The following is a 122,847-nucleotide window of genomic DNA, read 5'->3' as shown; positions in this document are numbered from 1 at the left end:
CTTCATCTATTGGAAGAACTGTAACTGGTTTTACTGTATTATAAGCAGTTGAAATTCCATCACCAGAAACTTCAAATACTGTGAAGATTAAATGATGCTTAAGAAATGTGAAATGAGAAATTAAACCACTTTATGACCAAATTACCTTAAAATTTTCTTCTGTTAGTCCCTCATTTGTTTTGGAATTTCTTATCATAGCTGCCACATATCTTTTGACTAAATTCCTGATAACTTCCTGGAATTTAAACAAAAACATGAAAAGGCATTCAGTTTCCTTCTTGGACTCTTAGTACAATAAGGAACATATACAAGAAAAAAATATGCCTAGACTGTCTTTGCATTGGAAAATTCTCACAGGATCCAACGATTTTCTACAAAACCCCCAGTTAATTCCACTGGCTGAATGAAGAATTACTGTGTGTCCAAATAAATTTGGTGGCAGAGTGGGCCAGTGAGATCAAATTCACCCAAAAGAAAATTTTTCTACCCAGGCATAAGGTAAACATGATTCACATTAATAGAATAATCAGAGTAGAGTAATCCTTGAATGGTCACAGTCAATATCCTTTCCTTTCAGGCTGGATTAAACTTTAACCCTCCTAGTAAGATGAGAGTTTTTCTTCCTTTTATAAAGTCGAGAAAGTCATTCTTCAGTGTCACAAAATCTGCTGATTTCGATGTCCAATAATTACATAGTCAAGATATTTTTTATTAAAGTCAGTATGTTCTTCTCCTTTACAGGGATGGCCTTTTTAACTTAGCCTCCTGGGAATGGTATACACATAGTCACTCAACTTTGTGTTAGTAACAATGATGATGATAGCCACCACTTAATGCAATATGTCAGGCACTGCCAGGACACACATGCACACACAAATACAAACGTACTCACCACTCAATTCTCACAACTACACTTTTGAGTTAAGTTTTATCATCCCTATTTTACAGATGAAGAAACTGAGGCTCAGGGAGGGTAAGTGACTTATCTAAGGTCAGACAACTGACCAAGAACTACTGTGCTTAGTTCATATAAAGAAGCTTTACCTGGTAATGTTGGTTCTGTATCAGGCTGTCAGCATGGCGTTCCTGTCATTGAAAATGGACAGAGAGCTTATATCAGCAGTGTCCCAGCAGCCCATCCACTCAAATATATTTCTAAATATTAGGACTGGAACATGACACAGGAGCTGCTGCTTGACAAACCCCCAAAGCATCTGTAGGTTGGACTAGTTTTATGATGTTCGAGATAGGGAATGTCACAAAGGAGAGAAAGGAGAAAACAGTTTTACAAAGAGACAATTTTTAAAGGCCTTACTGTGAAGCTTCTCAAGTTGTGCCTTCTCCGTCTACCATCAGGGTCTCTTTTAGGGCAGAAGGTGTTGTTGAACCAGTTGCCAAGGTATAGAAATGACTTGGGGCTGGGGATAATGTTGAAAGGAGGTGGCAAGGTGCCACCTTCATCAAAGTAACTCATCCAGAGCTTCGTCCTTGCAAACTTCCACTCAATATCAGCATGATCCTGTGAAAGACAAGTTCAAAGATGGGGGATGGGAAAATACAAAATGCACCCATGACTCATTCAAAAAGTTCTACTTGCTTCTACAGAGGGAAATATGTCTGTAGCTATAAAAATTCAATTTACACTGACCTTACCCTCTAGTGTTTTCCTCTACATGTTTTCTAGTTGCAACATTTACGTTTTGCTCTATGATCAATTTTGAGTTCATTTTTGCTTAAGGGGTGAAGTTTACATTGAGGGGTTTTTTTCTTGTTTTGTTTTTGCCTGTCAGTGTTCATTTGCCATTTGCTGAAAAGACTATTGTTCTTCCATTGAATTGCTTTTGCACCTTGGTCAATCAGTTGTGCATACTGGGATTACTGGCTATTCACATTCAAAAGAATAAAGTTGGATTCCTACCTCACACCACGTACAACATTCAACTTAAAATGAATCACAGAACTAAATTTAATAGATAAAAAGTATAAAACTTTAAGAAGAAAATTAAGGAGTAAATATTTATAACCCTGGATAAAACAATGGTTTCTTAGAGAAGACACCAAAAGCTAAGGAACAAGAGAACAAAATAGGTAAATTGGACTGGGTCAAAGTTAAAAACTGTACGTCAAGGACACCATAAAGAAAATGAAAACCCACAGGCTAAAAGAAATGAAATATCATTACTGGAAGAAACACTAGCTGGAATCAAGATTGCTGGGAGAAATATCAATAACCTCAGATATGCAGATGACACCACCCTTATGGCAGAAAGTGAAGAGGAACTAAAAAGCCTCTTGATGAAAGTGAAAGTGGAGAGTGAAAAAGTTGGCTTAAAGCTCAACATTCAGAAAATGAAGATCATGGCATCCAGTCACATCACTTCATGGGAAATAGATGGGGAAACATTGGAAACAGTGTCAGACTTTATTTTTTGGGACTCCAAAATCACTGCAGATAGTGACTGCAGCCATGAAACTAAAAGACGCTTACTCCTCGGAAGGAAAGTTATGACCAACCTAGATAGCATATTCAAAAGCAGAGACATTACTTTGCCAACAAAGGTTCGTCTAGTCAAGGCTAGGGTGTTTCCTGTGGTCATGTATGGATGTGAGAGTTGGACTGTGAAGAAGGCTGAGCGCAGAAGAATTGATGCTTTTGAACTGTGGTGTTGGAGAAGACTCTTGAGAGTCCCTTGGACTTCAAGGAGATCCAACCAGTCCATTCTGAAGGAGATCAGCCCTGGGATTTCTTTGGAAGGAATGATGCTAAAGCTGAAACTCCAGTACTTTGGCCACCTCATGCGAAGAGTTGACTCATTGGAAAAGACTCTGATGCTGGGAGGGATTGGGGGCAGGAGGAGAAGGGGATGACAGAGGATGAGATGGCTGGATGGCATCACTGACTCGATGGACGTGAGTCTGAGTGAACTCCGGGAGTTGGTGATGGACAGGGAGGCCTGGCGTGCTGCGATTCATGGGGTCGCAAAGAGTCAGACATGACTGAGCGACTGAACTGAACTGACTGAATGAAAATCTGATAAGGGACTTGTACCCAGACTATATAAAGAATGATAACGATTCAATAATAAAAAGACAAATCAATTTGAAAAAGAGGAAAGCACTTGAATAGACATTTGCAGAAAGACACAAATGACCAACATTGTTGGTCATTAGGAGTATTCAAATTGACACCGCAATGAGATAGAGCTTTAAACCCACTAGGATAGCTACAACAATTTTTCATGAAAGAATAGCTAGTGTAGGTTAGAATCTGGAGAATTTGCACCCCTCACACACTGCTGGTGGCAACGTGAAATGGTGCAGCTACTTTGGAAAACCATATGGCAATTCCTCAAATAGTTAAACATAGAGTTACCATACAATCCAGCAGTTTCACTCCTAGCTACATACCCAAGAGAAACGAAAGCACATTCTACACAAAAACGTGTACACAAATGTTCAGCAGCATTTTTCATAATAGCTAAAGAGTAGAAACAACCTAAATGTCCATCCACAAATAAATGGATAAACAAAATGTGGTATACTATCATTATTATCCAGTCTGTAAAAGGAATGAAGTTTTGACACATACTGCAACATGGATGAACCTTGAAAATCTTATGCTGAGTGAAAGTATATTCTGCTGAGTCTTCCAATCCATGAACATCCGTATGTTGTTTCTTTTATCCATGTTTTGTAGTTTTCAATGTGTAAGTCCTATCTATACATGTTTTGTTAACCTTTTGCCTAAAATGAAAGCTTATGCCTATTTCATTTTACTTACAACAGTTTACAATAGTACTGTCTTAAAATTTCAGTTTCCAATTGTTCATTGCCAGTATATGGTTGATTTTTGTGTATTGACTTTGTATTTTGTGGCCTTGTTAAATTCATGTTTTTATTCTATGAAATTTTTAAAATAGATTATTTAGGGTTTACTTTATACAGAATCACAAGACAGTTTTATTTCTTCTTTTCCAATCTGTACGTCTTCAATGTTTTTCCTTATTGCACTACCTAGGATCTCTAGTTCAAAGTGGAATAGAAGTATTTAAAGCAGATATACCTTGTTACTGATCTTAGAAAGTCTTCTTTCACCACTTAGTTAGCTATAGGTTTTGTGGTTCAGGTTCTGCACATTGCATTCTATACCAATTTTGCTAGACATTAAAAGAAAAAAATCAGAGTAGAAGTCTGTCAAACACCTTTTCTGGTCATATAAATTGATATGACCATAGGATTTTTCTTTTTTAGACTATTAATATGATGAATTACTTTGCATTTCTGGAGTAAATTCTATGTGGTTATGGTATGTTCTTTTTATATATTGCTGGATTCAAATATGTTAATGCTCTGTTGAGGATTTCCCTGTCTATGTTCATAAAGGATATTGGTCTACAGGTTTTTGTTTTTTTTTTTAATTTTCTGTACTTTTTTCCTGGTTTGGGTATCAATAGAATACATTATAAATGTGTATTTATATATAATTAAAATTAATTTTACCAATTTCTTTTCACTATATTTTAATGTGGCTACTATAAAATGTAACCTATGTGGCACATATTTGTGACTTGCATAAAATTTTTATTGTACAGAACTTCCCTAGACTAATGGTGTATTTAGTCCTGCCTAACAAGGCTTAAAAGCAAGCCTCAGAGATCAAACTATTTCCAGAATAAAGCTCAAGAGTATTTAAAACAATACAAAAATATCCAGCGTCCAACAAGGTAAAATTCATAATGTCTGACATCCAATACAAATTTATCAGAAATGCCAAGAAACAGGAAAATATGATACATAATGAAGAAAAATCTATTAAACAGAACCAGATACAAATCAGTTGTATTCTATATACTGGCAATGAACAATAAAATATTAATTTAAAAAAAGTATCATTTAAAATATAAAATCCTTAGGAATAAATATGACAAAAATATATGTGTTTTTTAACATTGGAAACTGTGAAAGATTACTGACATAAATTAAAGAAGACTTAAACAAATGTAAAGAAATGGCATATTCATGAATTGAAAGACTGAATATAGTTAGGATGGCAATTCTTTCCAAATTGATTATAGATTCAATACAATTTCAGTCAAATCTCAGTTGGCATTTTTGAAGAAACTGACAAACTGCTTTCAAGTTTATATATAAATACAAAAGATGTAAAAGATGTAACTAAAAGATGTAGTTAATTTTGTAAAAGAACAAATTGGCATTGAAGATCAATGGAACAAAACAAGAAAGTCCAAAAATAAATGTGTGCATATGCATAATTACAGGCATATATGCAGTTGACTTTTAAGAAAGGTGTCAAGGCAATTCAACTTGGAAAGAATAATCTTTTCAACAAATTACCTTGGAATAGTTGGACTTCCAGAAGGAAAAAATAAAGAATCTTGATCCTTACTTCACACCGTATACAAAAATTAACTCAAAATGAGTTGTAACTCAAAAGTTATGGGAGGGCTAAATCTATATTTTACTAATAAACAATTTGCTATGTTTTTTTCTTTCTGCTTGCTTTGGGTTTAGTTTATTTTTCTAGTTTCATAAAGGTGGAAATTTAAGTTATTGATTTGAAATATTATTTACTTTTTAATATAAGCTTTTAAAAAATTATAGATTTCTTTCTGGGGATATTTAGGATATACCATACTCTCCCTTTAACTCATCTCAAAGTATCTTTTAATTTCCTTTGTGATTTCCTCTTTGAACCAGTAGTTATTTTGCAGTATCTTCTCTACTATCCATTTATATGTGAATATCCCAAATTTTATTATGTTATTGATATCTAATGTTTGCCAAACATATTTTTTTATTATTTCAGTCCTTTAAAAAATTAGACATTTTATGGACTAACATATAATCTCTCCTGGAGAATGTTCCATGTGCAGTTCAGAAGAACATATATTCTGCTATTGTTGTATGGTATGTTGTATAGATAGATGTCCATTAGGTCTAGTTGGTTTATAGCATTGTTCAAGTATTCTATTTCCTTTTTGATCATTTGTCTACTTCTGTTTGTTACTGAAAGTGGGGTAATAAATGCTCCAATGGTTATTATTGAATTTCTATTTCTCCCTTCAGTTCTGTCAGTTTTTGCTTCATATATTCTTCAGCTCTGTAGATAGGTGGAAATGCATTTATAATTGTTAAATCTTCATGATAAATACATTCCTTAATCATAAAAAATGTCCTTTGTTTTCTCTAGTAACAAATTTTATCTTAAATTCTATTTTGTCTGATAATTAGTATAGCCACTTAGCTAGCTCTCTTTTGGTTACCGTTTGCACCATCTATCTTTTCCCAATCTTTTACTTACGGTTGGGCTTCCCTGGTGGGCACTGGTTAAGACTGCACTCCCAATGCAGGTAGCATGGTCAAGGAATTAAGATCCCACATGCCACATGGTGCGGCCAAAAAATCTTTCATCTTTTACTTACAATCTACTTGTATCTTTGAATCTAAAGTGTATCACTTCTAGACAGAATATAGTTGGATCATGTGTGTTTCTTAAAAGTCTGGCAATCTTTGCCTACTAACTGGTTTTCTTAATCTAGTTACATTTATAGTAATTACTGATAAAGTAGTATTTACATCTGCCATTTTTCCATTTTCTGTATGTTGCATGTCTTTTTTGTTCTTTTGAATTATGCAGTTATCTTTCAAAGTAGCTAGGAAAAAAGTCCCCCCCAAATAAGATTTGTATTGTATTTATCTATACAATTACCTTTAATTACCATTTTTTGATGCTCTTTACTTCTTTGTGGGTTTTTTTTTTTTTTTTTTTTTTTTGGAATTGTCTAGTGTTCTTTCATTTCAGCCTGAAGAATTCTCTTTAGCATTTCTTATAGGATGTACCTTCTGGCCATTAATTCTCTCAGTCTTTGTGTACTTGAGAAATGTCTTTATTTTTCCTTCATTTAAGGATATATTTGCTGAATATAGAATTCTTGGTTGGCAGTCTTTTGCTTTAAACATTTTGTATATGTCATTGCACTGACTTCTAGATCCCATTGTTTTGGATGGAAATCAGCTATCTTTTCCTCCTTTCAGGATTTTTTTCTTGGTCTTTGAGAGTTTGACTAAGACATGGCTTTTTCTGTGTTTATCTTACTAGGAAATATTTGCGTTTGTGGATGTGTAACTATTTTTGAGAAGTATTTATTCATTATTTCTTTAAATATCCTTCCAGTTCTTTATTTTCTCTCTTCTTTTTCTGGGACTCCCGTTATGTGTATGTTGGCCATTTAATGGTGTCTCACCATTAAATTCTCTGAAGCTCTGTTTGTTTGATCATCAGTCTGCTGCTGCTGCTAAGTCACTTCAGTCGTGTCTGACGCTCTGCGACCCCATAGACGGCAGCCCACCAGGCTGCCCCGTCCCTGGGATTCTCCAGGCAAGGACACTGGAGTGGGTTGCCATTTCCTTCTCCAATGCATGAAAGTAAAAAGTGAAAGTGAAGTCGCTCAGTTGTGTCCGACCCTCAGCAACCCCATGGACTGCAGCCTTCCAGGCTCCTCCGTCCATGGGATTTTCCAGGCAAGAGTACTGGAGTGGGGTACCATTGCCTTCTCCTAGACAATGGTAATTGAATTATCTTCAAATTTACTAATTCTTCCTGCCAGCTGAAATCTGCTGTTGAGCCCATCTAGTGAATTTTTCATTCTGCTACAACACTTTTCAAATCCAGAAATTCAATCTGATCCTTTTGAAAACAATTTCTATCACTTTATTAATATTCTCTATTTGATGAGACATTGTTTTCATAACTTTTCTTTAATTATTTAGATGGTTTCCTTTAGTTATTTGAAGATATTTAAAATAGCTAGTTCAGTCTTTAATGAAACCAACATTTGGGCTTCCTCAAGGACAGTTTCTATGACATCTTTTTTCCTGTGTATAAACCATACCTTCTTTGTGTGTGTGTGTGTGTGTGTGTGTATGTGAGTGTGTATGTTTTGTAATTTTTTGCTGAAACTAGACATTTTAAGCAATTTAATATGATAACTCTGGAAATCTGATCCCCTTCTTTCATATTTATTGTTTTACATGACTTTCCTTGACTGATTCTGTAAAATCTGTATTCTTTGTCATGGGCAGTCATTGAAGTCTCTGTTCATTTAGCCTAGTAGTTAGATAATGATTGCACAGGGATTTCATTAACTTCCTTGAATCAATAGGTTTCTCACATTTTGCTTGTGGCTCTGTGTTTGCATAGTGACACATCTTCAATGTTCTTGTAGTTTATCATCTGTAAATGACATGTTTGAGACAATAAGGGAAATTTAAATATGGACCCCCAAATTAGTAATTCTAGTGTATCAGTGTTACATTTCTTGAGTGAGGTATGGTATTGTGATAATATAGTTAAATATATATGACAGTATTTGCAGTGAAATGTGATATTGGCAATTTGCTTTCAAATATCTTTTAAAATGTCCTTGGGCCCTATAATATATATATATATATACAGTGGTAAGAGCTTTGTTTCAGAGGCCACATTAACTTGTGACTTATATCCACAAACTTTTAACTTAATGCCAAATAAGATGGTTATACAATATAGTCTCCATTGTCAAAAGTGTACAGTGTAAAGGAGAGAAAAGTCTTTTTTATTAGCACATGAAATCTTTAAAAGGAGACCTATGTCTTACACTGTTTGTCTTAGGGTGGTTTTTGAATGAACATTCAGTCTGTCAGTGATAACTAGAATTTGCTCCTTGGTCTTTTAGATATTCCACGAAGGTTTGCACTTTGCTCTCCAAGGTAGTAGTGCTTAGCTATGATATTAAAGGATTAGCAGATCAAAAATGACATCAAGCAGAATAGAGATTTGTAAACCTGGTTCTATGAATGAAGGTAATGGACTCAGTGAATCTATTAAAATTGTATATAAAATATTGGGGTTTTTCAATTTTTCTGGGCTTTCATCATATTCTAAAAGAAGTGTGCCCTCCCCTAAATGGTTCAGAACTACTGAAGTAGAGGATAGAGGATTCTGTTGATTTATGAGATGCCCATTGCCTGTATCTGAACAGTGCAAACCAGCTCTTAACGGATAAATCAGAGATACTTCTATGTTCTCTAGGAGGGAATAAATGGCTTTGGGTTAAGTGAGCAACCAGTTCAAAAGGGAAACAAAACCCTAGATTAAACTTAAGGTACTTGTTAAACCCACTGCTAAATTTTATTTCATGAGTTAATAAAGAAGCACATATATTACCATGTTTGAAAAATATTTTGATAGCTATTGTAATATAATTTATTTCTATGGTAATTGCATATATTTTGTTTTCATGTAGCCCAATTTGTGTGTTTTTTCTTTTGATATACATGCTTTTGCTGTTATAATCTTTTAAAAAATGTAAATATATTTGACATATAACATTAAGGTATACAACATTGTTAATTTGATACACTTATACATGGTGATATGATTGCCATTGTAGCTCTATTACATTATATAATTATTGTTTTTTGGTGGCTGGAATAATTAAGATCTAGTGTCTTAGCAATTTTTATGATTACAGTATGATATTATTGTCCCTAGTCACTATATTGTGCATTATATCTCCAGGACTTGCTACTAGTTGCAAGTTTGTACCCTTAGGCAATGTGAATTGTACACTTGCAAAAATGAATTTTATGGTATCTGGATTATCTCAATGAAGCTGTTACCAAAAAATAAACTGAGAAGAAAACATAGGAATTATTTTCATGACTTTATGTTAGGCAGTGATTTCTTAGATTTCACAGATAGCAATGCTGCTCTCCTCATCTTTTAAACTGTACAATTCAGTAGTTTTTAATAGATTTACAGAGTTGAGCAACCATCACCACTATCTATTCTAGAAGATTTTCATCACTCCTGAAAATCTCCTGTATCCATTAGCAGTCAATTCCCAGCACTTGGTCCCCTCCCCAAAGCCCCTATCAGCCTATAATCTACATTAGTTTCCATGGATTTGTCTATTTTGAACATTTCATACCAATGGATTATATAATATTGGTCCTTTTTGTGTAGATTCTTTCACTTAGCATGTTTTCAAGGTTCACCCATGTTGTGTGTGCTCAGTTGCTCAGTTATGTCTGACTCTTTGTGACTCCATGGACTGTAGCCCACCAGACTCCTCTGTTCATGGGATTTTCCAGACAAGAATACTGGAGCGGGTTGTCATTCTGTCCTCCAGGGGATCTTCCTGACCTAGGGATAAAACCCATGTCTCTTGCATCTCCTGCATTGGCAGGTGGATTCTTTACCACTATGCCACCTGGGAAACCCCCCATCCATGTTGTAGCAACTATCAATACTTCATTCCTTCCTATGGCTGAATAATACTACATTTCATTGTATGGACATACTATATCTTTGTTTATTTCTTCATCAGCTGATGGTTGTTTGAGTTGTTTCCACTTTGCTGTTAATATTAATGAATTATGTTGCTGTGAATATTTATGTCCAAGTCTTTGTGTAGATATGTTTTTTTTTTTTTTAATTCTCTTGGGGACATACCTAGGAATGGAATTGTTCAGTTATACAGTAACCCTATGTTTAACTTTATGAGAAATTGTCATACTATTTATTAAAGTGGTTACACCATTTTACATTCCTACTATCAATGTATGAGTTCTGATTTTTCTACATCCTCACCAAAGCTCGCCACAGTCCATGTTTTTTTATCATAGACATGCTAGTGGGTGTGAAGTGGTATCTCATTCTGGTTTTGATTTTTGTTGTCTTAATGCTGAGTGATGTTGAGCATGTTATCATGTGCTCATCAGCAATCTGTTTATCTTATTTGGAGAAATGTTGATTCATATATTTTGCTTATTTAAGAATTAAGGATAAAATTCGGCATGAGAAACAGTCTGATTCTGGGGTTTTGAGATAATTTATAGTGGATGGCAGGGCTTCCCTGGTAGCTCAGCTGGTAAAGAATCTGCCTGCAATGCAGGAGACCCCGGTTCAATTCCTGAGTCGGGAAGATCCACTGGAGAAGGGATATAGGCTACCCACTCCAGTACTCTTGCCTGGAGAATCCCCATGGACAGAGGAGCCTGCTGGGTTACAGTCCATGGAGTCACAAGGAGTCAGACACAGTTGAGCGACTAAGCACAGCACAGCAGGATAGTGGATGGAATGAAAGATGACAATTTTAACCACCTCAACTCTCCATTCCCCAACTATTATTAAAGACAAAAAAAATTCACTCAGAGTTCTGTAAAAGTAAAACAAAAAGCGCTAAAAAAAATTATTGAACTCACTTTATTTCATCCAGATAACAAACTTATAACAATCCTGCATGCTCAAGCTATCTATCTTTTAATTTGTCCATTCTGGTATTAGGATTTACAAGTAAAATGATCATCACAGGGTTAAGTATTGATATATTTATTGAGTTGAAAAATGAAGTCATCCTTTTTGAGACAAAAGAAATATGATTTAGCAAATTGATTTGGAAATGAGACTGGCTTTGCTAGTTAGGCTTTCTGACATATTTTTTTTCAATGAATTGCTGAATCTGAAGCTCGAAAATTTTGGTAAAATTGTATTTAAAACATATGAGAAGAAAGCATTTCATAAAGAAACGGGTGCTGCTGCTGCTGCTGCTAAGTCGCTTCAGTCATGTCCAACTCTGTGTGACCCCATAGACGGTAGCCTACCAGGCTCCTCCATCCCTGGGATTCTCCAGGCAAGAACACTGGAGTGGGTTGCCATTTCCTTCTCCAATGCATGAAAGTGAAAAGTGAAAGTGAAGTCGCTCAGTCGTGTCCGACTCTTAGCGACCTCATGGACTGCAGCCTACCAGGCTCCTCCGTCCATGGTATTTTCCAGGCAAGAGTACTGGAGTGGGTTGCCAGTGCCTTCTCCAAGAATGGTTAAGCTGTATTAAAGTTAATAACATTTCTATTTTCCATTTCAAGAACTTTATTTATAATAATTGGGTTAAGCAAAGTGCCTCTATGTAAGACAGTAACTGGTACATTTAATAATTATTTGATAAGTCTTAGTAAAGTCTCCAAATTTAGTGGCTTAAAACAACAAATATTTATTATTGTAAAGTTTCTGTGGGTCAGGAATCTGGGTGTGGCAAGTTGTTGGCCTCTGGCTCAAGATCCCTTACAATGGTATAATCCAGTTGTTGGCTGGAGATGGGGTCTCGACTGAAGCCTGAACTGAGGGGCATTTTCTTCCAAGCTGGTTGTATGGTTGTTGACAGGATTCAGTTCCTTGTGGGATGCTGGACTGAAAACCTTAGTCTTTTGCTGGCTATTGGCCAGAGATCTCTCTCAGTTCTTTCCAGAGTGGGCCTCTCCATACCAGCTTATAAAATGACAGCAGGCTTCCCCCAGAGGGTGTGTGAGAGAAAAGCCATGGTTTTTTTTAATAACTTACTCTCTGAAATGACATCACTTTTGCCATAATCTATTTGTTAAGAGTCCGTAGGTCCATCTCATACTCAAGCAAAAAAGGTTGAATATGGATTCAAATAACAGGAAGTGGGTATCATTGGGGGGCCATCTCAGAAGCTGCCACAGTATTACTTCCCATAAATTGAGAAACTGAATGACTATAATCTGTAGGGTAAAAGTCCCTACCACATTGAATTACTGTAGAAAAAGTGAAGTGAAAGTCACCCAGTCATGTCCAACTCTTTACAGCCCCATGGACTATAGAGTCCATGGAATTCTCCAGGCCAGAATACTGGAGTGGGTAGCCTTTCCCTTCTCCAGGGGATCTTCCCAACCCAGGAATCAAACCCAGGTCTCCCATATTGCAGGCGGATTCTTTACGAGCTGAGTCACAAGGGAAGCCCAATTGCTGCAGAAGTCAGTATGAAATGCCTAGGCTACTGCCTGGTATGTAGTAAGAACTATATAACTGTTCATTCCTTCTTCCACATTTCTGAGCCTATAATACCAGAAACAAACTTTGAATTTTCATTTTACCCTTTGATAGCCCAGAATAGGCAGTCTTTTATCTGTGGAATATTTCTGTAGCTCTTAAAATACAGCAGGTATTCAATAAGCTCTTTGTAAAATGAAGTGAGTCACATTTTTAAACACAGGATCTTTAGGTTCTTGTCATCTCTAGACACATTTGAAAAGGAAGAATGATGATATAGCTCCTATAGGTATTTGGCTATTTTCTAATAAATTGAGCTGAATGTCCTGGTATCTGGGCAATGGCTTTACTACTTTTAATTTTTTAAAATCCCTTTGTGGGCTAGCTTTTTGTTTGTATGTGTTTTAAGCAAAAGCAGTTATGTCTTTTAAAAATAGTTTTCTAAAAAAAAAAATAGTTTTCTAAATATCTAATGATTTCAACAAAGAATAGAAACAAGCAATGGGCCGAGTTTTAAACCACAGGCATTTTTATTTTATCTTAAGAATCTTTCTGCCCACTCCAGTGTTCTTGCCTGGAGAACCCCAGGGACGGGGGAGCCTGGTGGGCTGCCGTCTGTGGGGTCACACAGAGTCGGACACGACTGAAGTGACTTAGCATAGCATAGCAAGAATCTTTCTGGTGCCCACTCATTGTACCTACTCCAATCAGGTGAGGACATAATTTTTTTCTAAATATTTTAAAAACATCTCAAGGACCCCAGTTGATACCATTCCATTCCCCTTGTGCTCAGGTGACCTCACATTGGGATTTACTATGTAATAATTTGGCAGAGAAGTTATTGCAAATTGTCCTCTCATTGGTCTTTTCCCACTCATTTATCACATATAAATTCATTGTATACCTATTCATTCATTTTTTTAATTAATTTTTATTTTTATTAAAGTATTATTGATTTACAATATTATTTTTCAGGTATACAGCAAAGTGATTTGGTTATGTGTGTGTATATATATATACATACATAAGAATATATATATTCTTTTCCACTATAGTTTCTTACCAGATATTGAGTATAGTTCCCTGAACTATACAGTAGGTCCTTGTAATCTATTTTTTATATAGTAGTTTGTATATGTTAATCCCATACTCCTAATTTAGCCCTCCCCTCCCGTCCCCTTTGGTAAGCATGTTTGTTTTCTATGTCCATGAGTCTGTTTCTGTTTTGTAAATAAGTCCATTTGCACTATTTTTAGATTCCACATATAAGTTATATATAATATTTGTCTTTTTCTGGCTTACTTCACTTAATATGATAATCTCTAAGTCCATCCATGTTGCTGCCAATGACATTATTTCATTCTTTTTTTACAACCGAGTAATATTCCATTATATGTATATACCACATCTTCTTTATGCACTCCTCTGTCAATGGACATTTAGGTTGTTCCCATGTCTTGGCTATTGTAAATAGTGCTTCAGTGAACATTGGGGTGCATGTATCTTTTCAAATTAGAGCTTTCATTGTTTCCAATATATGCCCAGGACTGGGATTGCAGGGTCATATGGTAGCTCTCTTTTTAGTTTCTGGTTTCCATAGTTTCCATAGTTTCTAGTTTCCATAGTGGCTGTACCAATTTACATTCCCATCATTCATTTTTTTCTATTCTTTTCTTGAACAACTACTATATTCCAGATATTCTGATGGATGCTGGGTATAGCAAGATGACTGTCCTCTAATGGTGGTGTGAATACCACACTGAACACAATTAGAATACAGAGGTAGCACCTGAATCATGAAGACTGGGACATAGCAGACCACCTGGGAGGACTGGTTATACAGTGTGAGCTGTAAAGTAATGAGTAAGGTACTTATTCATCCAGATATTCATTCATTCAACCAGTATATATTGACTGCCTGCTAGCTGTGAGGAGCTGGGATTTTAGCAGTGAACAATATGGACAACATTATAATTTGCATGTGGAAATTTATTTTCAACCCTTGATCTGCTTTGAATTGCCTGATTACAGACGTGGTCTTTGTAGTCATATTTGTCTAAAACTCTCTAAATGTATGATGCCCAAGAGATTTTCATTCACCTTATATAAGCTGGCCTTTTACCTTAGGTGATAAACAAATCAGACAGACTTTTTAAATTTTTCAATGTTTGGTGATGATGCCCTTTCCCATACTTTGCCATACTGTCTCTACCCAACTATGACTTTTCAATATTCTCCAAGATCATCCCCTTGCTGGGTGCTTTTGTATAAGACAAAAACCTACACAATCATAGGCTGTGGTCCTTCCTCTTCCAAATTTCCAAAATTTTCAGGACTTTTGTGCTACCATAATGTGATTGTAGTGATACACATCCTTACACATGTGTTCTAATCATGTGTGTGGCTTTCATTGTCTTTGATATCATCAGCTGCTATAGAGCAACCAGGTGAGGGCTTCTGCTTAGCTCCTTTCTCACTGCCAGTGTAATATAGATCATACTCTCAAACATTGTTGACTTGCTCAGATTTGGAACACATGGCTGCAGCTATGTCAAAGGAATGTGTCTGTTCATTTTCACATTTCTCAACAAATCTAAGCACAAGGTTATTTTTCTTGCAATCAAACTATAGGACCGATTTCTTACCAGCTTTTGATAAATTCTTAGGCACCCTCTCAGCTCTCCTGCCAGTAACCATCTTGCCCTAGCAGACTAAGAAAGCTTTACAACATAGTGCAAAGGGAGAGTGGCAGGCACAGACATTGCAGAGCAGAACTAATCATAGCCTTTAAGGAGAACAACTACTTCCAGGAGTCTTGGGCCCCATGGCAATACAAATTGCCATGAAATGCACAATTGTCAAGGTGGGACAATTCATTTCCCTGGCATTTCAAGGGAAGTCTTCCTCACTTTGGACTGCTTTCTTCTGGTAAAATTCAGAGCATGCTTCTCAAATGTTGGTGTGCATCAGAATCATATGGGGCATTTGTTAAAAATGCAGATTTCTCCCATCCAAGTACTAACCAGGCCCGACCCTGCTTAGCTTCCGAGATCAGGGAAGAGGGTTCAGGATGGGGAACACATGTATACCTGTGGCGGATTCATTTTGATATTTGGCAAATCTAATACAGTTATGTAAAGTTTAAAAATAAAATAAAATTAAAAAAAAATGCAGATTTCTGGACCTCAGCAGACATCATACGTTGTATTATGGGTTTGTCTCAGGGCAATTTTTAAAGAATGTAAGCATTTGAAATATATCATCATTTTTGTAACTCCATGTTTGTCTTCATTCATTTAAAAAATACACAAGAATCTTCAAAATATGGAAGGGGCCATACCTGCCACAATCTCTCGGAGGCACTGAAGTAGAGAAAGTGTCCTCAGTGAGTATCACCATCCTCCACCAGGCGCTACCTCCAACTTTGTGTGCATGTGCAATGGTCTAGAGGGGAGCCAATTTTAATCATTTTGAGGCCTGCCAGGAATGACTTTGATGCTGGTTTGTGTAGTTTAGAGCCTTTATGGTAACTTCAAGCCAAGCACACAAACTCAGGTGCAAAACATCAAGGCCAAACAGAGAGCTCTCCCTCCACTTCTGCTCCTTGCCCATCCATTGCCTCCAGCACTCCCTGTACCCTAGTGCTGATGCCCCCCAATATCCCCAGACTGCAAGAGCCCCCTCAGTGGGGTGTTACAAACAGGTCTTCCTTTCCACTGAACACCTGGCAGTTGTCCATTGAGCAGCCATTAGGTCTGCCCCCTCACCCACTTGCATTCCCAGGGATTAAACGGCCACTAATTCCTCCACCAATTATGTTGCTGCTGCTGCTGCTAAGTTGCTTCAGTCATGTCCAACTCTGTGCAACCCCATAGACGGCAGCCCACCAGGCTCTCCCGTCCCTGGGATTCTCCAGGCAAGAACAATGGAGTGGGTTGCCATTTCCTTCTCCAATGCATGAAAGTGAAAAATGAAAGTGAAATCGCTTAGTTGTGTCTGACTCTTAGAGACCTCATGGACTGCAGCCTACCAGGCTCCTCCATCCATGGGATTTTCCAGGCAAGAGTACTGGAGTGGGTTGCCAGTGCCTTCTCCGGATTATGTTGCTAGGTGGGGGAAACTGCTGCTCTGACCTCTCAAGGACTTCATGAGTGTTACTTTTTTACTGGTTTTGCAAGTTTCCAGTCCCTGAAACAACCAAAGCTCGAGTACACAAATTTCAGTGCTAAACACCAGGGCAAAGCTCACAACCCAGGCACTAGCTCCATCCATCTCTCTCATCCTCATGCTCCCAACTCCCCTCACATTCCATTACTGATACCAACCAGTCCCCTGTCTTGTTGCTTCATGAGCAATCTCCAGCTGTGTGCAGCTGGGGACCAGGAAGCAGGGAAGGAGTGAACAAAGAGGTGGTATTTGAGCTGGGCCTTGAGAGATTGGCAGGATTTCTCCATGCAGAGATGGAGGTTAAGAACTTTCCAGAAAGAGGCAACACTAAGAAAAATCAGGAAGAGTAGAGAGGTTGAGCATGGCCAATGATGTCCAGGGAACTACTTAAGATTTGTTTACATCAGAGGTTCTCAAACTTCAAGGCCTTATTAGACTTGCCTGATGTGTCATAATGCAGATGCCTGGGTCTCACTTCAGACTTGAAAAAATGGATACAGACTTTATTTTGGGGGGTTCCAAAATCACTGCAGATAGTGGCTGCAGCCATGAAATTAAAAGACTTTTACTCCTTGGAAGAAAAGCTATGACAAACCTAGACAGTATATTAAAAAGCAGAGACATTAGTTTGCCAACAAAGGTCTGTCTAGTAAAAGCTATGTTTTTTTCAGTAGTCATGTATGGATGTGAGAGTTGGACTATAAAGAAAGCTGAGCGCAGAAGAATTGATGCTTTTGAACTGTGGTGCTGGAGAAGACTCTTGAGAGTCCCTTGGACTGCAAGGAGATCCAACCAGTCCATCCTAAAGGAAATCAGTCTTGAGTGTTCATTGGAAGGACTGATGCTGAAGCTGAAACTCCAATACTTTGGCCGTCTGATGCAAAGAACTGACTCATTGGAAAAGACCCTGATGCTGGGAAAGATTGAAGGCAGGAGGAGAAGGGGATGACAGAGGATGAGATGGTTGGATGGCATCACTGACTCAATGGACATGAGTTTGGGCAAGCTCTGGGATTTGATGATGGACAGGAAAGCCTGGCGTGCTGCAGTCCATGGGGTTGCAGAGTCAGACATGACTGAGTGACTGAACTGTGGGGATGGAAGGGGGGCACTTCTAGAATCTTCATTGTTTCACAAGCTTCTTTGGGTGATTTTGACACAAGTGATTCTTGAACATCTTTTCAGAAACACTAATTTTTGGATTCTGCTTGCTTGTCCAGGTGTATTCAGCAAGCCAAAGCAACAGAACAGCAGCTCTCCCGCCTTCCTACATGTCCCTGACTTCCCATGGCCACTGCCTTTTGTCCCTCTGTCGATGGAACAGTGGGTAGTAGGTATAATTTGTGCACCTCCAAAGATAATGCTATCTTGCTGCTCAACAATATGAAAAAAAAACTGACTTATCCAGCTACTATGGAGAGAAGACATGGGAAGGAAGGAGGGAAAAAGTCAGAATTAATAACTGATATGGGCTTCCCAGGTGGTGCTAGTGGTAAAGAGCCTGCATGCCAATGCAGGAGACACAGAAGATGCATGCTCAATCCCTGGGTTGGGAAGATCTCCTGGAGGAGGTCATGGCAAACACTCCAGTATTCTTGCCTGGAGAATCCCATAGACAGAGGAGCCTGGTCGGCTATGGTCCATGCGGTCGCAAAGGGTTGGACATGACTGAAGTGACTGAGCACTCATGCAGCAGTCTCCCCAGGCTTTTTTCTTATTGGAGTGTAGTTGCTTTACAATGTTGTATTAGTTTCTTCTGTACAGCAAAGTGAATCAGCTATATGTATACATATATCCCCAGGGTTTCTTAATGTGTGCATTATTCAGTCAAAGAGATGCCCTTTCAACTAATGAATGGGTGGGGATGGGGCCAGGGAGAAAATGGATATTTGGTGCTTACTCAGGCTTGGCACTCTCTGGTCTTTCTTTGGCAGGGGTGTATGTGTTGATCATGTTTATTTAACATTCTCTGCAGAATTTATTACTTTTCCTTTCAATTTTACTGAGATGTAATTGGCATAAAGCACTGCATAAGTTTAAGGAGTACAGCATAGTGACGTGACTTACATATATTGTGAAGTGGTTACCACAGTAAGTTCAGTGAACAGCTATCATCTCACATAGATACAAAAAAGGAAAAAAAGGTTTTATCCTTGTGATGAGAACTTTTTAGGACCTACTCTCTTAGCAGTTGTCAAATATACCATACAGTGGTGTTAATTACAGTCGTCATGTTGTACATGACATCCCCAGGACTTGTTTATCTTATAACTGGAAGTTTGTATCTTTGGACCACCTTCATCCAGTTTCCCCACCTCCACACCCCCTGCCTCTGGTAACCACAAATTTAGTCTCTTTTTCTATGAGTTTTTTTTTTTTTTAAGATTCTACATATAATTGAGATCATACAGTATTTGTCTTTCTCTGATTTATTTCACGCAGTTTAACACCCTCAAGGTCCCTGTTTGTTGTCTTTCTTATAAGAAGGTAGCAGACTGTCTCATACAAGGACAATAAAAGTGGCAGAACAAAAGACAACTGCAAATTGATCCAGTGTGTTAGGTCCCTGAGACCCAAAAAGATCTGCTTTCCATCTTCTAGAATGGTTCTGCAAGGTCCTCACAAGCAGACTGGCTTTTCTTCAGAGACCACTTAGTATATGGAACACAAGCATGCTCATAAAAACAACACGGGTCATAAATAATGGAGCTTATTTATCTTTTCCTCTCTAAGTCCAAGGGATGCTGAAGGAAAAGTGGCAAATAAAATGAGGGCACTGGATCCCCAGAATTCCCTCCTCCATAATCCACCTCTGACTTACTCTGTTGCCTTCAAATAAATCATCTATTTTCTGAGTCAGAATGAAGTTTGGGCAGTTTTTAATTCATAATTTCTCAGGAAATCAACTAGCAGGATCACACAGCTTCTTCAATCCCTCACTAACTTGTCTGTAGTCATCTGAATAGTTTCTGTTTTTCTCTTCTTCTTGTCCTCACTCTCTTACCACAAGGTGGGCTGAGGGGTGTGAGGAGAAGAAAAAAAGTCTCAGGGAGATTAGATAATATATTCTGTGTGTTCTTAGTTCCTCAGTTGTGTCTGACTCTTTGTGACCCCATGGACTGTAGCCTGCCAGACTCCTCTGTCCATGGGATTCTCCAGGCAAGAATACTAGAGTGGGTTGCTATAACCTCCTCCAGGAGATCTTCCCAACCCAGGGATCGAACCCAGGTCTTCCGCATCAGAGCCAGATTCTTTATTGTCAAGCCACCAGGGAAGCCCGGGTGATATACTGGGTTGGCTAAAAATTTTGTGCAGGTTTTTCCATACAATGTTATGGAAAACCTGTAAAAACTTCTTTTTGGCTAATTCAATAAATTAAAAATATGTAATGCTCTCCCAGTAGACACCAGTACTCTCCATTGTTATATGAGGATATGAGGAAAGTAAGCCTCATTGGAGTAGAACATAGGATGTGTACGTTTTGATTGAGGAATAGCATGAAGAACAAAGTTGGGAACAGAATGCCCTGGTCTACGCAAGGTCAGAAGGAACAGCACAACTGTATGACTGACCACACACACAACACAAAGCAGCTCTAGAATCCACATCTTCTGGCTCTTTGTTGTTGTTGCTGTTGTTTAGTCGCTCAGTCGTGTCTGACTCTTTGTGACCCATGGGGCTGCAAAGAGTCGGACACGACTGAGCGAACAACACTTTCACTTATTCACTATATGTCATACAGTGTATCCTGGTTAAGGATGGAGGGACTTGAGTATAAAGTGTCTCTGCAATAGTATTAAGAGAAACACACTATGGAATAACTTCCTTGAGGATTCGCTGGGCGATGCAAACTTCTCTGTGCCTGCAAAAATCTGGAGGCCTAGTCCAATGGGAACTTTGATGAAGTCAGTGAAAGGATTCTGGTTCCAGCTATCCAAGCCTTCTTTAGTAATTGGTGCTGATTTTTTAATGCATGAGAAGGCCTATCATACTTTCTTTTCTTTCACTCTGGGTGATTCCTGACATGCCACATTTATTAAGAGCAGCTTTGAGATAATTCTATTTCTCATCAAGCCTTTGTGATTACCTTACAATTTTATATACACATTTACTTCTAAAAATTAAAACATACAGGGAAAATTGAGAACGAGAACAGAGGAAAATCAAAATCCCATGATGGAAGAATGGAAAATAAGAAGGGGAGAAATACAATTACCTCTCCCACCAATTTTTTACTCTTAGATCATTTCTATTGTCCTCTTTTAAATAAAGTCAGGTATACCTTGACAGCTAAGATAATGTAATTTTGCTGTCAGATCGCAAGTAAGAAGCAGAGTATTGCAGTAGGTCATAACTTCTGAGGCTCCTTCTGGGGTATTTTGGCTTCTGTGTTGTAGCTACAGGCCACCTCCTGGCCCAGGCTGTCTCCATGCTGAGCCGACCTACATGTAGGGCTCCAGTGACCAAGCAAGGGAGAGAATGTCTTAATATTAATATTAAGCTTCTTAATATTAGTCAGCTCTCACATTTAGTTTCTAAACCTCAAGTTGCTCAGAAATTAAAGAACATTTGTATCAAATAGCTTTCTAGTAAACTGATTCTTGATGCCCAGGACAAGACTAAAGGCAGAAGCCAAGTACACATTTGTCAACCATGGCCTGTGGGCCATGGGCATTTGAAATTTCCACCAAAATTATTTGTAGCCTATGAAGAGCACATTCAGAGGCCAATCCATAGGAAGTCCAGGTCTTCTCTGCTTCTCTCCAGATTGTCCATCAATAGTTGTTACTTTATGTAGAGGTTGAAAGCACCTTTGACTTCAGTCAGTCAGTTCAGTTGCTCAGTCGTGTCCGACTCTTTGTGACCCCATGAACCGCAGCACGCCAGGCCTCCCTGTCCATCACAAACTCCCGGAGTTCACCCAAACCCATGTCCATTGAGTCGGTGATGCCATCTAACCATCTCATCCTCTGTCATTCCCTTTTCCTCCTGCCTTCAATCTTTCCCAACATCAGGGTCTTTTCAAATGAGTCAGCTCTCCGCATCAGGTGGCCAAAGTATTGGAGTTTCAGCTTCAACAACAGTCCTTCCAATGAACACCCAGGACTGATCTCCTTTAGGATGGACTGGTTGGATCTCCTTGCAGTCCAAGGGACTCTCAAGAGTCTTCTCCAACACCACAGTTCAAAAGCATCAATTCTTCAGTACTCAGCTTTCTTTATAGTCCAACTCTCACATCCACACATGACTACTGGAAAAAGCATAGCCTTGACTAGATGGACCTTTGTTGACAAAGTAATGTCTCTGCTTTTGAATATGCCATCTAGGTTGGTCATAACTTTCCTTCCAAGGAGTAAGTGTCTTTTAATTTCATGGCTGCAATCACCATCTGCAGTGATTTTGGAGCCCCCAAAAATAAAGTCTGACACTGTTTCCACTGTTTCCCCATCTATTTCCCATGAAGTGATGGGACCAGATACCATGATCTTAGTTTTCTGAATGTTGGGGATTGTTAAAAAGTTCTGATCCTTTGCAAATTGTGATGATGGTGACATTTTCCTTCAATGCTTCTAATCTCTTTCTCTTATTGTTGTCCCCCCTTCTTCAGGTACGCTTCTCTCACTTGCTTGATTCACCATGAAAACTTGATCTTAGTAAGGGATTGAACTCACAAGGAGTCATAAGTCACCTGCTAACAGCTTAAAACCTATTTGCATTATAAGTGGGGACAAGGTCCCAAAGTGAGGCATTTCAGGACAATGGGAGGATGTCTCTGAATCCTCTGAGATTTTATGCTAAACTGTATGCATGCACGGGCTTCCCAGATGTCACTAGTGGTAAAGAACCTGCCTGCCAATGCAGGAGATATAAGAGACGCAGGTTCTATTCTTCAGTCGGGAAGATCCCCTGGAGGACGGCATGGCAACCCGCTTCAGTGTTCTTACCTGGATAATCCCATGGACAGAGAAGCCTGGTGGGCTACAGTCCATGGAATTGCAAAGAGTTGGTCATGACTAAAGTGACCCTAGCATGCGCACACATGCATATTTGCTTCATCGGATTATCAAAACAATTCATGACTCAAAAAAGGTGCAGTCTTAAGGTAAAGAAATGAAATGCAAATAGTGGAAATTGAAACTGTAGTTCAATGACTATCAACTCCATGAGAACAGAGACCACATCTTTCTTGCTCCCATTACCTACTGTATCCCCAGCATAGGGTATATAGTAGTCTCTCAATAAGCATTTATTAAATTCATTAATTTATCCATCCAGGAGATATTTATTGTTAAGTGAATGGATGAACGAGTAAAAGTACCAGCTGGCATGAGGGAAGAGGTATTTTTTGGGCATTAGGCCCTTTCCATCACTCACATAGTTGATCATGTTTCTGTTTGAGTTACCCAAGATGGAGTCTCCATGGTACTTACTGATGTTCCTGATGAACATCCAGTACAAGTGAGTCTGGGATGCAGAGAAGGAGCTCAGGCATCTGCCCTGTTGGGTTGACCTTTAGCACAGGGTAAGGAAACTCACTTCCCTCATTTGTCCACTTCCCATTCCCACTTGAATCTTTGTCAGTCACCAAAATCATTACCAGGCAGCAGGTGGCATTGAAGGCTCAGTGCTTTGAAGCAAAGCAGTCTCATCCCCAGCAGATATGGGCTCTCAGACAAAACCATACATGGGCATGGATGCAGAATGACAGAGGAATCCATTTCTGTGTTAGACTACCAGAGGGAGGGCCAGGCCCAGGCAGGGCTAGCAGTCTGAAAAGTCAGCCTTTGGTGCTCCCTGCAGCATTTCCCCGGAGAAGACAATGGCACCCCACTCCAGTACTCATGCCTGGAAAATCCCACGGATGGAGGAGCCTGGTAGGCTGCAGTCCATGGGGTCACGAAGAGTTGGACACGACTGAAGCGACTTAGCAGCAGCAGCAGCAGCAGCAGCGTGTGCCAAGAGAATGCTCCTCTCTCCCCAACTGCAGCTGGAGGGTGGATAGTCAGTCTATTTACTGCTGTGGATATAGTTTCAAGAGAATTTAAAGTATCCAAGAACTGTTTGAGAAGGAAAAGGGCTGAGAGATCCCAAGGCAGCATGTGTAAGTTGAATGAGGAGTTCTTGTCATGCAAATAAGCTTAGTAGCTCTGAACTTTTTACCCTCTGTGGGTGTGGTGATTTCAGGTGGGTTGTGTAATTGTTTGGGGAGGCTGGGGATATTAGGGGCAGAACTAACAAGAAACCAGAAGTTTGAAGTCTGGTGGGCAAAAAAAAAAAAAAAAAAAAAGGGAAAAGAAAGTGTGTTTGTGTGTGTGTGTGTGTGTGTGTTGGGGAGTTGGTGGTTAGGGGATTTGACCACAGGAAAACAGAATAAGTCACTTAGTCTCTGGAACCAAAGAAGACTCCTTGGAATATCCCTCTGGTTAGAACCCATGGGAGTGTCAGTGAGTCAGTGAACCAAGTGGAGAGGCAAAGCTGGGGGGAGTCTGACATTGGGTGGGGTGGAGTGGAGGGTGTGCACCAGGGCCTGGGGGCTTGGGTTCATGCAGGAAAGGAGGTGTGTGGTGTCATTATCACTTTGGATTAGACAGACCTGCTGGTGCTCTTATGAAGGGTGTGCCCTTGGGCCAGTCACTTTAGCTTTATGCCTCTGTTCCTCACCTATAAAATTGAATCAATAATAGTACCTACCTCAGGTAGTTGTAGGGATTTAATGAGAAAATATACATGAAAAGTGCTTTGTATAGTGTCTGGCACATTATAAGTGCTCAATAAGTGGTAGTTTTATTATTTATTTATTTAAAAAAATATTTATTTATTTGGCTGCCTGGAATCTTAGTTGCAGCACACTTCTCTCTAGTTGTGGTGTGTGGGCCTAGTTGCCCTGTGGCATGTGTGATCTTAGTTTCCCGACAGGGATCAAACCTGCATCCCCTGCATTGCAAGGCAGATTCACAACCATTGAACCACCAGGCAAGTCCCCAGTAGTTTTACTGATAGTAGTTATAATGATTGTTGTTGTTATTTAGTTGCTAAAGTCTTTACTTGCCACCCCATGGACTATAGCCTCCTAGGCTCCTCTGTCCATGGAATTTCCCAGGCAAGAGTACTGGAATGGGTTGCCATTTCCTTCATGGGATCTTCCCGATCCAGGGATTGAACCCACATCTCCTGCATTGGCGGGCAGGTTCTTTACCACTGAGCCACCAGGGAAGTGCTGTATGATACTAAATAGAAAGTGCCTGGGATTTAATAAAGGCTTGTGTCTATACCAGATATTCACTGTATTCTTATTTCTGATTTCTCTAAGCCTTAGGGAAATGAGAAAGACTTCAGCTTGAGACTAGAGGTGGAGGCCAGGCCATGGGCTTGTCCAGGTAAGGTAAGGCAGTTAACCCCAAGTGCTGTGCTAAGCCAAGTAGACAGCAACATGAGGACTCAGCATGGGGATGTGGGAAGCCACAAAAGCAGACCTCATCTTTAAAAACTATTTTTCTAAAGGCAGGCTCTAAACTTTGTCATCCAGCTTCTAGAGATATGACTTGTCAACATGCTTTCACTCCTTGCAGGAACATAGTCCCTATTGGCACAGGGAGGACTTCCTTCCCATTTGAAGATATTTTCATGGGGAATAAGGATGAGAGGTAGAAAGGAGGCAAGCTTCTACACTCTTTACAGCACTGCCCCCAGCCTCCAGTCAACACCAAGCCAATCCTTGCTGGTATGCCTGCTATTGGGCTTCCCAGATTGTGCTAGTGGCAAAGAATCTGCCTGCCAAAGCAGGGGGTGTAAGAGATGCGGGTTCGATCCCTGGGTCAGGAAGATACCCTGGAGGAGGACATGGCAACCTGCTCCAGTGTTCTTGCCTGGAGAATCCCATGGACAGAGGAGCCTGGTGGGCTACAATCCATAGGGTTGCAAAGGGTCAGACACGACTGAAGCAACTTAGCACACACAGAACATGCCAGCTATTTCTCTGCCAGTGTGAAGTGAAAGCCACTCAGTTGTGTCTGACACTTTGCAACCCCATAGACTATAGAGTCCATGGAATTCTCCAGGCCAGAATACTGGAGTGGCTAGCCTTTCCCTTCTCCAGGGGACCTTCCCAACCCAGGGATTGAACCCAGGTCTCCTGCATTGCAGGTGAATTCTTTACCAGCTGAGCCACAAGGGAAGCCCCCAGGGATTGAGATCTAAAAGCTGCCCCCACTATTCTGTCTTTCCAAATTTGACCTCCAATGCTCAACTCAATGTGTACTTCCTAAATCAGCCTCACAACAACCCAATCAAATAGGTACTGGTTGGGAGGTAGCCAGAAAAACAGAAATCACTTTAAGCCTTTCAAACATAGGAGATTTAATACAGATTAGTCACAGGGGATGGAAGAGTCGAGAACCAAACAGGAGGCACTGAGGCAACTCAAGATTAGCAACAACAGGAAGCCCCTCTTATCCCTGGAGTTAGAGAGACAACGTGAAGACATGGTGAGTGGTGTTGCCAGAGCTTGGAGACTGGGTCTATCTGGTGGGAACTAGAGCCAAGACGGGGCTGCCTTGCAGAAGCTGGTGCCAAGGAGAGGGGGATGCCTGGTGGTAGCTGGAGCTACCAGAGGTGAGCCCTGTAGGAAACACAGCTGCTGCTGGAAGTGCCACAAAAAGTGGGTTGGACATGGGGAAGAAATATCCTAGCTTCTCTCTTCTTCCTACCTTCCGGTTGGTCAATCCCACACAGAAGCAAATGGCAAAGGACTATGGGAAATGTAGTTCCCTGATACAGACCAATGCAGGAAATGAACAGGGAGTGAATCTGAGGGTAAGCAGCAGATGAAAAGCCTAATTATGCACCCCCATTTTACAGAGGAGTCAAATGAGGCAGAAAGAAGTTCAGTTACCCCAACTACACTAAGTGGCAAGAGTCCAGGTTTCAAATCCAGGCAGGCAGACTACTCCTGAGTCCATGCTCTCTGCAATCACTACTATTATATGCTCAGGGTAATAGCACTATTATTATTTAACTCATCAGACTTTTCCCTCTGGATTTAAAGCTCCCCAAAAGCAGCAGCAGCAGCAGCAGCAGCAGCAGCAGCAAAGGCATCTACTGTGTCTTTATATCATTTATAGCATGTAGCCTTTGTGGATTTTTCAGAACCTTCCAGCAGATGTAGATTGTTGACTGAAATGGGATGATCAGCAGGTTTTCATAGGTTTGGGTGGTGGTGAGGTACTGTGAAAATGTCCTCTGCCATTCTGAATGTTTTCTTGTTAATTAAATGTAGCAATTTCTGATAAGATTCCAGACAATAGTTTAGCAACAGGGAAAAGTCTAAGCAGCAAGGAGAAAAATTGGTATCTAGATTGCTTGAGGGCATCCCAAAGGGAACAGACAGTTATAAAAATTTAACTCCAATGTTACAAAATTTCTACAACTTGAATTGAGCAGCTTCTTCACCTGGGAAGAGGATATACCATCCCTTAGGTGACTTGGCTGGCAGTGTTGCTGTTTTATTTGGTTTTATTAACAGTTCTTGGATACTAAGAGTACACAGTTATGTTGATGGAGTGTCATTTCTCATTGTGTCCATCATGACCACCCTTGTCTAAGCCACCAACAGCTCTTATGTGGCCAATGCAATGGTCTCATAATTTGTCTCTGTCCCTGTACCATTCCATCTCTTCTCAATCAGCCACAGCAATCTTATTAAAATGCCAGTTAGATCACAATGTTGTTGTTCAGTCACTAAGTTGTGTCTGACTCTTTGTGACCCCATAGACTGCAGGATGCCAGGTTTCCTTGTCCTTCACTATCTCTCAGAGCTTGCTCAAATTCATGTTCACTGAGTTGGTGATGCTATCCAACCATCTCATCCTCTGTTGCCCACTTCTCTTCCTGTCCTCAATCTTTCTCAGCATCAGGGTCTTTTCCAATGAGTCAGCTCTTCATGTCAGGTGGCCAAAGCACTGGAGCCTCAGAATCAATCCTTCCAATGAATTTTCAGGACTGATTTCCTTTAGGATTGATTGGTTTGATCTCCTTGCAGTCCAAGGGAGTTTCAAGCATCTTCTCCAGCACCACAATTCAAAAGCAGCAGTTCTTTGGCGCTCAGCCTTCTTTATGGTCCAACTCCCATCATCTACCTCCTCTGTTTAAAACCCTCCCACAGCTCCCCATTTCACTCAGAGAAGAATCCAAAGTCTTCACAAAGGTTTATCAGGCCCTACCTGATCTGTCCTTCACCTCCATGACCTCATCTCCAACTTGTCTCCCCTTTGTGTACTCCACTCCCATTACATTGGCCTTCCCAAGGCTGAAATCAAGGTGTCAGCATAGCTCAGCTGTTATCTGGAGACTCTGGAGACCAATCTGTCTCAAGTTCATTTATGTTGTTGGCAGAATTTATTTCCTTGTGGTATGAGGACTGTTGTCCCCTTTTCCATGCAGGCTGTCAAGTGGAGGCCATACTCATCTCCTAAACACCGCCCATATTTTTTACTACATGGTTCCCTCCATCTTCAAGCCAGCAATGACACACCAAATCCTCCATGTGCTTCAAACCTCTGACATTCTTTTTTGCATTTAAAAGACTCATGAGATTAGATTAGGCCCACCTGGATACTCTTCCTGTGTGGTAACCTTAATTATATCCGCCAAACCCCTTTTGCCATGTAATGCAATGTAATCACAGGTGTGCTATCTCATCATAGTCATGGTCCTAATGATTAGGGTGGGAAATCTTGAGGCAGCATTTTAGTCTTGTGCCCCCCCCCACAATAATCAGCTGTTTGAGAAACTAACCAATCAGAATATATGCCAACAATAGCCCCGGAACAGGGACGTGGAGAATACCTGCTGCTCCAGGTGTTACCCTTTACTTGCAGGGTTGTTGAGTGGCCTGGAGGCATCCTAGAGACAATAGCCAGAGCTGTAGCTATTTACCAACTGGTATGAAAATTCTTTAATCTTTTTACAAGTGGGGATAGCATATCCGTGCCTAACAGTTGTTTATCTGCTACATAGTGTGTGAAGTCCTGCCTTCTTTTCTGAGCTCAGAGAGTCTGAGGTTGGTCTCGGATGATCAGGGGAAGGTGGGGACACCGCCTGCCTTTGCATACTTCCATGGTGTGCAGTGGCCCCTTCCACCCTTGCCTGCTGTTTCTGTGCCACCACATTTGTTTTTCTGTTTTTTTTTTTTTTTTTTCTGATGAATGTCTCCATTTGCATGGCTGTCTTATGCAGTAGGAGAGTTCATCCATCATCTAAGCCTCCAAGCACTGCCACTTCAAGGCAGATAACCAATCCCATGTGTACGGCCTCTCCCCAGCAGATGTGGCTCAGTGAGGCAAGTGCTGTGGACTTGCTCTCACCATTAGCCTGCACACTTCACAGCAGCCAAAGAAACCCAGGCTTCTTATTAACTTGCCAAGTGAAGCTTGGTCACAGCTCATCATGAGCCTCATGTTTTGTGAGGACCCATCTCAGACAACAGACATGACCCCTGTGGGTGAGTTGCGGTAGGAAGAGGGCCTAAGTTAAATGACTTTGGTGGGACTGGTCTGTTTCTCCCACCTAATATTTTTATATGGGTGAATTTGATGAAAAAGTTATCAAGGACAGCTTCACTTGATGGAATCGTGAGTATACATATCAGGCACAGCAGTGACAAGGTGGGTGTGTTGAAGGAAGTGTCACAGAGGAAAATGAGCGGCTCAAGGAGAGATAAGAATAAAGGGAGGAAAGTAAATCGCTGCTGATTGCAAACAACACTAATAATAATAATATACAACATGGCCAGCTTCACTTGCTGATGTTGGCTGAGACTACAGAGCACAGCTGCGGTGTGCTGTGGTGCTCATACGTCACGGATTCACAGTGAATCTGTGTCAACAACTGAGTGTCTACTTAGACTAAGTCAGCCTATGCTTCCTTGTTTTTTTTTTTTTTTTTTTTTGGCTGTGCTGAGTCTTCATTGCTGCAAGCAGACTTCTTTCTCTAGTTGTGGCAAGTGGGGGCTACTCTTCGTTGCAGTGTACAGACTTATTGCAGTGGCTTCTCTTGTGGAGCACGGGCTCTAGGGTGCATGGGCTTCAGTAGTTGTGACTCACCAGCTCTAGGGCATAAGCTCAGTAATTGTGGTGCATGGGCTTAGTTGCCTCGCGGCATGTGGGATCTTCCCAAACCAGGGATTGAACCCATGTCCCCTGTATTGGTAGGTGGATTCTTAACTGCTGGACAACCAGGAAAGCCCTGTGCCACCTTTTGAAGTAGGAGAGATTTGTCTTTAGTGGCTTCCTTTCTTGTAAACCTTCCCCCCATGTCTAGACCTTTCTAAAGACTGCATTCATGGCTGAAGTAGAGATGTGGCAAGTGGAATCAAATCTACTTCTAATCTTTACCATGTAAACAGAACCAGATATCTTTGGAATCAGATCCCTTTGGAGCCAGTTCCAAATGGTAAAGACACATTTACAGAGGATCTCAAAGCAGCAGGTAGTATTCAGGATGGTTCACTATGACTTTAGATGTGTGAGATGGTATAGACCCTATTAAGGACATCTCCCTGCAAGCCCCACCCCCAGCTTTCTCTCAAGCTGAGGTGTTTTCTCCAGGTGCAGCAGTAGGCGGCATTGAAACACAACTTACTACCAGCAGCTGCTGACAAGAGAGCTGAAGTTGAAGATTTCTACCCGTCCTAGCAAAATGTCACCAAACTTAGTGGAAAACATCACAGCCCTGCATTAGGTGACAAGAAAATATCTCCCTTTTTCTCTGCCATTAGGAGCAATCAGCTGCAAGATGCCCAGGGAGAAAATGACAAATGCCTCAGCACAAATATTGCCATCTTTGGTAGGGGTAGGGGGTTTGGATATTAGGCATAGTGGTGGAAAAATAAACCCTTGAGATTCTATATGCCTTTCTCCCTTATAGAGACAGGTTAGGAGTGAGCATAGAGTGTTTCAGAGTTGTTGGTCTAGTTGGGTTTGGAGGGGAGAGAGAGAGAAAACAAACTATTTCATTTCAAAAGCAACAGATGGAGAGAATTTCAAGCTAGAAAGGACCTTGAGAGCTGTTCATCTATAGACACTCAGACTCATAGAATATCAGAGCTGGCAGGGATATTAAAGACCATTGAGTCAGACATGCAAATGGCCAACAGGTACATACAAAGTTGCTCAACATCATTCTTCATCAGGGAAATATAAATCAAGACCAACAGTGAGATATCACCTCATACCAGTTAGGATGGCTATTCTAAAAATAAAAATAACAAGTAGTGGTGAGGGAATGGAGAAAAGGGAACCCTGGTGTTCAGTTGATGGGAATGTAAATTGTTATAGCCACTATGGAAAACAGCATGGAGTTTCCTCAAAAAGTTAGAAGTAGAAGTACCATATGATCTGGAAATTGCACTTCTGTGTATTTATCTGAAGGAAATGAAATCACTATCTTGAAGGAATATCTGCACCTCCATGTTCACTGCAACATTATTCACTATAGCCAAGATATGGAAACAACCTAAGTGTCCATTGATGTTGTTATTTAGTTGCTAAGTCATATCTGACTCTTTTGCGACCCCATGGACTGTAGCCCACCAAGCTCCTCTGTCCATGGGATTTCCCAGGCAAGAATACTGGAGTGGGTTGCCATTTCCTTCTCCAGGGGGGCTTCCTGACCATGGGGATCAAACCCATATCTCCTGTACTGGCAGGTATATTCTTTATCATCCATTGATATGTGGATGAATAAAGAAAATGTGGTATTTATGTATACAACTGAACATCCAAATTCATTGATATCTAATTAAACAGGACCTCAAGTAGCCACAATTTCTTTGCTAACACTTGCATTTTTAGAAATCATAAGAAAATAAGCTAAGGTTAGATATTTATTTTGACATCAAAAACTAAGACAGGGCTTGCACTGATCCCATATCCTATACCTTCACCATTTTTAGTTTAGAGTAATAAACACTACTGATCCAAATGATAATATGATGGTCAAAAAAAGATTCAGCCACAGAACTCTATTTCAGAGTATCTTACAGTGGACTGTAGTCACTCATATATTTTTGATAAAAAAAAAAATACCACCCTCTGAGAAAGTTGTCCTTGGCAATAAATAGACTGTTCAGTTTTGGAAGAAAGATGTCTACAGTGAAGATGGAGATAAGGCCCTCCCTCCTGCCTGAGAAATGGATCAGTTCAATCAACCCTAGAGATTAGTGAGGGGACGGACATGTTATAGCCAAACTGCTCATACCTCCTGAGCTTTTCTTACCAAGGCAAGAAAATGGATTCAGAGATTTAAACATAGTTTTAACAGGTAACCAGAAACTCTTATTCACTAGTTTTACTAGTGTAAAGAGTTTTCAATTGCCTTAGAAAGAAATAATTCAATCTAATAACTAGAAAAGCTAGTGTAAAATAACTAAGGCAGATGGACTGTTTCCTTGAGTTTCCAATGGGCTCCAGCCCACTGTGACCACTCCTGAAACCAAGGTACCCACCCACCTACCCGTCGCCTTGTAGAGCAAAGTGACTTACAGCAATAAGTTGGTAGGAGTTGTTCATCATGGCGATCAGCATGTTCAGCAGCACTACCAGGGAGATGACATTGTATGTCCCAAACATGGTTGCTCCCACAAACTCTGTGAATTCATGTCTGGCTTTCACATTGGTGACATAGAGATTTAAAAGGCCGAATACAGACCAGAAGAGGGACTGAAGGGTTTCAAAGAGCCTAAAAGAGATCAAAGAGAAGGTTAGTTCTCGAGGAGGAGCAAGAAAAAAGCAAAAACGTGCTTAATTAATTAATCAATAAGGAGGTTGCATCCCAGCAGGTAGACTGATGGTCTCCCGTATTTTGGTCTCTTCTCCAGCACAATCCACCCAAGTCTGTTTGCTCCCACTTCTATGTCTTATGCCTTGCCCTTCCACCTGGAATATCATCTCCTTCTTCTCAATCTACACAGAACCTTTAATTTTCCAAGACTTATTTCAAGCACTACTTCCTCCATCAAACTTTCTCCTTTATCTTCAGACCATGTGACTTACCACCTTTCTAATTACATAGAGGCAGGGGTGCAATGGCTAAGAATATGGTACTTGGGTTAGACTTCCCTGGGTTAAAAACAGCTCTGACACTTGTCAGCTAAGTGAACATGAGCAACTTAAACCATTTCTGATACTTCTTTTGTGGTTCCCACAGGGCCCAGAATGGTGCTAAGCTCAGTAGAGTAGCTTAAGGATTCTTGAATAAAAATTTATATGAATTGTTTTTAATGATATATTAGCTAACAATTACTGAGAATTTACTATAAAAGCATTTCTGTTGTGTTAGTCGCTCAGTTGTATCTGACTCTTTGCAACCCCATGGACTGTAGCCTGCCAAGCTCCTCTGTCCATGGAATTCTTCAGGCAAGAATACTGGAATGTGTAGCCATTCTATTCTCCAGGGGATCTTCCTGACCCAGGGATCAAACTGGGGTCTCCTGCATTGCAGGCAGATTCTTTACCATCTGATCCACCAGGGAAGAACCATAAAAGTAACTAGACATTTTACATATATTATGATTCCTATAAGACTGATATTGTTACTGCTGAGGAAAGAGAGGTTCAGAGATTGAATAATTTGACCAAGCTATAAGTGCTGAGCCATAATTCAAATCTAGGTACTTCTGACCTCCCCAAACCACTGCATTATTCTATATTGGATAGCTTCATAAATTACTGTTTCTTCTCATAGTCTCCACATCCAAATATTAATATGTAACTTTTGCAAGGATATGTTTTGGGGGTCCAGGTTTTCTTTTGCATCATATTCAGAAATTTGTGCATATAGCAATACAAAGTAGCCAGCTCCCAGGCGGGCACTAACCAATCATTTCTCCAGCACACGAAAGAGGCAGAGAAGTCAAGAAATATGACTTTGAGGATGAATGTAACTTTTCAATTCTTGAAAGGCTCAAAATGTGTTGTTTTTATAGCCCAGTGTATTTTGAGCAGCTTAGAGACAGGTTCTTGGGTTCATTTGGGGGTTATACGTGGGCAATGTCTTAAAGATTTCCTCTGTCTGGGAGTGCTCATCCCCCATCTTTGCATGGTTGTTTCTTTGTCATCACTGAGGTCTCAGCTCAATCATCACTTCCTTAGACAGATTCCCCGGTGTCATTCTACCTAAAGTAGGCCCACCAGTTACTCTCTACCCTGTTGTCTTGTTTCAGGTTTTTGGTAGCATTTAAAACTCTCTAAAATTATATTATTAAGTAAATTCTGCTTCTATGTTGATTTTCTATTCATCTCCACTAGAAAGTAAGCTCTATGAGAAAAGAGACAGGCATACAGCTACTATGTACCTGGCATATAATAGGCTTCCCATGTGGCGCTGTTGGTAAGGAACCTGTCTGCCAATGCAGGGGATGTAAGAGATGTGGGTTTAATCCCTGGGTCAAGAAGATCCCCTAGAGTAGGGCATGGCAATCCACTCCAGTATTCTTGCCGAGAAAATCCCACTGACAGAGGAGCCTGGCAAGCTACAGTCCATGGGATTGCAAAGAGTCAAACACGACTCTGCAGCACTATATTTGTTGAATACATGATTGAAGACATATTAATAATACAACTACTGTTATAACTAGATTAAGGTTTAGAAGACTCCAAACCTGTTGATAATTGCATGTTCAGTAGGCGAGGGTTTCACAGCGAGGGTTAGTTCATTTTGATGAAGCTTGTGCTCTGCACTGGCCTGATTATCAGTTGACCTCCTTTGGGACATGCATGTGGCCCTTTGCCATCTGTTAAATGGCTCTTTTCTAATCATAGTGGATAGCTCCCACTATCCTTTCAGCATCATATTACTTGAGAGCTAGCCAAGAAGGAAGAAATCTTTTTTTGTTTGATGAAAGTAAGTGCCAGATGGTGAAACATTTAAAAATCAACAGTAAGATGAGAGTCTGGACTTCAGGGGCCAGAGAACAAGAATAAGAATATGGCAAGTCAGACCTATTACAGGATCTGAATTTTCAGGAGACTCTGTAAGTCAAGGCCAGGCAATACAATGTATCACATAGCCAGACAGAGTGTCAGAAATGGAAAAAAGATGTGGGGTGCAGGAATCTGGTTCTGCTATGAAAGCCTATCTAGGACCTCACAGTGTCCATTAGAAGTCAGGGCAGGCAGGAGGCAAGAAATGGCATAAGAAGCTAGCCCAGCAGCTGGATAACAAAAGCCAAGGAATATAGGGCTTAGAAAAACAGGAACAGCTGCAGCAAATAGGAATGACACCAAAGAACCAGAATCTCTGGAAGTCGAGTGTCCTTGAATATAGAAAGCATTCACAAAGTGTTTGTTGATTGCATGACTGACAACAAGGCCACAAGCCAGGGCAAATATGTCATCAATATGCTGGCAAAGTCTTAATTCATTGGTTGCTTCTCCAGAATGGATGATGTTACTCTCCTCCACCCCCAGCCCCATAACAATTAAAATTGTAATGGTTAATGCTTAAGTGGAAAGTTTACTACTAGCCATTCCAATGACTTATACAAAGATTCCTAAAAGTGAAAGTACAGGCATTTAAAATCTATCCTAAACTGTGGTGATATCCTAGTCAGGGAGACCCTAGAGGTATGATTGTATAACAGATAAGGAAAGGGGACAAGATTGTTCCTCAGGTTTTGGTGGTTGTTAGTGAAAATGCCCTTGACATGGGGCACAAAATGTCATGATACAATCTGGCCATCAAGAGAATATGTCTTATTGAAAGGCATGCCCAGATAAAATGGGTGATTGACATTTGGGGTAGAAAAGAACATTCCGGTTAGAGATCTATCTATAGGAAGCTCCATGGCTTCTAGACTCAATTGAATTCATGACCTAGGGGACCATTATGTGGTGGTCAGGTCCATAACACAATCATCACTGGGATGGAAAGACTTGTTGACCAAACCCCAGAATCCTAAATGCCAAAGGAATACTATTTTGATATTAACAGAGAAAACAGTGAGTCCATTTTCATTTAGCAGAGAGTCAACAAGTATACAGAACTTACTGACTCAACAAGGGGCACAAAGTGAAGATACAGAGATTCAAGAAGATTTGATATTAACTGCTTTCAAGACAAATCCCTACCAGCTAGTTAAGAGGGGATTTGTGCATGTTGGGAGCCATCCATAAACATTAATAGATCATGAAGCAAAAAGAGACTTGGTAGAATAGAGATAAGAACTATGGTCCTCATGACAGTTGCTGAAAGTCTCATCTTTGAGATGAGTTCATCTTTCTAAAGATAGAAGGAGTGTAAAGATTGACCCCTCTGCATTTCACTCGGACCAGTGAAGAAGTGGAGGATGTATTGGAAAAGAACGGCTCCTTGGGAAAAAGCAGTGCCAAGTTGTGCTGATAACCCACAGGGAGCAAAGGCATAGTCATCTTTTGGTCATCCCTACCCATTTTGCAGTTCACTGGACTTGGCAGTTTCTTATTTCAACCTGCCTTTGACAAATTTCTGACTCTGGTTGGAATGCTCCCACCACGCTCCCAACCTGTAGCCTCCACTTCCGTCCTGTCTTCTTCTCTACCCAACTCTTGTTTGACCTGCCAGCCGCAGCTAAAGCCCCAGCTCTTCTAGAGGCCTCCCCTGATTCCTTTCCTACAAGGTAGGGTCAGATGCTCCTCTTTTGTTCTCCCATAGCAGCCTAGCCTTACTACATAGACGCACATATCACACTGTAGAGACAGGAGAGGGGAGTGGCTAAGAGCAAACTTTAAAACTTCTGTACATATTAATTGGGCTTCCCTGGTGACTCAGTGGTAAAAACCCACCTATCCATACAGAAGATGTGGGCTTCAATCCCTAGGTTGGGAAGATTCCCTGAAGAAGGAAATAGCATCCCCCACCAGTATTCTTGCCTGGAAACTCCCACGGACAGAGGAGCCTGATGGGCTACAGTCCATGGGGGTTGCAAAAGAGTTGGACACAACTTAGCCACTAAACAAACATGTTAACTATAAAATTTGGTAAAGGCACATGACAAACATATTAACTATAAATTTTGGTAAAGTCACATGGCTTCTTTAAATTTCAAGTTTCCTCATCTCTAAAATGGCCAGTGGTAAGATAAGTACTAACTGCTAACATTTATTGTGCTCTGTGTGCCAGGCACTGTGCTAAAGGCTTCTCATGCATTGTAATATTTGATTCTCAAAATAACTCTATGAAGTAGCTACTATTTATTCTTTTTTTTTCAGATAAGAAATTGAGGCACAAAGTGGTCACACAGGCAGAAAGTGGCAGAGGTAGTATTTGTACCCAGCTCTTTTGACTCTGGAGTCAAAACATTTAACCACCTTTTTCTATCATGTAAGGTTCTGCATGTAATGCACTTGGCACATCGCTTGGCATAGCGAATGCATTAAAAATGTAGCTATTCTAATTATTTATTTGTGTTTTCTGTTAGACTATATGCTTCTGGATGATAAGGATGCCATTTACTCAGTATCATCATTGCCTGGCAGGTAGGAGTTGCTGAATAAATGTTAGGTAAATCTATAAAAGATTATAGAAGCACATAAGTAAGGAAATTATGAATGAGTGGCACGCCATCTTGTGATAACAGTAGAAAGGTTATGAATTGAATTTAGGAGAAAATTTGAAGATACTCAATAAGGACCTTTAAAGCCTTGTTGGAACAACACCACCAACAACAAAAGAGCCTTTGATGGGGACTGAGTTTGTATCCAAATAAATAAGAAGGGAATATATGCACTGAATTTGGGTAAAGAAATCACCAATGATTAAGTAGGAACAGCTACAAATGAATGATGATGATCTACAAGGAGGTCCTAAGTGACCTGCTAGGTAATGGCTCTGGCCTCTTTAGCTTTACATGTATCCATGATTATTGCAACTTTATACAACTAATTTTACATAACTTTACAAACTCAGTCTTACACCCACACCCTTGGATAAAAGCACAACCTGGAACTTATATGCCTGGATTAAAGTTCTGATTCCACCACTACGACCTGTATGCCTGGGCACAGTCTGATTAACTTCCTTGTACCCTAATTTCTTGATTTGTAAAATGGATAATAATAGTAGTGCCTACCTCATAGCACTATGAGGATTGTGAGGATTAAATGAATTAATTCATATCAAGCTCATTTTGTAATAGTGCCTGGACCCAGCATTCAGTAAATATGCTATTTTTAAGACTATTATCAACCTTCCACCTAAATACAACCTTGTTGTTTCATGTTTCTTTATTTTCTTCGTATTATCATTCATTTTCACATCTAGTTACAAATATGTTAGTTGCAATCATAGTGGACATAAGTTTTATGTTTTTAAAAGCCACACATTTCATAAATGTAATTTTAAGAGCCACCCAGTATTCTACCTAGAAAATACAAGCCTGAATGACAGTTTTATCAATGCTTTGGATGAGAATAGGTGGCAAGCTTCTTAGAATTTCAGAAGACACAAGATTGGGAAGAATAGCTAATTGGATGACATAAATAAGATTCAGAAGGATTTCAATGGCTTGGAGCAAGGGGCTAGAACTAACAAGATGAAGTTTAATAGGGATCAATATAGAGGTTTGTTCTCTGGCCAAGTGCCCACGTACAGGATGAGAAGGGAGGAGAAAGGCCAAGGGTTGTCGCTGACAGCAAGTTCAAAGTGGATCAGCAGAGTGACAGAACTGGCCAGATACTTCAGCCATGCGAGGGAGGGCAGAAGAAAAAGTGAATCTTCTAGAATTAAAGATAGGGTTGCTACTAGAATTCGTTCTTTAACTCAGTTGTTCAATGGGCATGTTGAACTCCTTCATGTCTTAGGCCCCTCTGTGGTAGGAGAAAGACCTGTAAAGTGGGAGTCTCAGTCTGGTGGGTGAGAGAGGCAATAAACAACTAAAATATAGTATTTATTACATTATTATTATTCAGTTCAGTTCAGTCACTCAGTTGTGTCTGACTCTTTGCGACCCCATGAACTGCAGCACGCCAGGCCTCCCTGTCCATCACCAACTCCCAGAGTCCACCCAAACCCATGTCCATCGAGTTGGTGATGCCATCCAACCATCTCATCCTCTGTTGTCCCCTTCTCCTCCTGCCCTCAATCTTTCCAAGCATCAGGGTCTTTTCAAATGAGTCAGCTCTTCACATCAGGTGGCCAAAGTATTGGAGTCTCAGCTTCAACATCAGTTCTTCCAATGAACACCCAGGACTGATCTCCTTTAGGATGGACTGGTTGGATCTCTTTGCAGTCCAAGGGACTCTCAAGAGTCTTCTCCAATGCCACAGTTCAAAAGCATCAATTCTTTGATGCTCAGCTTTCTTTATAGTCCAACTCTCACATCCATACATGACCACTGGAAAAATTATTATTACTATTACCTTTATTATTATGTTACCTTTTAAAATGGAGATGTCCTTAGAATGCCATGGGAAACACAGAAGGAGCATATAACTGAGAGTGGGGTCAAAATGGGTAAGAACAGGCTTAAAAGAGCAGGTCAGGCTTTGACAGACCACTTGAAGGGGCAGGGAGAGTTGTCCAGGCTGGCCAGGCAGGGATGGACATTCCAGGCAAAGAGGATGGTGTGTGAAGTACACAGGACTGTAGGACTAAGATGCTCTCCTGAAGTTGGGAAGAGCAAGATGTTGACTATGGAGGAGAGAAATGAAAGGCTGGAGAGGTGGGATCCAGATTCCAGGGCCCTGTGCACTATAGGAAAGAGGTGAATTTTACACTGGAGAGGATACTGATACCAGGCGGGCAAGAGACCAGAGGGTGATGAGATAAGACTGGCACTTAGAGGCTTCTGTGTAGCAGGTGGGAAATTGTTTGAGGGGACACAAGACTAGAGGCAGGGAGACCAATTAAGTATGTAGCAGTTTGGGGAAGAGATGATGTAGGCCTGAAAGAAGACAGTATTTTGTGTGTGTGTGTGTGTGTGTGTGTGTGTGTGTGTGTCTACACAGGGAATGGATTGAAGAGATATTTAGGAAGTAGACAAAGCTGAGTGTGAGACAGGATGTGTTGCTTGAGAGAGACAGGAAGAGTCCTAGATGACTCCTAGGAGTCTATCTAGTATCCTTTAATGAGATGAGGAGTTAAAAGGGAGATGGGTTTGGTGTGAGGACATAGAGCTAAGGAATTTATTTGTGAACGTTGTGTTTGAGAGGCCTGTGGAACAGTGTGGAACAGCCAGGTGTGTTCAGGAGGCATCCAGAGTTGAGAGCCAGGACCTCACAAGGACAAGAGGACCACCAAGTCAGCTTCTTGCCACTTCTGCCCTGTTTCTCTCCCAAGTCCCATGCCCTCAGAGGGTACCTTCCCAATTGCTCTCAACAGTGGATGAAGGCCAGGTACCCCCAGTATTCAATACTGAACTCAAACCACCAACTGTACTGTCAGGCAGTTGTCACCAAGGACAACCAGGCCCCCCTAAATTGTGCACCCAGGAAAGTCCTTTTCTTTTTTAAGCCGAAGAATAACAATAACATCTCTAGAGAATCAGAAGGAAAAGGGTGACAACAAGCAGATGCCATAGTTTACATCAGGTCTGTTCACAGGCTCCCTTTTCCCCTTCTCTAAAAATGGAGTCTTTCTGACAGTCTAAGAAGCATATATTTTAGCAGTTATTATAAATGCCTGAGTTGAGGCATTTAAAGGAAAACAGAAGTCAGAGCTCTGTGGAGGGAAAAAACCCAACACCTAGAAGGGAAGTTGAGGTAACATTACTGCTGCTTTGGTCCCAGCATGACAATGCTTCTTCATGCCTGACACCGAAGATATAATTTTGTGTATGACAGGTGTCCATTCTTGTCAATCATCCCTGCTGGGCAAGTGATGGGAGCAAAATCTCAGTTGGCAACAGGGGTGTTAATAATCACTACTGACTTGTAAGGAAACATTTCATAAATTTCCTCAGCAGAGTTCCTATGAGAGGGTGATTGGCAGGGACCTAGCCTCCTGGAATGTGCCTTGCATTCACGTGTGCAACTCTGTTGAAAGCTTTGATGGGAACAGATACCATCTTCTGGTGCTCAAGCCACTATAAAAGTGTTCTTTGTATTGAAAACAGGGTGATGTGAGTTGTATCTCTAGAGTAATGCAGGAGAGGAAGCAGTTCCTAGTCAAGAGGCACTAGAGAGGTGACCAGTTGCCTTTGTCCACTCTTGGTTGGCTTCACCAAAATGGCGCTATCTGTTTGTCATCCCATTTTGGCTTCTTTTTTCCTTTCACATAAGTCTGGTTTCCCCATCCAAGATTTTGCCCTGAGTTCTGGGAGGAGAAGCAGGGAGTGTGGCCTAGTGGAGGGGATGGGTGCTGGAAAATGGGTGACAGGACAAGCCAAAATTTTCCAGACTTCGTTCACTGGAACAGCATGTTGGTAAATAGATTCGGGAAAACCCCTCTCTTTACTGTAGATTCACAATGGTAAGTCTCTGAGAAGCCCTGCAGTGGCTTAAGCCCTTCTTAAATTTGTCCTAGGGGCTTCCCTGGTGGCTCAGAAGGTAAAAAAATCTGCCTGCAATGTGGGAGACCTGGGTTTGATCCCTGGGTTGGGAAGATGCCCTGGAGAAGGGAATGGCAACCCACTCTAGTATTCTTGCCTGGGGAATTCCATGGACAGAGGAGCCTGGTGGGCTACAGTCCATGGGATCACAAAGAATCAACACAAATGAGCAACCAACACTTTCACTTTTCACTTAAATTTTTCCTAGCATTTCCGAACCTCACACAATCAGAAATCTTGCTTTCATGTCTATTCACATCCCCATGAATGTGAATGGTTATTTGTCATCCATTTTAGGAAATGTTGCTAGAGATCAATAATAAGGGTTGGCTACATAGCATTGTTTTTCCCTTTTCTCTATTGGTACAACTTGGGGCCAAGCAGAAACCTTTTTCCCCCCTTGGCCTCTGTTATTTAACACATTTCTAGAATGTCTGAGTCCATTGATCTGCTCTAGTTTATAGAGTTAAGGGGGAAAATTGTATCTTAACTTAATAACTAGGAATCCCTCCTGACCTTGGGGTCATGACTATGATTACCAGATGACTGGCACTCTCCAGAACAGGGGCTAGAGATAGACAAGGTATAGGACACTGAGTCTGGCGTAAGCACAGGACTGCTCCTAGAAACTAACACGTTTCCTGACATATGCTTATTTTCTTTCTCTTGTCTGCTTCCCCTAACAGTGATTTGTCAGAAAATAAAAGCCATTCTGGAGGCTTAAAGGTCCTAGAGAAGTAGGTGTTGAGTTTATAAAGAAAAGGCACAGGGGTTCCATATTGGAGGCAGTGGACTGGTGGACAGAGAGTCATTACCTGTCTTCTGTGTCCCGAGTGGGAATAGGAGATATTTCCAATCACTGCTTGGTGCCTTGGTACATCTGAAACCTTAAAGTAACCCCAGAAGTTGAGCTGACTCTCATCTTACTCTTTGCCTGTCTCCTCTCCATCTAGGAATTAAAAATTCACCATCCGCCTGCCCTTTTAGTTATTAATATTTTCTCTCCCCAAACCCCATGTTTCCATGAGCCAGGGCTGTTTGAGCAAATCCCATTTCTCTGACACCACCTAAGGGGTTCTTAACTCAATTCCCATCTCAGTTCCCATCTGTGGTAATGAGGAGATATTTTTCCCTCATACTACCAATTCTTCGACACCAGTTGGGTGTCCTACAAGCCAGCTCATTCAGTTCTGACACTCCTGGGGAATAACATCAGATGCCATGGATTAAGAGCCCAGTCCCACAAGACTGCTCCCCTTCCAGTTTTCCCAGATGTCCCTCATTCTTCTGACCAGTTGGCTCTAGGTAGAGCTCCCCACAATCCTTTCCTTGGGTTTGATTAATTTGCTAGAGTGCCTGACAAAACTCAGAGAAACATTAAAATGACTAGATTACTGGTCTATTATAAAAAGATACAACTCAGGAACAGCCACATAGAATATGCATAGGGCAAGGTATGGGGGGCAGGCTTCCCTGAATTCTCTGATCACCCACTCTCCCCAAATTTCTGCATGCTCACCAACCTGGAGGCTCTCTGAACCCTGTCCTTTTGGTTTTTATGGAGGGTTCATTACACAGTTGTGTGAAGTTGCTTCAGTTATGTCCGACTCTTTGTGACCCCATGGATCATAGCCTGCCAGGCTCATCTGTCCATGGGATTCTTCAGGCAAGAATATTGTTGTCATGCCCTCCTCCAGGGGATCTTTACAACCCAGGGATTGAACCCACATCTCTTACATCTCCTGTATTGGCAGGTAGCTTCTTTACCACTAGTGCCACCTGGGAAGCCCCCATTACACAGTCACAATTGATTATATCATTAGCCATCGGTGTGTGCATGCATGCTAAGTCACTTCAGTCATGTCTGAATCTTTGTGACCCTATGGACTGTAACTTGCCAGGATTCTGTGACCTCCAGGCAAGAATGCAGGAGTAGGTTGCCATGCTCTCCTCTAAGGGATCTTTCCAACCCAGGGATCAAATCTGCAACTCCTGTACTTAGCCATTGGTGATTGACATCAATTTCCAGTCCTTCTACCCTCCCTGAAAGGAAGGTTGAGGGGTGAGATTCAAAGTTCCAACCCTCTAATCATATGGGGATAACTGGCCCCCATCCTAGGTGAGGTCCAAAAGTCACTTTGTTAACACAACCAAAGACACCTTTGTGGTTCTCATCACTTAGGAAATACCAAGGGTGTTAGAAGTTCTGTTCCAGAAATGGGGACAAAGAACAAATACATATTTTTTATTGTAAATCACAGTATCACAAGATGCATTCAGGTAATTTTGCACCCTTCCTTTTTCTTTGTTCTTGATTCAGAATAGTTACAGTAGCTTCAGTAATTACTTGTTGAGAGGTATAACCTTGCTCTTTCATTTCCTTGGTTAGCGGTGCTTTTTTGAGTGAGGGATTATTTACTCCCTTCCCATAACCTTCCTTTACAACCTTCCTTTCTCGGGGCTTCCCTGGTGACTGAGATGCCAAAGAATCTGCCTGCAGTGCAGAAGCCCCAGCCAGATCTCCTGCAGAGGACATGGCAGCCCATTCCAGTATTCTTGCCTAGAGAATTCCACAGACAGAGGAGCCTGGCGGGCTACAGTTCATGGGGGTCGCAAAGAGTCAGACCCGACTAAGTGACTAACACTTTTATTTTCATGAATTCCTTTAAAAATATGAGATATGACCAAAATAATTCAGAAGTTACTCTTTAGATGAGTTCCTGGGAGCCCATGTGTGTTTGTCTCTTTCCTCCCTCACCTAACTCTACTTCCTCTCCTAGTCTCCTAGAGTGATCGATAAGTGAGCTCTGCGCGCACTGTCAAGGGGCAGTGGCAAAGATATGGACCGAAAATAGGGCAAAGAAAGAGAAAGCAGACAAAAGGCAGAAGGGGAGAGGGGGGAGTCTTACGTGGAGAAGGCATTGTTCTGTTTCTCGCATCGGATCCCCTTGCAGTTGTTGGGCTCATCGATTGCTCTGGTCTCATAATAAAAGTAAAGCTGGTTCAATCCATTGGCAAAAGCCAGCAGTACCAGGCAGTAGATAAAGAGGAATTTGAGGATATCGAGCAACATGCGCCCCAAAGAGATCTGCAGAGGCCCTAAGTGGGAGTTGGCTGTGAACAGGGATATGAGACGCAACGAACTTAAAATGTTGGATATCGCAAAGAGAGCTTCTGCAATCAGAGTCGGGTGCCACATTTCCCATTCTTCCCTTGGACGGGAACCATTATACTGAAAGAAATAACAAGTGCACAATATGAGAGGTACAGCGAGCATTTAGAAAACTTTCCCCTCTTTCCTCCCTTCTGCACCCAAATAAAAACATCAAAGTAAGCATCAAGCATTCATTTATACAACAGGCCTCTGTGATTGGCACTACTGGTCTTTCCCACGCCCCCCCCCCAATCAATACATGATGCTAATAACGCTCTTCCTTCCACTCCTATCCAAATATATACTCAGCGCATAGATGTAGAAACATGAATTTCAGAGCAATCATCTGGAGTAACAATCTGTGGTTTATTAACAGACATTTTCGAAGTGTGAGTTGACCAGACTGTTGGGGAGTGCCCTAGAACAGAGCCACAGGTGTGCCCAAGGTTGTGGGGCCAAAGTACTCTGCTTTCTAATGAAACTGCAAACCAGCTTTGCTTCCCAAGTCCCTGTTTTGTGCTGAGCACTATGTACAACTTGCAGTTACTGAAGGACATGGGGTAGGTTTAGCCTCCTCAGTGTGCAGTGTTCACCTTGACTTCCCTGCTGATTGAGCATCCTTAGAAGGTCATTACTCAGAGTTTTCTGCTGATAGTCTTTTCTCCCATGCAATTACAAATGGCATGTCAGCCTCCAAGGCAATGAATTTAGTGCTGCTCACCAAGTGGTGTATGGATGTATTTTATTGTTGCTTTGATAGTCTTACAAGTTGGAATGTTCCTTTAGCACAAACGATGGACCAGGGGGTTGAACGAGGAGGAGGAGCCAGGATTTCTGGGATTGGCTACCCATGTTCCAGTCTTTCCTGAGCTTTCAGCTCCTAGAACATTGGAAGTCAGCTTATGGAGAGATGGCTTCGTTGTGAGACTGAGCTCCAATTTAGCCTTTGTCACTTAAAACTGCCCCTCTTTCTCTCATTTCACCATAAAATGAGGATAATATCTACTCCTACCCACTGCACATGTCTGATTATGTACCCATATGTGAAAGTCTGTGTACTCCATAAGGAGAGATGTTATGGAAATACAAGAAATTGCTTTTTACCTTCCCCAAGACAGAAGTAGATTTTGCCTGGAATACAATCTGAAGCATATTGCTTTGAACGCTCATCTAAATATCACAATTTCTCAGGACTAAATGTAAACAACTTTCCTGAGAAAATGTTGCTTCGGGGGCCAAATTATATTGTTAGCATTTCTAAAATGTGCCTCACTTCCAACAACTGAGGAAACTGGTTTTATTAAAATCATTTGTGTGTATCCAATATTCCCCACTGTCAGAGGAGTTTGGAGAAAACTTGCCACATGTGTGCTTCTATTTCAAATAGACTTGAGATGGCCAATTGGTTTTATACACTTTTGGCCAAATCTTGTATCTCTCCATTTTTGTTTCCAAAGGAAACATTTGCTACATAGTTGTGAGAGGTGGACATTGTTATGCCTGTTTTACCAGTGGAGGAACTGAAATCCAGAGAGGCAGAGGGAGCTGCTTAAGGTCACACAGCAACTTGGTAGCGGAGCCAGGACTAAAACTCAGGCCTCTAAACACTCAGTATAGCACTATTTCTATGAAATGTTACTTCTATAATAGTTGATATCACAGTGCATTTATTAGATGGGCCTTTACTTATCTGGAGGTCTATGTGAATGATGCAGATTCTTTGTTGACAACAAAACAGACCTACATTTTAAAACTAGGGATTATCAACCGGAACATGCATAGCTCACCATTAGGGTTTTCTCACTCCACGGTCACACCCATAACCACAGGGAAGTCTACTGTCCATGAGTTTGGATTGCAGAACAGTCACAAGTGTGAAAGATGATTCTCATGGAAAATCTATGCTTCATGTATGTATTTTTAGAAAAAAATACTATAGAATATGATAGCAGAGAGTAAACTTGGAGCTCATTTAGCATAGAGGTCAGCAAACTTTTTGTGTCAAGGGCCAGATAGCATATATTTTTGGCTTTGTGGGCTATATGGTTACTGTGGCAACTACTCAGCTTTTTTCTTCTAGAACTATATATTTATTTATTTTGCTGTACCAGGTCTTAGTTATAGCACATGAGATCTAGTTCCCAGCTCAGGGATCAAACCATGGCCCCCTGTGTTGGGAGCATGGAATCTTAGCCAATGGACTGGTGGCTCAGAGGGTAAAGAATCCACCTGCAATGCAGGAGACCCAGGTTTGATCCCTGGGTTTGGAAGATCCCCTGGAGAAGGAAATGGCAACCCACTCTGGGATTCTTGCCTGGGAAATCCCATGGACAGAGGAACCTGGCGGGCTATAGTCCATGGGGTCACAAAAGAGTCAGACACAACTGAGCGACTAAGTCCCAGGGAAGTCCCTTCTAGAACTATAATAACAGACAATATGTAAACAAACAGTGGCCCTAGCTTGGCCAGCAGCCCAGTTTGCTGAGGCCTGACTGAGCACAAGTGGTTTTCAAATCAAACTGTGTTCCTTTAAGCCTGAGGGTTCAATAGAAGCATCTGGTGGTCACTGTGGAAACCAGAGAGGAGGCTAGGAAGAGTCATTTCTTAATCCAAACTCATTCTTTGAGCTCCTTAGTACATTGAAATTCTGCATAAGTTTTAACTTTAAGATGTGGTTCCATGGGAAAAAATTAAAAGGTTGAAACTCATTGATCTAGTTCCATCTTATTTTTCAGAGGCAGTGTCTGAAGCTCCTAGAGGTAGAAGGATGGCCTGTGGTAATCCAGCTCATAAATATCAGAGCAGGGATTACCTTTGGGTTTCCCGACCCTTCAGAGAGTGATATTGGGAGACAAATGATTTTTCTTATATTCTCAGAGATAGAATGCTGCTTGAAAATTGGCCTCTATGCCTGTTAAAAGGGTGTGAACTCAAAAGCAGAATATGAAAAGGGTTGGCCAAACATGGGAACCCAATAGTAATAAAGATGGGGAGGTGTGTCTTCATCCAAGCATTGGCTGGAGAAAGGGTCACAACTCAATGGGTATCAAAGTTCAGTTTAGTCTGTACATATGGAGTAAGGGAGTGCTGGGATAAATCTAGGTGGTGCTATCCTAGAGACAAAAAGACAATTACTCTCCATTTTTAGTGTTATCTTGGGGGCACCGAGGGCTAATATTAGATATGTTTGCTTCTTTTGAGTACTTTGGTATGTGCCTTTTGCCTCTTGGTGTTGTAGCCCACGTGAGGTAGAGTGTATATATAAGTGTATATATACATATCATTGACTAATTTTTCACTCTAATAAAGGATCTTATCAAGGCCAGTTTCTGTCACAGGGTGTCATACTGCCTCAGTGCAATGATGATGTGAAATTTTTAAAAGGGCCTGGGACCAGCCCTATGTCTTTACTTCATAGAAGTTGGCTCAGCCTACTTGGTGGAGTTCATTTCAGACTGATGTGCCTGCCTGCATGAGTGAACCCGACTGCTCACTGACGATTGCTCATTGTAAATCCAGTCTGCATGTGGCATCTCCTATTTGTAAATTCTTCTTTGTTGTGAAGGCCTCCGACTTCTTGGCAAATGTCTTTTTTTGAGTTAAGTATTTGTCAGTGAGGGGCATTTACTCAGCTTAGTGAGCTGATTTATCCTTATACTCTATGGTGAGGAAGTATCTAGCCCTTGGAAGGCTTGCCAGTGAAGGTGGACAGGGTATGTGATTAACTAATGTTGGGCATCTGTTGACACAATTTCACATCCCCAAGGGTTAATCATTTGATCATTTATTCTACACTTTCCTGTTTAAGCAGAACTCACCAGTTTCTAGATTGATAATGTATTGTCCCTCCAGTGTATAAATACCACTTCCAAAGGAAGAATTTTTTTTTGGCAAACAGTGTTACTTAGTCAGCTGAGTGCCAGAATGACATGGATTTCATCCAGGCACATTAACCAGAGATTCAAACATTTTCCTTACCAGCTTTTTCTTGTAAGGAAGTTGTAAGTATGTGTTGAACGATCACCACAAAGTATAAGCATACTCTGAAGCTTCTTTCAAAAATGTTTTAGGACTGCATTCAGTATTCACACTCCATGTAACTAACTCCCAAGGTCTTAAAATTTATGCAATATGCATATTAGAGATGTAAAAATAAACTAAGTTGTTGGCGATTTGGGGGACAGCCATATTCCCATTCTAAAACTCCTTCATGTGGGATTTCATGCCAAAAAGCATGACTGACTAGACAGTCTTGGAGATGGAGTTGTCAGCTTTTCCTCATGCGGGAGAAGTTCACTTCAGGGTAGAGACAGTGCAGCCATTCCAGTATCTAATGGGCATCAAACCTGAACTCAGAGCCTGTGACTATCCAGCGTGAAGTGCTGGACATGAAGCTATTTCTCAGGATAACGCAGGCTGTACATTATGCAGGAATAAACATCAAAGTGGTGTGTGTGTATGTGTGTGTGTGTGTGTGTGTGTATGTGTTATCTGGATTGGTAGAGACATAGAATGGGTGATACTCAAAAAGGTGGATTCATAGCAGCTTGAACGATCATCCTGGTGATGGAAGTGATGCAGGAGGCAAAGACTATTAAAAATCTATGTCTCACACAGTGAAGTTTCTAGGGTTCTGCTACCAATCCTATGAAGAACACTTGAGGGAAGTGTGAATATTTGGCTTTGAGAAGAGACAGCTCAGCAGGGTAGGGAGAGATGAGTTCATATCTGAAGCACTTTATGGAGAAGGAACATCTTTGTTCTGTTTGACCCCATGATGAGGAAGGATTACTAATGGATGTGTCACAGGAAGAATAATATTAGAAAAATATAAAGTAGCACTTTTTAATGAAGTGACAAGAGTTGAGAGAGGCTTTTGGAAATTGAGTGAATGTCTTGTCTCTGCCTCATGCAAACATCAGTGGGCTATCTTCTTGGCGAGGATACTGTAGAGAGGATGCAAACACTGACTGAGTGGGTGGGCAGCTGCAGACCTTTTACTTCAGAGTTGAAGAAGTAAAGAATTCATTTGCAAATTGCTCCATTCTCCACTGTCTGGTTAGGTGGACACTGCTTACAAGCCACTGAAAAAATGTCTATTTTATGGTACCTTTCCATATGGATTGACAGTCTTAACACTTGCCCCCTAAACTCTTTGTGCTCCCATAGCTAAAGCTTACTGTAAACAAATGATTAAGAAAAACAGCAAATATTCCAAGTTACCTTGACATAGGCTACAATCTTCAAGGAAATAGTTGCCAGGTAGAGTGAGTTCATTGCAAAATCCATCAGGTTCCACCAGTCATGGATGTATTCAGTAAATCCACCATCCCACATTTCCTTTATCTCCCCCCAAATGAAACCTGAAAAATGGAGGCAAAAGGTTTATTGCTTCACAGCATCAGACTAGTCATCATAGTGAAAGTGAAAGTGAAGTCGCTCAGTCGTGTCCGACTTTTTGCGACCCCGTGGACTAAGCCCACCAGGCTCCTCCGTCCATGGGATTCTCCATGCAAGAATACTGGAGTGGGTTGCCATTTCCTTCTCCAGGGGATCTTCCCAACCCAGGAATCACACCCAGGTCTCCCGCATTGCAGGCAGATGCTTTAACCTCTGAGCAGGATCCCCCAAATGAAGAAAGAGGAAATCAATGAATGAATTGGGAGTCAGTGGAGCCCCTAGGGGTGGTAGTAACTTTCTTCTTTCTTTGCTATCTCACCACTCTGTCTTGAACGTGCCAAACTGGATAGACTTTACCTAAAGACGCCTGTATGTTATAGTTTTCTGGATGCTACTCGCTTTTACATTGTTACTATAGTTACTGGAATGCTGCTGCAATTTAGGGTGTCTGACTCTACGCTCTTCCCATTTTAGAGTGGGGGTTATTTAATCAATGAATTAATTAAGTATCATAAGGGATTTGACTTAGAGCATACCTGAATGGTCTAGTGGTTTTCCCTACTTTCTTCAATTTAAGTCTGAATGTGGCAATAAGGAGTTCATGGTCTGAGCCACAGTCAGCTCCTGGTCTTGTTTTTGCTGACTGTATAGAGCTTGTCCATCTTTGGCTGCAAAGAATATAATCAATCTGATTTCGGTGTTAACCATTTGGTGATGTCCATGTGTAGAGTCTTCTCTTGTGTTGTTGGAAGATGGTGTTTGCTATGACCAGTGTGTTCTCTTGGCAAAACTCTATTAGCCTTTGCCCTGCTTCATTCTGTATTCCATGGCCAAAGTTGCCTGTTACTCCAGCTGTTTATTGACTTCTACTTTTGCATTCCAGTCCCCTATAATGAAAAGGACATCTTTCTTGGGTGTTAGTTCTAAAAGGTCTTGTAGGTCTTCATAGAACCGTTCAACTTCAGCTTCTTCAGTGTTACTGGTTGGGGCATAGGCTTGGATTACTGTGATATTGAATGGTTTGCCTTGGAAACGAACAAAGATTATTCTATCGTTTTTGAGATTGCATCCAAGTACTGCATTTCAGACTCTTTTGTCGACCATGATGGCTACTCCATTTCTTCTAAGGGATTCCTGCCCACAGTAGCAGATACAATGGTCATCTGAGTTAAATTCACCCATTCCAGTCCATTTTAGTTCGCTGATTCCTAGAATGTTGACGTTCACTCTTGCCATCTCTTGTTTGACCACTTCCAATTTGCCTTGATTCATGGACCTAACATTCCAGGTTCCTATGCAGTAATGCTCTTTACAGCATTGGACCTTGCTTCTATTACCAGTCACATCCACAACTGGGTATTGTTTTTGCTTTGGCTCCATCCCTTCATTCTTTTTGGAGTTATTTCTCCTCTGATCTCCAGTAGCATATTGGGCACCTACCGACCTGGGGAGTTCCTCTTTCAGTATCCTATCATTTTGCCTTTTCATACTGTTCATGGGGTTCTCTAGGCAAGAATACTGAAGTGGTTTGCAATACCCTTCTCCAGTGGACCAATACAGTGGAAGTGAGAAACAGATTTAAGGGACTAGATCTGATAGAGTGCCTGATGAACTATGGACGGAGGTTCTTGACATTGTATAGGAGACAGGGATCAAGACCATCTCCATGGAAAAGAAATGCAAAAAAGCAAAATGGCTGTCTGGGGAGGCCTTACAAATAGCTGTGAAAAGAAGAGAAGCAAAAGCAAAGGAGAAAAGGAAAGATATACGCTTCTGAATGCAGAGTTCCAAAGAATAGCAAGGAGAGATAAGAAAGCCTTCCTCAGCGATCAATACAAAGAAATAGAGGAAAACAACAGAATGGGAAAGACTAGAGATCTCTTCAAGAAAATTAGAGATACCAAGGGAACATTTCATGCAAAGATAGGCTCAATAAAGGACAGAAATGGTGTGAACCTAACAGAAGCAGAAGATATTAAGAAAAGGTGGCAAGAATACACAGAAGAACTGTACAAAAAAGATCTTCATGACCAAGATAATCACGATGGTGTGATCACTTACCTAGAGCCAGACATCCTGGAATGTGAAGTCAAGTGGGCCTTAGAAAGCATCACTACGAACAAAGCTAGTGGAGCTGATGGAATTCCAGTTGAGCTATTTCAAATCCTGAAAGATGATGCCATGAATGTGCTGCACTTAATATGCCAGCAACTTTGGAAAACTCAGCAGTGGCCACAGGACTGGAAAAGGTCAGTTTTCCTTCCAGTCCCAAAGAAAGGCAATGCCAAAGAATGCTCAAACTACCACACAATTGCACTCATCTTAGACGCTAGTAAAGTAATGCTCAAAATTCTCCAAGCCAGGCTTCAGCAATATGTGAACCTTGAACTTTCTGATGTTCAAGCTGGTTTTAGAAAAGGCAGAGGAACAAGAGATCAAATTGCCAACATCCGCTGGATCATGGAAAAAGCAAGAGAGTTCCAGAAAAACATCTATTTCTGCTTTATTGACTATGCCAACGCCTTTGACTGTGTGGATCACAATAAACTGTGGAAAATTCTGAAAGACATGGGAATACCAGACTACCTGACCTGCCTCTTGAGAAACCTATATGCAGGTCAGGAAACAACAGTTAGAAATGGACATGGAACAATAGACTGGTTCCAAATAGGAAAAGGAGTACGTCAAGGCTGTATATTGTCACCCTGCTTATTTAACTTATACGCAGAGTACATCATGAGAAACGATGGGCTGGATGAAGAACAAGCTGGAATCAAGATTGCTGGGAGAAATATTAATAACCTCAGATATGCAGATGACACCACCCTTATGGCAGAAAGTGAAGAGGAACTAAAAAGCCTCTTGATGAAAGTGAAAGTGGAGAGTGAATAAGTTGGCTTAAAGCTCAACATTCAGAAAACTAAAATCATGACATCTGATCCCACCACTTCATGGGAAATAGGTGGGGAAACAGTGTCAGACTTTATTTTTTGGGGCTCCAAAATCACTGCAGATGGTGATTGTAGCCATGAAATTAAAAGATGCTTACTCCTTGGAAGGAAAGTTATGACCAACCTTGATAGCATATTCAAAAGCAGAGACATTACTTTGCCAACAAAGGTCCATCTAGTCAAGGCTATGGTTTTTCCAGTGGTCATGTATGGATGTGAGAGTTGGACTGTGAAGAAAGCTGAGTGCTGAAGAATTCATGCTTTTGAGCTGTGGTGTTTGAGAAGACTCTTGAGAGTCCCTTGGACTGCAAGGAGATCCAACCAGTCCTTTCTAAAGGAGATCAGTCCTGGGTGTTCTTTGGAAGGACTGATGCTGAAGCTGAAACTCCAATACTTTGGCCACCTCATGAGAAGAGGTTACTCATTGGAAAAGACTGATGCTGGGAGGGATTGGGGGCAGGAGGAAAAGGGGACAACAGAGGATGATATGGCTGGATAGCCTCACCAACTCGATGGATGTGAGTTTGAGTGAACTCCGTGAGTTGGTGAAGGACAGAGAGGCCTGGCGTGCTGTGATTCATGGGGTTGCAAAGAGTTGGACATGACTGAGCGACTGAACTGAACTAAGTATCAGTATTATCCCATATAGTCCTTAGTTTCCACTACATATGTCTTATAGGGAAAACTTGTCAATGAGTTTTGAGGTATGCAAGGAGGCCATGGTCCAAAGCACTGGATGTTGGCTCTGAAGCTAGGCAATTGGTATCAGAATCATTTAGAATCCTCCTTTCTCTTCTCTCCTCTCATTGTGTGTGTGTTTCACGGAATTCTGCCTGATGACATATTAATAGATGTTTCTTTAGCTTTGGTATGTTGAAAGCAGTAAAAGGAGTGACTGTGGTCTAAGGTAGTACGTCTCGACTTTATTTATTTTTTTTATTTACTTATTTTTAATTTAAATATATTTAATTGGAGGCTAATGGAGAAGACTCTGATGCTGGGAGGGATTGGGGGCAGGAGGAGAAGGGCACGGCAGAGGATGAGATGGCTGGATGGCATCACTGACTCGATGGAGGTGAGTCTCAGTGAACTTCGGGAGTTGGTGATGGACAGGGAGACCTGGCGTGCTGCGATTCATGGGGTTGCAAAGAGTCGGACACGACTGAGCGACTGAACTGAACTGAACTGAACTGAATTACTTTACAATATTGTATTGGTTTTGCCATACATCAACATGAATCCGCCACGGATGTACACGTGTTCCCAATCCTGAACCCCCCTCCCACCTCCCTCTCCATACCATCCCTCTGGGTCATCCCAGTGCACCAGCCCCAAGCATCCTGTATCCTGCTTCAAACCTGGATTGTCGATTCAGTTCTTGTATGATATTATATATGTTTCAATGCCATTCTTCCAAATCATCTCACCGTCTCCCTCTCCCACAGAGTCCAAAGGACTGTTCTATACATCTGTGTCTCTTTTGCTGTCTCGCATACAGGGTTATCGTTACCATCTTTCTAAATTCCATATATATGTGTTAGTATACTGTATTGGTGTTTTTCTTTCTGGCTTCATCTCAGACTTTAAAACAGCGGTCCCCAAACTTTTTGGCAACAGGGACCAGTTTTGTGGAAGACAATTTTTCCACGGACCAGGATGGCAGTGGGGTGGGGTGAGAGATGGTTTTGGGATGATTCAAGTGCATTACATTTATTGTGTACTTGATATCTATTATTTATTACATCAGTTCCATCTCAGATCATCAGGCATTAGATCCTATAGGTTGGGGACCCCTGCTTTAAAATACATGTGAATTACATGGGGATTATGTAGGTTCTGATTTCACAGACCCTAAGTGAGACTTGCAAATCTGTATGTCTAACAAGTTGATGCTAACATTGCTGGTTTGGGGACCTCAGTTTAAGTATCAAGGACCTGGAGGGTGGTGATGCACTGGAGGGTCCAATGCAATGTAATTATGCCTGGAGACTTCTGGTTAAGGCTGCTTTTTTAGCATGAATTGTGTGAATTTCCTAGGTTTCCCTCCTGGTTGTGAAATCAGTATCCAAATAGGATGTGGACCCTGGATAATAAGTACAGGGATCATTTAGCATAGTCATAGGAAAACAGCAGATTTTGGTGGCATCCCCTCAACCTCAGTGATGGGAAAGAAGGCATCAAATAGACTGTTCAGCACTTGCCCTGCCCAGCCTACCTGAGCCTGTCCTGACTAACACTTGGCTTTCCCTCTAAACCCACTGACAGACAACTTCCTTGTCATTGACGAAGTTAGGTTAGTTGAAACAAGCCCTGGGTACACTGCCAATCTCATGGCAAACTCTGTGACAGCAAGTGACCCAGGCCCAGGGGGGGAAGGAACCACGTTTCTGAGATTCCCAACAACTATCCCACCGCACAGAGGGAAGGTGCCTTATTTCAGGGCCAGTCCAACTGCCAATTCCAGTAGTTTCTTTAGACAAGATCAGCAGGCAGTCTGGCCATAGCTTCTGGTCCCTGTGACTCACCGAGAACCCAAGGCAGTATCATCCACTCCACAACAGTCGGGGGAGGTCCTTGTACATGGAGGTCTGTCCTGACGATGTGCTGAGAAGCCAGGAGAAGCATGAAGAGGAAGGTCAGATATGACGCTGTGTGGCAGATAAACTTGATGAAGGGTTTCTTGATGAACAGCCCAAGGTTGCTCCTGGGTGAGATGAGATAAGCAATAGACAGCATGGGAAACAGGAACCCAATGGTCATGCACGTCAGAAGCTTGACGACCCAGTGTTTCCGCCGCCATCCAGGGAAGCCGTCGTACCACAGAGTGGCAAGCAACTGTTGGCAATTGGGCTGGGCCACAAACTGGGAAAAGAAGAGAACAAGTCAGGCATCTGGGATGGCTTGGAGGAAGTCTACCTTCATAATCGCTCTCCTAGTTTACAGCCAGCTCATGGCCCACTCCCAGAGAAGGCCTGATTTCCAGGGTCCCACAGGTGGGTCTAACCTCAGAGCCAACTCTACATGTCAAGCTAGGAGAGTTAGGGTTGATGATTTGTTTCCTACATTAAACAAAATCGCTCTGGCCTGTGCTTTGGCATATGTGCCCCCCACTTCCCACTTTCATCATATTAGAGAGATGCTGCCTCAAACTTGGCTCAGTATCAGAATCATCCAGGGAACATGAAAAAATTCCTGATTCCCAAGTCACACCCCAGACTGACTAAATGAGCCTCCTATGGGGAGTAGAACCTGGGCAACTGTTCTACAAAGCTCTCCTGGGAATGTACCTGCCTCTTTGCAGAGAATCATGGGGATGTTTCATTTCAAGTGGATTCACTTTTGCTTATTCCCCCAGCTTGCATGAGATCATCAACAAGTGTGTACTTTGGGCAAACACAAACTGGCAGCGAATAAGCTCATGCCTGTGGCTATGGTTTTGAATGGAAATGAGTTCCCTTTTTGATTTTTTTTTTCCCTCCTTTTGGTTCTGAGCACCTCTTGGCTAGCAAAGAATCATGTTGCTACTTTGCCATTTAACACCTTTTCTAGTCCAGACATGCAAAGGAGGAAAATATATTTGGAGGCCAATATTATAAGATGGTACCTAACTCAGCTGGGATTTTACTTAGAGGCAATCTACAACGTGTCAGTGACTAATAGTTAAGAGATACTCAGCATTCAAGTCACCCTCTGGCTGCTACTTCCTAGTAAGCAATTCAACAGGGAGCTCAACTGTCAGCAATCGTTTTAAATATTGCCTCTATCTGACTGCTGCAGCTTCCCATGGGAAAGGTTAAATGGAGCTGTACCATATAGTTTTCTGGTACAAAGGAAATAAAATTCTTCCATCATTTATCTGACACTCAAGGTAAACTAGGCCAATTTTATTGTTAGTATATCTGTGAAGGTCTCTAGCTTCTCACCAAAACCATTTTCCCCTTCCTTAAGCACAGGGGGGACTACATTTCCCAGTCTCCCTTGCAGTGAGATGTGGTCACATGACCAAGTTCTCAGTAATGGAATGTGAGGGGAAACAATGAGTGGCATCACAAGGCCTGACCTATGGAAGTCCCCTGTGTTCTCTCCCCTTCTTGCTGACTGGGATCTGGTAACTCAGGGTGGTCCAGGGGCTTCTGTTAGCCTTTGTCCTTCGATGACCACGTGGAGGAGAACTATCTTGCTGACCAAGAATATCTATCTTGGACAGTTACATGACTGAGATAATTATATTGTCTTTGAGCCATTCTCCATTTTTGGGTCTAGCCCACCCTAAAGCAGTTTACTATTGCAAAATGACAAAAAACAAACAAACAAACAAACAAAAAAACCCTCTAAAGTCTTTTTATCATGAGGTCTCATTTTCTTAAAAGATGTTCATGATTCCCCTTATATGTTGGGGGCCGGCGTGAGGCACTCCGCCCATGGCAAAGGTCATGAGGAAGGAGGCTTGACATACGCAAAGGCGGGATCGAGCCTCAGGAGTCCCCCTGGAAATCCTCAAGTATCTACCCCCATAACCAGAGCCTGCCTACTTTACTACTTTGTGCTCTCACCTACACCTCTGACTTTATGGGGGGCTGTCCCCTACCACCTCTTTCGGAGAAGGAGTTAACTTAGAGCTCCAGTTAATAATAATTCCTGGGCGTGATAGGAGTGTTTTAACCTACAAACTCCTCTGAAGGTTCTCTAGCCTGCCTGACAGGCTTGTCCGGCCACATGTGATTGCTCACAGCCTCCCAACTGTGAGAGGCACGAGATGCTTTAAACCTTCTAAAAACAGGTTCTTTATAAAAGTTAGAAAATTATTAGTATAAGTGTAATGGGCTGATTAGAAATTGTATTGGTGAAGGGTTTTTCATTTGTTGAGCCAATGTTTACTGCTAAGTCTCCACATCCCCTGCCCTTACACACATTAATGAATATATAGAAGAAATAAGTATTAACCTTTGATATAAATCACGTTAGACCTTAGGCTAAGTAAATTCTTTCCTTAACTAAAACCCCATACACCCTCACCCTATAGGAATGTAACTTTATTTGGATGGCGTCTGTTTTAAGAATAATCACCCCTGGAGAAATAAGTGTCCTGGTTGACTGGCCGCTGTCACAAGGAGAGGGTCGTAAATTGTCAGCAGGCCCCCTGGCCAGAAGATGATGTAACACCCCTAAGACCTCTGTATACATTTGTATGAAGCACCTGACTTTGATAAAAGTCAGGACTGCTGACCCTGCGTGACTTTTGCATAACATCTCAGTGTATAAAAGTAGACCATGGAAAATAAAGAATTGGGATCAGTTCCTCGAAAGACTGGTCTCCCCATGTCTCTCTCTCTCTCACTCTGGTTGAGTCTCCATCTGGAGCGCGGAACCCACCATGCTTACTAATTATGCCTGGGCTTCTAAGATCCGACCGGGGAGGCCTCAGTGTCTCCTCTCCTTCGGGAGAACGGAAGGACGCCTGCGGCCTACGTAAGTGGTGCAAGCTTCTTGTCTTGAAGTTTTATTGGTCCCCCGCGTAAACCAAGCTACTCAGCCTCTTTTCTCCACTGAATTTTCCTACTGAGCTATCCTCATTTTATTACTCTTTATATCCTTAATTAACGTTTAATTAAGCAGTTGTTCCCTGACCCTCGCCTATGCCGTCTCTCCTTCGAATACCCTGGATCAGCTGGGGCTGGACCCCGGCACTTATATCCTCACATCTCCTTTTCACACAATCACACACAAAATGACAAAATCCTATACAGTCCCTTTCTACTCTTCTTGGCATTATAGCCTGTGCCAAAGCCTGGGATGAAAAGGTTCTAGAAAAAGGTACAAAAAAATAGAAGGGTAAAACAAAATATTAGAGTGCAATGGAAAAACCACTGGGAACACACAGTCTGGTGAGGGAGACAGATATATAAAAAGATAGTTATGAAATAGTACAGTAAGGGCATATAAATGGATGGAAAACAAGGCATAATGGGAACACAGAGGAAGTGCAAATCTGCTCAGCAAAGGCTTCCTGGAGGAGGCAATACCGGAATGGAGCATTAAAGGATTTGTAGAAGCTGGCTGCGTGTAGGGGAGGAGAGGGGAAGGGAGTAAACAACTAAAGTGGAGGGGATAATATGACTGAAGGCATAGAGGTGAAAATGAGCATGACTGGTACAGGGAGTCTGGGGAGGCTGCTGCTTAACTGCAAGGCTCTGGATGGCAAGAGATGAGGCTGGAGAGGTAGGCAAGGGTTACAGAAGATCAAAATGATAGTCTTCAACCATTATAAATAGTATAACTTATTTTAAGAGCAATGGGAAGCCATGAATGATAGGGGTGTGTGTGTGTGTGTGTGTGTGTGTGTGTAACAGTAGAGTAGTTTAAACTATAGACACTTGAGCTAGATTACATTGGTTTTCTCTGTTCTTAAAAATCTTCACCTAAAGAATGGAGTTAATAACAACATCAGCAATAGAGGATTCGTGTGAGGATTAAGATCAGTTACCACACAGGAAACACTTAGAACTATGTCTAGCACATAGTAAGGGCTCATTAAATCTTGGCTGCATATATCATTATGCATGTGCCAGAATCAGGTTTAGACATTAGAAAGATACTTCTGGTTATTGAGTAGAAAATGGCTCGGGGGCAGAGGGTAGGCAAAATTAGGGGTAGGAAAATTGGAAAAATAAAACTAAATAATCAACAATGAGAAATACATTCAAATGAATACCAGTCAGTAAAAAGGTGAACATTATTATATGTCAATATGCAGAAATAAAGAAGGATATAAACATAACCCTAGGGAAAAAAGCAATGGGAAAGCCTGTTTATTAAATTGTTGGAATAGTTTTGCTCTGGCAAAATAAAATTGAAGGAGATTTTCACTTAAGGTAAAAAATATTCATCTGTATAATTTGTTTTATTGTATTTATTTAATAATTATAATGCTGGTGTATGTCATGCCTTTTGATAACTACCTATGGTGATGCAAAGATGAATTAGATGTGTTCTCCATTCTCAAAGAGCTTGGAGATGAATGATATTTTTACTACAAATGACTTACCAACAAATGAAATGTAATGAATCAAAATAAGATTATGTCACCCTCCTCTATTTACAATTTCCTCACTGTCAATATTGCCCCCAAATACTGTTCTTAGAGATTACTATACAATTTTATATTTCCACAGTATCAATTAATCAATAAATCTTATTTATACCTCCAAAAGAAAAAACAAACTAGGGGCAGGAAGACAAGTTAGAAAGCCATTGTTAATCTTGTACAAAATGATCATGACTCAGACTAAGTTAATGGCAGTAGAAATGAAGAGATGTGCTCAGGTTCAAAATATAGTGAAGAGGTGGAATTGGCAGGATGTGGTAATGGATGAGATGTGAAATAATATACAGGCTGCTAAGGCTACTGCTAAGTCACTTCAGTTGTGTCCAACTCTGTTCGATCCCATACACGGCGGCCCACCAGGCTCCCCCATCCCTGGGATTCTCCAAGCAAGAACACTGGAGTGGGTTGCCATTTCCTTCTCCAATGCATGAAAGTGAAAAGTGAAAGTGAAGTTGCCCAGATGTGTCAGACTCCTAGCTACCCCATGGACTGCAGCCTACCAGGCTCCCCCGTCCATGGGATTTTCCAGGCAAGAGTACTGGAGTGGGGTGCCATCGCCTTCTCCGATAATATATAGGGTGAGAGGGCAAAAGGGAGAGAGGCTTCTTTTGTGGGTGAATTGGTAGGCAGTAGTGCTAAGAGTGGGAACACTGAAGCTGGAACAAGTTTATGCATGCATTTTTATACCTGCTGAGTTAGATTTGTCTGTGGGACATCTAAATGGAGATATCCAGACTGAAGTACTGATGTTACACAAGGGTCAGCAAACTTTTTCTGTAAAGGGCCAGACAGTAAGTATTTGGAACTTTGCAGACCACATCATCCCTTTTGCAAAGACTCAACTTAGCTGGTTCAGCACAAGCCCAGCAATAGATAATATGTAAATGAATAGGTTTAGCTGTGTGGCAATAAAACTTTATTCACAAAACAGGTAGCAATTTGTAGTTTGCTATTCTATAGTACTGCCCCCTGATGCTGCCATACCAGACATTTGGACCACTTCTCCATAGTCTTTATGATCTCCTAGGACTTCTTTCTCTTGTGCATCCCCAAGAACTCTGACCCAATAAATAGCTCTTTCCTAAAGCAAAAATTTGGTGTTGTTGTTTAATCGCTAAGTCATGTCTGACTCTTTTGGGACCTCATCAACTGTAGCCCGCCAGGTTCCTCTATCCGTGGGATTTCATAGACAAGAATATTGGAGTTGGTTCCCATTTCCTTCTGCAGGGGATATTCTGGATCCAGGGATTGAACCCACATCTCTTGCATTGTCAGGTGTTGTCAGGCAGATTTTTTACCACTGTGCTATCTGGAAAGGCTTCAGCAGTAAAGAATCCGTCTGCAATGCAGGAGACACAGGAGATGCAGGTTCGATCCTTGGGGTCTGGAAGATCCCCTGGAGAAGGGAATGGCAACCCACTCCAGTATTCTTGCCTGGGAAATCCCATGGACTGAGCAGCCTGGCAGGGCTAGAGTCCATAGAGTCACAAAGAGTCACATGACTGAAGTGACTGAGCAGGAGCAAAGCAATAATACAGATGTGAAGCTTCTTTAAAAAGTGGATATAACTGTCCACTTCATGTGGAAATAACTGTCTACTTCATATGGACATACGACAGGCTTCAACAGTACATGAACCATGAACTTCCAGATGTTCAAGCTGGATTTAGAAACAGCAGAGGAACCAGAGATCAAATTGCCAACATCCGTTGGATCATAGAAAAAGCAAGAAAGTTCCAGAAAATGCCTACTTCTGCTTTATTGACTACTCCAAAGCCTTTGACTGTGTGGATCACAACAAACTTTGGAAAATTCTTAAAGATGTGGGAACACCAGACCACCTTATCTGCCTCCTGAGAAATCTGTATGCAGGTCAAGAAGCAACAGTTAGAACCGGACATGGAACAACAGACTGGTTCCAAATTGGGAAAGGAGTATGTCACGCTGCTTATTTAACTTATATGCAGAATACATCATGTGACATGCTAGACTGGAGGAAGCACAAGCTGGAATCAAGATTGCTGGGAGAAATATTAATAACCTCAGATATGCAGATTACATCACCCTTATGGCAGAAAGTGAAGAAGACCTAAAGAGCTTTTTGATGAAAGTGAAAGAGGAGAGTGAAAAAGTTGGCTTAAAACTCAACATACAAAAAACTAAGATCATGGCATCTGGTCCCATCACTTCATGGCAAATAGATGGGGAAACAATGAAAACAGTGACAGACTTTATTTTCTTGGGCTCCAAAATCACTGCAGATGGTGACTGCAGCCATGAAATTAAAAGATGCTTGCTCCTTGGAAGAAAAGCTATGTATACCTGTGGCGGATTCATTTTGATATTTGGCAAAACTAATACAATTATGTAAAGTTTAAAAAAAAAAAAAAAAAGCTATGACCAAACTAGACAGCATATTAAAAAGCAGAGATGTTACTTTGCCAATAATGGTCCATCTAATCAAAGCTATGGTTTTTCCAGTAGTCATGAATGGATGTGAGAGTTGGACCATAAAGAAAGCTGAGTGCCGAAGAACTGATGCTTTTGAACAGAGGTGTTGGAGAAGACTAGTGAGAGTTCTTTGGACTACAGTCAATCCCAATCAAACCAGTCAATCCCAAAGGAAATAAGTCCTGAATATTCATTGGAAGGACTGATGCTGAAACTGAAACTCCAATACTTTGCCCACCTGATGCAAAGAACTGACTCATTGGAAAAGATCCTGATGCTGGGAAAAATTGAAGGCAGGAGGAGAAGGGGATGACAGAGGATGAGATGGTTGGATGGTACCACTGACTTGATGGACATGAGTTTGAGCAAGCTCTGGGAGTTGGTGATGGACAGGGAGGCCTGTTGTGCTGCAGTCCATGGGGTCACAAAGAGTTGGACATGACTGAGCTACTGAACTGCTTGATGACTGTCCAATCGTTATTTTCAATGCATCTGCTCTGATTTTCACTTTGGCTGAAGATGATAATTTTAAAGTTTGACAGGTTTTTATTTTCTATTTTTGTATCTGACAAGAGTAGTATAGGGTGGTGTGGACTCTGGCAGAACAAACTACAATTAGAATGTTATAAAACAAACTTGTCTTAAGCCACCATGTAGTATCTAATCCAAACAGGTCTATGAGCTTTGAAAGCAAAGTTCTAATTCCTGCTTGTATATTGAAGTTCCAGTTTGACAGGTTATTTAATAAATCTCTAGTTGATTTTGAGAATGCCTCAGAAAGAGAGACTGCAATAAAAACCACAGTGTGTATGTGTTGTGTTTGAGTACACTGAAGGCCAAAATGTACAGAGCCTAGAGCAGTAGTTTTTAGTTTTGATGAAGTCCATTTTATATTTTCTTGTTGCTTGTGCTGTTGCAACCATATCTAAGAAAGCATCACTCAGTCCAAGACCACAAAGATTTACTTTCATGGGTCTGTCTCTGAATTTGATCACTTTAGCTCTTATACTTAGTTCTTTGATCCATTTCAAATTAAGTTTTGCATATTGTGGGAGGAAAGGGTCCAACTTCATTTATTTGCATAAAGATATTCACTTTTCTTGAGGCAGCAGATAGATGGGCCCTAGGATGAGCTGCTGGAGTCTGTCCCCTCTGGACAGATACTCCAAGACAAAGAAAAAGACCAGGCGCAGAGAGGAGCTGAGTCCTGCCCAGATAAGAGATAAAGAGACCAAATATTTCCCAGTCTTGGGGTCAGAGAGACCTTCCCAACTACATATGCATAGAAAGGCTCCTCAGGGGGTCAAAAAGGAAGGGAGCTGCACCTCACAGTAATGTCAAGTGAAATCAACCTACCCATAGGCTTCTTCACTAAAATCCATCTTGGCTAAGAGATGACATGCACACAGAGGGGGACCCTGAGATAAACAAACTGTGGACTCAGACCCAGGCAATGAAAGACGATTGGCCAAAAGAAATCCCCATATAAGTGATTCCAATTACCCCTAGAGTGCAACTCTCTGAGCCTGCCCACGTGTCTATCTGCACATACTCTTTCTCCTAATATACACTTGTTTCACTACTTTCCATCTCTTTGTGGAAATTCATTTCTACACAGCTGACAGGCCAAAGCCTTGTCCCTGTGGTCTAGGGTCTAGCATTTAGCACTCTCACTGCCTCACACACCTCTAGCCAGGCAACCAAAATCCTATTTCAAGCCACTACAGGGCAAGGCCACCCGAGATCTACCCCATTTTTTGAAAAGACTACTGTTTTCCCATTAAATCATTTTGGTACCCTTGTTGAAAATCAACTAACCATAAATATAAGGATTTGTTTTAGATTCTTAATTCTATTCCATTTATTGATATTTATCCTTATGCCAGTACCCAACTGTCTTGATAACAGTAGCTTGGTAGTAAGTTTTGAAATTGAGAAGCATGAGTCTTCTAAATTCATTGTTCTTTTTCAAAATTGTTTTGATTACACTGCCTCTCCATTACATTTCACATGAATTTTATGATCTTCTTGTCAATTTACACACAAAAAAGGAACCTGGGTTTTTAATAGGGATTGCCTTGAACCTATAGAACAATTTGGGGAGTACTCTTGCCTGGAAAATCCCATGGATGGAGGAGCCTGGTAGGCTGCAGTCCATGGAGTCGCTAAGAGTCGGACACGACTGAGTGACTTCACTTTCACTTTTCACTTTCATGCATTAGAGAAGGAAATGGCAACCCACTCCAGTGTTCTTGCCTGGAGAATCCCAGGGACGGGGGAGCCTGGTGGGCTGCCGTCTATGGGGTCACACAGAGTCGGACATGACTGAAGCGACTTAGCAGCAGCAGCAGCCATCATAACAATATTAAGTTTTCCAATTCATGAGCTTTTAATGTCTTTCCATTTGTTCAGATTTCTTTAGCTTTCTTCAACAGTGTGTCAGTGAAAACAAATATGGCTTGCCATATCAGTAAACAAAAGATGTTACAGCCATTAAACCACTACAGCCACCCCTGATGGTGAGCCCTGAGGGAATTCAGGATGGAGACAAAAGGACTCTGCTGGCTGCCAGTCCCTCAGCCACTACAGTTTCCTCCAACTGTGTACCCTGATGGGGATTCAAGATGGAAAAGAGCTGGATACTGGTCTCAGGTAGCTGAAAGTGAAAGTGAAAGTGAAGTCGCTCAGTCATGTCGGACTCTTCGCGACCCCATGGACTACAGCCCACCAGGCCCTCCATCCATGGGATTTTCCAGGCAAGAGTACTGGAGTGGCCTGCCGTAGCTGAGGTGCATATCAAAAGAATGGTTTCAGCGAGCCCAGATTCTTGCATCTTCCCATAACTTAGAAAAGTGCTCAATTCTTTAACTTGAGATATCTGGTTTTCTTTAATTAACAGTAATCTTTTGAAATTCTGACTACTTTGTTTTCATTGCAAAAGCTCCTATATATCCTGGTTCCTCCCTTATCTCTTCAGAGCAGTTTCTCAGAGCTATCTGAGAGGCTGTGGCCCTGGCTTAAGTCCTTAGAAAATCTGCCAAATAAAACATAATCTCAACTTTTAGGTTGTGTAGTTTTTTTTTTTTTTTTAGTTAACAAGTCTTTTATAGTTTTTGCTGTACAACTCTTACACTTCTTTTGCTAAACTCATTCTTTAGTATTTTATTCTTTTTGATGCTAGTATAAATGGAATTTTCCCCCTTTATTTCATTTTTGGGTTGTTCATTGCAGGTGTGTAGAAACAATTGCTTTTGTGTATTGATCTTGTATCCTGCAAACTTGCTGAACATATTCATTAGCCCTAAGAGTTTTTTTTCTTGATTCCTTATGATTTTCTATATTCAAGAACATGGCATCAGCGAATAAAATGGTTTACTTCTTCCTTCACAAACTAAATGCTTTTTATTTCTTTTATTATCTAATTGGTATGGCTAGAAACTCCAGTACAGTGATGAATACAAATGGTGAGACTGGACATCCTTGTCTTGTTCCTGATTTTAGGGGGAAAGTTTTCAGTCAGTTTTCATTAAGTGTGGTATTGTTCAGTTGCTAAGTCATGTCCAACTCTGTGACCCCATGGACTGTAGGATGCCAGGCTCTTCTGTCCTCCACTGACTCCTGGAGTTTGCTGAAATTCATGTCCATTGAGTGGATGATGGTGTAGTATTAGCTATAAGTTTTTCATACATGGCTTTCATCAGATTGAGGAAGTTCTACTACAGTTTTCTGAGCTTTTTTTTTAATGATAATAAGGTGTTGGATTTTGTTAAGTACTTTTCTGTGTCAATTCAGGTGGTCATGTTTTTTTTCCCCTTCCTTCTAATACTGTAGTGTATTATATTGATTGATTGTTATGTTGACCCACTCTTGCATTCCAGTTATAATGGTGTATAATCCTTTTTTTTTTAATTGTTGGAATCAGATTGCTTTTTGTTAAACCTATTGTTTGCCTCAACTGTTAGCCATTATATCAGGCAGCCATGCTATTAAATAATTGCTGCTTATTTTTTTCAAAAAGTGCCCCTAGGGAAAGGTCTATTGGTCTTGAGTCAGATGACACAAAGATAAACCCCGTAAATGGAGCTTTTCTAGAGATTTGCCAGATAGGTCATATAATGACAATTCTCTGGGAATGGATATTTTTGAAGAGCTCGAAACTTAGTCCTTTTCCTGTCCATTGGCTGCCAAACTGCTCCTTTTCACAGTTACTAGAATTTCAAAACTTTTGGTTTTCAAGGTTACTGTGGAGCTGGGTAGATAGGAAGAGGGCAAGCTAAACTATCACAAAACTTGCTGTTCTTACTGAGATTCAGCTGTTTTTCTTGAATAAATGCTCCTCTGTTGCAAGCCTTTGGTTAAATTCAAGAGTGGTAAAGAAGTTGAATTTGAAAAGTTTTCCAATGTCTTGTTGTTTTTTTAGAGTGGATTTTGAGAAGTCCCTAACACCACCATTCTAGAAGTGCCTTCCCTCTTGAATTTTTAAATTTTCATGGAAAGTGATGTAGTATTTGTGTGTGAGTTAGTCCAAATGATAGAGTCCTTTTCTAATTTCCTCCTTAGGGGGCTTCAAAGAAACAAGGTTTAGCAGTATAGTAACTTCTTAAAAGTCAGAAGACTGGGTGTTGCTCAAGGCCTGGGAGCATGTCTTAGTCTCCATTATGTTAACAATATTTTGTTAAGTGCCAGGTACAAGGTAAACACTGAATAAATACTTGTTGAATGAGTGATTTAGAATCTTGGTGGAACACTCTCTTCCCTAAGTCTTCTTTCCTTAGTGTATGTAGAGGGTGAAATCTGGTAGGTAAGTCAAATCTCTTAGGAGTTGCAACTAGGAACTATTCTTAACATAGTCAGATTAGCTACCATATAATGAGTTTTTCCTGGGCTTCCCAGGTTGCTCAGTGGTAAAGAATCTGCCTGCCAAGCAGGAGATGTGGGTTTGATCCCTGGGCTGGGAAGATCCCCTGGAGTGGGCATGACAACCCACTCCACTATTCCTGGCTGGAGAATCCCATGGACAGAGGAACCTGGTGCGTTACAGTCCATAGGGACACAGAGAGTTGGACTTGACTGAGCAACTACACTACCACCACCACCATCACAATGAGCTCTTATAGTACGCCAGCCGCTGTACCAGATTTTCACATGGATCATTTCACAGCAACCCTAAAGGCAGATTATCAGTATCATACTCACTTTAAGATGATGAGACTAAGCCCAAGCTCACATTCCTGCTAATAGTAGAGCCAGGACTGGAGCCCTAGCTTGGCTGACCCTAGACTAATAACTGTACTCTGTCAATCTCTGGATGGTATGATTGGACACCTGCAGAAAGCTGAATTTTCCAGTATCTTATCTATTGGCCTTGCCACAGTGATTGAAATGCCCACATCGTTTATTACTTTGGGTTGAGGCCTTGAAGTTATATTCATGTTTGTAGGAAGTGGTAATATAGAAAACAACGAACTACCTTTAACAGTTTAAAGTGAGTACTTCATATTAGTCAGTTCTCTAGCTATTAATATAAGGGGCCTACCTGCCAGCAAAGTCTAGAAATGATGGGGTGCTCTCTGAGTCTGGGCTCCTAAGTGGCATCTATGAGAGGCAGAAAGAGTCACACATAAATAAGGACATGGGGGAGACAGTGAAGTTCTCAGCTTCCTGGTTTAACCCCAGGACAAATTGTACTGGACCCATATTTTCAACCTGTCTAAATCTTTTCTTCTTAAATCTTCTAGGGACTTCACTGAAGTTTTTTTTTTTTTTCCCTTCTGAAATGCTTTATTTCTCCAATGCTCCCAGGAAAGGGCTCTTTGCCTCTGCAAAGAATAATCCTTGAGAGCAATATTGTCAGATTCTACTGTAAAGATCTCATTTCTCCCCCAAACATCTAGCAAAACCGCTTTGATTTCACCTCAGCAGATGAAAACTGACTTCATTCATTCAGTGAGAATTATCTCCCTAGTTCCTCACCAGTCTATTATCAGTGACTTTTATTCCTACAGCTGTCAAAACCACGTGACTTTAGTGCCTAATTCCCAAGCTGAACCCAGGGCAGAGCAGAATCTGACTTGCTCATAGCCAAGGGGATGCAAGGTCCACATGATTCAATTCAGGCATTTCAACAAGTAGCTCTGTACCCCGCTGTGCCAGTTCTTCAATGGCGCATGTGGGGAGAGGGTCCCAACAAGAGACAGTGACAGTGATTCTGCCTGAAGGATCTCATTGAGAGGCCAAAGTCACATGAAACAAGTAATGGGACAATAAGGTTTATGTTTAGATGCCTTCACAAGCACTACAGATGGTAAAAGTGGCAGGTTCCCAGATGGCTGGCTCTCAACAGACCAGTGAAGGTTACTCCCCCTCCAAATCCAGAGAACATTTTGCCAAGTAAGGACATGAAAATACAAAAAAAAAACAACAAAAAAAACCAAACAAAAAACAAACAAACAAACAAACAAAAAAAAACCTATGCTTTTTTGATCTCCCATTACCATCGTTTTATAAAAATAAAGGTCAGCATAAAGTCTAGTCATTCAAATTGGATCCAATTAGTGTTAGGAAAAGCTCACTACTTTGTAATGAGGCACCTAGGGCATTTAGAGATGGGACAAATCAGCAGGCACTTAGATTCATAAGGGAAGACTGCAGAGAATAATTAAATCATGATTAAAATGATTAAACCTCACCTCCTTTTGGAAGCCTTCCCTGATTGCCTCAGCCAGAGGCGATACCTCCTTCCTGAGCTCAGACCACCTTGCTTCTTCCTTGTGGTATCTCTTGAAGCCCACTTCATGTTACAGTTATACCACTTACATGTAGAACCCTTGACTCACCCTATAAAGGGGAGGAACAATTGGGTATGTGTATGTAACATTTGGGTATGTTGTGTAACATTTCACAACAATTGGGTATGTTGTGTAACATTTCACATCTCAGGGGCTTTACAGGCATTTACTCTTATTTGTTAAGGTGATAAAATTTCCTCCCTGCCACCCTGCTAAACTTCAGACCTAAATGTTCGACTGCCCAGTGGGCATTTCAAATGCATAACCCAAACAGAACTCTTTCCCCCCGAAGTACTCCCAAACATACCCACACACACACCTGCTCACGTACGTTTCTCTTTTCATTTCATATTCTGTGTGCTTTCAAGGCATTTTTCTAATAGTAGTCATAACGGTCACAGATTAGATGTGTACAGAACTTCCTATGTTTTGGATACTTTTTAAAAGCATTTTCTATGTTTTGAGTAAATCCAGGAGGTTGGTACCATATTTACACCCATTTTACAGGTTAGAAAACTGAGACTCAGAGAGGTTAAATAGTAATAACAGAAATTAACATTTCAGTGCCTGCTGTGTGTCAAAAAACTGTAGCTAGTCTTTATTTAAGAGTAAAGAGCTAGGGACAGACTTCCCTGGTTATTGATTGAGTCCCCATTCTGCAGAGGTAATGGAAAATGAGGGAAAGTCCCCTGGTAGGAGCAGAGGCTGTGGGGTGTGTGTTGAGGAGGACAGATGGGCTCTTGAGAAGTAAGCCAGGCTATGAGGCAGAGAAAAAAAGCTAGTAGCACTGAGCTTTTAGTGGCTCCATTAGGAATAGGCAGTGGTCGGACTACAAAAGTCTTTCTTAACTCCCATCATCTAGCCTGTTCCCTGCCATGGAGGCTGTCAGTAAGAAAAAATTAGATCAGGATCAAACAAGTCAGTACCATGTGGAGTTCCCTGATTGGTTATTTGCAGATGATTTTAAATTGTTGGGTGTGTACAAAAATGCAATAGGTGAGACTAGAAGGAAGGTCACCTTGACATATGCTTCACATTCAGAGGTTCAGAAGGCGGTACAGGCTTATTGTTCTCTTAAGTAATTGGCAGTGAGTTATCTTTGTGTTTCCTAAAGGAGATCAGCTGACTTCAAGCTAGGAGACTGACAGCTGCAAACACTTCTTCCTTTAGTTCAATTGGAGGAAAAGAAATCTGAAGGGTGAGAATGAGTAGCTGCCCCCACCCTCAACCCAGGGGAGAAGCTGAGGCTTGGAAAGAAAAATCCTGGCTGTGGCAGGATCTGAGATGAAAAGGCCTTTCTTGGTAGTTTGAAAAAGTCTACTAACCTTTGAGAATCTTCTTCTGCTCCCTCAGTGAATGGCTGCAATTGGAATAGGCCAAACTTTCATTGCCTCAGATGTCAGTTCTTCAGAAAATAGTCTAGTTGTGTATAAAAGTATATTTAAAAAGCCAGCAGAAATGATCTGAGACAGAACAAGTTTTGTTGGTTTGTTTTGTAGTTGTCAATCAAGATGGGCTCTGTTGAGGAGAAAAATGCTCAGAAAGGAAACTGGTGGCAATGCAAGCTTTCCCAAAGAGGGAGAAACGCTCAGAACCCCTTCCTTCTCACCATGGCAGGAGCTTGCTGAGTCGTGCTTTCATTAAACAGTTTTGCTTTTTACCACTGCAGCAGAAATTTGAGACGAAGAAATAGGTTTTGGCAAGAAGTTTAGGCCCAGATTATGGTGGGAAATAGCACCTATATTTTACATGTAGTCTTTGTCTAACACAATTTGCTATTTGCTCAGATCACTAATCCTTGGTGAATTTTTTTTTTTCTGACAAAAGATGTATGTTTACCCAAGGATTACTGAGCCATTTGGGACTTAGCTTGCTAGTTCCTGTTCCTGAGCTGGGCAACCAATAGTGATGGCAACACAGGAGCAGACACAAAATAAGTCAACTGGCAGTCATACCTCGAATTTCAAACTATCGCTCAGCTTCACTGATTTGAACTAAATCGAGAAAAGTGAACTAGATGCTGAAAACTCTGTTTTAGAACATGTATTTTAAAAATGTATCATTTTCCATTTGCAAGTATACCCAGTAGTCAGAAAGCTAAATGGGATTCCCTGGCAGATGTTATAATTCTCCTGTGTTGGAGTTAATGGTCTCTGAAAACTGCTGCTGCTGCTGCTAAGTCAGGTCAGTCGTGTCCGACTCTGTGCGACACCATAGATGGAAGCCCATCAGGCTCCCCCGTCCCTGGGATTTTCCAGGCAAGAACACTGGAGTGGGTTGCCATTTCCTTCTCCAGTGAATGAAAGTGAAAAGTGAAAGTGAAGTCGCTCAGTCTTGTCCGACTCTTCGTGACCCCATGGACTGCAGCCCACCAGACTCCTCCGTCCATGGGATTTCCCAGGCAAGAGTACTGGAGTGGGTTGCCATTGCCTTCTCCAGAAAACATTCTGCTACTGCTAAGTTGCTTCAGTCGTGTCCGACTCTGTGCAACCCCATAGATGGCAGCCCACCAGGCTCCCCCGTCCCTGGGATTCTCCAGGCAAGAACACTGGAGTGGGTTGCCATTTCCTTCTCCAGTGCATGAAAGTGAAAATTGAAAGTGAACTCGCTCAGTCGTGTTCGATTCTTAACGGCCCCATGGACTGCAGCCTACCAGGCTCCTCCACCCATGGGATTTTCCAGGCAAGAGTACTGGAGTGAGGTGCCATTGCCTTCTCCTGGAAAACATTTAGTGCTGTGGAATTAAATCCAATGCAATGGCTTGTTCTAGCCATGAGATGGCAGCAGAGGGTGATGGGTGCTCACTTCCTACCTGAAAGTTCTAGAAGGGGAGCCTGCATTGGGTAAAGGCTCACCTGGAAAGGAACAAGTGACCTAGCATGTCAGGACAATTGATGAATGGAGCCTGGAAATCCACAAAAACCAAAAAAGTCAGACAGTATTGTATAGCACAGGGAAGTCTACTCAATATTCTGTAATGACCTCAATGGGAAAAGAATCTAAAAAAGAGTGAATATATGTATACATACAGCTGATCCACTTTGCTGTACCACAGAAAGTGACATAACACTGTAAATCAACTATTTATTGTTGTTGTTGTTTAGTTGCTAAGCCGTGTCTCTTTGCAACCCCATGGTCTGTAGCCCCCCAGGCTCCTCTCTCCATGGGATTTCCTAGGCAAGAATATGGAAATGGGTTGCCATTTCTTTTTCCAAGTGATCTTCCTGACCCAGGAATCGAACCTGCGCCTCCTGCATTGGCAGGCGGATTTTTTTTTAAACCACTGAGCCACCAGGAAAGCCTGTAAATCAACTATGTGCCCTGCCATGCTAAGTTGCTTCAGTCGTGTCCGACTCTGTGCAACCCTATGAACTGTAGCCCACCAGGCTCCTCAGTCCATGGGATTTTCCAGGCAAGAATACTGGAGTGGGTTGACATGCCCTTCTCCAGGGGATCTTTCCAATCCAGGGATCGAATCTGTGTCTCTTAAGTCTCTTGCATTGGCAGGTGGGTTCTTTACCACTAGCGCCACCTGGGAAGCCCACAAAAATCAACTATACTCCAGTAAAAAAAAAAAAAAAAAAAAAAAAGCCAGACAGGGTGTGGTTAGGTCAACTGGAAGTTGTGATCCTGCTGGTTTAAATCAAGAGGCTGGGAGGAAAATGCCTCAAGGAATAAAAATATCAGCAGAGCTGCACTAAACCATTATGAGAATTAGATGAGGCAGCATTCAATAAATGTTAGCTATTTTCAACATTATGGCTATTGCTATTATTATGAGATGGAGAACTGTGACTTCTTGGATGGACAGTCTTGAAGTGACTCTGTATGTGACCTGGCACAGTCTTTGGCTAGACAGTTGGCACACATCAGCACTGTTTCCATGATCAACTCCTCTGAATATTCTGAGAATGTGTTCTGACATACCAGTTACTGACTTGGAATTCAGAAAAGGAGACTGATGGCAGCAGTAGCAGGATGAAGGATGGGGAGGTGGGGAGAAATAGTGCATTGGAGAAATACATCCAGTTGGAGTCAGTACAGTCCTCATTGTATAGTCAGAGCCTATAAATAGCTGTAACAAATTCCAGAATGAAAACTGTATTATTATGCAAGACACATTTTAGAGGACGAGCGACAACTTGGTAGATAAAGGAGAGAATTTTTTTCATTGAGAAAGATTGGCAAGTCAGGATTGCAAGGATGGCTTTTGCAGAGCTGGCTGACAAGCTACAGTATCTCACGGGGTTCTTTACAGCCAAGACAGAAGATTCCATGAATGTGTTTTTGGCTCAAAGAAGAAAAAAACTTTATCTGAGTGGCTTTCACTGCGTGATTATTCAGGAGCATGGTCTCTGACTCCGTGTCTTTCTCTCTTGCTTATGGGCAAAGAAAACATGAACCCACAGTGCTCTGATGGCTTTTAAGAAGTCACTTTCCAGACTTTGCTGGTGGTCCAGTGGCTAACACAGTGCTCCCAATGCAGGGGGCCTGGGTTAGAGCTCTGGTCAGGGAACTAGATCCCACATGTAGCAACTAAGACCCAGTACAGTCAAATACAGAAATAAAATAAATATTAAAAACAACTGGCATGAGACATGTTATCACTGCCAGAGAAAGAGAAATAACTTAGTTTTCTTTTTTTAAAAAAGTCACTTTCCTCCTGCTTCCAGGCAGGACCACTCCAAAACCAATCAGACCAGCAACATTTACTGAGCACTTACTCTGTGCCATCCCCTGTGTCAGGTACTTGGAGAGACATGAGTCCAGCAGCCAGAACCTCATTCCTGAAGGAAAAACTCCATAGATAATGACTCATATTCCTGTCCTCTCTTGAAACCAGGAGACTCTCTCACTAATGACTAAAACAGGAATGTAGACTCAAAAAAGAACAAGGTTTGTGTAACTGAAAGGAGAACAGAATTAGCTGGCGTCCTGAGGGAGTAGTTGTTGCTGTTGAGTATCAAGACTATTGGACCTTGGTGGTTTGATTTTAAAGAGAGTGATGCATTTCCTAGTTTATTTCCTTCTAGGGGCCAGCCTTGTTGTGGGCTTTAAATAATGACTTACTGTTGAGTTACTCGACTATGTGTTACTTTCACCTGTTCATTCCTTTAATCCTTAATCCTCATGATGACTGTATGCTGCTGCTGCTAAGTCACGTCAGTCGTGTCTGACTCTGTGCGACCCCATAGATAGCAGCCCACCAGGCTCCGCCGTCCCTGGGATTCTCCAGGCAAGAACACTGGAGTGGGTTGCCATTTCCTTCTCCAATGCATGAAAGTGAAAAGTGAAAGTGAAGTCGCTCAGTTGTGCCTGACTCTTAGCGACCCCATGGACTGCAGCCCACCAGGCTCCTCCATCCATGGGATTTTCCAGGCAAGAGTACTGGAGTGGGGTGCCATTGCCTTCTCTGGATGACTGTATGAGGGATGTACTGCTGCTGCTGCTGCTAAGTCGCCTCAGTTGTGTCCGACTCTGTGCGACCCCATAGAGGGCAGCCCACTAGGCTCCTCTGTCCCTGGGATTCTCCAGGCAAGAATACTGGAGTGGGTTGCCATTTCCTTCTCCAATGCATGAAAGTGAAAAGTGAAAGTGAAGTTGCTCAGTCGTGCCCAACTGTTAGCGACCCCATGGACTGGAGCCTACCAGGCTCCTCCATCCATGGGATTTTCCAGGCAAGAGTACTGGAGTGGGGTGCCATTGCCTTCTCCAGAGGGATGTACTATTACTATGCTAAGGATGAAGAATCTAAGACACAGAGAGGCTATTTTCAACATTATGGTTATTGCTATTATGAGATGAAGAACTGCGACTTCTCAGATGGACAGTCTTGAAGTAATTCTGTATGTTACCTGACACAGTCTTTGGCTAGACAGTTGGCACACATCAGCACTGCTTCCGTGATCAATTCCTCTGAATGTTCTGAGACTAACTTGACTTTAGTCTCTTGAACCCCAGTCTTGAGCCCAGGTCTGTATACACCACTGATGCTCTGACCCCAGGGGTCAACAAACTACAACCTGGGAGCCAAATGCAGCCTAGTTCCTGTTTGCATAAATTATAATTTATTGCAATATAGCCACACTCATTTTTTAAATTTGCAGAGTTAAGTACTTACATCAGAGACCTGTGATCTACGATGCCTAAAAGATTTGCTATCTGGTCTTTTACAGAAAAAGCTTGCTGGCCTGCAGCTCTAACCATCATATGACACAGTTTCTGGTATGTAGACTTTGGAGTCAGAGCTCAGGTCAAACTCTGGCTTGGCCATTTATTCACAGCGTGCCCTTGAACAAGTCCTTTTAATTCTCAGTTTCCTTGTCTGTAAATGCAAATAATAATATTGCCTGTCTCCTAGGACTGTTGGAGGATTAAATGAGATACTTCACATGAAAAGTCCTTAGCACAGTGTGTAGATGCCTTACACATAGTCAACTCTTAAAAAAGTGATAGCTGGATTATTTGGAGTATTGATGACCACTGACAGATAAAAGTTAGCTCTGTGCCTGGCACATGGTTAGTGTTCACTTAAATACCAAATAGTCTTAGTGTCTTATTCGTGCTTATTTTCAAAGGCTTTAGAGTGCTGGAGAAAAGACTGAAGTTTAGAGCTGGAGGAACAGGTGCAGGGATCAGCAGGGCCATGAACACAGTGGTTTTGGCCTAGAGGGGAACTGATACCAGAGGATTTACTCTGGAACAAGTTGTTTAATGCTTTAAGCCTAAATAAGCCTGAACCATATTATATGACAAATATGAGGGGTGGGTATATGTGTGTGTGTGTGTGAGAGTGAGAGAGAGAGAGAAAGCAAATCTCAATGCTGTGACTTTTTTCCTTCTGTCTTCAAAATCCCTCTCCCTCTGTTACACCTGAATGAACTATAATTCCATTCTTTGAAATTTTGATGTTTTCTTTTTTTTTTACTTTAAAAATCAATTTTATAGAGGTAAAATTTACAATAAGGAGGCAACTATTTTAACTGTACAGATCCATGAGTGTAGTTTGATGAGTTTGTTTTCATGGCCTAAATTGTTCTGTCATGCCCCTTCTTTTTTTTTTTTTTTTAAGTTTTCTTAAAGATTCCAGTGTTTGCTGACCTCCTCATTCTCCAAGTTCCCATAGCAGTTATAGACAAATGATTATCCGATCTTCCTTTTCTCAATTGTGCTTGTTGGTCTCCCTGATTAGACTCTAAACTCCCATAGGGAAGAGACCTTGGCTTACATCTGCCTGGTTGAAAAGTTTGGTGTGACTGCTATTAAACAATGAAGGGACATATATTTGTTCATGGTGTATGTGTGTGTGTGTGCACACATGCACGTGCATGCACGCATGCACCTGATTAGGAAGGTCCCTAATAGAGAAGGCAGAATGAATTTCGGAAGCAAGGTCTTTGGGAGATAAATGAAACAGGTGAATGTTGCAACATCCCCTTAAAGTGACAGAAAAACTAGAAAAATGAATGTGGCCAAAACAAAACAAACAGAAACAAAAAAAGAAAGTCAGGAACCTAACTGGGGGAGCCTTCTTCTGTGGGCTGGTTACATCTCTGACTTAAATAGATGGATGAGGAGGTTACCTACAATGTGATAGAAATGCCTATATTAGAGAGGCAAACCGATGGGTTATGGCACTGCTTTTTTTTTTTTTTTTGGATAGTCATCTTTTTCTAATGCCCTTGTGAAAGTCAACTTCTCACTCCCAAGGTGAGTTCCTTTACCTTGGTGAGTTCCTTTACCACTTACAAGTGTCAGAGAGGAGACAGAGGACCGTTAAGTTTTACTGAGGGAGGGAGGGATGAGCTCTCTTTCCCCTCTGGGGAAAACATTAGGCTTTTTCTTCATCTAGCAGTTTGCACTTCTCATAGTCTAAATTTGGTTCCTGCCACCACTACCATTATTCAAATGGGATATATGTTTCCTGACACTGATATAAACATCAGTCAAGCAAATTCTTTTTCTCACTAGTCTGGAAAGCCTGTGACTCTTGCATTGGGGGTCATTTGAAAGTCGGGCCACAGGCAAGTTAAGACTTAGCCTAAGGGAGCAAGGGTATTCCCTCTCAGACTATTTTAGTTTCTGCACAGTGTGACTTCCAGTTGGTTCTATTTCAGATTAATATCAAGGCCATGACTGATCTATACTACCTGAAATTCCCTGGCTATAGTTACTTTAACTGTGGTTGTCATATACTTCTCTGAAAAAAAAAAAAGAGAGGATGCAAAACGGTAATCGACAGATTCAAAATTCCTGGCTTCTCAAGAATATGGTGGTTGGTTTTGTTTTGTTTTGCTTTTCCCTTTCACTTAAGCTCATACTACTACTTGGTGCATTTTAGTGAGTCATGGCAACACATCTAAGGTCTTTCACTGTGTAGTTGTCATGCCTGAATACCCGGGAGCCTAGCTTTAATACTGTTCTTGGGGTTCAGACTACAAGACTTCCATGTTGATGAGATGATCAGATATGTGTTTCAGAATGATCCATCTTGGCTGAATGGTAGGTGAATTGACAAAGGGGATGGGAGTGGGATGGAGGCTGGGGACTGGCTAGGAGTCTATTGTAACTTCCCAGATGAGATGTTATAAGGGCCTGAATTCAAGCAGTGGCAGCTGAAAAGAAGTGATAATGATAGAGATATTTTGAAGATAGAACTGGCAATATTTAGTAACCAATATTTAGCACATCAGTGTGGGAGGTAAAGAGGGGTTGAGAATACTCTGCTAGTAAATGGTGTAGGGAAATCAGGAGGTCAGGAGGAGGACTGGGTTTGGGACAGATATTGATGAATTCATTTCAGATATGTCCTAATTGGTCAGCTAATTGAGGCCGTTCTCAGGACATGGGAATTTCAGTTCTAACACTAGGAAAGTTCCAGAAAAACCAGGACAAGTTAGTTACCCTAAACTTAGGACATGTTGGATTTGAGGAGTCTGTGGATAGTGGCCAGCAGGTGGTTGAGGATGGAGGAATGGTGTGTCAAAAGGATGTCAGAATCAGAGGTGTAGCTTGGAGAGTTGCTGATGTTGAGATGATGGGTAAAACCATAGCAGTGGGTATGAGAATTAAGGAAAAATACATAGCATGAGGGGCTTCCCAGGTGGTGCTAGTGGTAAAGAACCTGCCTGCCACACAGAAGATGTAAGAGATGTGAATTCGACCCCTGGGTCAGGAAGATCCCCTGGAGTAGGGCATGGCAACTCATTCCAGTACTGTTTCCTGGAGAATCCCATGGATAGAGGAGACTGGCATGCTACCGTCCATAGGATTGCACAGTCATACACAACTGAAGTGACTTAGCACAGTAATGCATGAGATTATAGCAGAGAGTCATGGCATGAGATTGTAACTACCTCAGATCCTTGTAGAAGTATATCTATACCCTTGTGGATATAAATGAATGAATAAAATAATTAAGGCAGAAAAGTGAGTGAGGAGAAAGAGAGCAGGATGGAGGTTGAGGCCCTCCAACCTGTTGAGGTTAGCTAGAGAAATAAAGAGATCTAAAGGGAACAAGATGATTGTGTAAAAGTCAAGGAGGAAGACAATTAAATTTTAAAAAGGTGGGAGCTAAAGAATATTGAGCTCTAGTGATTCACAGATTAACATGCCATTGGTCACCTACAAGAGACCATTTTGTGTGGTGTCCTCCAGTTTGTGAAGTCTTGAAATTAGTTTACAAGATGCTGATTAAGTAGAGAATGGGAAGAAAGGAAGTATGGGTAGTGAGCATAGATTCATCTTTTACCTAACAATGAGTAATTTTCTCCACTGAATACCAGCTCAAGATCCAACTCTTTTACATTTTCCTGAGTGATTGCCATGCCTCCTGTTCTCCTGAAAGTTCCTATAGCACCCAGGGTCTCATCCATACTATGCTGGGGGAAAAAACATAGCTATATGATATACTTCTTTAGTTTCTGGTAGCTTCAGTATACTTGGTTGGTCTCCCTATGTGAGTCTAAGCTTCCTTAGGGCAGAGACCATGGTTTATATCTCCCACAGTGCCAAGAAAGGCTTTCAAGAGTATTTGCTAGTTGTTAGGATAGGAAGGAAAGAAAGATTCTCTAGGGCAAATTTTCTCAATCTCAATACTATTTACATTTTGGGTATGTCCTGTACATTGTAGGATGTGTAGGGGTATCCTTGTTTATACCTACTAATTGCCAGTGGCACCTCCCTTCCTGCCTCCCAAAGTTGTGACAACCAAAAGTATTTCCAGATAGTGACAAATGTCCCTTGAGGGGGAAACTGACTCAGTTGAAACCCATAGCTCAAGGTGAGTTGGGCCTAGCACATTTTTTTCCCTTGTACTTCAGCAGGGACAATCCAAAGCCATCTCCCATTGAGATGTATTGGTGTCCAATTCACAGCCTCCAGATAGGGACAGATAATCTTCCTTGGTTACTTGCTTTCAGTTCTGAGATGTTTAAACTCATTCTTTTATCTGTCTCTTTCCTGAAGTGAATGAATGGCTCAGTATTTGCACTAAAACACAAAGTACTGAAATGCTGTCAACATACTTCTGTTATGATCCTGAATATCAAAGCCAAGTTGGAGAGAGATCTAATTACAGCAGTGGTTTGTAACATTTCTGCAACTGTTAAGGGAAGCATTTATTAATTTGCTCACAAAATCTAACTAGTACTTAATAATATTTTCTTTTTCAAAGTATATTTCAAATATATTGTAACTTTGCTCATAGGTTCCTAAGAGATTGGCCAGAGGTTGGGGAAATCAGAGAAAGCAGAAATATATAAAATAAAGGTACAGAAGATTTCAGTGCCCCAGCAGAGCAGAAAACGCAGGAGTCCTTGGGTTTCATTATTTAGGCTAAACCCAAAGTGTCTCCCTGACACTTTTGTGTATCATCCCAATGGGGCCAGTGGTTCCAGGAAGACACTTCTTTGTTACAGTTCAAAAGAATGACTAGATATAGGTTGAACTCGACTGGGGGTGAAGATTAAAAAAACAAAACAAAACAAAAAAAACACTAATATCTTACCCTGTTCTATCACCCTGTTCCAAGCTTCTGAGGTTCCTTGGCAGTACCCTATGAATCTCCCTACTGTCCTATGGGCAAGTTGAAAAAACCAGTCAGTACATTTTATTCAAGTGCCTGATAGTCTTAACATATCAAAAGTGATGAGAGTAAAAGGAGTGAGGTTGCACAATGGTCATGTTTATTTATTGAACTAAGCATCTTCCAAGTAGTCTTGGAATTTGGCTCCACAACAGCCTGTGAAATAGGTATTATTAGTATCCACTCTATTTTTTGGGATTCTCTGGTGGCTCAGACAGTTAAGAATCTGCCTGAAACACAAGAGACCTGGGTTTGATCCCTAGGTTGGGAAGATCCCCAGGAGGAGGGCATGGCAACCCACTCCAGTATTCTTGCCTGGAGAATCCCATGGACAGAGGAGCCTGGTGGGCTACAGTCCATGGGGTCGCAAAGAGTCAGATACGACTGAGCAACTAAGCACAGCACAACACTCTCTTTATACAGATGTGAGGCTCAGTACAGTTAAATGACATGCTGAGGGCTTACAGTGACTCAAACCCTGATCTGTATAACTCCAAAGCCTTTGATGTTATCCACTATGCTGATATGATTCACTTACCTAATCTACTTTCTCTCCATTTATTTTCAAGTGGGTAATCTATTCCGTTTTATAGAAGGAAGAATTGAAGATCAGAAAATATAAATGACTTGCTTATGGTGGCATATGGTGGTGGTGGTGGTGATGATAGGGGTAAGAAGCAGAAGGAGAAGCTGGAAAACACATTTTTTTTTTCCTTATCCTGGAAGGAAGTGTTTTTTTCTATCTACCACATTCTTTCTAGTTCAGAAGATAAGACACCTCTCGTTCTGCAAAATAATTAAAGAACTAGAAAAGGCAGTTTTTCATGAATTGTATGATATTGAATTTCTGAATCCTGTGGTACTGACAAACAATGGAGCTATTTTCTTTCCCAATGGACACTGGAGGTCATTAGCTATACTTACCCTGCCAGCAGGCTTCAAATGGGGAATATGTTGCATCCCTGTGGGATGTTCCAGGGAGATTTGAGACCAAAGAATATATACATTTTGACCAGGAAACTCAGCTAGAGAATCCAACTACCACAAAAAGAAGTTTTCTGTAGCATTACTGAGTTGCTTCTGAGACACCTTGAGGAGTATGAGAAGAGATGCAGAATCAACTGGCATTTTCCAAGATTTAACCGAGTGATGGTGGCAGTCCTGAACAACTTTGGGAATTCCTTGGGCTTGAAGCAGGTGGTCTTCCTATTCTCAACTAGACTTCCCCTAGATAGCCCTGTACAATGAACTCCCTCCCATCATTGGATCAAGGTGACTAATCAGAGGGATGGGGCTAGTCTCTTGATTCCAAGAGACTAATTTTTACTTTTGCTTGATATAGACAGTGTATTTACATGCAAGAATTCACAGTTTTGTTGGCAGAATATGGACTATTAAGCATTAGCATTCCTTACAACCACAGGGATTACTATAAATCCTCACAGTTTTGTTACATTGGATAAGTCATAAACTACTCTTGGTTATTTTCACCCCCTCTCAATAGTTTACTGTAAAATAATGCTGATGAAGTAGGCTTTTTTTGTTTTCCCACAAAATTGGTCAGAGCCCAGAGGTTTTGTACAATTGTAACCATCTCTTTCTTTTCAGCCATTGCCCATGCCAAATTTATGGAGGCTGTCACCAGATTTTTAAAACCATGTGCCTGGAGGTGGTTCTAAGATGGCAGAGGAATAGGACAGGGAGACCACTTTCTCCCCCACAAATTCATCAAAAGAACATTTAAACGCTGAGTAAATTTCACAAAACAACTTCTGAATGCCGGCAGAGGACATCAGGCACCCAGAAAAGCAGCCCATTGTCTTTGAAAGGAGGTGGGAAAAAATATAAAAGACAAAAAGAGAGACAAAAGAGGTAGGGACGGAGCTCCATTCTGGGAAGGGAGTCTTTAAAAGAGAGAAGTTTCCAAACACCAGGAAACACTCTCACTGCTGAGTCTGTGGCAAGCCTTGGAACCACAGAGGGAAACATAACTGGGAGGAAAAATAAATAAATAATTAAAACTCACAGATTACAAGCCCAACGGTAACTCCCCCAGGGGAGAAGCAGCATAGATGCCTGCACCCACCACTAGCAAGCAGGGACTGGGCAGGGAGGTGCGGGCTGCATTGCTTAGAGTAAGGACCGGGCCTGAATGCCCCGAGGGCAATCTGAGGGAACTAACTTGGGCTAGCAAACCAGACTGTGGGATAGCTACCATGCGAAAAGCCCTAACCTAAGACACCGCCAGGCCCACTCACAGAACAAAGGACTGAACATAGCTAGCCAGCTGCAGACCATCCCCCTCTGGTGACAGGCAGCCAGAGCCAGAAGGGGGCAATCGCAGCCCCAGAGAGGCATTATCTACCAAATTGCAAGCAGGCTTCTTTGCCAAGACTTCTTGGGGTTCTGGACGGTCAACATCCGCCTGAGAAGGTGTGCTGGTTGTACACCCAGAAAACCGAGCAGCAGGGACATGGGAGGCGATAAGTCGCAGCAACCACGCTCACCAAACACTTCATCACCTGGGCTACTCGGACCTGGGAAGGGCACAAAACACAGGCCCAACCGAGTCTGCACCTCTGAGGACTACCCGAGTGCCTGAACCTGAACGGCTTAGACCTGGCAGGTGCATGCAGCCCAGGGCCGGCCTTGGATGGTTCCCGGCAGAGCAACCTAGAGCCTGAGCTGTGTGGACAGGGAGGGCACCCACGCCGTGAGCGGGGGCAGGCCCAGTGTGGCTGAGACACTGTGAGCACAGGCCAGTGTTATTTGTTTGCAGTGTCCCTCCCTCCCCACAGTGCAACTTTACAAGTGAGCCTAAAAAAGTGTCCACCACCGCCCCCTTGTGTCAGGGCGGAAACCAGACCCTGAAGACACCAGCAAACAGAAGAAGCTGAAATGGAGGGAACCCCCTTGGAAGTGACAGGTGCAATAGATTAAAACCCAGTAGTTAGTGCGGACTACATAGGAAGGGGTCTATAAATCTTGAGAAATATAAGCCAGACCAAGGAACTATCTGAAAATGAACTGACCCCACACTGCCCACAACAACACCAGAGAAAGTCCTAGATATATTTTTACTATCATTCTTTTTTTTAATTAAAAAAATTTTTAAGCCCTCTATTACTCCTTTAATTTTCATTTTTTATAACCTACTATTATTTTGCAAAGAAAGAGAGACCCTATTTTTTAAAGCAAACCTGTATAAGTTTTGTGACTTTTTTTTTCTTTTCTTTTCTTTAATATTGTAGTTTTGAAAATCCAACCTCTACTCTAGGTTTTTAATATTTGCTTTTTGGTATTTGTTATCAATTTTGTACCTTTAAGAACACAATCTTCAGGACCCATTTTTACTTGGGAGCGAGATTACTCACTTAACTGCTCTCTCCCCCTTTGGACTCTCCTTTTCTCCACCAGGTCGCCTCTATCTCCTCTCTCCCCCTTCTCTTCTCTACCCAACTGTGTGAATCTCTTTGTGTGTTCTGGACGGTGGAGAACACTTAGGGAACTGATTACTGGCTGGATCTGTCTCTCTCCCTTTGATTTCCCCCTTTATCCTCCTGGCCACCTCTGTCTCCTTCCTCCCTCTTCTGTTATCTGTATAACTCCGTGAACATCTCTGAGCGGTCCAGACTGTGGAGTGCACATAAGGAAGTGATTACTGGCTAGCTTGCTCTCTCCTCTTTTGATTCCACCCCATCTGATTAGGTATTTTTCACAAAGCTAGAACAAATAATTTCACACTTTGTATGGAAATACAAAAACCCTCGAATAGCCAAAGCAATCTTGAGAAAGAAGAATGGAACTGGAGGAATCAACCTGCCTGACTTCAGGCTCTACTACAAAGCCACAGTCATCAAGACAGTATGGTACTGGCACAAAGACAGAAATATAGATCAATGGAACAAAATAGAAAGCCCAGAGATAAATCCACACACCTATGGACACCCTATCTTTGACAAAGGAGGCAAGAATATACAATGGAGAAAAGACAATCTCTTTAACAAGTGGTGCTGTGAAAACTGGTCAACCACTTGTAAAAGAATGAAACTAGAACACTTTCTAACACCATACACAAAAATAGACTCAAAATGGATTAAAGATCTAAATGTAAGACCAGAAACTATAAAACTCCTGGACGAGAACATAGGAAAAACACTTTCCGACATAAATCAGAGCAGGATCCTCTATGACCCACCTCCCAGAATATTGGCAATAAAAGCAAAATTAAACAAATGGGACCTAATTAAAATTAAAAGCTTCTGCACAACAAAGGAAACTATAAGCAAGGTGAAAAGACAGCCTTCAGAATGGGAGAAAATAATAGCAAATGAAGCAACTGACAAAGAACTAATCTAAAAAATATACAAGCAACTCCTGCAGCTCAATTCCAGAAAAATAAACGACCCAATCAAAAAATGGGCCAAAGACCTAAACAGACATTTCTCCAAAGAAGACATACAGATGGTTAACAAACACATGAAAAGATGCTCAACATCACTCATTATCAGAGAAATGCAAATCAAACCCACAATGAGGTACTATTTCACACCAGTCAGAATGGCTGCTATCCAAGTGTCTACAAGCAATAAATGTTGCAGAGGGTGTTGAGAAAAGGGAACCCTCTTACACTGTTGGTGGGAATGCAGACTAGTACAGCCACTATGGAGAACAGTGTGGAGATTACATAAAAAACTGGAAATAGAACTGCCTTATGACCCAGCAATCCCACTACTGGGCATACACACCGAGGAAACCAGAATTGAAAGAGACACGTGTACCCCAATGTTCATCGCAGCACTGTTTATAATAGCCAGGACATAGAAGCAACCTAGATGTCCATCAGGAGACGAATGGATAAGAAAGCAGTGGTACATATACACAATGGAGTATTACTCAGCCATTAAAAAGAATACATTTGAATCAGTTCTAATGAGGTGGATGAAACTGGAGCCTATTATACACAGTTAAGTAAGCCAGAAAGAAAAACACCAATACAGTATGCTAATGCATATATATGGAATTTAGAAAGATGGTAACAATAACCCTGTATGCGAGACAGCAAAAGAGACACAGATGTATAGAAACAGTCTTTTGGACTCTGTGGGAGAGGGAGAGGGAAAGGGTGGGATGATTTGGGAGAATGGCATTGAAACATGTATAATATCATATATGAAATGAATCACCAGTCCAGGTTCGATGCAGGATACAGGATGCTTGGGGCTGGTGCACTGGGATGACCCAGAGGGATGGTATGGGGAGGGAGGTGGGAGGGTGGTTCAGGATAGGAAACACGTGTACACCCGTGGCAGATTCATGTTGATGTATGGCAAAACCAATACAATATTGTAAAGTAATTAACCTCCAATTAAAATAAATAAATTTATATATAGAAAATAAAACCATATGCCTGCTCTGTTGGTTTTTTTTTTTTTTTTTTTTTGCTGATTTGTTTTTAATTATTAGAGCATTGTTGAGAAGTAGGCAGAACTGAGAAATAAGGACTGAGCTGGTGATCAGTGGTTTTAGTAAAGGAATCTGAGAATGCTTAAAGCTCTTTGCTTCATTTCCTGAGAATTTTTAGGGCCAGGAATCAGTTCTATAGTGCAGTAGTTCTGGAAACCATAGTGGTTTCTGGAGTCAATTAGTTCTATGTTGAAATCCTATCTCTACCACTTACTAGCCAGGTGATCTTCATCAAGTCTCTATTTCCATAAAGTGAGGATAATAACTCATTTGTTGTTGCTATTTTTTCTGATATCATGGTCACTTTCTTAGGTCTTTCCCCCTACTTCCTAAGCTGTTCTGTCCTTTTGAGCTTTGTCCATCATATTTGACTTTGCCCTGTGATCTCCATAGGGTATAGATTGTTGTAACCTATGCTTCACTTCATGATTGTGCAGACCCTCTCTTGTTTTTTTTTTTTTTTTTTTTGTGGAATGAAAACTCCATGGGGGCAAGGGCTATGATTATTTGTGCTTGCTATCATATTTCCAGTACCTAAGACCACATCTGGCACATAGTATGTGATAAATGAAATTTGTGGGATGAATGAATGAATACATAAACTCCCTAGTCCTGGAGCCCAGATCAGCCCCATTGCCATGCTGCTGCACACAGCCTGATGTAAGGAATGGTTATATCCTGCAGGAATAGATCCTGTTCAGGCACTATCCATTGAGCAGGGCTAGTTACCTGCTTTACTCTGGATCGTACCTACACATTTCAGTTGGTTCATTAAGGGCTGATACTGAGTCACCCTATACTAAAGGGATTAACAGGACTATGTGTGCTCAGTCACTCAGTCATGTTCAACTCTTTGTGACCCCATGGACTGTAGGCTGCCAGGCTCCTCTGTTCATGGAATTTTCCAGGCAAGAATACTGGAATGGGTTGCCATTTCCTCCTCCAGGGGATCTTCCCAGCCCAGGGATCAAACCCTCTTCTCCTGTATTGGCAGGCACTGGCAGGCAGATTCTTTACCACTGAGCCACGAGGGAAGCCCATTAAAACTATACAGGCCTATTTAAGTTTAACTTAGAACCTGATAAAGATGACAAAAATGATTAGTTGAGCTGGAATGACCTCCCAATGAAGAAGGAATCAAAAGTATTTTACTAAAAATTGAATTATACAAATATATACTCCCAAACCAAATAATATATCACAGTTTTGGAATCATTTACTTGTCTCTTGTTGCTAGGGTATTGATGAAACCATTAGATAGGAATTTATGGTTCATGCTCTGAGATGCACTCATCATCCTGTTCTCATCATCAGCTAAGGACTTCAGTATCCTTTAATAGTCCAAGCCAGTATATATCAAACTGGCTACTTCTTCGCATTACCCCTGATAAGCTAACTGCAGAGAGTTCGCAGTGCCTAGAAATGATCAGAGTTCAGTCTTGTGAAGCTTAACTTCCTTTACTGCAACTGTAATGTCAGATCTCTCTTTTCTTAACTGCCAGTTACACATTATAAGCAAGAGCTGTGGATTCAGCTCCTGTATTTGGTAACACTATCTTCTGAAAACTTGTTACAAGATATAGGTGTCCTGGAAGGAGTTATATAAACCATTTTGACTGAGTGAAAAGGAAATGTACTTTTGGGTGGCATGTTACCTAAAAGAGTATCCCCTGGTTTCTTGTGGGGTGAAAATTCAGTGATTGCTTCCTGTGTTACACTGTAAATACCTCTGGTTGCAATGAAGCTAGAATAGTCTATTTCCTGTTGTAGTAGGGGTAAGTGGGGTTATGTCTATATTCTTTTGATGACTCAGAGGGAAGCCTGAAACTACAGGAAAAGTGACATAACAGCAGATGCAAACTAAGGGAGGTAAAAGCTGAAAGGAGCATATGATTGAGGTTACTCTTAGTAAAGAGTAACTGAGATTTAGCCAACCCCTAAATAACAGTTATGGCAAGGACAGGGTCTATCCAGGATCTCAGGCTAGATAAGGCCTAGCTGGGGCTTAAGCTCAGTCAAGTTCTAGCCATGGCCTTGGCCCAGTTAGACCTAACTAGTGTGTAGACTGGAGAAGGCAATGGCAACCCACTCCAGTATTCTTGCCTGGATAATCCCATGGATGGAGGAGCCTGGTGGGCTGCAGTCCATGGGGTCGCTAAAAGTAGGGCACGACTGAGCAACTTCACTTTCACTTTTCACTTTCATGCATTGGAGAAGGAAATGGCAACCCACTCCATTGTTCTTGCGTGGAGAATCCCAGGGACGGGGGTGCCTTGTGGGCTGCCATCTATGGGGTTGCACAGAGGCAGACACAACTGAAGTGACTTAGCAGCAGCAGCAGCAGCAGCAGTGTGTATACAGGTTCAAAGCCTAGTTAAGGCTTAGTCATTCAAGTCAAGGGCTAGTAAGCCCAGTTAAGATACATCCAGAGTCTACTTATGGCCTAGTTGCCAAATTAAAGTCTAGATAACCCTGATCAGGACTAGCTAGATAACCCTGATCAGGCCTAGTTAGTTAGTTCAGTCACTCAGTCTTGTCCGACTCTTTGCGACCCCATGAATCACAGCACACCAGGCCTCCCTGTCCATCACCAACTCCTGGAGTTCACTCAGACCCACGTCCATTGAGTCAGTGATGCCATCCAGCCATCTCATCCTCTGTCATCCCCTTCTCCTCCTGCCTCCAATCCCTCCCAGCATCAGAGTCTTTACCAATGAGTCAATTCTTCACATGAGCTGGCCAAAGTACTGGAGTTTCAGCTTTAGGATCATTCCTTCCAAAGAACACCCAGGGCTGATCTCCTTTAGAAAGGACTGGTTGGATCTCCTTGCAGTCCAAGGGACTCTTAAGAGTCTTCTCCAACACCACAGTTCAAAAGCATCAATTCTTTGGCGCTCAGCTTTCTTCACAGTCCAACTCTCGCATCCATACATGACCACTGGAAAAACCATAGCCTTGACTAGAGGGACCTTTGTTGGCAAAGTAATGTCTCTGCTTTTCAATATGCTATCTAGTTGGTCATAACTTTCCTTCCAAGCAGTAAGCGTCTTTTAATTTCATGGCTGCAGTCACCATCTGCAGTGATTTTGGAGCCCCAAAAAATAAAGTCTGACACTGTTTCTCCATCTATTTCCCATGAAGTGGTGGGACCGGATGCCATGATCTTCATTTTCTGAATGTTGAGCTTTAAGCCAACTTTTTCACTCTCCACTTTCACTTTCATCAAGAGGCTTTTTAGTTCCTCTTCAGTTTCTGCCATAAGGGTGGTGTCATCTGCATATCTGAGGTTATTGATATTTCTCCTGGCAATCTAGATTCCAGCTTGTGCTTCTTCCAGTCCAGCGTTTCTCATGATGTACACTGCATATAAGTTAAATAAACAGGGTGACAATATACAGCCTTGACATACTCCTTTTCCTATTTGGAACCAGTCTGTTTTTCCATGTCCAGTTCTAACTGTTGCTCCCTGACCTGTATACAGATTTCTCAAGAGGCAGGTCAGGTGGTCTGGTATTCCCATCTCTTTCAGAATTTTCCACAGTTTATTGTGATCCACACGGTCAAAGTCTTTGGCATAGTCAATAAAGCAGAAATAGATGTTTTTCTAGAACCCTTTTGCTTTTTCGATGATCAGCAGATGTTGGCAATTTGATCTCTGGTTCCTCTGCCTTTTATAAAACCAGCTTGAACATCTGGAAGTTCATGGTTCACGTATTGCTGAAGCTTGACTTGGAGAATTCTGAGCATTACTTTACTAGCATGTGAGATGAGTGCAATTGTGTGTTAGTTAGAGCATTTTTTTGCATTGCCTTTCTTCAGCACTGGAATGAAAACTGACCTTTTCCAGTCCTGTGGCCACTGCTGAGTTTTCCAAATTTGCTGGCATACTGAGTGCTGCACGTTCACAGCCTCATCTTTCAGGATTTGAAATAGCTCAACTGGAATTCCATCACCTCCACTAGCTTTGTTCATAGTGATGTTTTCTAAGGCCAACTTGACTTCACATTCCAGGATGTCTGGCTCTAGGTGAGTGATCACACCATCGTGATTATCTGGGTTGTGAAGATCTTTTTAGTACAGTTCTTCTGTGTATTCTTGCCACCTCTTCTTAATATCTTCTGCTTCTGTTAGGTCCATACCATTTCTGTCCTTTATCGAGCCCATCTTCGCATGAAATGTTCCCTTGGTATCTCTAATTTTCTTGAAGAGATCTCTAGTCTTTCCCATTCTGTTGTTTTCCTCTATTTCTTTGCATTGATCGCTGAGGAAGGCTTTCTTATGTCTTCTTGCTATTCTTTGGAACTCTGCACTCAGATGCTTATATCTTTCCTTCTCTCCTTTGCTTTTCACTTCTCTTATTTTAACAGCTATTTGTAAGTCCTCCCCATACAGCCACTTTGCTTTTTTGCATTTCTTTTCCATGGGGATGGTCTTGATCCCTGTCTCCTGTACAATGTCATGAACCTCCATCCATAGTTCATCAGGCACTCTATCTATCAGATCTAGGCCCTTGAATCTATTTCTCACTTCCACTGTATAATCATAAGGGATTTGATTTAGGTCATACCTGAATGGTCTAGTGGTTTTCCCTACTTTCTTCAATTTAAGTCTGAATTTGGCAATAAGGAGTTCATGATCTGAGCCACAGTCAGCTCCTGGTCTTGTTTTTATTGACTGTATAGAGCTTGTCCATCTTTGGCTGCAAAGAATATAATCAATCTGATTTCATTAATGACCATCTGGTGATGTCCATGTGTAGAGTCTTCTCTTGTGTTGTTGGAAGATGGTGTTTGCTATGACCAGTGCATTTTCTTGGCAAAACTCTATTAGTCTTTGCCCTGCTTCATTCTGTATTCCAAGGCCAAAGTTGCCTGTTACTCCAGGTGTTTCTTGACTTCTACTTTTGCATTCCAGTCCCCTATAATGAAAAGGACATCTTTTTTGGGTGTTAGTTCTAAAAGGTCTTGTAGGTCTTCACAGAACCATTCAACTTCAGCTTCTTCAGCGTTACTGATGGGGCATAGACTTGGACTACTGTGATATTGAATGGTTTGCCTTGGAAACAAACAGAGATCATTCTGTCGTTTTTGAGATTGCATCCAAGTACTGCATTTCGGACTCTTTTGTCGACCATGATGGCTACTCCATTTCTTCTGAGGGATTCCTGCCCACAGTAGTAGATATAATGGTCATCTGAGTTAAATTCACCCATTCCAGTCCATTTTAGTTCGCTGATTCCTAGAATGTTGACGTTCACTCTTGCCATCTCTTGTTTGACCACTTCCAATTTGCCTTGATTCACGGACCTGACATTCCAGGTTCCTATGCAATATTGCTCTTTACAGCATCGGACCTTGCTTCTATCACCAGTCACATCCACAACTGGGTATTGTTTTTGCTTTGGCTTCATCCCTTCATTCTTTCTGGAGTTATTTCTCCACTGATCTCCAGTAGCATATTGGGCGCCTACTGACCTGGGGAGTTTCTCTTTCAGTATCCTATCATTTTGCCTTTTCATACTGTTCATGGGGTTCTCAAGGCAGGAATACTGAAGTGGTTTGCCATTCCCTTATCCAGTAGACCACATTTTGTCAGAACTCTCCACCATGACCTATCCATCTTGGGTAGGCCTACACAGCATGGCTCACAGTTTCACTGAGTTAGACAAGGCTGTGTTCCATGTATAGCCAGGGCCTAAGACAAGTTTAAAATTAGCCAACATGTTTAAAAATCTCCTCAGAGTATGTTAATGACTATCCATGGCACAAACTTAGCTTATGTTTAGTTAGAGCCTAGTTAGGACCTAAATCTACCAAAGTTTTAGTCAGAAACTGCCTAGGTAGAATCTGGAGCCTAATCATTTTAAAGCCCCGTCAGAGCTGGGTTAGGGCTTAGCCAGTCTTATTAAGATATAGTTAGGCCTTAAGCCCAGTTAAGCTAACCAACATGGTTAAGATCACCTCAGAGTATTTTAAGAACTAGCCATGGCCCAAACCTAGTATATGTGTAGTCAGAACCCAGTTAGGGCCTAAATCTCCTTAAGGTTTAGTCAGAAACTAGTGGGGATAGAATCCAGGGCCTAAGCTTATTAGAGCCTAGTCAGAGCTGAGTTAAGGTTTAGCCAAAGTCTTGTTAAGCTATGCTGCTGCTGCTGCTAAGTCGCTTCAGTCATGTCCGACTCTGTGTGACCCCATAGATGGCAGCCCACCAGGCTCCCCAGTCCCTGGGATTCTCCAGGCAAGAACGCTGGAGTCGGTTGCCATTTCCTTCTCCAATGCATGAAAGTGAAAAGTGAAAGTGAAGTCGCTCAGTTGTGTCTTACTCTTCGCAACCCCATGGACTGCAGCCCACCAGGCTCCTCCATCCATGGGATTTTCCAGGCAAGAGTACTGGAGTGGGGTGCCATTGCTTTCTCCGTGTTAAGCTATAGCCAGGGCCTAATCCTACTAAAGGCTTATTCATTCTACTTAAGGTTTATCCAGTCAAGTTAAAGTCTAGTTAAGTGTAAGCTTAGTTAGTCACAGCCCATTTAACTTAGTCAGGGACTAAGCCTACTTAACATCTATTTAGAGTCTATTTAAGATCTAGCCAGGATCTTAGTCTAGAGAAGACCTAGTCAGAGTCTCATTTAAAGCACAGCTTTAAAAGTCTATTTTTATGAAGTAGCTTAGTCGTGTCTGACTCTTTGCAACCCCGTGGAACTGTAGCCTACCAGGCTCTTTCCTCCATGGGATTCTCTAGCCCTAATTAACTAGTCCCATAGGGAGCTAAACTTAGTTATGTCCTAGTCAGAGTATAATTAAGGCCTAGCCAGTACTTAGTCCTACTTAATACCTAGTTAGAGTGTTAGGTGAGGCTAAGTCAGAGCCTAAATCTAGTTAAGGCATAGCGTTCCTTGTTATAGCCTATTTAGGGTCCTGACTTTGTTAAGGGCCAGTTGAGACTAGGGTAAACACTTCTTTAAAATTTGCCCCACATTTCCCATATTTGGTACTGAAAGTGCTGGGCCTTAGAAAATCCCCTGTCCCCTGGCAACCCAGATTAGTTGGTCACTGTAGTTAATGCCTTTTAAAGGAAAAGTTTTTACCTTGGAGTTTATAGTTTATAAAACACTATTTCAACAGTATTTTATTTGATTATTATAGCATGTATTTGAGATAGGTGTCAGTCAGGATCATCCCCAATATACAGATGAATAAACTCAGGTTTAGAGAGAATAAGCACCTTCCTCAATGCCCTATGGTTAGTAAGTATCAGAGGTAGAGTTTATATCTGTGTTTGAATCCAGAAGCCATACTTTTATTTTTGTATGTAAATAAGCATCTCCCCATAATTAAACATTGTCTAAATCAGAAAAGTAATACTTGCTTAAGAAATTATCATTAATCTATTTTCAGATCAGAAAAGTGAGTTGCAGGGAGCTTAAGTGAACTGCTCAAGGTAAGAAAACTTGTAGACTTGAAGCCAGATTTCTCTGTCTCCAAATATTATATTTTTCCCCTTAAAAATAACCTCTTTCCTGCATCCTTCCACTTTCTCAGTGTCAAATACTTCAGTACCAATCTGTGTGGTTGAGGTTGTTGTTTGCTTTCACGTTTCAGTGATGCTTGTGTCCATGTATTATCTGACATCCATCAAGCATTAGGTAGACTGTATTTGCATGAATGCTTGTTTTCAGCCTGAGGTTTCTAAGTTCATGGTTGCTGTTTTGTTAGGGGATGTTTGTTGAGGTAGCATAGCTGACTTGGTTGTAGGGTCAAGCCTCAGCCTCTTAATTTGCTGTGATCAAAGGAAAATGGCACGGAAGACAAAATTGAGCTCCTTAGTAATTCTTGGGAGGGTTACAGGATACATACATCCCTGTCATAACGACCAGGCCTCCCTCTCTGATACTATGTATTCAGCTGCCAGAAGACACTGAGGATTTGGCTTGCCTTTTCCTGGCTGTGCCATTTCTGTTGCCTCCTGTGAGCTTACCAAGGGTGACAGGCATCTCTGTTAAAAAGCCTGTATGTAAATATAGCTGTATCTTCCACTATGTTATCCCAAGGACAAAATAGTTGCCGCCCCTGCAGAATGTAGCAGCCTCTGGATTGGATGCCAACAGTAGCAGTATGCCAAGCATGAACTATCCTGTTCCTCTCCTGCCAAATAAACACCAGCTTCCTCTTCAGTGGTGCATTTAAAGAGACAGCCTGCACTCGTCTTGCATGGCAACAGCAATGGGGGAGAGCTTTTGCCATGGGCAGTCAGCAGCTTAGGTGGTGGCATGGCAGAAGAGGCCACTAGGAGGCACTTTCTGTAGCAGATGCCTTTTAGACTGTGATTTCCCCCTTTGTGCTGCTAAGCTGCTTTGGAGAACTGCTTGGTTTAATGTGTAATGCAGGAGGAAGGCAGAGCTGGTTAGGAAGAAACAAATGATTTATTCCACTGAGCAGCTGGTATAGTCAAATGTTGCTTGCTTTCTTGGAGAGCACCATTTGGGAATGGAATCATTTTCTCTGACATTCACATGGCTGTTCCCCACATAAACCCAGGTCTTTAGATAACTTCACGTGTTTATATTCCCATGAGCGGGTGCAACACATTTAGCTTCAAGGCACTGGGTTAATGGCATAAGCAAAGCATGTCTCTGTCCTAACAAAAAAATCTGAAAGGTCTTTCCTCAAAGACTGTGGGCTTTGCAGTATAATGTTGGACACTCTAGCAAGAACGCATAGAACTAGGCTCCTGGTTCTACCACATTCCTGCTGTGTGACTTTGGGTAGATCTTTTTGCCTTTTAAGATGTCAATTTTCCTAAATGTAGAATGGAGATAATGAACTCTGGGTTGCACTACCCAGGTTATGTGGTAATTGTGAATATCAGATGAGATAAAATGTGAAAACATTTAAGTATTAATATAAAGCACTGTAAAAATGTAATGAGCAAAAAATGTAAGAAGTTATTAGTGTTGTTATTCATTCAATAGAAATTTATTGCTTACTACATCTGAGACACTGTTCTTACACTTGAACTAAACAGAGATCACTGTCTTCATGGAGCTTACTTTCTAGAGAGGAGAGCCATAAAATAAATAATCATCATAATAAATAAGTAAATCATCTAATACATAAAGAAGGTGATAAGTTCTAAGAAAATTTTAAAAAGTAGAGCAGAATAAGAAAGTACTAGGAGTGCCAGGTTGGGATGGGGAGGTTCAGTTTTTAAGAGGGTGGTAAGAGTAGCTCTGGGCTTCCCTGGTGGCTTAGGTGGTAAAGAATCAACCTGAAAACTGGAAATGAAAGAGATGCATGTACCCCAATGTTCATTGCAGCAATGTTTACAATAGCTAGGACATGGAAGCAACCTAGATGTCCATCGGCAGGTGAATGGATAAGGAAGTTGTGGTGCATATACACAATGGAATATTACTCAGCTATAAAAAAGAGCACATTTGAGTCAGTTCTAATGAGGTGGATGAAACCAGAGCCTATTATACACAGTGAAGTGAGCCAGAAAGAGAACACCAATACCATATATGCATGTATATATATGGAATTAGAAAGACAGTAATGATGACCTTATATGCAAGACAGCAAAAGAGACACAGATGTAAAGAACAGACTTTTGGATTCTGTGGGAGAAGGCAAGGGTGGGATGATATGAGAGAATAGCATTGAAACATGTGTATTACCATATGTAAAATAGATGACCAGTGCAAATTCAATGCATGAAGCAGGGCACCCAAAGCTGGTGCTCTGGGACAGCCCAGAGGGATGGGATGGGGAGGGATGTGGGAGGGGGGTTCAGGATGGTGGGACACATGTGCACCCATGGCTGATTCATGTTGATATATGGCAAAAACCACCACAGTACTATAAAGTAATTAGCCTCCAATTTAAAAAAAAAAAAAAAAAAAGAACCAACCTGCAATGCAAGAGACCCAGGTTTGATCGCTGGGTTGGGAAGATTCCCTAGAGAAGGGAATGGCAACACACTCCAGTATTCTTTCCTGGAGAATTCCACGGAGAGAAGAGCCTGTTGGGCTATAGTCCATGGGGTTGCAAAGAGTCGGACACAACTGAGTGACTAACACTTAAGTGTAGCTCTCAATGAAAAGTCAAGATATAAGGAAGGGTTTGAAATTGGGGAGGGATTTAGCCATTCAGATATCTGAGTAAAGAACATTCCAGGCAGAAACAAAAAATAAAAATAAGTGTGCTTTTCTAAGTGCCAAGCATATAGGAGATGGGATTCATTCTTTTAAAAAATTTGTTTATTATTTTTGGCTGTGCCATGCCTTCACTGCTGTGTATAGGCCTTCTCTAGTTGCAGGGAGTCAGGGCTAGTCTCCAGTTGCAGTGGATGGGCTTCTCATTGTGGTGGCTTCTCTTGCTTTGGAGCACAGGCTGTAGAGCATGGGCTTCAGTAGTTGTGGTGCATGGGCTTAGTTGCTCCACAGCATGTGGAATCTTCCTGGACCAGGGATCAAACTGTGTCCCCAGCATTGGCACACAGACTTTTTTTTTCCAGGCCGACTCTTAACCACTGGACCACCAGGGAATTCTGGAATTCATTCTTTACCTATGCTTAAAATGTTAACTGTTGGCTTCTTTATGAACCTTGAGAGGTAAAGGAATGAAGTCTTCAAAGGGAAAGGAAGCAAATTTATGGCCAAGGGCAAAGCATTTTCCTTTTTACGATGTCAGGACAGATTTTTTTTCTGTCTCACTTTCTCCAATTTATTCTGATTATGTCTATGTCAGAGGTTAAAAATGGAGAAGTCTGAAAACATGAGACCAAGTACTCTTGTCTTATTTTTAATTTTCATAGATCAGTGTATGGTCTTAAGGTGATTTGAATGTTCACTGAAGTATTTGGTATCTTTTCTTTTTATCAGAACCTTCTAACCTTGAGAACAATAGTATATAGGGAGGAGGACAATGAAATGGTTATCCTTAAGGGGGCCTGTGGCCTATGATCCACTTGGTGAGCCACTCGGTACAGCTGTATTGTGTTCTTGTTGACATCTTACCACTGCTTCTTATTCTACTGGTTATTTGGACCTCCTCATTTTGCTTGGAGAATTCCACGGACGGAGGAGCCTGCTGGGCTTATAGTCCATGGGATTGCAGAGAGCTGGACTTGACTAAGTGACTAATATTTTAACTTTCAGAGCATCACTAGGCAGACCACAGTGTAAGGGAATGCACAGAGGCTTGAAGCAGTAGTCTTCAACCTTTTTGGCACCAGAGACTGGTTTCATGGAAGACAATTTTTCCTTGGACCAGGGGGCAGAGCGAATGGTTTTGGGATTATTCAGTTGCATTACATTTACTGTGTACTTTACTTCTATTATTATTATATCAGCTCCACCTCAGATCATCAGGCATTAGATTCCAGATGTTGGGAACCTCTGGCTGAAGAATCATGTTCTTACTCTTGCTCTGCTACTAACCAAGTAGGTAATCTAAGCACATCCCTTATCTTGTTTGGGTTTTCACTTCCTCAGTTGTAAAATAGGGATAATCCTTGCTGAGCAGGATTGTTATAGGATTAAACAAGTTAATGTATGTGAAGGTACTTGAGGATACAATTAGCAGAAGGAGGAAACTATAAAACACTAGAATGAGTTACCAAGGGAGGTTATGGAAGCTTATTCTGAAACCATTAAAAACAGAAGCAATTTTCCTTTGGTGGATAAGCAGTAAGTACATTTGCAGGCAGAGGAAGAGCTCTATGACTTCTGATCTTTCCAGGTGGTAAAATAAAGGAATTGGGTCTCTCCTGGCAAGCTGGCATTTGCCACAAAAACAGAGAGGAAGCCACTGCTGGCACTCTGTATGGCTCTTGTCAAATTTCTGAGTGGTATTCTTGAAGCTCACTTCTACATCAGGGCACAAAGTGTACAATGATATTTGTATGATGCTTCCTTTCTTACCAAAATGATTCACATAGAAAGATCTGGGTTGCTTCAGGTGAAGCCATTCTGGTCACAGAGTAATGGCCTTCATGATCATGCCAATTACTTTCCTGGTACTGTTGACCCTTCAACACAAGGTGGGTTTGAACACAGTCCACTTACACGCAGATTTTTTTCAATAGTAAATACTACAGAACTACATGGTCTGTGGTTGGTTGAAATGGCGTATATGGAGGAGTCATGGATGTGGAGGGCCTACTCTAAGTTATAAGTGGATTCAGTTCAGTTCCATTGCTCAGTTGTGTTTGACTCTTTGTGACCCCATGGACTACAACACGCCAGGCTTCCCTGTCCATTACCAACTCCCAGAGCTTCTTCAAACTCATGTCCATTGAGTCAGTGATACCATCCAACCATCTCATCCTCTGTCATCCCTTTGTCTTTCTGCACTCAATATTTCCCATCATCAGGGTTTTTCCAAAGAGTCAGTTCTTTGCATCAGGTGGCCAAAGCACTGGAGCTTCAGCTTCCGCATCAGTTCTTCCAGTGAATATTCAGGACTGATTTCCTTTAGGATTGACTGGTTTGATCTCTTTGCAGTCCAAGGGACTCTCAAGAGTCTTCTCCATTCTCCAGGATAGATCACATCCTGGGCCATAAAACTAGCCTTGGTAAATTCAAAAAAATTGAAATCATTCCCAGCATCTTTTCTGACCACAAAGCAGTAAGATTAGATCTCAATTACAGGAGAAAAACTATTAAAAATTACAACATATGGAGGCTGAACAATATGCTGCTGAATAACCAACAAATCACAAAAAAATCAAAAAAGGAATCAAAATATGCATAGAAATGAATGAAAATGAAAACACAACAATCCAAAACCTGTGGGACACTGTAAAAGCAGTGCTAAGGGGAATGTTCATAGCAATACAGGCATACATCAAGAAACAAGAAAAAAGTCAAATAAATAACCTAACTCTACACCTAAAGCAACTAGAAAAGGAAGAAATGAAGAACCCCAGGGTTAGTAGAAGGAAATAAATCTTAAAAATTAGGGCAGAAATAAATGCAAAAGAAACAAAAGAGACCACAGCAAAAATCAACAAAGCCAAAAGCTGGTTCTTTGAAAGGATAAATAAAATTAATAACCCATTAGCCAGACTCATCAAGAAATAAAGGGAGAAAAATCAAATCAATAAAATTAGAAATGAAATTGGAGAGATCACAACAGACAACACACAAATACAAAGGATCATAGGAGATTACTATCAGCAATTATATGCCAATAAAATGGACAACTTGGAAGAAATGGACAAATTCTTAGAAAAGTACAACTTTCCAAACTGAACCATGGAGAAATAGAAAATCTTAACAGACCCATCACAAGCATGGAAATTGAAGCTGTAATCAGAAATCTTTCAGCAAACAAAAGCCCAGGTCCAGACGGCTTCACAGCTGAATTCTACCAAACATTTATAGAAGAGCTAACACCTATCCTACTCAAACTCTTCCAGAAAACTGCAGAGGAAGATAAACTTCCAAACTCATTCTATGAGGCCACGATTTCCCTAATACCAAAACCTGCAAACGATGTCACAAAAAAGAAAACTACATGCCAATAACATTGATGAACATAGATGTAAAAATCCTTGACAAAATTCTAGCAATCAGAATCCAACAACATATTAAAAAGATCATACACCATGACCAAGTGGGCTTTATCCCAGGGATGCAAGGATTCTTCAATATCCACAAATCAATCAATGTAATACACTGCATTAACAAATAGAAAAATAAAAGCCATATGATTATCTCAATAGATGCAGAGAAAGCCTTTGACAAAATTCAACATCCATTTATGATCAAAACTCTCCAGAAAGCAGGAATAGAAAGAACATACCTCAACATAATCAAAGCTATATATGACAAACCCACAGCAAACATTATCCTCAATGGTGAAAAATTGAAAGCATTTCCCCTAAAGTCAGGAACATGACAAGGGTGCCCACTTTCACCACTACTATTCAACATAGTATTGGAAGTTTTGGCCACAGCAATCAGAGCAAAAAAAGAAATAAAAGAATCCAAATTGGAAAAGAAATAAAACTCTCACTGTTTGCAGATGACATAATCCTCTACATAGAAAACCCTAAAGACTCCACCAGAAAATTACTAGAACTAATCAATGAATATAGTAAAGTTGCAGGATATAAAATCAACACACAGATATCCCTTGCATTCCTATACACTAATAATGAGAAAATAGAAAGAGAAATTAAGGAAACAATTCCATTCACCATTGCAACGAAAAGAAAAAAGTACTTAGGAATATATCTACCTAAAGAAACTAAAGACCTATATATAGAAAACTATAAAACAGTGGTGAAAGAAATCAAAGAGGACACTAATAGATGGAGAAATATACCATGTTCATGGATTGGAAGAATCAATATAGTGAAAATGAGTATACTACCCAAAGCAATTTATAGATGCAATGCAATCCCTATCAAGCTACCAATGGTATTTTTCACAGAGATAGATCAAATCATTTCACGATTTGTATGGAAATACAAAAAACCTCGAATAGCCAAAGCAATCTTGAGAAAGAAGAATGGAACTGGAGGAATCAACCTGCCTGACCTCAGGCTCTACTACAAAGCCACAGTCATCAAGACAGTATGGTACTGGCACAAAGACAGAAATATAGATCAATGGAACAAAATAGAAAGCCCAGAGATAAATTTATGCACCTATGGACACCTTATCTTTGACAAAGGAGGCAAGAATATACAATGGAGAAAAGACAATCTCTTTAACAAGTGGTGCTGTGAAAACTGGCCAACCACTTGTAAAAGAATAAAACTAGAACACTTTCTAACACCATACACAAAAATAAACTCAAAATGGATTAAAGAGCTAAATATAAGACCAGAAACTATAAAAATCCTAGAGGAGAACATAGGCAAAACACTCTCTGACATAAATCAGAGCAGGATCCTCTATGACCCACCTCCCAGAATATTGGCAATAAAAGCAAAAATAAACAAATGGGACCTAATTAAAATTAAAAGCTTCTGCACAACAAAGGAAACTATAAGCAAGGTGAAAAGATAGCATTCAGAATGAGATAAAGTAATAGCAAATGAAGCAACTGACAAAGAACTAATCTAAAAAATATACAAGCAACTCCTGCAGCTCAAAAATAAATGACCCAATCAAAAAATGGGCCAAAGACCTAAACAGACATTTCTCCAAAGAAGACATACAGATGGCTAACAAACACATGAAAAGATGCTCAACATCACTCATTATCAGAGAAATGCAAATGAAACCCACAATGAGGTACCATTTCACACCAGTCAGAATGGCTGCTATCCAAGTGTCTACAAGCAATAAATGGTGGAGAGGGTGTGGAGAAAAGGGAACCCTCTTACACTGTTGGTGGGAATGCAGACTAGTACAGCCACTATGGAGAACAGTGTGGAGATTACATAAAAAACTGGAAATAGAACTGCCTTATGACCCAGCAATCCCACTGCTGGGCATACACACTGAGGAAACCAGAATTGAAAGAGACACGTGTACCCCAATGTTCATCACAGCACTGTTTATAGTAGCCAGGACATGGAAGCAACCTACATGTCCATTAGCAGATGAATGGATAAGAAAGCTGTGGTACATATATGCAATGGAGTATTACTCAGCCATTAAAAAGAATACATTTGCATCAGTTCTAATGAGGTGGATGAAACTGGAGCCTATTATACAGAGTGAAGTAAGCCAGAAAGAAAAACACTAAATAGTATAACACATATATATGGAATTTAGAAAGATGGTAACGATAACCCTGTATGTGAGACAGCAAAAGAGACACAGATGTTTAGAAACAGTCTGTTGGACTCTGTGGGAGAGGGAGAAGGTGGGATGATTTGGGAGAATGGCATTGAAACATGTATAATATCATATATGAAACGAATCGCCAGTCCAGGTTTGATGAAGGATACAGGATGCTTGGGGCCGGTGCACTGGGATGACCCAGAGGGATGGTCTGGGGAGGGAGGTGGGAGGGGGGTTCAGGGTGGGGAATATGTGTATACCCATGGGGGATTCATGTTGATGTATGGAAAAATCAATACAATACTGTTAAGTAATTAGCCTCCAATTAAAATAAGTAAATTTATATATATAAAAAAAAGTCTTCTCCAACACCACAGTTCAAAAGCATCAATTCTTCAGCAGTCAGCTTTCTTTACTGTCCAACTCTCACATCCATACATGACTATGTGAAAAACCATAGTTTTGACTAGATGGACCTTTATCTGCAAATTAATAACTCTGCTTTTTAATATGCTGTCTATGTTTGTCATAGGTTTTCTTCCAAGGAGCGAGCATCTTTTAATTTCATGGCTGCAGTCACCATCTGCAGTAATTTTGGAGCCACATCCCCCCCGCCTCTGGGTTATTCAAGGGTCAATGGGAGATATTTCCAAGGAACAGCTAGTTAATGCTTTAAATCTTGAAAGATTCATTGCCATAATACCAAGTGGAGGGCATTCTCCATGCACCTTGCAATGTGTTGGAGGAATAACCAATGGGCAGCCCAAAGTGCAGTCATTTTTCACCTGCCAGACTGAGCAAGGCCTTCAAATGCAAGAGTGAATTAGGCCAGGAAGATGCACTAATACTCAAGGATTCCCTACATGACTGGTCTTAGGTCTTCTGAAAGGGTTATGTGTGAACTAGAGTCACAAGACAGTCCAACTCCTGCCATCTTTTTTTTTAATTGGAGGATAATTGTTTTACAATGTTGTGTTGGCTTCTGCATTACAATTCAAATCAGTCATTTTATATATATATATATATATATATATATATATATATATATATATATATATATATATCTCCCCTCTCTCCTGCACAGTCTTTACAGCCCCATGGACTGTAACCTGCCAGGCTCCTCTGTCCATGGAAATTTCCAGGCAAGAATACTGGAGTGGGTTGACATTTCCTACTCCAGGGGATCTTCCTAACCATGGATTAAATCCACAGCTCCTACACTGCCAGGTGGATTCTTTACCACTAGTGCCACCTGGGAAGCCCTCTCAAAAGAAAGTATTAGTTGCTCAGTCATGTCTGACTCTTTGTAACCCCATGGACTGTAGCCTACCAGGCTCCTTTGTCCATGGGATTCTCCAGGGATTGAACCCATGTTTCCTGCATTGCAGGCAGATTCTCTACCATTAGCCATCAGAAGAGCCCTGAAGAATTGATGCGTTTGAACTGTGGTGCTGGAGAAGACTCTTAAAAGTCCCTTGAACAGCAAGGAGAGCAAATCAGTCAATCCTAAAGGAAATCAACACCGAATATTCATTGGAAGGACTGATGCTGAAGCTCCAATACTTTGCCACCTGATGCAAAAAGCCAACTCATTGGAAAAGACCCTGATACTGGGAACGATTGAGGGCAGGAGGATAAGGGGGCGACAGAGGATGAAATGGTTGGATGGCATCATCGACTCAATGAAATGAATTTGAGCAAACCCTAGGAGACAGTGAAGGACAGGGAAGTCTGGAGTGCCACAGTCTATGGGGTCACAAAGTGTTGGATGTGACTTAGCGACTGAACAACAACTCCCTCTTGAGCCTCTCTCCCCACTCCCAGCCCATCCTTCTAGGTCATCACAGAGCACTAGACTGGGCTCCCTGTGTTATACAGCAGCTTCCTGCTATTTACCTATTTTACACATGATAGTGTATATGTCAGTGCAACTTTCTCAATTAGTCCTGCCTTCTCTTTTCCTCACTGTGTCCACAAGTCCATTCTCTAAGTCTGTGTCTCCATTTCTTCCCTGTAAATAGGTTCATCAGTACTATTTTTCTAGATTCCATATATGTATGCATTAATATATAATATTTGTTTTTCTTTTTCTGACTTCACTCTGTATAATAGGCTCTAGGTTCATTCACCTCACTACAACTGATCCAAATTCATTCCTTTTTTATGGCTGTAACAGAGTAACATTCCATAGTATATATGTACCACAACTTCTTTATCCATTCATCTGTTGATGGACATCTAGGTTTCTTCCAAGTCCTGGCTATCATAAACAGTGTTGCAGTGAACATTGGGGAACATGTATTCTTTAGAAGTGTGGTCCCTGATTTCTTTATTCCAGTCCAAAATCATGTTGGTTCTAACCATGAGATGAAGTGTATCTCAGGTTCTCCCTTCCAGTTTTTGTAATGTCTTCAGGTGTCTCCCCTACTACCTTCCAGGATCACTAGTCAGTACCCAGGATGCACCACACACTGCTTCCTGGATCCCTGAATTTTCTCCAGAACAATTATATTAGCTAGCATTTATTAAGAGCTTTTCTATATACTAGGCACCATTCTAAACTCATTGTATGTGTTAACATGTAATTCTCACAACTGTTATTATCTTCATTTTACAGATGAGGAAACAGGCAGAGTAGTTTAGCAGACTTCTAGTTAGTGTGTGAAAAAGTTGTAATTCAAATATAGATTTGTTTGACACAGATCCTACTATTACAACCACTCACACCATTTTACTGTCTCTCTCAAATAAAATACACAAACAAAAATATTTTTCCTTTTTCCCACTCAGAAAGCTGAGGGAATATTTGGAATAAAATCCATTATCCTATTACCTCCAAGTTCTCTTTTTATTTCTCTTATTTCTCTTATTTTAGACCTCATAATTTGCACTGGTAATATTTAAAAGCCAAGAATCTCTCTAGAAGTATTACAGCTCTTTTCAGGCTCTCTGGGTACCTTTGGGCTTCTCATAACAGTTAGAATTCAGGGACAAGCCTCTGAAGGGTTCCACCAAGTCAAGATGGGGTTTCTGTCCTCATGTTTGAAGAGTGTTCTGAGGAAACTATTTGTCTGTCTAGGAAAATAACCAAGAGATATATATTTTCAAAAGTGGTTATTTTTCTCCACTGACAAAGTTGTTTTTTGAAAGGTAAGCAAGAATCTGTGATTCTCTCTGCAGCAGTGAACAAATTTGGAGGAGGAAGAAAGAAATTCAGTAGAATTTGATTTAAATTGACCTTAAGGACATTTCCTACCCTCCATTTTTTCAGTTTCTGTTTTGAATTTTTCATATATTTTGAAGAAGGTACCATGTTTAAGCTCTTCAGCCACACAGTTCTTTCCTTTCTTTCTTGATAAATTAAAGATGGTTCATGGGGATTTTAAATGTCAGATCCTATAATAGGCAAATGCCTTATTGCACACAGGTTTTTTAAATTAAAGGTTTGTAGCTTTATTTTTTCTTTAAAAAAAAGTTTGAAGGGCAGATCCTATTGCTTTCTTCATTGTAGCCCCTCAGAGAGCTCCTGCTATGTCAAAATTTTAAAATTTGCCCTTTGGGAATGAGGACATCTTGACGTTTCCTCAGGGGTGGGGAGGGCAATGACAAGTAGTGTGAAAGTGAAAGTTGCTCAGTCGTGTCCAACTCTTTGCGACCCCATGGACTATACAATTGGAGAAGGAAATGGCAACCCACTCCAGTGTTCTTGCCTGGAGAATCCCAGGGACGGGGAAGCCTGGTGGGCTGCCGTCTATGGGATCGCACAGAGTCAGACACGACTGAAGTAACTTAGCAGCAGCAGCAGGACTATACAATCCATGGAATTCTTCAGGTCAGAATACTAGAGTGGGTAGGCTTTCCCTTCTCCAGGGGCTCTTCCCAACCCAGGGATCAAACCCAGGTCTCCCACATTGCAGGCAGATTTTTACCAGCTGAGCCACCAGGGAAGCCCAAGAATACTGGAGTGTGTAGCCTATCATTTCTCCAGTGGATCTTACCAACCCAGGAATTGAACCAGGGTCTCCTGCATTGCAGGCAGATTCTTTACCAACTATCATGCTATCATGGAAGCTCTAGAGGTAGTGTATGGGGGTGTTATTAAAAAAAACTATGTTAAATGTATGTATCCAAATTCTACTGCTGGCACTGCAGCAGTAGAAAAGGGAGCTTTATTAGAACATTTACTGTTTGTAAATAGGAAACTGGCACCTATACTCCCCAAAGGAACATTTTTGGGGAGGCTGGGCCACATGGCATCTGGGATTTTGGCTCCCCGACCAGGGATTGAACTTGCATCCCCTGAATTGGAAGCATGGAGTCTCAACCACTGGACTGCCAGGGAAGTCCCTATAAAGGCATGTTTTAATCTCTCCCACATAGCTGCCTCTGTTCCTACTGGATGTGAACTAATCGACCTGCCTAATTTCTCTGCCTGATGCAGAGAAATTTAATGACTATAAACACAGACCCAGAGGACTTGGATGCCTATGCTCCTTTTCCATCCTAGTGTTAGATGCTTACTGCCAGTTTGCCAGCTATGAGCATCACAAAATAGCAGGGTAGAAGTATCAGCTAAAGGAACAATGGTGGCTTTTGACTAGCTATGCTGACAAAAATATCACAAGAATGAGATTAATAAAGTCTATGGGGTTAAAGATTTTCATTATCAGATGGACATCATGGCCTGTCCCAGCTGTCTTTCTGAGCTTTTTGTAAGATATAGGTTATTTCATCTTCTCTCAATCTGCAATTCCATCCAGCTCTTGCTTTACTTAGGTCTCTTGCTTTACTTAGCCCTGCCATGAAGTAGGCCAGGGATCCTTCTCTGTACTTTTAGACTTAATTCCATTTCTTATTTATTTATTTATTCATTATTTGGGGCTGTGCTGGGTCTTCATTGCTATGGAGGCTTTTCTCTAATTGTGGTGAACAGGGGCTAATCTCTAGTTGCAGTGCGCCAGTTTCTCATTGTGGTGACTTCTCTTATGGAGCGCAAGCTCTAGTGTATATGGATATAGTTGCAGCGTGTGGTCTCGGTAGTTGTGGTGCCCAGGCGCTAGAACCCAGGCTCAATAGTTGTGGCACTCAGGCCTAGTTGGTATGTGGGATCTTCCCAGTCAAACCTGTGTCCCCTGCATTGGCAGTCGGATTCTTCGCCACTGAGCCACTTGGGGAGCCCCTTCATTCCATTTCTATTGGCTATGATGACTGGCTCTCTGAATCCTGGCAAGACTCTCATCACTGTCTTGCTGTCTTTACTGATTTTATAGGAAGGAAACCCTAAATTTAAAATAATAATTTTGTAAAACATAGCATATATAAGGTGAAGTGCATCAATTATTTTGTACAGCTGAATGCTTTTAAAGAAAAAACATGTAATTATATCAACAGAACATTTCCAGCATTGTAGAAGGCTTCCTCACATTTCTTCCCAGTCAAAAGCCCACCCCTACTCAGAGGTAACCACTATATTCACTTTTATTCTACAGGTTCATTTGCCTGTTCTTAAATTTCATGTAAATAGAATTATATGGTATGTACTTTAAGGCATCTGGCTTCTTTCAACTTTCTTGTTCATGTATTTTTGTGGACAGTAGTAATCTTTTATTTTATATATTTAGGAGTAGAATGACAAGGTTGTTCAAGAGAGGTATGTTAGTTTTAGTAGATACTGCCCAACAGTTCCAAGGAAGTTGTACAAGTTAACATTTTCACCAACAATGTATGAGAGTTCTAGTTGCTCCATGTTCTCAATGCTTGATACTGTCAGTTTTTTTTTGTTGTTGTTGTTCAATTTTAGCTATTCTGGTGGGGATATCTTGGCTGTCAGTTTAATTTGCATTTTCTGAATAACCAATAATGATGAAAATCTATTAATATGCTTGAAGTTCATTCGAAAGTTCTCATCTGTGAAGTGCCACTCAATTCTTTGTTCCATTTTTAACATTTTAAAAAATTGTGTTGTCTTTTTTTTTTACTATTGATTTGAAGAAGTTTAAAATAAATGTATATACTTGATACAAGTCCCTTGTTAAATATATGTTTTGTGAATATTCTCTCCCAGTCTGTGGTTGGCCTTTTCACCCTCTTAAAATGTCTTTTGATAAATGGTTCACAAAGAGTCGGACACGACTGAGAGACTTTCACTTTCATTTTTTTTTCAATTTTATTTATTTATTTATTTTACTTTACAATATTGTATTGATTTTGCCATACATTGACATGAATCTGCCATGGGTGTACATGTGTTCCCCATCCTGAACCCCCCTCCCACCTCCCTCTCCATCCCATCCCTCTGGGTCATCCCAGTGCACCAGCCCTGAGCACCCTGTATCATACATTGAACCTGGACTGGCGATTCATTTCACATGTGATAATTTACATGTTTCAATGCCATTCTCCCATATCATCCTGCCCTTGCCATCTCCCACAGAGTCACAGATGTATAGAACAGTCCTTTGGGACAAGTTTTTTAATATTTATTTTCTGATAGAGATTGTGCACAATTGATCATTTTTTTCCCCTCTCAAAATTTGATAGAGTTCACCAATGAGACTGTCTGGACCTCGATGTATCTTTTTTGGAGTTTTCTTTTTCTTAACTATAAAGTCAGTTTTAAAAATAGCCTTAGGAGTATTCAGATTATCTTCTTCCTCTTCAGCAAGCTTGGTAACTTGTGGTTTTTAAATAATTAGTCTGTTTCAACTATGTTATCAAATTTATATGCTTAGAGTGGTTCACAACATTATTATCTATTTAATGTCTGAGGTCTATTAAGATATCCTTTCTTTCCTGATAATGAGAACCTATGTCTTCTCTCTTTTGTTGTCAGTCTGACCAGAAATTCTTTTTCTTTCTTTTTATTATTTTTAATTTATTTAAATTGGAGGCTAATTACTTTACAATATTTTATTGGTTTTGCCATACATCAACATGAATCTGCCACGGGTGTACACATGTTCCCAATCCTGAACGCTCCTCCCACCTCCCTCCCCATACCATCCCTCTGGGTCATCCCAGTGCACCAGCCCCAAGCATCCTGCATCCTGCATCGAACCTGGACTGGTGATTCATTTCTTATATGATATTTTACATGTCTCAATGCCATTCTTCCAAATCATCCCACCCTCTCCCTCTCCCAGAGTCCAAAAGACTGTTCTATACATAAGTTGCTTCAATTGCATCTGACTCTTTGTGACCCCATGGACTAGACTGTAACCTGCCAGGCTTCTCTGTCCATAGGATTCTCCAGGCAAGAATACTGGAGTGGGTTGCCATTTTCTTCTCCAGGGGATCTTCCCGACCCAGGGATTGAACCCATGTCTATTATGTCTCCTGCATTGGCAGGCGGGTTCTTTACCACTAGCGCCACCTGGGAAGTCTTAATTTTAATGAAATCCATTTATCAATCTTCTTTCCTAGTTAACTCTTTTTGTGTAGAGTAAGAAATCTTTACTGAAGATCATGAAGATATTTGTCAATGGTTTGATCTAGAAGATTTACTGTTTTGCCTTTCACATTTAGGTCTATTCAGTTCAGTTCAGTCGCTCAGTTGTGTCCGACTCTTTGTGACCCCATGAATTGCAACAGCCAGGCCTCCCTGTCCATCACCAACTCCCGGAGTTTACCCAAACTCATGCCCATTGAGTAGGTGATGCCATCCAGCCATCTCATCCTCTATCGTCCCCTTCTCCTCCTGCCCCCAATCCCTCCCAGGATCAGGGTCTTTTCCAATGAGTCAACTCTTCGCATAAGTTGGCCAAAGTACTGGAGTTTCAGCTTCAGCATCAGTCCTTCCAATGAACACCCAGGACTGTTTCAAATTATTGTTAGTAGTTGTATATTCAGTGTGAGGTAACAGTCATGTTACACTGATTTGTTTGTTCTTGTATTAATATCATGCTGTCAAATAACTGGGCTTTCCTGGTAGTTCAGACAGTAAAGCGTCTGCCTACAATGCGGGAGACCTGGGTTTGATCTCTGGGTCGGAAAGATCCCCTGGAGAAGGAAATGGCAACCCACTCCGGTATTCTTGCCTGGAGCTGCATAGCTAGCTAACCTTAGTATCTGATGGTATATGTAGTATATGTCCACCAATTTTGTTCTGCTTTAAGATGTTTTGGTTATATTAAACCCTTTATGGCTTACCTTCTGGCTCAGAGAGGAAAGTGTCTGCCTGCAATGTGGGAGACCTGGGTTTGATCCCTGGGTTGGGAAGATCCCCTGGAGCGGGAAATGGCAACCCACTCTGGTACTCTTGCCTGGAAAATCCCATGGATGGAGAAGCTTGGTAAGCTACAGTTGATGGGGTCGCAAAGAGGCAGACACGACTGAGCGACTTCACTTCACTTCAAGCCCTTTATATATCCTTATACATGTTAGAATCACTTTGTCTAAAGTGCCTTCTGGGGATGGTTTTGAGCTTATTAACTCAAATGAGCCTCCTCACGCCCTCGTAACTTCAAAATCGACGTAACATTTGAGGCAGTGACCAGCAGAGCTGTCTGTGGCAGGCTCCTCCCTTCTCGCGATAATTTGCCTTCAAAGTACCGTGAGACTTGGAAGATAATACTTCCGTGTGCGATGGCCGCTATAGTCAGCTAACTTGAGGTAAAGAAGATTAGCCCGGTACTTCAGGCTTCTCAAATTTCCAATCCAGTATGATAGCCTCTAGATTTATGCAGATTTCTCATTCTCCTCAGTAGAATCTCTCTGCCTTGGTGCCAAGCCTCTTCTTTGACTTGTGCACGGAATTAGCAAATGTCTCAGTGAAGAAAAAAGTCCGTGATTATCGCTCACTTAGGAAGGACTCTACCTCTGAAATTTTAGTTCATCTTGTTCTTGTTTCTATAGATTGCAGATATTTTTAAAACTTATTAATTTTTCAGTTTATCTTTTGTTGTTGTTGTCGTTGTTTTTAGTTGTGGCAAGAGCGTTCACACCCCACTTGAAAGTCCAGTGAACGTTTGGTTGGCATAACCTTGACCCTCTCACCCATCTTGGCTGAATCGCAGGTGAGTAGTTCATGAGTGGGTCAATTCAGTAGGTCAGTGGAAGGGCAGGTATTAATAAAATGGACACAGTGTTCCTGTCACAGATAATGGGGATTGCTGTGGACTGATGTGGCTCTCTCCATCCTTCTGCCTTGGTACTCATAGTCAACTTGGAATTGAGCCGGCTTCCAGGGATGGGAAATGAGATAACATTCTGTCTGAGTTCTATTCCTGCTTAGAATGAGATGTCAGTGCTGGATCTGACATCGAAAAGGTGTCAGAATAAGGTGTATTTTCCTCCTGTAGGCACCTGAATTTGTACTCGCTGGCATAAGACTTTAGGAATCAGACATGGGCTGACTTCCAATTCTGTAACTTTACTTACCATGTGACTGTGGGCAAGTTACTTGATTTCTGTGTTCCTCAATTTTTCCGTCTGTAACTTCACAGGGTTGTTGAGAGGATTAAATGTACTAATAGGAAAAAAATTACCTAAAGTGTAATAAGTCTTTAATAAATGTGAACATTTATTAGAATATTTATGGGCATGCCATCTCATCCTATATATAGTTTTTGAGATTGGGAATTATACTTGTTTACTTTTTAGGGGCAAGTAAAATTTACATATAGTGGCATGTACAAATATTAAGAGTACCATTCAGTGAGTTTTGAAAAATGCATAACCTTATATAATCCATCACCTCAGTTCTCTTTAGCTTCTTCCAGTCATTTTCCATTCCCCAGATGCAATTGCTATTTTTATTTTTCCACTGTAGATCATTTTGTATTTTCTAGAATTGCATATGAATAGAATCATAGAATATGTATTTTTTGGGTCTGGCTTCTTTCATAAAGTATGATGTTTTTGATGTCCCTCCATGTTTTTATCCTTAGCAGCAGTGGCTTTCCTTTTATTGCTGATTAGTATCACGTTATATGAATAAACCACAGTTGATCCATTCTCCTTTTGATTGACATCTGGGTTCTTTCCACTTTTTTGGTTACCATGCATAAAGCTGCTATAACCATTCTTATAAAAAGTCTTTTTGTGAACTTTCACTTCTCTTGGGTAAATACCTCAGAGTGGAATTGCTGGGATTGTATAGGTGCTGGCCTAGTTTTATAAGAAACTGCAAGATATTTTCAAAAAGGTTGTATCCTTTCACATTCCCACAAGCAGTGGGTGAGAATTCTGGTTGCTCTATAGCTCTGTCAACATTTGGTGTTATCAGTCTTTGATTTTAGCTAGTCTAGTGAGTGTGTTGTGGTATTTCATTGTGATGTTAATTTGCATTTTCCTGATGACTAAGATATGGAATATATTTTCTTGTGCTTATTAGCTGTTTATTTTTCTTCCTTTGTGAAATGTTTGTTAAACTCTTTTGCCCATTTTTTATTTTTTATAAAATATAAATTTATTTATTTTAATTGGAGGCTAATTACTTTACAATATTGTATTGGTTTTACCATACATTGACATACATCTACCATGGGTGTACTTGTGTTCCCCATCCTGAACCTCCCTCCTTCCTCCTTCCCCATCCCATCCCTCTGGGTCATCCCAGTGCACCAGCCCCGAGCATCCTGTATCATGCATCAAACCTGGACTGGTGATCTGTTTCACATATGATAATATACATGTTTCAATGAGATTCTCCCAAACCATCCCACTCTCGCCCTCTCCCACAGAGTCCAAAAGACTGTTCTATACATCTGGGTCTCTTTTGCTGTCTTGCATACAGGGTTATTGTCACCATCTTTCTAAATTCCATATATATGTGTTAGTATACTGTATTGGTGTTTCTCTTTCTGGCTTACTTCACTCTGTATAATAGGTTCCAATTTCACCCACCTTATTAGAACTGATTCAAATGTATTCTTTTTAATGGCTGAGTAATACTCCATTGTGTATATGTACCACTGCTTTCTTATCCATTCGTCTCCTGATGGACATCTAGGTTGCTTCCATGTCCTGGCTATTATAAACAGTGCTGCGATGAATACTGGGGTACACGTGTCTCTTTCAATTCTGGTTTCCTCAGTGTGTATGCCCAGCAGTGGGATTGCTGGGTCGTACAGCAGTTCTATTTCCAGTTTTTTACATAATCTCCACACTGTTCCCCATAGTGGCTGTACTAGTTTGCATTCCCACCAACAGTGTAAGAGGGTTCCCTTTTGTCCACACCCTCTCCACCATTTATTTCTTGTAGACATTTGGATAGCAGCCATTCTGACTGGTGTGAAATGGTACCTCATTGTGGTTTTGATTTGCATTTCTCTGATAATGAATGATGTTGAACATCTTTTCATGTGTTTGTTAGCCGTGTGTATGTCTTCTTTGGAGAAATGTCTGTTTAGTTCTTTGGCCCATTTTTTGATTGGGTCGTTTATTTTTCTGGAATTGAGCTGTAGGAGTTGCTTGTATATTTTTTAGATTAGTTCTTTGTCAGTTGCTTCATTTGCTATTATTTTCTCCCATTCTGAAGGCTGTCTTTTCACCTTGCTTATAGTTTCCTTTGTTGTGCAAAAGCTTTTAATTTTAATTAGGTCCCAAATGTTTATTTTTGCTTTTATTGCCAATATTCTGGGAGGTGGATTATAGAGGATCCTGCTGTGATTTATGTCAGAGTGTTTTGCCAGTGTCTTCCTCTAGGAGTTTTATAGTTTCTGGCCTTACATTTAGATCTTTAATCCATTTTGAGTCTATTTTTGTGTATGGTGTTAGAAAGTGTTCTAATTTCATTTTTTTTTTTTTACAAGTGGATGACCAGTTTTCCCAGCACGACTTGTTTAAGAGATTGTCTTTTCTCCATTTTATATTCTTGCCTCCTTTGTCAAAGATAAGGTGTCCATAGGTGCATGGATTTGTCTCTGGGCTTTCTATTTTGTTCCATTGATCTATATTTCTGTCTTTGTGCGAGTACCATACTGTCTTGATGACTGTGGCTTTGTAGTAGAGCCTGAGGTCAGGCAGGTTGATTCCTCCAGTTCCATTCTTCTTTCTCAAGATTGTTTTGGCTATTCAAGGTTTTTTGTATTTCCATACAAATTGTGAAATTATTTGATCTAGTTCTGTGAAAAATACCATTGGTAGCTTGGTAGGGATTGCATTGAATCTATAGATTGCTTTGGGTAGTATACTCATTTGCACTACATTGATTCTTCCAATCCATGAACATGGTATATTTCTCCATCTATATGTGTCCTCTTTGATTTCTTTCACCAGTGTTTTATAGTTTTCTAAATATAGATCTTTTGTTTCTTCAGGTAGATATATTCCTAAGTATTTTATTCTTTTCATTGCAATGGTGAGTGGGATTGTTTCCTTAATTTCTCTTTCTATTTTCTCATTATTAGTGTATAGGAATGCAAGGGATTTCTGTGTGTTGATTTATATCCTGTGACTTTACTATATTTATTCATTAGCTCTAGTAATTTTCTGGTGGAGTCTTGAGGGTTTTCTATGTAGAGGATCATGTCATCTGCAAACAGTGAGAGTTTTACTTCTTCTTTTCCAATTTGGATTCCTTTTATTTCTTTTTCTGCTCTGATTGCCGTGGCCCAAACTTCCAAAACTATGTTGAATGTTGAATGTGAGAGTGGGCACCCTTGTCTTGTTCCTGACTTTAAGGGAAATGCTTTCAAATTTTCACCATTGAGGATAATGTTTGCTGTCAGTTTGTCATATATAGCTTTTATTATGTTGAGGTATGTTCCTTCTATTCCTGCTTTCTGGAGAGTTTTTATCATAAATGGATGTTGAATTTTGTCAAAGGCTTTCTCTGCATCTACTGAGATAATCATATGGTATTTATTTTTCTATTTGTTAATGAAGTGTATTACATTGATTGATTCGCAGATATTAAAGAATCCTTGCATCCCTGGGATATAGCCCACTTGGTTATGATGTATGATCTTTTTAATATGTTGTTGGATTCTGTTTGCTAGAATTTTGTTAAGGATTTTTGCATCTATGTTCATCAATGATATTGGCATGTAGTTTTCTTTTTTTGTGGCATCTTTTTCAGGTTTTGGTATTAGGGCGATGGTGGGCTCATAGAATGAGTTTAGAAGTTTACCTTCCTCTGCAATTTTCTGGAAGAGTTTGAGTAGGATAGGTGTTAGCTCTTCTCTAAACTTTTGGTAGAATTCAGCTGTGAAGACATCTAGTCCTAGGCTTTTGTTTGCTGGAAGATTTCTGATTAGAGTTTCAATTTCCATGCTTGTGATGGGTCTGTTAAGATTTTCTATTTCTCCCTGGTTCAGTTTTGGAAAGTTGTACTTTTTTAAGAATTTGTCCATTTCTTCCAAGTTGTCCATTTTATTGGCATATAATTGCTGATAGTAGTCTCTTATGATCCTTTGTATTTCTGTGTTTTCTCTTGTGATCTCTCCAATTTCATTTCTAATTTTATTGATTTGATTTTTCTCCCTTTGTTTGTGGATGAGTCTGGCTAATGGTTTGTCAATTTTATTTATCCTTTCAAAGAACAAGCTTTTGGCTTGTTGAGTTTTGCTATGGTCTCTTTTTGTTTCTTTTGCATTTATTTCTGCCTTAATTTTTAAGATTTATTTTTATTTTTGTGTTGTTGAAGCTCTTTATATGTCTTTATATGTCATGGTTACAAGTTCTTTGTCAGATATATGTTTTGTGAATATTTTCTCTGTCTGTGCATAGTTTGCTCATTTTATTAACCATGTGTTTTGATGAATTGGTTTATCTTTGTACCCCTGCTGTTCATACATATTTGAAACTTGATAATATCTACTACATGAAAGAGTTAAATTTTGTCCCTCCTTCCCTTCTTCCCTTCCTTTCTTTAACAACACTTAGTGGTTACCTATGTGGCAGGCACTCTTTTCTTTTTGCAGAAAACAGAAGAGTCAAGCTTCCTAATTTCATGAAACTCCATTTTAGTTTAAATGTGGGAAGGGGTGAGAGACATAAAAAGAAATGAATAAGCAAGAAAATATGAAATGATTATAGGCACTGGAATATAAAAATGTGCTGTATGCATAATGAGAAAGTGATGGTTAAGACTCTTTTTCAGGTTGGTGGGTCAGAAATTAGAGATGATATTTAAGCTGAGACCAGAATGACAAGAAGCCATTTTTTTTCTAAGGGAATGGGATTCTAGGCAGAAGTATCAGCTAATAAGATGGTCCTTATGATGAGTTGGCACTAGGTGCAAACTACCCAAAATACACTGTTAGGCAAGCACCTTAGGGTCAGGGGTTGCTTTAGACATTATCATAACTGGAATAAGCTGATGCTATGCTGTTACTCGGAGAAGGCAATGCCACCCCACTCCAGTACTTTTGCCTAGAGAATCCCATGGATGGAGGAGCCTGGTAGGCTGCAGTCCATGGGGTCGCTAGAGTCGGACACGACTGAGCGACTTCACTTTCACTTTTCACTTTCATGCATTGGAGAAGGAAATGGCAACCCACTCCAGTGTTCTTGCCTGGAGAATCCCAGGGACGGGAGGGCTGGTGGGCTGCCATCTATGGGGTCGCACAGAGTCAGACACGACTAAAGCGACACAGCAGCAGCATGCTGTTTCTATTCTTAGCACTGCAGTATTTGGCAATTTCTCAACACCCTCCCGGTCCTCCCCACATCCCCACCTCCTAGGTTCCAAGATGCTTTGAATATAGAAATTGTGGATTAGCTAACATAGTGGTCAACAGGGTTATGGCTAGGTCACAAAATTTTTTCCCATCAAAGGTAACCATGAGATAGAAAAAATAAATCAAGGGTTACATAAATAATAGGTAACTTCATTTGTCTTTGGGCTTCCCTGGTAGCTCAGCTGGTAAAGAATCTGCCTGCAATGCAGATCCCCGTTTGATTCCTGGGTCAGGAAGATCCACTGGAGAAGGGATAGGCTACCTACTCCAGTATTCTTGGGCTTCCCTGGTGGCTCAATTGGTAAAGAATCAGCCTGCAATGTGGGAGACCCGGGTTTGATCCCTGGGTTGGGAAGATACCCTGGAGAAAGGAACGGCTACCCACTCCAGTATTCTGGCCTGGAGAATCCCAGATAGTTTATAAAAGGGCTTCCCTGGTGGCTCAGTTGGTAGGGTCTGCCTGCAATGTGGGAGAGCTGTATTCAATCCCTAGGTTCGAAAGATCCCCTGGAGAAGGAAATGGCAACTCACTCCAGTATTCTTCTGGAGGGGGCTTCCCAGGTGCTGCTAGTGGTAAAGAACCTGCCTGCCAGTGCAGGAGACATAAGAGATGTAGGTTCGATCCCTGGGTCGTGAAGATCCCCTGGAGGAGGGCAGGGCAACCCACTCCAGTATTCTCCTGGAGAATCCCATAGATAGAGGAGGGTGGTTGGCTACAGCCCATGGGGTCAGAGTCAGACATGACTGAGTGACCGACACTTTCACTTTTCATTTGTCTTACAAAATAGCAACATATGAAATGTTCTACCTCTCTGCTTTTTACATAGATTGTGTCATAAAAAAACTCTATAAATACAATACCTATTTGATAAATAGACTATAATTTGTTTCTAAATTTTGACCAGTTTCAAGAGAGATGGAAGAAAAGATGTGAAGGAATAGTGAAAGATGACGATACAGAGAGAATGAAATAGAATGAAACACATAGGTGATTAAATGAGGTGTGTTGGCCAAGAGCATTAATTTAAAAAGAGTCCTAGGGGGAGGTAAAGAAGCTAAGAAAAGAAACTGGGTGAAAAGGAAGCCAGACATTAAATAGGTTTTGTGTGAGTACGTTCCTGTTACCCTCTTGTGCTCTTGGGCTATGGGCACCATAGTAGGTTATTGCTTCCTTTGAAAAATGTGATGGGGCTCTCTAGTAGTATTTAATACACTTTATTTCTGTATCTTTCTTCTCATGACCTGATTCATGCTTTACACTAATACCAAATTCCTTTTATTATTTTTCCCATTATTTCCTTTCACAAAGCAGAGATTTCTTGTGAGTTAAACTGCCATGTGTCTAATACCCATTCTCCCCTACTTCAGATGGAAAGTTGCCTCCAACCAAAATTGTGTCTTCTGGGTATCACAGTGAGGACTGTCATCATCAGGGAAAACCCTATAGCTACTATCAGGATTTTAGATTAAAAAAATGTGTGGTTCTGACGGGACTTATGCTAGGTGAAGATACTATATACTTGAGTAGGTCATACCATGCACTGTGGAAACCAGCAAGCTCCATGTGAAATTCACAGACCATCTGGCTGATGACTTGCTTTACTTCAATAAAGGAAGGCCTTAGGAGTTCAAGTAGCTGGGGCAAAGCCTGAGGCTTGCTGGGCTCCACTGTGGTCAGAACTGCTAGAAACAGGGCAAAGACAGATTTGGTAGTATCGTAAAAGAGTGACATGGATGGCTGCTTCCTAATATTCTCCACTATAAAAAAAACTTGACTGAGGCTGGAGAGAGGAAACCAGCCCAATTTGCAGGACTGATGGCTAGAAATTTAATATGTATATATGCCCAAGAAAACAACTGGCCAAAAGTACATAGCTATACTGATCAGCTGTGGACTGGAGATACATATTCTAATAGAAAATTACAGACTGTTTTACTGCAGGAAAAACAATCTGGTGAAGGGAGATATGAAAATAAATCAATGAAAAGAATTTTATCAATTCATGTAGGACATGTGCAAGCTCGTCAGAATGGAAAGACAGAATAATCTACTTAGAATAAGAGAGGAGACAATCTGACTGCACCTCCCCCCCTAAAAAAAAAAAGAAAAAAAAAAAAAAAACTAATTCTAGTCTTGGGAACTCCAAATCTCAAATCAGGCCCCTTGTCAGTTCAATTTAAGGTTGCAGATTGGGCATGTGAAACCTCAGGGCATGTGGACATGAACATTCTAAGTAGGTAGAAGAGAAAGAGTGTAAAAAAAACCCTATGAATCAAACAAATGAGTAAGCAATATGAGCTATGTCAAATTACTAAAAACTTGCATCCTCAACAAACTCATTTTTAAGGGGAGCAGAGGTTGGTAAGGGCTTCCCTGGTGGCTCAGATGGCAGAGAATCCACCTGCAGTGCAGGAGACCTGGGTTCGAGCCATGGATTGGGAAGATCCCCTGGAGAAGGGAATGGCTACCCACTCCAGTATTCTGGCCTGGGACATTCCATGGACAGAAGAGCCTGGCAGACTACAGTCCATGGGGTCACAAGAGTAGGACAAATGTGATATGTAGATTATCACTTATCTTACCTTACCTTATTATATACTGTAGATTATATTGGGCTGTTCTCTAGATTTCTAAACAAAGAATATTACCTTGAAGAAGTATAAACTTAGGAATAGGGCTTGTAGAGTATGCAAGATACACAGATGAGAATAGTATGACCATGGCTTTAGGTAAATTTGGGAGAAGTAACAGCTAGATATGGAATAGTGACAGTGATAGGAAATGACCAAAGAACAAATCTTATAACAGAAGTTATACAAAAATTGGAAAAAGAGAAAATGGGACTTCAATTTGCCATAAATTCCCCAGCCTACAGGGGCAATCAAAAACTTTAATGAATGGATTATTAAAAGCACAGAAGGAATTTAGCAGCACCAGATATAAATGGCAATAAGAGAAAAAGTACTAATAAAAACATAATTAATTAAAAGACTTAGTATATGTATCTTCCTCAATAGAGATGTTCAAGAAAGATAGATAGACTGCCTATGTTCACTTTGTTCTCATATCCCATAAGAAGCGGTAACAACCATGAGAAGTAGAAAGGGGACTATGAGTAGCAGAGCCATCCAAAAAGGAGGACCAATAGCTAGAGGCACCCTTTCAACCTTATCCTATAGCCAGAACCTATATGATGGATAAAAACTCAAGGATACTAACTTTATATTTCTCTTTTCTATTATTAGATCTGCTTTGCTGTTTTCTCTTGGCTGTGACAATCTGTCTGATTGTCATTATAATAGCAGTTCACTACCGATACAGACAAGAGTACCATACATAAATTTTGCAGGATGTTCACCAACTTTATCAGAAAGTACTGTAGGACCACTGGCCTCATTTTGTACTTGATCATCATTGTAATCATATCAACAGCCTCATTTCTCAACCAAACCAACCACTGCCAGCCTCACAGGATCCATTGTCACCAAGAACCCATTTACTATAGCTTCTAGTAATATTTTATTTACTGAAGAATGCAGAGAGGCATGGCGTCTGCATCAGCCTCTGTACTTATTGATGGACTTATTGACTGTGTAGCCCAGTTAATACAAATAGCTGAAGAGCTTTTAAAGTTGATTACACAAGAACTAGTTCCTTGTGTTGAGCAAAATGATGGAGCAGAAGAACCAGAAGTAGATGCTTTTCTTTCTGAGGAAGCTTCACTACCAGACCTTGCTGATCTCCTAGACTTAGTCAATACTGACACCAAGAGAAGATGAAGACCTACTTTTTGATGTAGATCAAGCTCTGTTAGAGATAGGTGAATTATATGAACAACAACTTGATAGTGTTAACAACAAATTAAGAAATGGCTAAGACCTCATGTACCCCCACCAACATGTGAGAACTATTCATTTCTTTGTTTTAAATATATTCAGAGTTTTATGAATGTTAGCAATAAAAGTTTTTCTAGTTCTGCAGTTTCATTACTAATCTTTTATAGAACAAATTAATATTTTATTTACTTCCGGCAGAGGGTGGTCTCTTTTCTTCTTTGTATTTGTATAAAAAGCTCTGACTTTAGCATGTGGCTCTGTCTTTACCTGTTCTTGTTCTCTTGCTTGGGTTCCTGATAATAGGAGCAAACAACAACAAAGAAAAGAAACCCCTTATCTAACAATAGAGTGAAGACCTGATGACCTCTCTCATATCTTGGGACCCAGTTTCTACAGTGAATGGAAACTAAAAGGGGAATATTCCCCAAGGTGGCATTATAGTGAATATATTCACACTAACAAGACAATGAGTGAGTGAAAGTCGCTCAGTTGTGTCCGACTCTTTGTGACCCCAGTCCATGGAATTCTCCAGGTCAGAATACTGGAGTGGGTAGCTGTTCCCTTCTTTAGGGGTTCTTCCCAACTCAGGGATTGAACCCAGGTCATCCGCATTGCAGGGGGATTCTTTACCAGCTGAGCCACAAGGGAAGCCCAAGAATACTGGAGTGGGTAGTCTATCCCTTCTCCAGCAGATCTTCCCGACCCAGGGATCGAGCCAGGGTCTCCTGCACTGCAGGTGGATTCTTTACCAACTGAGCTATCAGGGAAGCCCAGTATTGTGGCACTTTTACTTGAAAAAATATAACTACTTACTAGGCCATTCAGAAAGAATGTGTTAGCTAAAGGATGCTATACTGGCCTGGGAGAAAAAAGTCTGAGGAAACAGCTATCTAACAGAGAATAAAACTTCAGAAAAGTTTACAGATAACTCTCGCCAGGAAGACACCTTTGAAAAAGCTGAGGCCAAGAAGTTCCAATGCAGTACTGACTGTTCCCTCAAATGCTGACCCTTATCACAACTACTCTGCAACATTGTTTCTCAAATGGAAATGTCAAGTTACACCAAATAACGAGAGAGAAGTACTAGTACTAAAAGGGCTGGATAAAGGCCTAATGAGGAGGGTTCACGTATGGAAAAGTCAAATGCTTATGGCATAGGCCTAGAGATGATGGTCCATAAGTAGAAGCGGATAAAGTATACTTTCTTGGATATAACTGCATTTATAATGAATAGCTGATTATAAGGGAAACTGCTACAACTTTGACATGGAAATCTTTACTGAGAAATGGGAGCAATAAGAAACTGAAACAAAATGTACACTTCAGTTCAGTCGCTCAGTCATGTCCAACTCTTTGTGACCCCATGAATTGCAGCATGCCAGGCCTCCCTGTCCATCACCAACTCCCGGAGTTCACTCAAACACACGTCCATCGAGTTCTCAGTGATGCCGTCCAGCCATCTCATCCTCTGTCGTCCCCTTCTCCTCCTGCCCCCAATTCCTCCCAGCATGAGAGTCTTTTCCAATGAGTCAACTCTTCACATGAGGTGGCCAAAGTATTGGAGTTTCAGCTTTAGCATCATTCCTTCCAAAGAACACCCAGGGCTGATCTCCTTCAGAATGGACTGGTTGGATCTCCTTGCAGTCCAAAGGACTCTCAAGAGTCTTCTCCAACACCACAGTTCAAAAGCATCAATTCTTCGGCGCTCAGCCTTCTTCACAGTCCAACTCTCACATCCATACATGACCACAGGAAAAACCATAGCCTTGACTAGACGGACATCTGTTGGCAAAGTAATGTCTCTGCTTTTGAATATGCTATCTAGGTTGGTCATAACTTTCCTTCCAAGCAGTAAGCGTCTTTTAATTTCATGGTTGCAATCGCCATCTGCAGTGATTTTGGAGCCCCCCAAAAATGAAGTCTGACACTGTTTCCACTATTTCCCCATCTATTTCCCATGAAGTGATGGGACCAGATGCCATAATCTTCATTTTCTGAATGTTGAGCTTTAAGCCAACTTCTTCACTCTCCTCTTTCATTTTCATCAAGAGGCTTTTTAGTTCCTCTTCACTTTCTGCCATAAGGGTGGTGTCATCTGCATATCTGAGGTTATTGATATTTCTCCCAGCAATCTTAATTCCAGCTTGTACTTATACAGTATAGTGATTCCCAATTTTTAAAAGTTATACTCCATTTATGGTATCCTAGGTAGTGCCATGGTAAAGAACCTGCCTGCCAGTGCAGGAGACCTGGGTTTGATCCCTGGGTCAGGAAGATCCTTTAGAGTAAGAAATGGCAACCCACTCTAGTATTCTTGCCTGGGAAATTCCATGGACAAAGGAGCCCAGCGGGCTACAGTCCATGGGGTCGTAAAGAGTTGGACATGACTGAGTGACTGAACACAGACACACACCATCTTATAGTTATTATAAAATATTGGCTATATTCCTTGTGTTGTACAATATATGCTTGTAGCTTATCTTATACCTAATAGTTTGTACATCTTACTCCTCTGCCCCTATCTTGCCCCTCCCTCCCCCTGTCTCCCCACTGGTAACCATTCTATATTTGTGAGTCCACTTAGTTTTTTTTTTTTAATATCCACAAGCTTGTTGTATTTTTTTAGAGTCTATTTTGAAAATCAGAAGAACTAGGGAGCTAATGAAATATAACAATATGAGAAAGTTTCACAGTAGACTGCTA

General features: G+C 41.1%; 2 protein-coding genes across 2 annotated transcripts; one reads left to right on the top strand and one right to left on the bottom strand.

The window, feature by feature from the left end:
- Nucleotides 1-1,166: 1,166 nt before the first annotated feature.
- LOC102395430 (short transient receptor potential channel 5) lies at nucleotides 1,167-56,231 on the bottom strand. The gene is made up of 5 exons (XM_044936877.1): nucleotides 55,568-56,231; nucleotides 49,915-50,054; nucleotides 44,447-44,769; nucleotides 32,557-32,752; nucleotides 1,167-1,519 (listed from the first exon to the last, which is right to left on the bottom strand). The coding sequence occupies exons 1-5, from the start codon at nucleotides 55,800-55,802 to the stop codon at nucleotides 1,286-1,288; spliced, it is 1,128 nt and encodes a 375-aa protein (XP_044792812.1). The 5' UTR covers nucleotides 55,803-56,231; the 3' UTR covers nucleotides 1,167-1,285.
- A 63,242-nt stretch (nucleotides 56,232-119,473) lies between these two features.
- TRPC5OS (TRPC5 opposite strand) lies at nucleotides 119,474-120,197 on the top strand. The gene is given in 2 exon segments (XM_025276086.2): nucleotides 119,474-120,059; nucleotides 120,061-120,197. Coding segments are annotated over 2 exon segments (342 nt in total). The 5' UTR covers nucleotides 119,474-119,841; the 3' UTR covers nucleotides 120,185-120,197.
- The last annotated feature ends 2,650 nt before the right edge of the window (nucleotides 120,198-122,847 follow it).

Source organism: Bubalus bubalis, chromosome X, assembly GCF_019923935.1.
Source record: "Bubalus bubalis isolate 160015118507 breed Murrah chromosome X, NDDB_SH_1, whole genome shotgun sequence".
NCBI classification, from domain to species: Eukaryota; Metazoa; Chordata; class Mammalia; order Artiodactyla; family Bovidae; genus Bubalus; species Bubalus bubalis.
This window is presented reverse-complemented; position numbering and strand designations above follow the sequence as displayed.

Bases quoted from the DNA above. Each gene is read 5' to 3' on its own strand.
- LOC102395430 (XM_044936877.1), bottom strand. From the start codon at position 55,802: ATGACCATTGGGTTCCTGTTTCCCATGCTGTCTATTGCTTATCTCATC. The intron at 50,055-55,567 runs GTGAGTCACAGG...TCCATTTTTCAG, and splicing joins GATACTGCCTTGGGTTCTCG to GTTTCATTTGGGGGGAGATA. The intron at 44,770-49,914 runs GTAACTTGGAAT...TATTTCTTTCAG, and splicing joins AGATTGTAGCCTATGTCAAG to TATAATGGTTCCCGTCCAAG.